The sequence below is a fragment of the Gouania willdenowi genome, chromosome 12 (genome assembly GCF_900634775.1).
Source record: "Gouania willdenowi chromosome 12, fGouWil2.1, whole genome shotgun sequence".
In the NCBI taxonomy this organism is placed as follows: domain Eukaryota; kingdom Metazoa; phylum Chordata; class Actinopteri; order Blenniiformes; family Gobiesocidae; genus Gouania; species Gouania willdenowi.
Window position 1 is genome coordinate 2,348,933 of NC_041055.1, and position 126,744 is coordinate 2,475,676.

Here is a 126,744-nt window from a genome sequence, read left to right on the forward strand (position 1 = left end):
TTGGAGTGAGTCACTGTTTTTTTTTTGTTTTTTTTTTTTTGAGTGATCATAGTCTTAGTTTTCAGCATTCTGGAGTTATTTTGTTTCGTTTGTTGTGATGTATGTTTTTCTTTATGAATTTTGTGTATTGTTATTGTTGTTTTTTGTGTTATTGAAGTCATTGTTTTGTTTTGTTCTTAATCATTTTTTGTTTTCATTTTGTCATTTTGTGTGTTTTTGAAGTCAAATAGTGTATTTTGGAGTCATTTTGCGTATTTTTGTTGTTGTTTTTTTGAGTTATTGGAGTAATTAGTTTTTTGTTTGTTTGTTTTTTTAGTTTTTATTTGGTGATTTTGTGTTTTTGAAGTCATATTGTGTATTTTGAAATTATTTTGTGTATTTTTGTGGTAATTTTGTTGTATCTTTTTGAAGTCATTTTGGCCCACTCAAATTTATAATTGTAATACACACATGCTTTGAGTCTCTGACGAACAATTACAGTCTACATGTATTTATCTGCGCTACAACAAAGGGGAAAACACAGTGACATGGTAAAATGGTCACAGAATTCCACGGTCGCAGATTTTCGCACGACACCGGAACCCGTGACCTCCGACAGCCGACGGACCGACGCTGATAGCCGACCAAGAGAACCTAAGCCGGTCAAACTGCACTACGTCCCGCTATACCATGACACCCAGCGGGGTTCTAACGTTTTGAAGCTGGGGGTGAACCGGTCCGGAGCTGATACCGGAGGAATGAAGTAACACCGGGTATGATTTACTCACACCGGGGCTAACAGGCTAGCATGTTAACTGCTGTTAAACCTGCTTTAACTGCTCCTAAACCCGCTGACAAACATTATACCCATTATTGCTAGTTCAAATCCACCATATCTTACCATTTAGTTACAAATCTCACTAAAATAATTTCTCCAAATGTTTGTTTATTGTGTCTGAATCATCTATGTTGTATTAGCTGTTAGCATTTAGCTGTCCAGCTAATTACGGCTGAAAAATAACAAAAAAAACTTTATTTAAGTTGATTTGTGCACAAACTAACTGTAGCAGAGTGAACTGATGTTAACAAATGACTCCCTTTTATTAATCAAAATGTTTGATGTGTAATAATGACTGAGTTGTAAACAATGTAAACACAAAGCTATGGGTAATAATAATAATAATAATAATACAGAGTTTGGAAATGCAACATTTCACATTGGTATCATGTGTTTATCTCTTTAAAGTTTTATATCTGCAATCTAGTAATAATTAACTCACATTTTCAACTCTGATCACACACTTTGTTCAGTATTTTACAATAGTTTAATACCTTTATTTTGTATTTCTTGGCATCATTAAACACGTTACATCCTTTGTGCCAAAAGATGGTTGCCAACATGAGGATTACCATGTGAGAGTGGCTCAGATTTTGGAAGAATGTAAATCTGGGACGCATCATCAGTAGTGTTCCTTTGAATCAGGGGGAATTTCTGCCTTTTAAACACTAGATACCCTCATCAAAGGTGGACAGCTACAGGGTGCTCAAACCTGAGATTGTATCCCATAACTGTTTCACGCTCTCTCCTATCTGCAGCTTTAGACCACCTCTAGGCCTGGGCAATATATTGAGATTCAATATATATATATATTTTTTTTTTTTAAATAGTTGTTTTAGGAGTCACGACTTTCACTAATTCTCAGAACAGCATGTAAAGCTCAGTTAGATGGATTAATGAGTGCGTCCTAACCCAGACCTTCCCCTAAACAAGCCACACTGCAGAACTCACTCACACGTGCTGTCCCTTAGAAGAGAAGATGCCAAAAGTGCCACATATTGTGCAGCTGTTTGTTAATTAATGTCCCAGTACCGTTGTGTATTTTTTCCTCCTTTTCATATTTTGTTGTCCTATTTAGTATTTTTGTTATTTTGCATATTTTTTTGGTCATTTTGGATGTCTTTCTGAGTCATTTTGTGTATTTTTTTGTATGTATGTTGTATGTATTTTTTCTGTCCTTTTGTTTATTTTTATCCCTTTACGTATTTCTGTTGTCCCATTGTATTTTTGTTGTTCTTTTGTGTATTTCTCCATTTATTTGTACGTTTTTGTAGTTTTTTTAGTGTTCTTTTGTGTTTTTGTTGTCCCAGTGTGCATTTTTACTCCTTTTGTATATTTTGTTGCCCTATTAAGTATTTGTGTTTTTCTTTAGTGCATGTCTCTGTTAATTTGTGTTTTTGTAGTAATTTTGTGTCATTCTTTGCTATTATTTTGTGCATTTACTTTTGGGGCTGCTAGTTTCCCATGTTTGTGATGCACGAGTTATTATTTTATTTTATTTTTTACCAATCTTAAAGCACTGTGATGTTTTTTTTAGCCTTTGTGGCATTTTGCATTAGTATATTTAAACTCGTATACATCGCCATTTTGAGAGCAAATATCGAGATATGAATTTTGGTTCGTATCGCCCAGCCCTAGCCACCTCACACTCGGCCTGTGCCCTTTGATCTTGTCCCCCTAGGAGAAAAACTAATTTTTGCTCAGGGGCCAAATATGTACCAGTTTGATCTCAAGTGGGACGCAAATATTTTTAAAGTTATTATGCCCCTATAGTTTGCATTTGTACTAATAAATGATATATATTAATTCAGTATAGAAGGCACCTACACTATCGAAGCAATATCAGTTTCTGCAGCATCTTCACTTCTACATACTATGACTTAGTAGCACATTTTGTGTGAAATCTGGATGGTTGTTTGTGGAAAAACGGCAAGATTTTAGAAAAAAAATTAAGATCTTCTGCAATTTGCGATACCAGTCTGTCATTGCCCGATCCCGTTAGATCTCGGAAGCTAAGCACGTCTGGTCCTGGTTAGTAGTTGGATGGGAGACCACTGAGAATTCCAGGTGCCACAGTGGGGTGGCAGTCACCCCAGTGGTATCTGTCATTGTGTCCTTGGGCAAGGCACTTCACCTACATTGCCTGGTATGAATGTAGTGTGTGAGTGAGTGTTGGTGGTGGTCAGAGGGGCCGATGGCGCACTATGGCAGCCTCGCTTCCGTCAGTCTGCCCCAGGGCAGCTGTGGCTACAATAGTAGTTTACCACCACTAAGTGGGGAGTGAAAGAATAATGCCTCAATTCTGTAAAGCGACTTTGAGTGTCTATGATAAAGCGCTATATAAAACTGATGCATTATTATTATTATTATTATTATTATTAAAAATGACTGCGTACGAATTTTAGGTTTATTTTAGGGTTTTGTTGTCTTGTGTGTTTTTGTTGTCGTTTTACACGTTCTCAGGGCTCCACACTAACTTTTCCAGTGGTGGCACAGAATTTGGTCACACCCTTTTTTTTAACCAGGCGGGGGGGGTCTACAGCATGCTGATGTATAGTTGATTTAACTGGCGTACTGTAGTTTTGTATGAAATAAAGATTGACAATGACTTGAGATATTTGCTAAATGTTTTAATGTTTTAGTGTCAATATTAAGTTTTTCTGCAACATTTATCATTTATTTTATATAATTTTAAAAGAAGACGTAACAATTTAAAAAAAAAAAATAACAGCAAAGCATAACAACAGGTTACATGTACTCTGTAGGAAGGTGCTGAGTCATCGCACGTGAATTATTTTAGGTTAACAAATTGTTATATTTTGATTTTATTCGTCATTAATCATTAATAACCTCTTTAAAAAATAACTAATTTCAATAGTTTTATTTAAAGCTATAGGGAGCCATTGAAAAAGAGTCAAAGGGTCACATTAGGCCCCAGAGCCGCAGCTTGCAGACCCCTGCTCTGAGAGAACCACAGCTGAACATCTGGCCTGGCATCATAGTCCATCAGTTCTGGTCCCTCCATGCTGGTTCTGATGAGCGTGTACGCTCTTTTGCTGAGCTCAGCACCTTCTTCCTTTTTAGTGCGCAGTGAGCGGCTCGTTATGCCTGGCTCCGTTCATAGCGGACCGCGCACACTCCAAAGGAGCACATTGGTGTTTATTGTGCATTCACCGTTTAATTACCTGCAGCCAAGCTGTGTGAGTGTGGGTCGTCTCATCACCCGACCCGACCTATTAACTTAAATTGTAGGTCCTAGCCAGAACCAAACCCGACGTAAATTTATATTTTATTGAACGTATTGCAGCCGGTAGATTATTAGTGCGGTGCCGTGCACACACTTTAATGGAGGTCGTAGTAACACGCTAAAAATATAAACAATCAAACACACAAAGAACCGTCTTACACCATCATACCCTCACACTCCCGTGGGAACAGAATTGTTCCCTCTTTTTCAAGCTAATGCCCGCCCTTTCCGCAGCGTCCCAGCCAATCAACACTCAGAACACATGTAAACAAAGACACACATTGGCAGAGAAAGCTGCACGTAACCATGATGCCTTCTTGACCATGGGAAATCTCAGCATCAGTTTACCACTGAATACATAGGGACGTGACGAAGCGTTCAGCGCTCTGTCCAAAAATAATGTCATCTATACACACTCGCACGGATGCGACCAGATGAAATTTTCACTCGCACACACTGAAAATATACTCGCATATGTGACCATTTTGGTTGCAGTCTCGAGCCCTGGTTCTTGTTATCATTTTTGTTATATTTGCGTATATTTGGAGTTGTTTATTGGTTTTATGTCAGTTTTTGTCACTGTTTCATCTGTTTTTGTCATGGTTTTTTGTATTTTGTTATCGTTGCATGTTTTTGGAGTTATTTGTGAGTTTTGTTGTCATTTTGTGTGATTTATCTTGTGTTTAATGTGTGTGAAGTTATTTTTGTATTTTTGCTGTTTTTTGTAATTTTTCCTGTTTTTGTTTCATTTTGTCTGCACAGTGGCCATTTCATATTCCTTCTAAATGTTGTCTCATTTATGGCATCTTTTCGGGTGAGGGTACAGGTACTTGAAGATGTATAGCAGACGGTAAATGTAAATGAAGCATTTTTCCAGGTGTTGTTATGAATAGAAAACATGCTGCAGTTACTCAAAGGATTTTAATGAGTGTAGCCACAAGTTAATACGTCAACAAGTGACCTGAACTCAAACACATCTTGGAGACTTTAACGCTGCACAAACATGTCCTATCAAAATAAGACGAGGTTAAAAGGAGAATGGCTTTGGTTTGACAGTGTGTGTTGGTCTCCGTAGGAAAAGGATTGGAGGTCCATGGTCGTAGCGCAGCATGGACAGCTTCTTCAAGGCCGCTGTGTGTGATCTGGACAAACTGCTCGATGACTTTGAGCTCAGCACTGGTAAGACAACAAACTATCAGTGAATCATTTATTAACATCTCACCAATATTCAACCAAGTAACACATTTTCTGCTTTAAAGGTCCAGTATTATGCTATTTTTCACCCATCTCCATTTGTTCTAAGAACCCCAACAACATAGTATTTGAGGTTTATTTTCCCAAACTCGCCTGTTTTCTGGAGTTTTGGCCTCTGAAAAGTCACTTTACTGACACTTCTAAAAACAGGCTGTTTTGGGGTCTTCATGCATATTCACGAGTGGGCGTGTCTATAGACACAGACTTCATGCCTCGCTCTTGCAAGGGAGATCAGTGATCACCAAAGCGATTTTCTTTTTGCTATCCACACACTGTTATTGTTTTTAGCCTAAAAACGACACATTACAGTAAAACACATGACTAAGCGGCTATTGTGAGTCCAACAAACGCTGCTCCATGGTGTGTGTTTATCACATCAGCAGCGGAGGCAGTCAAATACTCACCGGAGTGTTAAGCTGCTAAGTGACTTTCTTCTCCATCTCCTCCTCTTCTAACTATAGGAATAGTGCATTTAAGGTGATAATCATTAGTTTTGTCCAACCGCTGCGTCGCATTGTGTCACAAACACGTCAGATCAAGTCAAAGGTGATACGCGGCAATATAACGGATACTAAAAATGGAACTGCTCCCTGTGTGCTACACCGTGCCTGCCCACTGCTCCTCAGGGAGGGGTTAAATTTAGAGAACACATTTTGTGTATGTAGCTTTACATATATGACAAAGTGTAACATATATTCTATATTAAACCACAGTGGTTGTTTAACCTGTGAGGTAGTTTGAGAGGGAGGGGCTCACATTCTTATAGGGTAGGAGCAGCCAGGATTGTCAGGAGGAGGAGTTTCCGCGATGTAACATCACAACGCGAGAAAAATCAAACTCGCCTTATTGGAGCTGACTTTTTACAAAATGTGGAATAACAAGGGAGGGAGGAGTCAGAACTTTTTACAACTTTGGTCCTCTGAATGAGGCTAAAGGGATGTACAGTATATCACTAGCAAAACCATTATAAAGTGTGGGGGGTGTAACAATTCCTTTTAACAACAATTTCATTCGAATCGTGATCCATTGTTGCTGATTCGATTCATGGACGGTATTTGTTAATTTAATCGATTCAGTAACTTTTTAGCCAAAATAATAGTGTAACCAGTGCGAGTGAAACGCATCCCTGGATACTGGACGATACAGTTGAGCTATTATAGATTCCTGATGTTTCTTGTTAAGAAATCCTCTATAAATTAATTATAGACAAAAACAAACATTTAATGGCAAATGTATTCACAATTCATTTAACTACTTTTCAATAAAAATACATACAGTATTAGGTTTACCTGACTCTTCTGTTTGTATTCATACATAAAAATAAAACAAAATTGATATTAAAATTAAGTGCAACCAAGATCATTTTAGGCGAAATGATCAGTGGTTGAACCTGATACTTTTTGTTTAAACTTGATGGTTATCATGAGGCTTCTGCAGAGCTACTGCTAACGAGCTAACGCTATCAGAAGGTCCTGGTGGTGGACGGTCGACACAGTGAGCAACTCCTTTAGAATATCTACATCTGTGTTAAAGTCAGTGTTTCACACACTGGACCCAAAGGTGGTTCCACCCATTTCTCCCTCACCGGCTTCTCTGTGTTGTTTGTTGTCAGCTGGTGTGTGACATCACCGACACTAATGTCTTTATTATTAAAAGAGCTTTTAAAACGCATCCATATAAAGTCTGCTGTGACTAAATCCAATGAGTTATTTCCTTCTATCGATACAATTGATTGATTACCTTTTTCAACCATTTTATATTGATTGTCATCAGGAAGGACAACTTGCCGAGCACAGATTGATGTAGTTGGATCATAGAAATATAAATCAATTCATCAATCTAATGGATGAAACGTTACAGCCTTAGTTTGTTATTTGTCTTGTTAAAAAGCTTAAGTTGTTTTTTTGGGGATAAATGTGTTTGTTCTCCACTGGTGAGGACAAACATGTTTCCTGGTGTTGAAACGTGTGTGTGTTTTTCAGACGAGCTGGAGTGTAAACCAGTGTTCCTGAAGCCTCCTGCCTACAACTTCTCTCCAGAGCCTCAGTCTCCTCCCTCTGAGGCTTCCACCAGCCCGTACAGCCTCCCAGACCTCAGCAGGCTCCACTATGGCTGCGCCCCTGCCGATAGAGAGACCGCGGGCCAGCCGCTCACCGGCGTCGACCTCCTGTCGTCGGTGGACCGCCGGCCCAGCCAAAGCTCCGCCCCTCCCTGCCCGGACAGAGCCCTGAAGCCTGTGTGTGACCTGGTGAGCGACACCAGCTCGGCCATCATGGTGCTGGACACGGAGCTGCCCACGGAGGGACAACAGGAACTGGAAGCTGAGGCGCTACTCGTGGACTTTGACGGCCCCGTGGAGCAAAGCGACGGGAGGGCGAGCCAGGACGGGCCGCACCTCGCCCCCGGGTACTCTGCGTCTCTCAGTCTGCTGGACGTCATCCTTCCAGCCGGCGTGGAGCGCAGCCTGGAGGAATGCAGGGATGCTGCGGAGGTCCAGGAGGATTCATCTGAACGCTGTGAAATGGAAGAGCATCCGGAAGAGTTGGAGGATGGTGTCGCCGACTCTCCTGTGGATTTATCGCTCAATGACTCAAGCAACGTGTCATGTTTTCCCAACGCTGCAATCACATGTGGACCGCAGGTTGAGCAGCACGCTGTAGACGTGGAGGAACCGGAGGAGAAGTCCGACTTCGTCAAAGAAAGCAGTTTCCATCCAGAGGAAAGCGCTGAGTCAGCGCCACTGCTGAGCGAGCGCAGGCCGTCTCCAGAGGGAGAACAGCAGCAGCAGGTGTCGGCCGAGCCCAGCCCGGTGGAGACGCCCGAGTTTGGCTTTGAGTTCCTTCCTGAGAGCGACCAGGCGGAGTTGCTGGTGACGGACGAGGAGCTGGACGCATTCCTGCAGGCCGAGAGCGAGGCGGGAGGACCGTACCGAGGTTGCTGCTCACAGGAGGCCAGGCTCTGCGAGGAAGAGGAGGATGAAGGGCGAGCTTCTCCAGAGAGCGACAGGACGATGTTTGATTCCGTCTCTGCAGCGACGTCGTCGCCTGACCAACATAACTCCTACGGCGGCGCCAGACCCAAACAGCTTCTCTGTCAAATGGCTAAAACCCAACCAGCAGGGGGCGAGGATAAAGGGGAGCAGCTTAGTGTGGATCCAGAAGTTGAGGACGACTTCTCGCCCACGCCGACTGAGGACCCGCCTATTTTTAGCCCCACGCTCACCACCCAGCTGGAAGCTAGCGAGGGACACGAGGAAGAGGAGTCGTACAGCGAGGGAAAAATGGAGGAGTCTGACGAAGTCGGACAAGGGGAGGAGTCTGACGGAGTGGGACTGGGGGAGGAGTTTGACGGCGGTAAGCAGCTGGGGAGCAAACAGCCATCCTGGGTTCCTGATGCTGAGGCTCCAAACTGTATGAACTGTAAGCAAAGGTTCACCTTCACTAAGAGGAGGCACCACTGTCGCGCCTGTGGGAAGGTATGTTTGTTCTAATCATCGCAAAAAAGTTTTATATTTCATTAAAGAAATCCTCCACTGTTTTTACAAATGTGGCCTAAAACCTTCTTAGTAGATCTATGCATGACAAAACACTTTATTTTACACCATATTAGTTTTATTAATGTGTAAAAATGACTACTTTAGTTTAGTTTTAGTGCCTGTGTTCCTCCATCTTGAAATCATGTGATTGATGATGTCACACGGCCCCACTGCCTGTAAACATCCTATTGTTTTCTATTGGAGTGAAACATTCAGCCTGATTTCTAGATAATTTAGCAGTTTTTTAGATCAAAACACCCATTTGTGCCACTGAATAATCAGGAAAAGTTAAAGACATCGATGTAAACTAGAGGTCGACCGATATATGGACTTTTTTTCAAGATCGGCCATCAGCTAAAAAAAAAAAAAAAAAGAATAATTTTTTGTTAATTTTTTTTCCCTAAGGAAGGGTAAGAAACACTTTATTATAGGGAGGATATAAAGAGAGAGGGCAGTGTTACACCTAAGTCGGGAGTGAGGGGGAAGGGAGGAGAGACTCAAGGTAGGAAATGGAAAGCGTGGGGAAGAGTTGATTATTTTAAAGTGAGAGTGAGATGTGATGTTTTAGTTGTGCATATGGTGAAGTGTGAAGCTTAGGTATAATGGTGGTGGCTGTGAACAGAGGGAAGGAGTGAGTCGTTATACCTAAAACAGGTATTTAGTTTAAACCGACTACTTGCACATTGTATATTGTTGTCGTGCTTTACTGCTACTTACCCGTCCTGTACTTTTTGTTTTACTTGGCTGTGTACGGGTATATTTAAAGTTCAATAAATGTTAAGAGTTCTATTGGTGTATTTAATTTAATTTATAATATATACATTTATGTCATATGAGTGTTTCAATTGTCTTTCATATTCAATGTGCTTTTAAAAAAAAGTATATAGGCTTTAAATATCGGCCATCGGCTGAATTTTTACCGTATTGGTTGACCTTCAATGTAAACCTTTTTTGTTTAACGAAAGAGGATAAAAACAGTTGTGACCCAAGAGATAATCTATGACCACAGGGGGCGACAGTTCGAACTCTGTGGTTTGGTAATAGACAATGAAGTAGAGAAGAAAAGCTCTCCTAAGAGACCTTTACTCTCCCTTAAACAGTGTGCTGACACGCTCTGGTGGCTGAAGTTAGAGAGTAAATCACAGACTGTTGAAGGACTCCCATCCAAAAGGACTTCTATCCTCAGGGTTTATGCGTCTCCAACAATCTGTGATTTACTCGCTCACTTCAGCCATCAGAGCGTCAGCCATGCCCTGTTAAGGAGCATGAGGGGCCATGTGACATCATCAATCACGTGATTTCAAGATGGATGGAACACAGGCTCTAAAACTGTAAAGTAGTCCCATTTAAAAAAAAATAAATAAATAAAAATCCCACTTTGACCTTGGGGTTTCCAGTACATACTCTGCACAGATGTTTCTGTACACTATGCCAGCCACTTGGTTATGGCACTCCATGTAAGCTTTCCCTGCCAGCATCTTACACCCTGCCGTTATGTGCTGGATTGTCTCAGGGGCCTCTTTGCACTGTCTACACCTGGGGTCTTGTCTGGTGTGGTAGATCTGGGCCTCTATTGCTCTGGTGCTCAAGGCCTGCTCCTGTGCAGCCATGATGAGTGCCTCTGTGCTGTCCTTCAGTCCAGCTCTGTCGAGCCATTGGTACCAATTCCTGATATCTGCCACTTCAGTTATGTTTCAGTGGTACATCCCATGTAGGGATGTTGTCCCATGTCGGGTGTACATCCCATGTAGGGATGTACCACCGGCGCCTCATCTTCTGTTCCCCATTGTCTGAGACATTCACTGAGTCATCTGTTGGAGCCTTGTCCTTGATGTACTCATGGATCTTGGATGTTTCATCCTGGATAATGGCTCTCACACTCACTAGACCTCGGCCTCCTTCCTTACGGCTAGCGTACAGTCTCAGGTTGCTGGATTTGGGGTGGAACCCTCCGTGCATGGTTAGGAGCTTTCGTGTCTTAACATCTGTGGTCTGTATCATTCTTTGGCCAGCTTATTATTCCTGCAGGGTATCTGATTACTGGCAGGGCGTAGCTGTTTATTGCCCGGGACTTGTTCTTGCCATTGAGCTGGCTTTTTAGGACATGCCTTACTCCTTGTCACCTCTTCGAGGTTGCCATTTGCTTGTGGATTTTGAGGTACTTGCAACTGTCCTCAATGTCTGCTACTGTTCCTTTTTGGAGTGAGACCCCTTCTGTGTGGACTACCTTCCCTCTCTTAGTCACCATCCGACCACACTTCTCTAGTCCGAATGACATCCCAATGTCTGCGCTGTAGATCAGGGTGGTATGGATCAATGAGTCTATGTCTCGCTCATTCTTAGCGTCCAGCTTGATGTCGTTCATGTAGAGGAGGTGACTGATGGTGGCCCCGTTCCTGAGTCGGTATCCATAGCTAGTCTTGTAGATTATTTGGCTGAGGGGGTTCAGGCCTATGCAGAACAGCAGTGGGGACAGGGCGTCTCCTTGGTGTATGCCACATTTGATGGAAACTTGTGCAAGTGGCTTGCCATTGGCCTCAAGGGTGGTTTTCCACAACCTCATCAAGTTTGCAATGAAGGCTCTTAGAGTCTTGTTTATGTTGTATTGCTCCAAGCATTCAATGATCCAAGTATGCGGCATTGAGTCGTAGGCTTTCTTGTAATCAATCCAGGCAGTGCTCAGGTTAGTGTTTCGGGTTCTGCAGTCTCGAGCTACTGTTCTGTCAACCAGGAGCTGGTGTTTGGCACCTCTGGTATTTTTACCAATTCCCTTCTGAGATGTGCTCATGTATTGATCCATGTGCCCGCTTATAGCCGCCATGATGCCAGACATGAGCTTCCATGTTGTGGAGAGGCAGGTTATTGGCCGATAATTGGATGGGACTGTATCCTTTGAGGGATCCTTCAGGATCAGGATTGTGCGTCCTTTGGTTAGCCATTCAGGGTGATTCCCATCTCTCAGCAGCTGGTTCATTTGTGCTGCCAAGCGCTCATGGAGTGCCGTGAGTTTCTTTAGCCAGTAGGCGTGTATCATGTCAGGGCCTGGTGCTGTCCAGTTTTTCATACCTGAGACTCTTTCTTGGATGTCTGCCACTGTGACGGTGACTGGATTCTGTTCAGGGAGGTTGCTGTGGTCTTCTCTCAGAGCCACCAGCCACTGTGCATCACTATTGTGTGTTGCCTCCTTCTCCCATATGCCTTTCCGGTACTGTTCAGTTTCAAGCCTTGGTGGGTCTGCTCTGCTATTGCTCCCCTGCCATTAAGCGTACACTTTCGCTGGTTGAGTTGCGAACAGCCGGCTTATTCGTCTGGCTGCATTGCCTCTCGTGTACCTCTTTAGGCGGCTGGCCAAGGCTTGGAGCCTTTGTTTGGCAGCGTCCAATGCTTCAGGTATGGGCATCTGGGTGTACCTCTTTGGGACTTGTTTTTTCATTGCACCTTTCAGGGCCTCTGTCAATTGGCTCACTTCTCTCCGTGCTGCCATGATGTTAGCTTCCAGCCTTCTTTTCAATGGTTGGTATTTCATCTCATGGTTGCTCCTACGATAGCCAAGTGTCTCTAGGATCACTGCTGCTGTGGCATATACCAACTCATTGGTTTCAGTGATGGTTGATGTAGGTATCGCTCTCAGAGCTGCATTCACATCTTCTGTGAGACTTTCTGATGGTACTTCACTTAGCCTCTGTAGTTGGCTTTGTGATTGCCTGGTGGACATTTTTGCCATGATCCTATTTTTCAGGTCAGTCGCTGCCTTGTTCAGCGTGATTGCGGTTATTGGCGTTTCGTACGCAATCGCTGGAGGGGGGTTGGTGTTAACTCTGCTCTGACCATGGCTCCACCTTGCCGTCGCATTGGTATTGTACCTCGTCAATCTCAAGTTGTGATAGCAGTTGCCTTTTGTGGACTTGGGAACACTGATATATACTGTATATATATCAGTGTATATACATACACTCTACATACACAGTGTGTATATACATATATATATACACACACACACCGTATCTTCATATGTTTTTTATTGTTTGGGTTTTGTGTAACTTTATAAAGCTTTTATGTTTTAGGAATTAGAGTTGAGGAAAAGCAAAGGCACTGTTATTGGATTGGATTGTTGTCTTTTATTAGCCTGTTTGATAAATAATAAAGGCAGTTACGTTGGCGCTCCTGCAGGTTTATATTTAGCTCTCAGAGATCATGAGTCAGCAGATCTGTTTCCAGCTCTGATCCTGGAGTCTTAAAGCTGCAGCTCAGTCGTCCAAGGAGTGTCTGTGTGTTATATTGTCTGTGTTATTGTTGCGTGTGACGTCTTATGTGTGCTTCACTCAGGTTTACTGTGCCGTGTGCTGCAACAGAAGGTGTAAACTCCGTTACCTGCAGAAGGAGGCTCGCGTGTGTGTTCAATGCTTCGATGCCATTCACAAAGGTAAGACCTTCACAATAAGATGTTCTCCTCATCAGACTGTAGATTAATGTTTACTCACAGCTTTGAAGATTATTTAATGAGTGTATCCACAGTCATTCCATTCTAGTATTAATCCTGTGAGAAAATATCCAAAAGTAAGGAATCCTGTAGTGTTGTGTAGGAGATTCAGGACAAGCAAAGTCACATGAAAATAAGCAGGACTAAGATTAATACCATATTGTCTGGACTATAAATTGTTACCTTTTTATATTTAAAACTGAGGAGCCGACTTGTAGATCAGTGCGACATATGTGTGGATTTCTACAGCTGGCACCACATCTGATCATTTAGAATAATGAGCAAATTGAGCTTCAATGCTGAAAAACAAAGGGTTTGTAGGTTTTTGTTGTAGTTTTGTGTGTTTTTGAAAGCATTTTGTGCATTTTTCCTCATTTTTGGTTTTTGATATGTGTATTTTTATTTCATTTGGTGTGTTTTTGAATAGTTTTCTGTCTTTCTGTGTATTTTTGTTGTTGTTTTGTGTATGTTGTTATTAGAGTGTATTTTTGTTTTATTTTGTGTATTTTTCTCTCTCATTTGGTTTGTTTCTGTGTGTTTTTGGAGTATTTATTTGTGTTTTTATGTAGTTCTCTGTGTTTTTGTGGTTGTTTTGTGTATGTTTCCATTATTTGTGTGTATTTTTGTTGACCTTTTGTGTATTTTTTTCGTTCTTTTGTGTTTTTGTTGTTTTTTGCATTTTGGAGTATTTCTTTGTTTTTTATGTAGTTTTCTGTGTTTTTGTGGTTGTTTTGAATGTTTTTCTGTCTTTCTGTGTATCTTTGTTGTTGTTTTGTGTATGTTTTTGTGCTTTGTGTGTATTTTTTGTCATCTTTTGTGTATTTCTCTCTCATTTGGTGTGTTTTGTTAGTTTTTTAATGCAATTTGGAGTATTTTTAATTTACTCTTGGATGTAGTTTTTGTGTTTTTTTTAATATTTTTCTATTTTTGTTGTTTTGTGTATGTTTCTGTTATTTTTGTGTATTTTTGTTGTTTTTTGTGTATTTTTCACTCATTTGGTGTGTTTCTGTTGTTTTATGCATATCTGTTGTTTTGTGTTTTTTTTTCGTATTTATTTCTATTTTCAGTTTTTTTGTGGTTTTCCATATTTTTCTGTCTTTCTGTGTATTTTTGATGTTGTTTTGTGTATGTTTCTGTTATTTTTGTGTATTTTCCTGTCATTTTGTGTAATTTTCTGTCATTTGGTGTGTTTTGTAGGCATTTATTTTGGGGGCTGCAGTTGCCCATGTGTGCTCTATCATGTGATTGGTTAGCAGCTTCTGTGTGTGTGCGTGTGCATGCGTATGTGTGTTGCTTTCACACGGTGCGCTCTGCTGCTATGGAGGGATGATGATGAAGGTGTCACAGTGGTTGTCCTTGATGCTGTGGTCATGTGACACTTACCCTGTGCTTAAATGAAGGAGAAACAGACGATCCAGTGTCAGGATGTACACATGCCCCGCCCACTTTCCCCTCCTCTCTGACATCAGTGAGCTGCTGCATGCTGGGACTGTTAGCAGCTGATGATGATGATGATTATGATGAGGTAAAATGGTAACTTTGAGCAGCTTCCACTGTGTGTGTGTCTGTGTGTGTGTGTGTGCGTGTGTGTGTGGTTTTTGATCTACGTGCAGGACTTGTTAAAACGCGTTGTTGTGCTCTTCCTCACGTGTGTGTTTTGGTGTTTTCTGTGTGTGTTTGTCGTTTGCTCAATAAATCCAGCTCTGCGTCAGTGCGTTTGCTCCCTGGAGAACGTCGGGAGCAGCCGCAGCTTTCCTAGAGTTAAGTGTGTGTGTGTGTGTGCGTGTGCGTGTGCGTGTGCGTGTGCGTGTGCGTGTGCGTGCGTGCGTGCGTGCGTGCGTGCGTGCGTGCGTGTGTCCTTCATTCAGCTGCGTGTGCTGTGATGGAAAGCTGCAGCCTTTTCTCACACACTCGTTTGTCCTGTCATTTTTACAGTTTAATAAAAAAAAAATACTGTATAATTTGTTTATTACTAAGTTTACAAGCCCAGTTTAAATTTACAAGGTTTTACAGACAAAAATCAGAGATGGGCAATAAAAATTGAGCTAAAACATATTTTTTTTCTCCACGAATCATGAGTTAAAATCTATTTAAAAAGGAGTCAAACAACAAAAACTGAAACCATTTCTAACTAGGATCTCAGACTTTTCCAGAAAATGAAAACTGATACATTTTTGCCAAAGTCTCACCGGTATGTCGGTAACGTTCCATTAGATTTTTTTTTTTAAATTCCAGTGAAGACGTGTCAGTGCATTTCCAGCTTCTTTTACTCATAGTTCCCAGTAATCAGGATGTGGCTCCGCCCCCATCCGTCTCCTCCATGTCACCTGATCAACCTCAGTGTGCTGCTTTGAATTCTTCATGACTTTTATTTTGACTGGTTTTACAATGTGGATATCTTGTGTATTTTTGATTTACCAGTAATGCAAAGCAGGCTTCCTCATCATCATCTCCATTAATATCATTTATTTTTGTCTCATTTAAATCATAAATAAATACATTAGTTTTTTATTTAGCATAACTAGTTTAGAGATGAGCAACTTTTATCACAGCAGGGCCGCACAAATGGTTATGTCGGCATTATTTATCTAAACCAAAGTAGAATCTAAAGTCAGCATTTAGAATTGAACCAATCTGAACTTTATTATTGTCCTTTTGTTGTGTGTTTTTGTTGTCGCTTTGTGTGTTTGTGTTGTTTTCAATTTCATTTTGTGTCTTTGTTGATTGTGGTGTCATTTAGTATATTTTTCTCTCATTTAGTATGTTTTTGAATTATGCATATATTTGTATATAATAATTGTTTATTTAATTTTTTTATTTGTGTCATTGAAGACATAGTGCTTATTTGTGTTGTTTTGTATAATTTATTTTGCAGTTTTGTGTCTTTTGTAGTCAGTGTATTTTGGAGTTATTTTGTGTGTTTTCCTTTCATTTGAACTCTTCGTAGTCATTTTGCATGTCTGTTGTCATTTTATGTGTTTTTGCATATTTTAGTGTTATAGTGTTTTTACCTTCCATTTTAACTCATTTTGCATGTTATTTTGTGGTCGTGTACTGTATTTTCTTGTCATTTTGCTGGGTTTTTTGTCATATTTTGGTCGCTCCACAAAATTAGCCTCAGGCCTCGTACCGCCATTTGCTCTCGTCCAATCCATGGAAATATTTCTCTGGTCTGCAAATTATTTCCTCAATTATGAATAAGTAAAGTAGCAACTTATAGCACAATATTATATTTTCAATGGGTTTTCAACCTTTCTTTTTGTTACTTTAAATTAGACGTGGACATTCTGCTGATTGGCCAAGGGGCGGGACACCAATAACAATTGGTTTCTAACCAATCACACACCAGTCGTGTTAAACAGACATTGTTCCTCCTGCAGCTCAGGCCGTGGAGCGGATGATGAGTCCGACCGGTTCCAGTCCCAACCCAAACGTCCCGTCTGAGTACTGCAGCACCATCCCCCCCCTGCAACAGGCCCAAGCCGCCGGCACGCTCAACTCGCCCCCGCCCACTGTCATGGTGCCGGTGTCGGTCCTCAAACAACCCAGCAGCGACGGTTTGTGCTCTGCCTGTTCTCTGTGCTTTCAGTCAACCTGTTAATGGTTTGGAAACTGGGCTTTTAGAAATAAATAGAAAAACCTAAACCAGTTCGTAAAGGGTCAGAGCAAAAACCTTTTTATTCCTGTTCCATTCGTTTTAGTCCAGGGGCCAATCAGAAAAATCCTACTAAAGTTCTTAACAGCTACTTACAATGAATAACTTTTCATTTAAAAAATAAATAAAAGTGACGTATCAACTAAAGGCACTAAAGGATTCAGTAACAAAGATCTGGATTCAACAAACAGTTTTTTCCAGTAATGAAAATGGTAATTTTCATTATTGTTTGAGAAGTACCATTCAAACAACAATGGTACTTTTCTCCCATTGGACCACAAACAACCCCCCTCCCTACTGGAGTCACATTCACATAATATCAGCAACAAAAAGTTATCTAATAACTTGGCAAGACCTGTGTTCGCAAGACGAATACGTATTTCTCAATTTAAATTGGCAAAAATTACAGCCTGTATCTGGATTTGTTGACAAGTTCTATAATGCAGGAGAAACAGAAGACTGACCTTGAACTTAAATATGACCTTGAGTCAAGGTCACACATTGAAAGGAAATGTTGTTCAATGGTACCAGTCTGAGCGCTGGATCTCAATTTGTGGCCAAGTTTTATGGGACATCATGAACTTTGACCCCAACCAATCTTTTTCCTGGTAGGTCATACAGCTTTTGTCCAATGAAATAAAATACTCCACTTGAGATGAACTTTTCATAAATGTAAGCATCGAACTTATACGATCAAAATTCACAGAGATATGGACACTTGACGCAACCTTGACATTTTGGCTCCAAAAAGGTCGACAAATCATTCTTGACATTGTCCCTATGAGATGTCATACGTGTCATTAGTGCTGCATTAATAGCCCAGGAGGAGTTCCAGGACAAAGGTGTTGTGGAAGAAAAAAAATAACTCCAACAAGAACAATATTATTGGCAATTTTCATTTGTACATGTTGTGTCTCGCCTCTTTAGTTAATGGCCTATTTCAGCATCTTGACGAGATACATTTTTTAAAATCTTGAATAGATCCATCTAACTTAATCATCTAAGGCAGGGGTTCTCAACCTTGGGGTCGTGAGACACTGGGAGGGGGTCGCCAGATGCGTTAAAGAAACTAAGAATATTTTTTGAACAATTTTACCTCATTATTGCCAACTACACCAAACTTGCTTTATTTTAATCTATTTTCATCACTTTTTCTTGCCATATTTTTGCTGCTTTTATTGCATTTTTGCTACATTACTCCCATTTCTAACACTTCTCTTTTTTGCACATTTTCTTTTAATTTTATTTCACGCTTATTTTTGGTCAATTTAACTACATTTACGATATGTCATCCCCATTATTTGCCAGTTTGCACTAATTTTTTCTACTTTTTAAATTACATTACCCTAACCCTCCCCCATTTCTGCCACTTTTAAGCCAATATCGACACGTTGAACTCATAACATTTGGCAGAAATTCATCTCATTAAATAAGAATGAATTGATAAATGTACCCCAATGAAGTTTTACTGCATTAATTTTTACCTTTGCTTTCACTGAGGATACATCATGTCTTGTTTTTTTCTGCAGGCCTCTTTGTGTATTTATAGATTGTATCAGCGCACCGTATTGTTTCTAATGACATCACTCACTGCCTTCCTTCTCTTGTGTTTCTTTCTCTTAGGCTGTCCAAGGGAACAGAAGCGAGTGTGGTTCGCTGACGGCATCCTGCCCAACGGCGAGGTCGCTGACACCACCAAGCTGTCGGTCACAAACCGCCGCAACTCACAGGAGTTCAGCGGCACCACGCCCGACCAGCCCACGGTACGACACCTCACACCACAAAACCAGAGCTTCTTCTGTGATGCATGGTTATGATTTTTTTTTTTTTCTGAGACGATCAAAAAAAAAATACAGAATTTTTTCCCTCAGAATTTAGTGAAATTTTCAGATGCAAACAAATGTATTGTTTAAAACAAAATATTATAAATACACAAACGACAGACAAAAATTATCTCCAAAAACAAAGAAATGATAGAAAAATACACCAAAGCACAACTAAAATGAACAAAAACAACTAGAAAAACCCTAAGGGGGTAAGCTACGAGTCTAGATTAGCTCTTATTGGACAAACTTCCAGGTTTTAATCAGTGTGTCCTGCACTACAAAGCTCGCTGTAGCTTAATCACTATGGTAATTAATGCTGAATTGCTAACCTGGTCCCGACCAGAATTTGCTCTGGCTTGGATGTTAGCGAGTCCTAAAGCCCGCCTCCTGACCAATCAGATCTCTTAGAAAACAACCTGCCCATTGATAGAAGGTCCTGGTTGGTGCAGATCTGACAGCTGTGTTTATAAAGAAGATTATTAATTATAAATGAATCCTTTCATTTACTGATGACATCCTTTAGGAAAGATATAGATTTATATTTAAAGAACTGATTTACAGTCAGTTGATGAAGCTGTGTGTCGATCCATGTGTGCGGACGGCTGAAGTCATTTATTCATTACGTCACACTACTATTCATTCATTTATTCATATGCTGGGGCTGACATTATCAGCAGGAACATGCTACAGTTAAACAATGTGTTCTCATCCCAGTGTGTGTGATAGAGGTCTATATGAATAGAAACACGTGTGTGCTGTAATAAAGTTTAACTGCAGAGCCATTTAATGTCCATTTAATATCATAAATAATCTCACGCTTTTACACATTAACAGTATCAGCAGCTTCCTGTCTGACTTTTCTGTAACAACAGGGTTGTTTTTGGTCTGAATTATGGATTTTAATTATTCATCATTTTAAACTTCAGCAACCTGGTCGGTACCAAGTTATGAAGTGGATCAGATCTGAGCCAGTATAAAAGCTCCGCCTCCTGCTGTGCGCTGCACTAACGCTGTTGCTCTTTGTTGTCATCATGGATTTATGTTTATTATATTTGTTTAAGATCATAAACTGTTCCTCCATTCATTGTAAAGACGCTCAGTCTGACAGTTCTCTCCATTGATTGGTCAGACGCTGCAATCTCCACCCCTTTCATGTAGCGATGCTGTAATCACTGTAGTTTAAATTAGCTTGTTGTGATCATAGGTGATCGATGTTTGTAGTACAGCTCCTGTCTGACAGGGTTAGTTGAATCCAGCTAACGTAGATTAATCTAATCTAGATTAGTAACATAGGCCCTAAATGTTTTTAAATTAATAAGTGTTTTTGTTCACTACAATTTATTCAAGACCACATGCACTTTCTTTTTTCATTATTGTGATTATAATGACATCCTAAAAATTGAAAATAATCATGACTAATGGAAAAAAATAATCAATAGATTAATTGATCACAGAAATAATTGTTAGTTGCAGCTCTAGTGTTGTGTTCAAGGTGTGTGGGAACATTTCTGATCAATCCTCTGAGATAGATGATGGATCAGAGATTGAAATGGTGTGTGAACGTCCTCCCTCCCCCCAGCCTGGCTCGGAGGGTTTGGAGCCTGCAGTGAGTGGACCGTCATCCCCGGATCCCTCTGGAGCCACGGACGTGGTCCGAGCCCCGGTTTCAGGGCCCTGGGATTACTCCATGCTCTGTGGGATGGGGTCCTTAGTGAAGAGGGTGTCCAGTCTGCTGCCTGACAACGAGGACGAGCTTCCACCGCTGCTCATCAGCACAGGGGAGGAGGACAGAGGAGGTAACACACACACACATACATTTCTCTAATATGTTCAGGTTATTATGTTTTATGTTGATGATGGAAAGCAAACACAATTACAGAAAAATATACAAATGAACAACAAAAATACTCAACATTCCACAAAACGATGACAAAAATGTACAAAAATAACTCCAAAAACACAAAATGACAACAAAAACAAAACAACGCAGGAAAATACACCAAAAAAACACAATGCATTTTCATAAACACACAACACAACAGCAAAAATACACAAAAATGACTCCAAAACCACAAAATAACAACAAGAATAAGCTAATTTACTTTCAAGAACACAGAAAAATACACCAAAAAGACACAATACGTCTTCAGAAACAACACCAAAAATACACAAAATGGGTCCAAAAGTACAATTGACAACAAAAAGTAAACAATGTTAATAGACCAAAAATACACATGCACAAAACAAGAATAAGAAAAATTTACAAAAATTAAAATTAAAAATACAAAACCACACAAAGCCTTTGTTTCATGTGTTAACGCTCAGATCGATCATTATTCTAAATGCTGACGTGCTCATCATGTCATTAAATCAGTCACAGATTCTTCTCTACGTTTCCTCCTCAGATGTGGTTCAGGAAAGTCCAGCTCCGTGTCAGATTCACCACCTCCTGGAGGAGGGGGGGCCACGGCCCCTCACCTTCATCATCAACGCCAACCTGCTCGTCAACGTCAAGCTGGTCACGTGTGAGTTAAATTTAGTCCCACTTTTATGGCTGATAACCATAAACAGTCATTTTACCCTAAACTCCCTAAATCCATGTAGTGTTTTTATTAAACATTTGTAAAATGAAAACTTGAAACTGTTGTAATCAGAGCCAATAACGTTCAACTACAACACCTGGAACGCAAAGATTCATCGTCATCTTTCCTTGACCTTCACCTGGAAACTATGGGTGGAAGAAAACATTGATTCATCAATATATCGTGATATTTCACCGTGCGATCATGTTTTTTAACGAGAAATGTATTTAATTGCGCTAACATGTGCATAGCACGTAAACGCTTGTTCACTAGGTGTCAATGAACGCACCATCAGACCTTGTTAAACTATATCACTCCTCTATGCATTTTAGCTGGAAGTTGATTTTACTTTATTTTCATAAAACATACTGGACACTTTTAAAGAGTTTAAGAACTTAACATAATCAGAATTTGTTGTAGAAGCAAAATGTTCCTTTTTTTTTTTTTTTGAAAAATGTCATTTGACAGTTTAATAAACATACCATTTGTTTTTTATATTTGTACTTGAATTACAGTTTGTAAATGTGAAATTTGTAATTGTTGATATTACGATGTTGAGTATCAGGATATACTGTATCATATTGTGACATGCAAATCATATCGTCAGATTTATGGCAATGCACATTGTTACTGGAAAGATACACAACATGTTTGGAAGGAATATGAAACGGCCGCTGCACAGAAAATAAAATCAAATAAAAATGATGACAAAAATACACAAAACGACAACAAAAGTACCACAAAACAAAAACAATAAAACACACAAATCACTCTTTCCAGTTAAACAACTGCATGATAACATGGATTTGGTTCATGTTCTACATTTAGGAACAGATCTATTCTTTATATGTCTGTAACTAAAAACAAGGGAAGACAATTTCAAACTGCCTTTGATTTACCTGTAGACTGTAATAGATTAATTTCATTGTTTAAAAGTCAAATTATGGATAGAATGGTAAGTTATTGTCATTAAAAGTTCAAAATGCTCATTAACATCCACACCAGTGTCAAATCAATAGTTATGGAGGTGGAATTATGGGTTTAACGTGCTTGAATAAATCCATGAAAGAAGTTTAAAAAAACTGTTTATCATGCAACATTAGCTGTGTTTCCATTACAGTTTTTGGTTAAATAATTGTGATATTTCTAAAAGTATTATGTCTTTGAATACGTTTCCATTGAAACACGTTCTGTAGCCTCGTAACTCTGGTGAAACCTCATCCTGTGAGACTTCGCTGCCTCATGAAAGTGTGAAAACTTTTTAGCGATATTTGAGTGTTTTTTTCTAAATTCAGTTGTTTCCATTAGCAGTTTTTTTATTGGTTTGTGTTCAGACTCCAACAGGCAGTGCTGGTGCTTTGGCTCCAATGGGCTTCAGGCTGTGGGACAGAAGGAGGTGGTGTTCCTGTTGGAGTGTTTGCCAGAGGAGAAAACTCTGCCTAAAGATCTGTTCTCACTCTTTCTCAGCATCTACCAGGACGCACAGAAAGGTATTCACCGCTTTATTCAGGAAAGGCTGCTTAATTAGAAATACACATTTTATCTTTTCAAAATTGCTTAAATTTCGTTCCAGGGTTTACTGATTTCTGCGTCATGTTGCACTTTTATGCATGGGCTTTTGTTGTTTGTTTCAAAATGTTATTGGAGGGTTTTTGTGTGTTTTACTGTCCTCAGTTTGCGGATTTTTGTTGTTTTTAAGAGTCATTTATTATGTCATTTTGTGTGTTTTAAAGTCCTTTGTGTGTATTTTTGCGTTTTTGGAATAATTGTTTGTGTATTTCTCAAATAATGTGTTGTGTTTTTGGAGTCATTTTTGTGTGTTTTTGTTGTCCTTTTGTGTATTTTTCAGTCTTTTTGTGCGTATTTTCAATCATAAGTACAGGTGCTGGTCATATAATTAGAATATCATGAAAAAGTTGATTTAGTTCAGTAATTCCATTCAAAAAGTGAAACTTGTATATTATATTCATTCATTTCACACAGACTGATATATTTCAAGTGTTTATTTTAATGTTGATTATAACTGACAACTAATGAAAATCCCAAATTCAGTATCTCAGAAAATTAGAATATTACTTAAAACGATACAAAAAAAGATTTCTAGAAATGTTGGCCATCTGAAAAGTATGAAGATGAAAACAATCAATACTTAGTCGAGGCTCTTTTTGCCTGAATTACTGCAGCAATGGGCGTGGCATGGAGTGGATCAGTCTGTGGCACTGCTCAGGTGTTATGAGAGCCCAGGTTGCTCTGATAGTGGCCTTCAGCTCTTCTGGATTGTTGGGTCTGGTGTCTCACATCTTCCTCTTCACAATACCTCATAGATGTTCTATGGGGTTAAGGTCAGGCCAGTTTGCTGACCAATCAAAAACAGGGATACCATGGTCCTTAAACCAGGTACTGGTAGCTTTGGCACTGTGTGCAGGCGCTAAGTCCTGTTGGAAAATGAAATCTGCATCTCCATAAAGTTGGTCATCAGCAGGAAGCATGAAGTGCTCTAAAACTTCCTGGTAGACGGCTGCGTTGACCTTGGACCTAAGGAAACACAGTGGACCAACACCAGCACATGACATGGCACCCCAAACCATCACTGACTGTGGAAACTTTACACTCCACCTCAAGCAACGTGGATTCTGTTCCTTTCCTCTCTTCCTCCAGACACTGGGTCCTTGATCTCCAAAGGACATGCTAAATGTACTTTGATCAGAGAACATCACTTTGGACCACTCAGCAGCAGTCCAGTCCTTTTTGTCTTTAGCCCAGACGAGACGCTTCTGACGCTGTCTCTAGTTCAAGAGTGGTTTGACACAAGGAATGTGACAGCTGAAACCATGTCTTACATACGTCTGTACTTGGTGGTTCTTGAAGCTCTGACTCCAGCTACAGTCCACTCTATGAATCTCCTCCACATTTTGAATGGGTTTAGTTTCACAATCCTCTCCAGGGGGCGTGGTTATTCGTATTGGTTGTTCACTTTTTTCTACCACATCTTTTCCTTCCCTTCACCTCTCTATTAATGTGTTTGGACACAGAGCTCTGTGAACAGACAGCCTCTTCAGCCATGACCTTTTGTGTCTTGTCCTCCTTGTTCAAGGTGTCAATGGTCGTCTTTTGGAAAACTGTCATGTCAGCAGTTTTCCCCATGATTGTGTAGACCTACAGAACTAGACTGGAGACCATTTAAAGGCCTTTGGAGGTGTTTTGAGTTAAATAGCTGATGAGAGTAGAGCACCAGGTGTTTTCAATATTGAACCTCTCCACAATATTCTAATTTTCTGAGATACTCAATTTGGGATTCTCATTAGTTATCAGTTATAATCATCATTAAAATAAATAAACACTTGAAATATGTCAGTCTGTGTGAAATGAATGTATATAATATACAAGTTTCACTTTATGAATGGAATTACTGAAATAAATCAACTTTTTGATGATATTCTAATTATATGACCAGCACCTGTATGTGTTTTTGGAGGGTTTTAACTGTATTTTACTGTCCTCATTTTGTGCATTTTTTTTGTGTGTTTTTGGAGTAATTATGTCATTTTGTGTGTTTTAAAGTCCTTTGTGTGTATTTTGGGGTATTTCTCAGTCTTTTTTGTGTTTTGGAGTTGCCTATGTGTATTTTTTTTGTTTTTTGGGAGTCATTTTTGTCTTTTTGTTATCCTTTTGTGTGCTACTGTATTTTGTCTTTGTATTTTTTGAGTCAGAAGTATGTGTTTTTTGTAGTTTTTTATGGTTTTGCAGGGTTTTTGTGTTTTTGAAATCATTTGCTTGTATTTTTGTTAATGTTTTTGGAATTGTATCTGTTTGTGTTTCAGGGAAGTTCGTGGAGCAGTTGGACAACGTGACGTTCACCAGCAGCTTCTTGGGCAGTAAGGAACACGGCGGCGTGCTCTTCTTCTGCCCCTCCTTCCAGCCGCTGGACGGCCTGGCTCTCCCGCCACCGCCCTTCCTGTTTGGACTGCTCATCCTAAAGATGGAGGTTCCCTGGGCCAAAGTATTCCCTCTGAGGCTGCTCCTGCGGCTCGGGCTGGAGTACGACGGTACGTGACCTTCACTGAGCTCCGTTCTCTCCTTTAAACTTTACAAAAACAACACGTCATTGTTTTTACACACAGGATATTCACCACAAACACACTTTTTTACATGCTTAATATGAAATGAATAATTATGTTTCAAATGAACCAAAAATATACCATTAATAGTATATTATTGTATCATTAGAGATGTAAAATATGTAAAGAAATGATATATTACAGAGATGGACAACTTATCAATAGGGGGCGGGGCCACAAACGTGATTGTATCTGATCTGAGGTCACATGATCAGCATTCATGTCAGCATTAGAATAATGACCAATCAGAGAGGAAATAACAAAGAGTTAGTGTTTTTCTTGCCTTTCTGTGTGTCTTTTTGTCTTATTGTGTGTTTTTAAAATCTTAATGTGTTTTTGGCCTCATCAAGTGTGTTTTTGTTGTTGTTGTTTTTGGTATGTTTGTCATTTTGTGTGTTCTTATTAGGCTTTATACCAATCTGATCGGTTATATCGGATCGGCCAATATTTAGCATTTTATACAATTAATGTGATCGGCTTTAAAGTCTTAATTCGCCGATCCGATCAGTGACATCATTTCTGTAAATTCTCCCATTGCATTGTTTTATCGTCTCATTTACACCGAAGAGTTGTTTGCTTTACGTGACACAGCTTTATTTTTCTTGCATTTGTGCACAAAGGTGAAAACCTATGAGTGAACGGTGTAAATGTCGGTTGGAGCGAAGCGGCTGAGCACTGGACTTCTTCCCCAGTGTCTGTCTGTCTGTCTGTCTGTCTGTCTGTCTGTCTGTCTGTCTGTCTGTCTGTCTGTCTGTCTGTCTGTCTGTCTGTCTGTCTGTCTGTCTGTCTGTCTGTCTGTCCGTCCGTCCGTCCGTCCGTCCGTCCGTCCGTCCGTCCGTCCTCAGCTGTACACCTTTGCATATGGACTATAACTCACACACAGTCAGGAAATACTGTATGTCTTTGCTCCACTAATGCTAATGCTAATGGAGGTTTCACGTAGTTCCAGTGTGTTCTGCCTCCACAGCTTCATCTCCAACTCTCTGTAGTCGACGCAGCTGCTGTTCAGGGACTAAATTAAATGATTTAACTCACATTTACACCTGCTAGTGCTCGGTCTGCATCGCATTTTAGAAAGCCGAGCCATGACGCTTCTGTGCGTGCAATGTTATGTTCAGGTCCTGATGGAAATTCTTCAACTCTTCCACTCCCTCACAGTCACTAGGCTGGGTTTAGGTCATAAAACATGGTAGCGTTTGATTTTCTGTGAATCTATATCAGGTGGTACCTGTACCTAAAAAAAAAAAAAAAACAACCTGAATTCATATGATCTGATCGGTGATCGTTTTTTTTAAACTCACTGATCGGTGATCATTTTGTTGCCCTTCTGTCTATTTTTTTCTGTCTTTTTGGCCTTACTATTTGTTTTTATTGGTCATTTTGTGTGGTTTTAATTGTTGTTTAGTATGTAAATTATTAACCTAAAAACATTTGGGATTTTTCTAGTCATTTTATTGATTTTTGTTGTCCTTTTGTGTATTTCTTCTTTCATTTTGTATAATTTTGGAGTCAATTTGTGTGTTTATTTTGGGACCGAGGACTGGATGTTGCCCTTGTCTGATATATTATTTTATAATATGACAATAATATGTTTTCTCCTTTATTAAAGTGATTGTCTTCTGACATAATAGTGTCTCAACCTCAAAACAGGAACAATTCGCCTCGAAACTTCCTCTGTTGGCTTTTTCATACACTGTAAAAACAACAGCTTTGTCTGTTATGACAATTAACTGTATTTAAAGCTAAATAATAACTTTGTTTGCAGTCCTTTTTAGAATCAGTGCATTTTAAGCTGCATTGGGATTAAAAATAAATCCATTTAAAAAGTCCTTTTCCTCCCCTTCAGTGTATCCCACTGCGCTGGTGAGTGTTCGGTTTCGGGACTCGGTGTATCGGGAGACGGGACACACCATCATGAATTTACTGGCTGTAAGTAACTTGTTGTGATGTCACCAAATAAACTGTGATTCATTGAGATACTGAGGGGGCGGGGCTTCTCGCTCCAAAAATATTTTTTTTCTGCGTAGATTTGCGATGTTGATTTGAACTGGTTTCCCTCCAGGATCTGAGGAACTACCAGTATAGCCTCCCAGTGGTGGAAGGCCTGAGGATTCACATGGAAATGGGCCACAGTTACATCGACGTCCCTAAAAGCAGCTTCAATGAGGTGACAGTCATTCAAACTGGTTTACCTGGTGTGTAGACTCATTGAAAGAAGTCATTTTCGTGATTGGAAGTCACCTGTGTGCATTTTTTTTGTGTAGTTTTCTGCAATTTTGTGTGCTTTTATTCATATGCATGTGTTTTTTGTGTGTTTTTGGAGTAATTTAAGTTGTGTTATTTTGTGTTTTAAAAACATTTTTGTGTATTTTTGAAATAGTTTGTGTATTTTTGTGTTTTTGGAGTCATTTATGGCATCATGTGTATTTTAATGTCATTAGTGTGCATTTTTGTGTTGTTTTTGTAATTCTCAGTCATTTTTGTGTGTTTTTGTTGTGTTTTTGGAGTAATTTATGTTTTTATTTTGTGTGTTTTAAGTCATTTGTTTGTATTTTTATTGTTTTATGATGTTTTTTGTGCGTTTTGCTTTCCTTTGTATTTTTGTGTAATTCTCAGTCATTTTGTGTATTTTTGTTGTGTTTTTTGTGTATTTTTCTGTCATTTTGTGTGCTTTTGAATTCATATGCATGTGGGGGCGGGTGTTTTTGGAGTAATTTAAGTTGTCATTTTGTGTTTTTAAAATATTTTTGTGTATTTTTTGAAATTGTGTATTTATGTGTTTTTTGAGTCATTTATGTCATTTTGTGTATTTTAATGTCATTAGTGTGTATTTTTGTGTTTTTAGAGCAATTGTTTTTGTAATTCTCAGTTGTTTTTGTGTGTTTTTATGCGTTTTGCTTTCCTTTGTTTATTTTTCTGTTACTTTGTGTGTTTTTTGGGTTCATAATACATGTTTTTTGTAGTTTTTTTAAAAGAATTATTATTATTTTTGTGTATTTACTGCAACGAGTAGCCTTTAAACAAATAAAATGCACTTAGCGTTTCATTTGTAGTTGTTTTGTTGTGTTTTTTGTAGTTTTTACTTTATCAGACAATAAAAGGTCAAATGTCTCAGAGTGCAAAGGTTCCTCGTCATGTTTTCTTCTCCTGTGAAAGGAATATAAAACGGCCTCTGGACAGACACAATGTCAAAAAAAAGTTAAAAAAAAAATGGCTCCAAAGTCACACAAAACATTGATTTTAAAAGGAGTTTGTTGGCCTTTCAGATGCAGAAGGTGGTCAACACGTCCAACGAGCACGTGGTCAGCATCGGCGCCGGTTTCAGCTCCTCGGCCGACTCTCACCTGGTGTGTTTTCAGAACCAGGATGGAACCTATCAGACCCAGGCCAGCAGCAGGCCTGGGAAGACCCGCACAGGTGAGTCGCTCTGCATCGTGTCTGTTACTGTAGCTAAAACCACAGAAATGGGCATTTTGAATCAGTGCATGAAGAGATGAATAAACAAATACATGTTATTGGGCTGTGCACATTTAGAATTGACAATGTGTGCATCACTAGCTGTGTTTCCATTACAGTTTTTTCCAAAATAAAAGCGATATTTCTAAAGTTTCGACAAAGTATAATTGTGTTTTGAGCGCGTTTCCATTCCGGAGAAGTCCAGTGAAACTGTAGATGGACGCTCCAAACCTCCTTATAACACTCTGCATTCCTTTGTTGTTGTTGATTATGCTATTAACAGCAATGGAAACATTTTTTCGCAATTATACGTCACGTCTTGTGACGTATCAGTTCGAAAAAGTGTTTCCATTGAGCTTTTGTGACACATTTAAAATGAAAGTGCAAAAAATTTTTAGCAATATTTGAGTGGTTTTTTTTTTTTGAAATTCAGGTGTTCCCATTACCTTAAGTTGTTGAAGTTTAACCAGTTTAAACGGGACATATTATGAAAAATCCACTTTTGCAGTGTTTTTGAACACACATGAATACCGTATTTTTCGGACTATAAGGCGCTCTTAAAATCCTTTATTTTTCTCAAAAATTAACAGTGCGCCTTATAATCAGGTGCGCCTTATGTATGAATTTAATATGTCAAAATGTTTTAGTACAACTTTGGTAAACTCTGAAGCTGCACCACTTGATGGATTTTTGGCGCTTCAGGGCTACCGTAGTCAGCCGCCTCGTGGAGTGATATGTACCATTACTGTGCTTCAACATACTGAACTGAAAAAGTGAGTGTAATGTTTTTTTTTTTTTTGTGTTAAACCTGAACACTGTTTATAATTATTGTTAATTAGCCTTAATAATAATGACAACAACAACAAACCGGTGCACCTTATGTATGAAAATAGACCCGGTCAGACCCACATTGATAGTGCGCCTTATAATCCGGTGCGTCTTATAGTCCAAAAAATACGGTATGTATATGTGAAATAAAACCATCCAGTTGTTTGTTTGTGGTCTGTGTAAGTGTTATAACACAGAGGAGAGTGCTCCGTTTCAAATTTTCTCAGTTTGTGACATCACAAGTTGAATCGGGAAAGAAAATCCCCTCCCCTCCACTAGTCTGCGACGCACCATAGTTGATAACTTACTATTCAGAAACTTCTCCCTGAAGTCTTGGTTGACGTACTACTTCGGGAGAGCCTTCTCCTCAGGGTTGGACTCAGGTTCATATTGATACGGCTGCACCGCTGTTTTCTCCCACAGAAGGGAGGGGGAGGGGGAGGGGGAGGGAAAACATAAAACCTCCCCTGGTGCTTGATTCATGTTACGTTTTGACCAAACCCCAGCACAGATATATCATTTAGACCACAGGGAACTGTTTTAAAAGGTGAAAAATGGGTGTAACATGTCCCCTTTAATGAATTTCACTTTGATCTGAGAAATGAACCAAAGATGCAAAGCTTTACTTTTTATTTTATTTATTTTTTTGGGAGGGGGACGTCTTTAGCTGTGGTGTGGGAAATCAGAGCTCTCTACAGAGAGAAAGAGGGGCTTCATGCTGTTTTCTCCTCCATCTTTTCTTCATCATTTAGTCCATTTAAGGGTTGGGAGGGGAAGTGATGAGGGGATTTCTTTCTTATCAAATGATCTTTGATCTATTCATTTCTGAGGTCCACATTATGTCTTTATCTGATTAAAAAGGCTGTCCTCCAGCAGCTTTAAATGATGTTTTTATTCCTGCTCTGACTCATTGGGACAATAAACCTGAACCTGAAACTATTGGGTACAATCTAACTCATCACATTAATAACTGAAGGTAACTCTTTAACGTGTGTTTGTGACAACATGAGGAAATCCTGCTCTTTTATTTCACTCACCTGCTCCTGGTGCTTGGTTTGCAGTGACCGGAGCCAGCTTTGTGGTGTTCAACGGAGCGCTGAAGGCCTCGTCAGGCTTCATCGCCAAGTCCAGCATCGTTGAAGGTAAACTCCACAGAAACTAAAAGGAACTAAGTCAAATTGAACCTCATCGTATCTGAATCAATGATGCTTGTTAAGCTGTCTCAATCAGTTATCTTTTTAAACGATTGGCGATTATTTTTTCAGGTAACGATTATTTAACATCACTTGATCAATGCTGCTATTCATGCAATAAGGATCTCAAACCATCTCTTGTTAACATTGAAACATGTATTGAACATTTCTTTATTTAAAGACTTCTTTGCACAAGAGAAAGTATAATTAAAATACCCTCCTGGGGTGTGAAAGGTCTCTGGTGTTTATTTTAAATGAACTGCTTTGTCAATTTCTGTTAAAAAGAGGAAAAAGAAAAAGCACATGAACATTCACAGAAGCAAATCAGTTTCAGCTAAATTCAGTAAACACCATGTATGTAGTTATTTTAATATACTGCAGCCATCTCAGAGGCTCAACTTCTAAAATAATCAAATTAATATAATATTATTAAATGTAATTACCAATGTCTACTAATAATATTATACTCATTTTATTTTATTTTAAGTTGAGCCCCTGGGATGGCTGTAGTATATTAAAATAAAACTTGTGGCTGTTTAATGGTCTCTAGATCATGGAATTTATATAGTTAACGGCTGCATCATGACATCGGGAAGCTAACGATGCTAACATCAGTAGCGATGCATTTATACAACAAATCAACAGTTTAGCGTCACATTGTTAGAAAAACAAAAGAAAGATGTGATTGTGTCTGAATGTAAAGACTAAGTTTATAAATCAGCATTTCCTCAGTGATCACAGAGAGAAACAAAGAAATGTTCTCAAAATGTTCATCGGTAATTTATTGATCATGGAATCACAGTCCCTGTGATCGTAATGGAATCCAAAGATTCCCAGTCCAGGATGACACTATTGATAAACAGCATCAGCAACGCCAGACATGTGTAGGTGCAATAATAAGGATGTGTTTCTCTGTTTGAACCTTCAGTAGTGATTGACTTGTTATTTGTTGGGAGGAGGTGAAATGTCAACTGTCGTCCTTTTTTTCCTCAGACGGGTTGATGGTTCAAATCCCTCCTGAGACCATGGAGTCTCTGCGCTCTGCCTTCAGGGAGCAAACGGACTTCCACATCGCCTGTGGGAAGACGGACGGCGGCGAGATCAGAGAGACCGTCAGCATCCGCTGGGTGGACACGAGCTCTCCTGTTAACACGGGGTAAACACACACACACACACACACACACACACACACACACACACAGTGGTGAAAATGTAACATCACAAAGACACGTTGTTGATGTTTGAATATTGTTTATTTCAATTTATCAGTTGTATTTACATTCCAGTAAAGGAGGCCTAATGGTTGTGTTGTGTTGTGTTGTGTTGTGTTGTGTTGTGTTGTGTTGTGTTGTGTTGTGTGTCTGTAGTAAAGTCAGTGGTGTGGATGGTCGACCTCTGGACGGCGTTCCCAGTGTGCGGATGCAGCAGGACACTGAGTTTGAGAGCAACGGTCTCTCCATCACATGTACAGAGGTGAGCGCTAACCACACCCACCTCCGTTTGATTAAAAACCTTCAGATGTGTCACATTACGACAGTCGCACACTTTTAATCAGACTGTGGTTTTGTAAAGCATGTCGTAAACCCAAGTCTGGTCCTGGAGATCTCCTGTCCTGCATGTTGTAGATCAGACATTGAGAAGCTGACGGCCCTCGATTGAATTTTGTGTAGCCCCCCCAAAAAAGTATAAATCCAAAAAATTCACACAAAATGACAAACATACACACAATGATCTCAAAAAATATACAAAATGACAGGAACACACAAAATGACAAAGTATATAAAGTGAAGAGAAATAAACAAAATGACAAAAATTACTACAAGAACACAACAATGAGATAAAAATGATCACAAAAGGACACTAAAAATACACAAAGTTCCTCCAGAAAGATGCGAAACAATAACAAAAACACTTACAGAATAAAAAAACTTCCAAATCACATCAAATTTACAAAGATCTAAATTTCTAATATGTTTCATTCATTTTTTTTTTGAATTAATTAAAAAGACAAAAAAACAACCACCTGGTCATGTGACGTGTGTGTCCTACCTCTGTCAGGTGTTCTACCAGCTGAAGTCATGTGATCGCAGCCTCTCCTCGGTGCTGTCGTCTTGCTCCGTGTTCCAGAAGGAAGTGGCGTTGGCCACGTGCAGCTCTCTGACGCCTCACCTCTCCATCCTTACGTCCAGCGGCATCAACTCTCTGTGGCTCCGCCTCTCCACGCAGGCGGACATGGTGAGGGGCACCACTGAGGGCCTCCTCAGAGCAGCTACGGGCCCACTTCTCACAGCGCCCTCTTGTGTCCACAGGTTGAATACCAGGCGGGCTGCGGGGGCCGACTCCTCCCTCAGCGCTACATGAACGAGATGGACGGAGCTCTGATCCCCGTCCTCCACGGAGGGAGCGCTGGCGTCCCGCAGAGCGCCATGGACGTAGAGTTCAGCTTCTACATCACACATGTCATCTAACGGGAGGCGGGGCTTTGAGAGAAAGCTCCGCCTCCAGAGGGGACCATGGTAATGTACAGGTAGAGGTGGGAACCAGTGGAATGGATGGAGGAGCTTTTCCTTCACCAGCATCACCAAGAAACACTTAAATCGACCACTGCTAAAGTGGGCGGGGCTAAAAATGCTGTTTTTCTGTTTGTTTGACTCTTTCCAAGCTCCTGTAATTTGACCCCAGACTTAGCCCCTTTCTGTTAACGTGCATCATGGCGCTCTGACCTTCTGAAATCACCCTGTGCACCACATCCTGTGTCATTTGACACCAGCCTTGAGGACTCGAAATTTGACCCCAGCCTCACTAATTTTGTTTTAAAATCAACTGCCTGCTTCATATCATTCCTTCAAGATCCGCCTTTCTACGTGCAGCGGTTGATTGTAATTTGACACCTGCCTCTCTGGTTAAATCGTAGCTTTTATTTAAACTCTTTTTGTTGGAATTTGGTTCCTTTTTTTTTTTTAAATATACCCATCATCAACTTAAAGTGCTTCATATTTCATGTAGTTTGACTCCAGCCTCATCTTTTTCCTTAATTTCTACTTGCAGCAATTATTTTTGTGATTTGACACCTGCCTCGCCATCTGGTTAAGGCGTTACTTTAACATACATTTCTATTTTAAAACACGTAGCATTGAGTTGACGCCGTTGGACTCTAGCCTCATCATGCATGATCAGGCTTTGGTAATTTGACATCAGCCTCACCTCTTTTCCCTCCAAAAGTCCCACCTACAGAGATGATGGAGACACCCTTCTCTTGGCTTTTGTAATTTGACTCCAGCCTCACACTTTCCTCCATAAATGCTTTTGGTGTGAAAGCCCTGGTTCCCATAATTAGGGACCAGTTTTATCCTTTCCCTCACTGAGATCTCGCTGCAAACGTGTCTGGTAATTTAACTCCAGCTTCAGACCTGAGTTTCTGTAATTTGACACCAGCTTCTCTGGCTCCCTCAGATGTTGACCGACGCCTTGTTTAGTTTGACATCATCATCCCCCGCCCTCTCCATTTTCAATCCAACATGTGAACAAGCTGCGTCACATTCTAACGCCTAATTTAATGCCTGCCTCGTGGACTGACGTGTGCTACATGCATGAGGACGGCTCTGATTGGTGTCCTGGTGTCACGACGCGGTGCACGTCAGCTCAGAATGTATCAAAGCTTTTGTTTTTGAAATTTTCTGAATTATTTTTCAAGTCATTGTTTAAAAAAACTAAAGAAAACACACAAAAACACAAAAAGAGTGAATATTTTTATAGGTGATGTTGTACTTTAACGGGAGGTTTGATGGACGGTCAAAGAAAAATGTAAATAAATGTAGCGTTAATGGGAATAAAACGACTCTAAATTAACATGAATGTTAGAATATAAACCCTGATGGTGTCAAAAACAGACAAAATTAAAGGTTAATGTTCCCTCACGTTTATGCTTTTGTTCCAGAAATATGGAAAATACAGTTCAACAGATACCGACTTAAAGCAGATTATATCAGACAGACATGAGGCACATGCGGTTCTCAGTCTGGTTTTGTGCGGCTCCTAAAATTAAACCCAAAAAATTTACAGATATATACACAAACAGCAAAAATACAGAAAATGAGTTTAAAAACACACAAAATGACAGAAAAGTATAAAAAAATGTTGTTTATGACAACAACCAAAAATACACTACAAACATACACAAAATGAGAAAAAATATACATAATGACAACAAAAATACATGTATTGACAGAAATATATAAAAATTGTTGATATAAATATGACTCCAAAAACCACAACACAATGTTTATCAAAAAATATGCAAAATGACGAGAAGAGAAATGAAAATAAATTCAAAAACACAAATCGACAACAAACACACACAAAACGAGAGGAAAAACCCACAAAATGACAGGCAACACCAAGGAATGAGACAAAAGGACATAGAATGAAATAACTGTTGGTTATTTGAGACCGTCTGAGTCTTGACGCGTTTTTAGGATTTAATGTGAGAGTTTATTTTAAATATATAACAAAACAGAAAAAGACGCGCACTGAAAAGTCAGTATGTCAATATATATGACGTATTTAATAAAATGTTCATCATCAGGCAAGGTTTAAATGAATATTATGATAGAAATAAATATAGAAATACTTGTACATTTTGGACTATAATATAACAGCAAATACATTTGAATAGATTTAATGTAATTTTAAAGATGGTAGACAGTCGCATCACATAATATTTGGACACTTTGCAGTCATTTAGTGACATTTAAAAAAAAAAGAGCATGTACGGTATATACTAAGTTACTGCATATTTAGTATCTTTTTATACATTTAAACCTTTTTTTTAACTAAAAGAAATTCAGTTGGACATAATATTTAGGCGTCACGTCATTGACCCATTTACAAAATTTGGAAACGAGAATTATAATAACCATGTCAGCGTGTACGACACGTGTTAAACTCAAGGCCTAGGGGCCAAATCTGGCCCTTTAGAGCATCATATTTGGCCTGTAGGATTAAGTCGAACATACAGAAAACGTGGATCATTGTGTAAAAATACCAAGTAATTCAGTATTAAATATCTCAGCCTTTCCAAATACATAAATTTAATGAATATCCACAACTTTTGCTTGGACGCACAGTTTTCCCATGCTATTATCACCTGATGGCAGTCATTTTTAATCACACACATGCACACTTTAAAAGAAACTCGTGAAATAAGATATAGAATAAATTCGTCCTGTTTGCACTGCAGATAATAAATGATCAATAAAAGCTGTATCTCTGGGTCTCATGACATCATCAGTGGTTATTATAACATGTGGTCACAATTCTATGATCAGAATCTGACTTTATTTCCTCTTTGTAATGATTTCCTGATCAATTGTAAGAAGAAAAACACCACGTTGAAATTTTACAGACAAACACGAAGTTCAAAGTCGTGTAAAATGTTCATTAGGATTTTCTGCTGAGTCGTGATTATTCTGGGATGTGGGTGATTGTTCCCATGTTTTTTTTTTCTTGGTTTTTTTTGGCTGTCTAAAGAGAGTGTCCTTTATATCAATGTAAATGCTTTATTTATTCATTCCAGCAGCTTTATTTTGGCGCTCCTTGACACTTTCTAACTATAGCTTGTGTATTTAAAGAATAAAACGACTTTCATCTAAACTTTTGTCTCGTTTCTAAAGAAGAACAAAATACTCCAGGATTGAAGATTTGCTCATTTTTATATTTATAATTTATTCAAGAAATGTCCCTAAATGTCATCACTGAAGAACAAAGGGAATATCAGAAAATTTAAAGCAGCTAAAGTTGAACTGTTTTAAAACTAACAAACTGTGACATAGAAACATTTAAATGCTCAACTTATTTAAAATTATTTAAACATTGATTTTGAAGGAAGTGTGTTGCATTCACTGTTTTTCGGAGAAAAATAAATAAATAAAAATGGCCCGAAAAACTGAAAAAAAAATTACTCCAAAAGAGAGAAGAAAAAACGTGTCTGAAAAACAAAGAAATAGCTCAAAAACAAACCAAAAAAAATTAATTATTCAGGAGATTTTTTTTCAAGCGAATGCAATACGCTTCCATATATTTTAAACTAATCTGTAATTTTAATGAAAAATGTATGATTTATGGATTTATTTTTTTTCCAATCATTTTTGTATATTTGATATGCTGTAGCGACCATAGCTTTTACCCATTGAATAATTAATAAAGTCTTAGTTTTATTTATTTTGTTATTAGTAATTAATGCTTTAGTAATAAATAGATTCATTAATAAGACCCATTTAAAGGCGAAATCAGTGGATAAACGCTTCAACGCTTTACGTAAAGTTAACCTCAGTTTTAGCCAATGGGTAAGGAGTGACTAACTGGGAAGGCGTGTCTAACAGATGAGGCGACCAATGGCAGAGCTGAAGCAGTGGGAACCTCGGAGAGTGACGGGCGGTTTGACCAATCGCAGGCGTCCCTGCGGGTAGCGCTGAGCGGCCGGAGCTCACAGAGGCAGAAGCCGATGGTGGAGCTGAAGATGGCGGATGCAGATAGTGGGAGCGAGCGCGGCGGCTTCCAGCATTTCCAGCGGGACCAGGACACTCAGGAGCTGGCCTCCAAGCGCCTGGACATCCAGAACAAACGCTTCTACCTGGACGTGAAGCAGAACAGCAAGGGCCGCTTCCTAAAGATCGCGGAGGTCGGGGCCGGAGGCTCCAAGAGCCGGCTCACGCTGTCGCTGTCGGTAGCGGCCGAGTTTCGTGACTACCTCGGGGACTTTATCGAGCACTACGCCCAGCTGGGGCCCAGCAGCCCGGAGCAAATCGCTCAGGCTTCCGTGGGGGACGACGGCGCACCCCGACGAGCCCTAAAGAGCGAGTTCCTGGTCCGGGAGAACCGTAAATACTACCTGGACCTGAAGGAGAACCAGCGGGGGCGGTTCCTCCGGATCCGGCAGACGGTGAACCGAGGCCCGGGCTTCGGAGTGGGAGGGCCCACAGGCGGCGTGCTGTCCGGGCAGACAATCGCCCTCCCGGCTCAAGGATTAATCGAGTTCCGGGACGCCCTGGCGAAGCTGATCGACGACTACGGCGGGGAGGAGGACGAGTCCCCGGCGGCCGGAGGCTTTGGGGAACTCCCGGAGGGAACCTCCATCATGGTGGACTCCAAGCGGTTCTTCTTCGACGTGGGCTCCAACAAGTACGGCGTGTTTCTGCGACTGAGCGAGGTGAAGCCCAGCTACCGGAACTCCATCACAATCCCCTTCAAGGCCTGGGCCAAGTTCGGCGGAGCCTTCAGCCGCTACGCCGAGGAGATGAAGGAGATCCAGGAGCGGCAGCGGGACAAGGTGTTCGAGCGCAGGGACGAGTCCGAGGGCGACGACATGGACGAAGACTGAGCCCGGGTCCCGAACCACAGGTTTAGGAGCCGACAGCGAGGGGGATTTTTTTGCAAAAAAAAAAAAGATAAAAAAGACGACAGATTAAGTGCATGACATATCGTGCTGTTCTAGCTAACAGAGTCCGTGGCGTTACAAAGTTCATGTGCAGGGAAACATTGGTGTTTTATCCTCCGAGTGAGTGGGTTTATGGTCCGAGGAGGAGGTCTGAGGACCAGCATCCGTCCTGGTTCTGGTTCTTCCTCCTCTGGTCGGATTGTGGAGGAACAGTGAGTTCATTTGGGAGAAGTTCGCTGTCACTTTTTTGATCTATGGAGAACGTTCAGAGGAACCGTAAAGTTCTCCATCAGCTGGATTCCCTCAGGGTGGAGGAGGTGGAGGAGAGCGACTCCTCCTCACCGGAGCCCTGATCGCTCCCTCGGAGCAGAACCTGGAAACAAACACGACGATGGATGTTTTTTTTTTTTTTTTTTCTCTTTCATTTTATTTTCCCGAAGAGAAACTATATTAGATTATCGGACAGAAGTTACCGAACAAACCAGCAACAAGAAGATATTTTCAAATAATGAGAAAATGTATCGTCTAAAGAAAGTTTAAGAAATAAAAAAAAGATAATTTCTTAAAACAGTCACTCGTCTGCAGACTTTTTTTCGTTTGTTTCCATGAAAACTAAAATATTTTTTGCACTTTGAACGACTGAAGATTTCACGTTTATCGTGTTTATTAAATACTGTCCTCCTGCTTTCAGTATTTAAGCCCTAAAATAAAATAGTTTTTTAATTAGATTTTGTATTAAGTCTGATATAATAAAGGTCGACAGATAAATGTTGCCATCCTGATATTTTTAGCCTCTCATTGTTTGTTGTTATCGTGAGAAAGGGAATATTGATTTGGGTCATATTTTGTCATCTTGTGTATTTTTGGAGTTGTTTTGTGTAGCTTTTGCGTTTTTCTTGTTTGGTGTGTTTTGGGAGTCAATGTTTTGTTTTTCTAGTTGTTTTTTGGTATTAATTTTGCATATTTTTTATCTTCTAGTTTATTATGTTTTTCTTATCATTTGTTTTTGGGGTCATTTTGTGGTTTTAAAAAAAAGATTGTTTTTCTTGCCGTTTTGTGTATTTAATTTCTCAATTTTTTGTATTTTCTCCATTGTTTGGCGTTTTCAGAGTCACTTTGTGGATTTTTCTTGTTATTCTGTGTTTTCTTCTAATCTTTGGTGTTGGAGTCGTTTTGTGTGCATGTTTGTTGTCGGATTGTGTGTATGTTTGTTGTCGGATTGTGTGTTTTACCTGTCGTGATCTAATACTAGTCAGTTTCGAAATGCGACATCTTAAATTTTGGAACAAATGATTGCGATCCACTGGAAACGTTCCAACGTCCCTCGCTGGGCCCCGACCGATAGGTTGAGACCACCTGCATTGATCCAGAGCCGTAGGACAGTCTGTGCAGTGGCTCTTCCATATTCTGTAATGGGAGTTGATGTGCGGCGACAGTAGTGGGTAATCCGAGCCTCCTGATTGGCTGAGCAGCTGTGCTGACGGAGCACTGCGGCTATTTTAGCGCGTGAGGCGCAGACAGACGCACATTCCTGCTGCAGCACTCAGCTGTGCACGCAAATACACAACAGCTTTGTGCTGAGCTCTGCACGGGAAGTTTACAGGTTCTCAGCAAACGTCATTCACTCACAATCATAACTGAGAAGTTTTTAAAGTAAAGTTACAGTAAATCCCTAAAAACTGCTAAAACATAGCTATACTGGTTTTTATCACCAAAAATCAATCTTTTATTTGTATAGCGCCAAATCATAACCAATGGTATCTCAAGACACTTTACAGTAGAGCAGTCTTAAGGACGGACTCTTCATTTTATGGATACACACTTATGCATATATACGTATATACACATACATATGTATCCCACACCCAACATGAATTCATCATGGCGGCAAGGAAAACCTTCTGTTAAGCAGCAGGAACCTTGTGTGGATCCCATTCCTATGATGAACAGTCATCCACGTCCAGCCAAACAACTAACGTAGCTAATTTTCCAGGGGATTTGCGTTCGTCTGCCGTGTGCGTCCCTTTAAAGGTAAACATAAAATGACAGATACACAAAAAGACAAAACAACGTCCCAAAAAGCAAACAAAATAGCACATTTAAAGGGAGTAAAAATGTACAAAATTACTCCTAAAAGAGACGTAGGCAAGTGGCGGCCCAGGGGCCACATGCGGCTCCCAAAACAAAATTGTGATACATGAAGTTGGAAGTTTTATGAAAAAAAGGAAGTTGTATGAAGCCCGACATAACACTCAAAACTACACAGAAAGTACACAAAATAAAAACACCATAAACAACCACTTAAAGAAAAAGACTACAATAACATATACAAAAGGACTTAAAAGACATAAATTACAAAATTAATTAAAAAACACACAAAAGGACTACAAAGACAAAACTTTGAATTATTTTCAGTGTTAATGCTCAGATTGGTCTTTATTCTAGATGCTAACAAATGTTTATGATATGGTCCAGACAATCACATTTTTGTGGCCCCGCTCTGATAAAAGTTGCTTCACAAAGCAACTGCACAGTGTTGGTCAAACACTCCGAGCGACACAGAATTGAACCGACAACCTCTGGATTAGGAGATGATGTCTCTACCATGTGAGCCACGACCTTAGCGATAGAAATGAGAGACTCCAAAAATACGCAAAATGAAAGGAAAATATACAAATTCAATGAAAAAAGAAACAAGAAAAATATACAAAATAAATAACATTTTCCAATTGCAAAAACAAAAATACACACAAAAGACTTTAAAACACACAACTTCAATACACAAAATGATGTCAAAAAGATACAATAATGATTTGAAAACAGACAAAATGACAACATTAATTACTCCAAAAATACACAATAATGATTTTAAAACATAAAACGCCAACATTAAAATACTCAAAATTTAAAAATATACAAAAAATATTTAAAAAAAGACAAAACTATATTAATTACTCCAAAAACACAAAGTATTCAAAAATTATTATAAAACAGACAAAATGCTAACAGTAATAACTCAAAAATACACAAAAATTATTTTAAAACAAAAAACATAAATGACTTAAAATACACAAAAAAAATATTTTTAAACAGACAAAAAGACAGCACAAATACTCCAAAATATTAAAACTGACAAAAATACACAAAATGAGAGAAAAATACACAAAATCATAACAAAAACACACAGTTCCTTTGTTATTTCCTGTATTAATGCTTTGATTGGTCGTTATTCTAATGCTGACATGAATGTTGACCATGTGACCCTCTGATCTGCTGTGATTTAAAGTTGTGATTATTAATTGTGTGTGTGTAGGTGGGTCTAGTCTCTGATGGATTAGTGGTGTTCCTAATGTTGTGGCTCGCTGTTCTAGAGCAGCTCTTCTACCGCCTCTATATTTAGCTTCTGTTGCCATGTGCTAGGAATGTGTGACACACACAGGCTTCACATTGTGTGTGTGTGTTCATAAATCATTCAGATTACAGCCTGAATGACTTTATGTAACACACACAGTCAGAGAAAAGGAAAGTGTTCATAAAGCAGATTGTTTACACGTCAACGTTTTTATTACGTGAATACGCTCACACATTCTGTGTCCTCTGTGCGGTGTTGTGAATCTGCTGGTCGTCGTACAGATGTGGGACAGCTTGAGGTGTTTCCATGCAAACCAGCACAAGCTGCACCAATCAGGAGAAGCCAAAGGGACGCCTCTGATTGGCTGCGGTCGCCTTAAATCCACTATAGTGCAGAGATGTGTTTCATTACTGATACACTATACACTGTTATGTTAAACTATCTACTCTTCTACACTCTTCTCAAACGCTCTTATATGTGTTAGCACACGAGCTAACAAACTTAAATCAAAACATCTGGGTCATAACCAATGGAATTGTGATGTCGTCATCAAATAAACACATTTTACCACTTTAAGCTCTCATCTTGTACTTATTTCATTAAATCATATTCGATATGTAAGGTATTGTAGACGATGTTTCGCTTCCGGGTGGATCATCAAGACTATTGGTCCTCCTAATTGTCAGTCATGTTTACAAAAGGCCGTCGTACGTGCTCGTACCCGGTGCGCACCGGGTCCTTTGAAAATGGATTTTCACTTACTGGTGGCCAGTCTGACATAGTGGGAAAAGTGCAAATCTTCTTTTGTAAGGTAAGCTTGTATGACCGATGTCCACACCAACTTGTAAACAAAGCTGTGCACGAGGAAAACAAGGCTCGTGCACGAGGAAAACAAGGCTCGTGCACGCTCTCCCGCACACGGAGGCGTTTTTTTTCAAAATGTGGAGAGGGCGTTTCTTTTTTAAACATCGTCCACAATACCCTTAAGGCATATTTCTTTTAAATTTCAAAAAAATAAAAAATTGAATTACGACCTTCATTAGACTAAAAACTACTGCAAATATAATGCACATACTTAAACAGGGCTAAGAAAGCAGTAAGGCACAAAAAAATGACAAAAAAACAAAAATCACTCAAAATCAAAAGTAAGGCTATAACAAGGCATATTTTTTCAGAATTTAAAAAAAGAAAAAATTGAGTTCGGACCATCATGAGATCCTAAAAACTACTGCAAATATAATGCACAAACAGGGCTAAGAAAGCAGTAAGGCACAAAAAATGACAAAAAACTAAAATCACCCAAAATAAAAAGTAAGGCTATAACAAGGCATTTTTTTTGAAAATTTCAAAAAAAAAAAAAAAATGAGTTAGGACCATCATTAGACCCTAAAAACTAATGCAAATATAATGCACATACTTAAACTGGGCTTAGAAAGCAGTAAGGCACAAAAAATGACAAAAAATTAAAATCACCCAAAATAAAAAGAAAGGCTATAACAAGGCGTTTTTATTGAAAATTTAAAAAAAAAAAAAATAGTTAGGACCATCATTAGACCCCAAAAACTACTGCAAATATAATGCACAAACGGGGCTAAGAAAGCAGTAAGGCACAAAAAATGACAAAAAACTAAAATCACCCAAAATAAAAAGTAAGGCTATAACAAGGCATTTTTTTTTGAAAATTTCAAAAGAAAAAAAAAAATTGAGCTAGGACCATCATTAAACCCTAAAAACTACTGCAAATATAATGCACATACTTAAATGGGGCTAAGAAAGCAGAAAGGCACAAAAAATGACAAAAAACTAAAATCACCCAAAATAAAAAGTAAGGCTATAACAAGGCATTTTTTTTGAAAATTTCACACAAAAAAAAAATTGAGTTAGGACCATCATTAGACCCTAAAAACTACTGCAAATATAATGCACATACTTAAACGGGGCTAAGAAAGCAGTAAGGCACAAAAAACTAAAATCACCCAAAATAAAAAGTAAGGCTATAACAAGGCGTTTTTTTTGAAAATTTCAAAAAAAAAAAAAATTGAGTTAGGATCATCATTAGACCCTAAAAAGTACTGCAAATATAATGCACATACTTAAATGGGGCTAAGAAAGCTGTAAGGCACAAAAAATTAAAATCACCCAAAATAAAAAGTAAGGCTATAACAAGGCATTTTTTTTTTTAAATTTCAAAAGAAAAAAAAAAATTGAGTTAGGACCATCATTAGACCCTAAAAACTACTGCAAATATAATGCACATACTTGAACGGGGCTAAGAAAGCAGTAAGGCACAAAAAATGACAAAAAACTAAAATCACCCAAAATAAAAAGTAAGGCTATAACAAGGCGTTTTTTTTGAAAATTTCAAAAAAAAAAAAATTTGAGTTAGGACCATCATTAGACCCCAAAAACTACTGCAAATATAATGCACATACTTAAACGGGGCTAAGAAAGCAGTAAGGCACAAAAAATGACAAAAAACTAAAATCACCCAAAATAAAAAGTAAGGCTATAACAAGGCGTTTTTTTTTTGAAAATTTCAAAAAAAAAAAAAATTGAGTTAGGACCATCATTAGACCCTAAAAACTACTGCAAATATAATGCACATACTTAAATGGGGCTAAGAAAGCAGTAAGGCACAAAAAATGACAAAAAAACTAAAATCACCCAAAATAAAAAGTAAGGCTATAACAAGGCGTTTTTTTTGAAAATTTCAAAAAAAAAAAAAATTGAGTTAGGATCATCATTAGACCCTAAAAACTACTGCAAATATAATGCACATACTTAAATGGGGCTAAGAAAGCAGTAAGGCACAAAAAATTAAAATCACCCAAAATAAAAAGTAAGGCTATAACAAGGCATTTTTTTTTTTTAATTTCAAAAGAAAAAAAAAAATTGAGTTAGGACCATCTTTAGACCCTAAAAACTACTGCAAATATAATGCACATACTTAAACAGGGCTTAGAAAGCAGTAAGGCACAAAAAATTAAAATCACCCAAAATAAAAAGTAAGGCTATAACAAGGCGTTTTTTTTTTGAAAATTTAAAAAAAAAAAAAAAATTGAGTTTGGACCATCATTAGACCCTAAAAACTACTGCAAATATAATGCACATACTTAAACGGGGCAAAGAAAGCAGTAAGGCACAAAAAATGACAAAAAACTAAAATCACCCAAAATAAAAAGTAAGGCTATAACAAGGCGTTTTTTTTTGAAAATTTCACAAAAAAAAAAAATTGAGTTAGGACCATCATTAGACCCTAAAAACTACTGCAAATATAATGCACATACATAAATGAGGCTAAGAAAGCAGTAAGGCACAAAAAATGACAAAAAACTAAAATCACCCAAAATAAAAAGTAAGGCTATAACAAGGCATTTTTTTTGAAAATTTCAAAAAAAAAAAAAAATTGAGTTAGGACCATCATTAGACCCTAAAAACTACTGCAAATATAATGCATATACTTAAATGGGGCTAAGAAAGCAGTAAGGCACAAAAATGACAAAAAACTAAAATCACCCAAAATAAAAAGTAAGGCTATAACAAGGTATTTTTTTTGAAAATTTAAAAAAAAAAAAAATTGAGTTAGGACCATCATTAGACCATAAAAACTACTGCAAATATAATGCACATACTTAAACGGGGCTAAGAAAGCAGTAAGGCACAAAAAATTAAAATCACCCAAAATAAAAAGTAAGGCTATAACAAGGCCTTTTTTTTAAATTTCAAAAGAAAAAAAAAAATTGAGTTAGGACCATCATTAGACCCTAAAAACTACTGCAAATATAATGCACATACTTAAATGGGGCTAAGAAAGCAGTAAGGCACAAAAAATGACAAAAAACTAAAATCACCCAAATTAAAAAGTAAGGCTATAACAAGGCATTTTTTTTGAAAATTTCAAAAAAAAAAAAAAAATTGAGTTAGGACCATCATTAGACCCTAAAAACTACTGCAAATATAATGCACATACTTAAATGGGGCTAAGAAAACAGTAAGGCACAAAAAATGACAAAAAACTAAAATCACCCAAAATAAAAAGTAAGGCTATAACAAGGCGTTTTTTTTGAAAATTTAAAAAAAAAAAAAAATTGAGTTAGGACCATCATTAGACCCCAAAAACTACTGCAAATATAATGCACATACTTAAACGGGGCTAAGAAAGCAGTAAGGCACAAAAAATGACAAAAAACTAAAATCACCCAAAATAAAAAGTAAGGCTATAACAAGGCGTTTTTTTTTTTGAAAATTTCAAAAAAAAAAAAAATTGAGTTAGGATCATCATTAGCCCCTAAAAACTACTGCAAATATAATGCACATACTTAAACAGGGCTTAGAAAGCAGTAAGGCACAAAAAATTAAAATCACCCAAAATAAAAAGTAAGGCTATAACAAGGCGTTTTTTTTTTGAAAATTTCAAAAAAAAAAAAAAATTGAGTTTGGACCATCATTAGACCCTAAAAACTACTGCAAATATAATGCACATACTTAAACGGGGCAAAGAAAGCAGTAAGGCACAAAAAATGACAAAAAACTAAAATCACCCAAAATAAAAAGTAAGGCTATAACAAGGCGTTTTTTTTTGAAAATTTCAAAAAAAAAAAAATTGAGTTAGGACCATCATTAGACCCCAAAAACTACTGCAAATATAATGCACATACTTAAACGGGGCTAAGAAAGCAGTAAGGCACAAAAAATGACAAAAAACTAAAATCACCCAAAATAAAAAGTAAGGCTATAACAAGGCGTTTATTTTTTTTGAAAATTTCAAAAAAAAAAAAAATTGAGTTAGGATCATCATTAGCCCCTAAAAACTACTGCAAAATAATGCACATACTTAAATGGGGCTAAGAAAGCAGTTAGGCACAAAAAATGACAAAAAACTAAAATCACCCAAAATAAAAAGTAAGGCGTTTTTTTTGAAAATTTCTAAAAAAAATTTCAAAAAATTTCAAAAAAAAAAAAAATTGAGTTAGGATCATCATTAGACCCTAAAAACTACTGCAAAAATAAAATGCACATCCTTAAATGGGGCTAAGAAAGCAGTAAGGCACAAAAAATTAAAATCACCCAAAATAAAAAGTAAGGCTATAACAAGGTATTTTTTTTGAAAATTTCAAAAAAAAAAAAATTGAGTTAGGACCATCATTAGACCATAAAAACTACTGCAAATATAATGCACATACTTAAACGGGGCTAAGAAAGCAGTAAGGCACAAAAAATTAAAATCACCCAAAATAAAAAGTAAGGCTATAACAAGGCCTTTTTTTTTAAATTTCAAAAGAAAAAAAAAAATTGAGTTAGGACCATCATTAGACCCTAAAAACTACTGCAAATATAATGCACATACTTAAATGGGGCTAAGAAAGCAGTAAGGCACAAAAAATGACAAAAAACTAAAATCACCCAAATTAAAAAGTAAGGCTATAACAAGGCATTTTTTTTGAAAATTTCAAAAAAAAAAAAAAATTGAGTTAGGACCATCATTAGACCCTAAAAACTACTGCAAATATAATGCACATACTTAAATGGGGCTAAGAAAGCAGTAAGGCACAAAAAATGACAAAAAACTAAAATCACCCAAAATAAAAAGTAAGGCTATAACAAGGCATATTTTTTCAAAAAATAAAAAAAAAATAAAAAAATTAGTTATGACCATCTTTAGACCCTAAAAACTACTGCAAATATAATGCACATACTTAAACAGGGCTAAGAAAGCAGTAAGGCACAAAAAATGACAAAAAAACAAAATTCACATAACATCAAAATTAAGGCTATAACAAGGAATATTTTTTCAAAAATTTCAAAAAAAAAAAAAATGAGTTAGGACCATCATTAGACCCCAAAAACTACTGCAAATATAATGCACATACTTAAATGGGGCTAAGAAAACAGTAAGGCACAAAAAATGACAAAAAACTAAAATCACCCAAAATAAAAAGTAAGGCTATAACAAGGCGTTTTTTTTGAAAATTTAAAAAAAAAAAAAAATTGAGTTAGGACCATCATTAGACCCCAAAAACTACTGCAAATATAATGCACATACTTAAACGGGGCTAAGAAAGCAGTAAGGCACAAAAAATGACAAAAAACTAAAATCACCCAAAATAAAAAGTAAGGCTATAACAAGGCGTTTTTTTTTTTGAAAATTTCAAAAAAAAAAAAAATTGAGTTAGGATCATCATTAGCCCCTAAAAACTACTGCAAATATAATGCACATACTTAAATGGGGCTAAGAAAGCAGTAAGGCACAAAAAATGACAAAAAAACTAAAATCACCCAAAATAAAAAGTAAGGCTATAACAAGGCGTTTTTTTTGAAAATTTCAAAAAAAAAAAAAATTGAGTTAGGATCATCATTAGACCCTAAAAACTACTGCAAATATAATGCACATACTTAAATGGGGCTAAGAAAGCAGTAAGGCACAAAAAATTAAAATCACCCAAAATAAAAAGTAAGGCTATAACAAGGCATTTTTTTTTTTAAATTTCAAAAGAAAAAAAAAAATTGAGTTAGGACCATCATTAGACCCTAAAAACTACTGCAAATATAATGCACATACTTAAGTGGGGCTAAGAAAGCAGTAAGGCACAAAAAATGACAAAAAACTAAAATCACCCAAAATAAAAAGTAAGGCTAGAACAAGGTATTTTTTTTGAAAATTTCAACAAAAAAAAAATTGAGTTAGGACCATCATTAGACCCTAAAAACTACTGCAAATATAATGCACATACTTAAATGGAGCTCAGAAAGCAGTAAGGCACAAAAAATTAAAATCACCCAAAATAAAAAGTAAGACTATAACAAGGCATTTTTTTTTGAAAATTTCAACAAAAAAAAATTGAGTTAGGACCATCTTTAGACCCTAAAAACTCCTGCAAATATAATGCACATACTTAAACAGGGCTTAGAAAGCAGTAAGGCACAAAAAATTAAAATCACCCAAAATAAAAAGTAAGGCTATAACAAGGCGTTTTTTTTTTGAAAATTTCAAAAAAAAAAAAAAATTGAGTTTGGACCATCATTAGACCCTAAAAACTACTGCAAATATAATGCACATACTTAAACGGGGCAAAGAAAGCAGTAAGGCACAAAAAATGACAAAAAACTAAAATCACCCAAAATAAAAAGTAAGGCTATAACAAGGCGTTTTTTTTTGAAAATTTCAAAAAAAAAAAAAATTGAGTTAGGACCATCATTAGACCCCAAAAACTACTGCAAATATAATGCACATACTTAAACGGGGCTAAGAAAGCAGTAAGGCACAAAAAATGACAAAAAACTAAAATCACCCAAAATAAAAAGTAAGGCTATAACAAGGCGTTTTTTTTTTTTGAAAATTTCAAAAAAAAAAAAAATTGAGTTAGGATCATCATTAGCCCCTAAAAACTACTGCAAAATAATGCACATACTTAAATGGGGCTAAGAAAGCAGAAAGGCACAAACAATGACAAAAAACTAAAATCACCCAAAATAAAAAGTAAGGCTATAACAAGGCATTTTTTTTGAAAATTTCACAAAAAAAAAAAAATTGAGTTAGGACCATCATTAGACCCTAAAAACTACTGCAAATATAATGCACATACATAAATGAGGCTAAGAAAGCAGTAAGGCACAAAAAATGACAAAAAACTAAAATCACCCAAAATAAAAAGTAAGGCTATAACAAGGCATTTTTTTTGAAAATTTCAAAAAAAAAAAAAAAATTGAGTTAGGACCATCATTAGACCCTAAAAACTACTGCAAATATAATGCACATACTTAAATGGGGCTAAGAAAGCAGTTAGGAACAAAAAATGACAAAAAACTAAAATCATCAAAAATAAAAAGTAAGGCGTTTTTTTTGAAAATTTCTAAAAAAAATTTCAAAAAATTTCAAAAAAAAAAAAAATTGAGTTAGGATCATCATTAGACCCTAAAAACTACTGCAAAAATAAAATGCACATCCTTAAATGGGGCTAAGAAAGCAGTAAGGCACAAAAAATTAAAATCACCCAAAATAAAAAGTAAGGCTATAACAAGGCATTTTTTTTGAAAATTTCAAAAAAAAAAAAAATTGAGTTAGGATCATCATTAGCCCCTAAAAACTACTGCAAAATAATGCACATACTTAAATGGGGCTAAGAAAGCAGAAAGGCACAAACAATGACAAAAAACTAAAATCACCCAAAATAAAAAGTAAGGCTATAACAAGGCATTTTTTTTGAAAATTTCACAAAAAAAAAAAATTGAGTTAGGACCATCATTAGACCCTAAAAACTACTGCAAATATAATGCACATACATAAATGAGGCTAAGAAAGCAGTAAGGCACAAAAAATGACAAAAAACTAAAATCACCCAAAATAAAAAGTAAGGCTATAACAAGGCATTTTTTTTGAAAATTTCAAAAAAAAAAAAAAATTGAGTTAGGACCATCATTAGACCCTAAAAACTACTGCAAATATAATGCACATACTTAAATGGGGCTAAGAAAGCAGTTAGGAACAAAAAATGACAAAAAACTAAAATCATCAAAAATAAAAAGTAAGGCGTTTTTTTTGAAAATTTCTAAAAAAAATTTCAAAAAATTTCAAAAAAAAAAAAAAATTGAGTTAGGATCATCATTAGACCCTAAAAACTACTGCAAAAATAAAATGCACATCCTTAAATGGGGCTAAGAAAGCAGTAAGGCACAAAAAATTAAAATCACCCAAAATAAAAAGTAAGGCTATAACAAGGCATTTTTTTTGAAAATTTCAAAAAAAAAAAAAAATTGAGTTAGGACCATCATTAGACCCTAAAAACTACTGCAAATATAATGCATATACTTAAATGGGGCTAAGAAAGCAGTAAGGCACAAAAAATGACAAAAAACTAAAATCACCCAAAATAAAAAGTAAGGCTATAACAAGGTATTTTTTTTGAAAATTTCAAAAAAAAAAAATTGAGTTAGGACCATCATTAGACCCTAAAAACTACTGCAAATATAATGCACATACTTAAACGGGGCTAAGAAAGCAGTAAGGCACAAAAAATTAAAATCACCCAAAATAAAAAGTAAGGCTATAACAAGGCCTTTTTTTTTAAATTTCAAAAGAAAAAAAAAAATTGAGTTAGGACCATCATTAGACCCTAAAAACTACTGCAAATATAATGCACATACTTAAATGGGGCTAAGAAAGCAGTAAGGCACAAAAAATGACAAAAAACTAAAATCACCCAAATTAAAAAGTAAGGCTATAACAAGGCATTTTTTTTGAAAATTTCAAAAAAAAAAAAAAATTGAGTTAGGACCATCATTAGACCCTAAAAACTACTGCAAATATAATGCACATACTTAAATGGGGCTAAGAAAACAGTAAGGCACAAAAAATGACAAAAAACTAAAATCACCCAAAATAAAAAGTAAGGCTATAACAAGGCGTTTTTTTTGAAAATTTAAAAAAAAAAAAAAATTGAGTTAGGACCATCATTAGACCCCAAAAACTACTGCAAATATAATGCACATACTTAAACGGGGCTAAGAAAGCAGTAAGGCACAAAAAATGACAAAAAACTAAAATCACCCAAAATAAAAAGTAAGGCTATAACAAGGCGTTTTTTTTTTGAAAATTTCAAAAAAAAAAAAAATTGAGTTAGGATCATCATTAGCCCCTAAAAACTACTGCAAAATAATGCACATACTTAAATGGGGCTAAGAAAGCAGAAAGGCACAAACAATGACAAAAAACTAAAATCACCCAAAATAAAAAGTAAGGCTATAACAAGGCATTTTTTTTGAAAATTTCAAAAAAAAAAAAAAATTGAGTTAGGACCATCATTAGACCCTAAAAACTACTGCAAATATAATGCACATACTTAAATGGGGCTAAGAAAGCAGTAAGGCACAAAAAATGACAAAAAACTAAAATCACCCAAAATAAAAAGTAAGGCTATAACAAGGCATTTTTTTTGAAAATTTCAAAAAAAAAAAAAAATTGAGTTAGGACCATCATTAGACCCTAAAAACTACTGCAAATATAATGCACATACTTAAATGGGGCTAAGAAAGCAGTTAGGCACAAAAAATGACAAAAAACTAAAATCACCCAAAATAAAAAGTAAGGCGTTTTTTTTGAAAATTTCTAAAAAAAATTTCAAAAAATTTCAAAAAAAAAAAAATTGAGTTAGGATCATCATTAGACCCTAAAAACTACTGCAAATATAATGCACATCCTTAAATGGGGCTAAGAAAGCAGTAAGGCACAAAAAATTAAAATCACCCAAAATAAAAAGTAAGGCTATAACAAGGCATTTTTTTTGAAAATTTCAAAAAAAAAAAAAATTGAGTTAGGACCATCATTAGACCCTAAAAACTACTGCAAATATAATGCACATACTTAAATGGGGCTAAGAAAGCAGTAAGGCACAAAAAATGACAAAAAACTAAAATCACCCAAAATAAAAAGTAAGGCTATAACAAGGTATTTTTTTTGAAAATTTCCGAAAAAAAAAAATTGAGTTAGGACCATCATTAGACCCTAAAAACTACTGCAAATATAATGCACATACTTAAATGGGGCTAAGAAAACAGTAAGGCACAAAAAATGACAAAAAACTAAAATCACCCAAAATAAAAAGTAAGGCTATAACAAGGCATTTTTTTTGAAAATTTCACAAAAAAAAAAAAATTGAGTTAGGACCATCATTAGACCCTAAAAACTACTGCAAATATAATGCACATACTTAAATGGGGCTAAGAAAGCAGTAAGGCACAAAAAATGACAAAAAACTAAAATCACCCAAAATAAAAAGTAAGGCTATAACAAGGCATTTTTTTTGAAAATTTCAAAAAAAAAAAAAAATTGAGTTAGGACCATCATTAGACCCTAAAAACTACTGCAAATATAATGCACATACTTAAATGGGGCTAAGAAAGCAGTTAGGCACAAAAAATGACAAAAAACTAAAATCACCCAAAATAAAAAGTAAGGCGTTTTTTTTGAAAATTTCTAAAAAAAATTTCAAAAAATTTCAAAAAAAAAAAAAATTGAGTTAGGATCATCATTAGACCCTAAAAACTACTGCAAATATAATGCACATCCTTAAATGGGGCTAAGAAAGCAGTAAGGCACAAAAAATTAAAATCACCCAAAATAAAAAGTAAGGCTATAACAAGGCATTTTTTTTGAAAATTTCAAAAAAAAAAAAAAATTGAGTTAGGACCATCATTAGACCCTAAAAACTACTGCAAATATAATGCACATACTTAAATGGGGCTAAGAAAGCAGTAAGGCACAAAAAATGACAAAAAACTAAAATCACCCAAAATAAAAAGTAAGGCTATAACAAGGTATTTTTTTTGAAAATTTCCGAAAAAAAAAAATTGAGTTAGGACCATCATTAGACCCTAAAAACTACTGCAAATATAATGCACATACTTAAATGGGGCTAAGAAAACAGTAAGGCACAAAAAATGACAAAAAACTAAAATCACCCAAAATAAAAAGTAAGGCGTTTTTTTTGAAAATTTCTAAAAAAAATTTCAAAAAATTTCAAAAAAAAAAAAAATTGAGTTAGGATCATCATTAGACCCTAAAAACTACTGCAAATATAATGCACATACTTAAATGGAGCTCAGAAAGCAGTAAGGCACAAAAAATTAAAATCACCCAAAATAAAAAGTAAGGCTATAACAAGGCATTTTTTTTTGAAAATTTCAACAAAAAAAAATTGAGTTAGGACCATCTTTAGACCCTAAAAACTACTGCAAATATAATGCACATACTTAAACAGGGCTTAGAAAGCAGTAAGGCACAAAAAATTAAAATCACCCAAAATAAAAAGTAAGGCTATAACAAGGCGGTTTTTTTTTTAAAATTTCAAAAAAAAAAAAATTGAGTTAGGACCATCATTAGACCCTAAAAACTACTGCAAATATAATGCACATACTTAAACGGGGCTAAGAAAGCAGTAAGGCACAAAAAATGACAAAAAACTAAAATCACCCAAAATAAAAAGTAAGGCTATAACAAGGCGTTTTTTTTTTTGAAAATTTCAAAAAAAAAAAAATTGAGTTAGGTTCATCATTAGCCCCTAAAAACTACTGCAAAATAATGCACATACTTAAATGGGGCTAAGAAAGCAGAAAGGCACAAACAATGACAAAAAACTAAAATCACCCAAAATAAAAAGTAAGGCTATAACAAGGCATTTTTTTTGAAAATTTCACAAAAAAAAAAAATTGAGTTAGGACCATCATTAGACCCTAAAAACTACTGCAAATATAATGCACATACTTAAATGGGGCTAAGAAAGCAGTAAGGCACAAAAAATGACAAAAAACTAAAATCACCCAAAATAAAAAGTAAGGCTATAGCAAGGCATTTTTTTTGAAAATTTCAAAAAAAAAAAAAATTGAGTTAGGACCATCATTAGACCCTAAAAACTACTGCAAATATAATGCACATACTTAAATGGGGCTAAGAAAGCAGTTAGGCACAAAAAATGACAAAAAACTAAAATCACCCAAAATAAAAAGTAAGGCGTTTTTTTTTGAAAATTTCTAAAAAAAATTTCAAAAAATTTCAAAAAAAAAAAAAATTGAGTTAGGATCATCATTAGACCCTAAAAACTACTGCAAATATAATGCACATCCTTAAATGGGGCTAAGAAAGCAGTAAGGCACAAAAAATTAAAATCAACCAAAATAAAAAGTAAGGCTATAACAAGGCATTTTTTTTGAAAATTTCAAAAAAAAAAAAAAAATTGAGTTAGGACCATCATTAGACCCTAAAAACTACTGCAAATATAATGCACATACTTAAACGGGGCTAAGAAAGCAGTAAGGCACAAAAAATTAAAATCACCCAAAATAAAAAGTAAGGCTATAACAAGGCCTTTTTTTTTTTAAATTTCAAAAGAAAAAAAAAAATTGAGTTAGGACCATCATTAGACCCTAAAAACTACTGCAAATATAATGCACATACTTAAATGGGGCTAAGAAAGCAGTAAGGCACAAAAAATGACAAAAAACTAAAATCACCCAAATTAAAAAGTAAGGCTATAACAAGGCATTTTTTTTGAAAATTTCAAAAAAAAAAAAAATTGAGTTAGGACCATCATTAGACCCTAAAAACTACTGCAAATATAATGCACATACTTAAATGGGGCTAAGAAAGCAGTAAGGCACAAAAAATGACAAAAAACTAAAATCACCCAAAATAAAAAGTAAGGCTATAACAAGGTATTTTTTTTGAAAATTTCAAAAAAAAAAAAATTGAGTTAGGACCATCATTAGACCCTAAAAACTACTGCAAATATAATGCACATACTTAAATGGAGCTCAGAAAGCAGTAAGGCACAAAAAATTAAAATCACCCAAAATAAAAAGTAAGGCTATAACAAGGCATTTTTTTTGAAAATTTCAACAACAAAAAAATTGAGTTAGGACCATCTTTAGACCCTAAAAACTACTGCAAATATAATGCACATACTTAAACAGGGCTTAGAAAGCAGTAAGGCACAAAAAATTAAAATCACCCAAAATAAAAAGTAAGGCTATAACAAGGCGTTTTTTTTTTGAAAATTTCAAAAAAAAAAAAAATTGAGTTAGGACCATCATTAGACCCCAAAAACTACTGCAAATATAATGCACATAATTAAACGGGGCTAAGAAAGCAGTAAGGCACAAAAAATGACAAAAAACTAAAATCACCCAAAATAAAAAGTAAGGCTATAACAAGGCGTTTTTTTTTTTGAAAATTTCAAAAAAAAAAAAAATTGAGTTAGGATCATCATTAGCCCCTAAAAACTACTGCAAAATAATGCACATACTTAAATGGGGCTAAGAAAGCAGTAAGGCACAAAAAATTAAAATCACCCAAAATAAAAAGTAAGGCTATAACAAGGCATTTTTTTTGAAAATTTCAAAAAAAAAAAAAAATTGAGTTAGGACCATCATTAGACCCTAAAAACTACTGCAAATATAATGCACATACTTAAATGGGGCTAAGAAAGCAGTAAGGCACAAAAAATGACAAAAAACTAAAATCACCCAAAATAAAAAGTAAGGCTATAACAAGGCATTTTTTTTGAAAATTTCAAAAAAAAAAAAAATTGAGTTAGGACCATCATTAGACCCTAAAAACTACTGCAAATATAATGCACATACTTAAACGGGGCTAAGAAAGCAGTAAGGCACAAAAAATTAAAATCACCCAAAATAAAAAGTAAGGCTATAACAAGGCCTTTTTTTTTTTAAATTTCAAAAGAAAAAAAAAAATTGAGTTAGGACCATCATTAGACCCTAAAAACTACTGCAAATATAATGCACATACTTAAATGGGGCTAAGAAAGCAGTAAGGCACAAAAAATTAAAATCACCCAAAATAAAAAGTAAGGCTATAACAAGGCGTTTTTTTTGAAAATTTAAAAAAAAAAAAAAATTGAGTTAGGACCATCATTAGACCCCAAAAACTACTGCAAATATAATGCACATACTTAAACGGGGCTAAAAAAGCAGTAAGGCACAAAAAATGACAAAAAACTAAAATCACCCAAAATAAAAAGTAAGGCTATAACAAGGCGTTTTTTTTTTTGAAAATTTCAAAAAAAAAAAAAATTGAGTTAGGATCATCATTAGCCCCTAAAAACTACTGCAAAATAATGCACATACTTAAATGGGGCTAAGAAAGCAGAAAGGCACAAACAATGACAAAAAACTAAAATCACCCAAAATAAAAAGTAAGGCTATAACAAGGCATTTTTTTTGAAAATTTCACAAAAAAAAAAAAATTGAGTTAGGACCATCATTAGACCCTAAAAACTACTGCAAATATAATGCACATACTTAAATGGGGCTAAGAAAGCAGTAAGGCACAAAAAATGACAAAAAACTAAAATCACCCAAAATAAAAAGTAAGGCTATAACAAGGCATTTTTTTTGAAAATTTCAAAAAAAAAAAAAAATTGAGTTAGGACCATCATTAGACCCTAAAAACTACTGCAAATATAATGCACATACTTAAACGTGGCTAAGAAAGCAGTAAGGCACAAAAAATGACAAAAAACTAAAATCACCCAAAATAAAAAGTAAGGCGTTTTTTTTGAAAATTTCTAAAAAAAATTTCAAAAAATTTCAAAAAAAAAAAAAATTGAGTTAGGATCATCATTAGACCCTAAAAACTACTGCAAATATAATGCACATCCTTAAATGGGGCTAAGAAAGCAGTAAGGCACAAAAAATTAAAATCACCCAAAATAAAAAGTAAGGCTATAACAAGGCATTTTTTTTGAAAATTTCAAAAAAAAAAAAAAATTGAGTTAGGACCATCATTAGACCCTAAAAACTACTGCAAAATAATGCACATACTTAAATGGGGCTAAGAAAGCAGAAAGGCACAAACAATGACAAAAAACTAAAATCACCCAAAATAAAAAGTAAGGCTATAACAAGGCATTTTTTTTGAAAATTTCAAAAAAAAAAAAAAATTGAGTTAGGACCATCATTAGACCCTAAAAACTACTGCAAATATAATGCACATACTTAAACGTGGCTAAGAAAGCAGTAAGGCACAAAAAATGACAAAAAACTAAAATCACCCAAAATAAAAAGTAAGGCGTTTTTTTTGAAAATTTCTAAAAAAAATTTCAAAAAATTTCAAAAAAAAAAAAAATTGAGTTAGGATCATCATTAGACCCTAAAAACTACTGCAAATATATTGCACATCCTTAAATGGGGCTAAGAAAGCAGTAAGGCACAAAAAATTAAAATCACCCAAAATAAAAAGTAAGGCTATAACAAGGCATTTTTTTTGAAAATTTCAAAAAAAAAAAAAATTGAGTTAGGACCATCATTAGACCCTAAAAACTACTGCAAATATAATGCACATACTTAAATGGGGCTAAGAAAGCAGTAAGGCACAAAAAATGACAAAAAACTAAAATCACCCAAAATAAAAAGTAAGGCTATAACAAGGTATTTTTTTAAAAAAATTTCAAAAAAAAAAAAATTGAGTTAGGACCATCATTAGACCCTAAAAACTACTGCAAATATAATGCACATACTTAAACGGGGCTAAGAAAGCAGTAAGGCACAAAAAATTAAAATCACCCAAAATAAAAAGTAAGGCTATAACAAGGCATTTTTTTTGAAAATTTCAAAAAAAAAAAAAAATTGAGTTAGGACCATCATTAGACCCTAAAAACTACTGCAAATATAATGCACATACTTAAATGGGGCTAAGAAAGCAGTAAGGCACAAAAAATGACAAAAAACTAAAATCACCCAAAATAAAAAGTAAGGCTATAACAAGGCATATTTTTTCAAAAAATAAAAAAAAAATAAAAAAATTAGTTATGACCATCTTTAGACCCTAAAAACTACTGCAAACATAATGCACATACTTAAACAGGGCTAAGAAAGCAGTAAGGCACAAAAAATGACAAAAAAACAAAATTCACATAACATCAAAATTAAGGCTATAACAAGGAATATTTTTTCAAAAATTTCAAAAAAAAAAAAAATGAGTTAGGACCATCATTAGATTCTAATATAATGCACATACTTAAATGGGGCTAAGAAAGCAGTAAGGCACAAAAAATGACAAAAAAAAAAAAAATCGCCCAACATCAAAAGTAAGGCTATAACAAGGCATATTTTTTCAAAAATTTAAAAAAAAAAAAAAATTGAGTTAGGACCATCATTAGATCCTAAAAACCATTGCAAATATAATGCACATACTTAAACAGGGCTAAGAAAGCAGTAAGGCACAAAAAATGACAAAAAAAAAAAAAATCGCCCAACATCAAAAGTAAGGCTATAACAAGGCATATTTTTTCAAAAATAAAAAAAAAAAAAAAAAAAAACAGAGTTAGGACCATCATTAGACCCTAAAAACTACTGCAAATATAATGCACATACTGAAATGGGGCTAAGAAAGCAGAAAGGCACAAAAAATGAAAAAAAACTAAAATCACCCAAAATAAAAAGTAGTTTTTTTGAAAATTTCAAAAAAAAAAAAAATTGAGTTAGGACCATCATTAGACCCTAAAAACTACTGCAAATATAATGCACATACTTAAATGGGGCTAAGAAAGCAGAAAGGCACAAAAATTGACAAAAAACTAAAATCACCCAAAATAAAAAGTAAGGCTATAACAAGGCATTTTTTTTTGAAAATTTCAACAACAAAAAAATTGAGTTAGGACCATCATTAGACCCTAAAAACTACTGCAAATATAATGCACATACTTAAACAGGGCTTAGAAAGCAGTAAGGCACAAAAAATTAAAATCACCCAAAATAAAAAGTAAGGCTATAACAAGGCATTTTTTTTGAAAATTTCAAAAGAAAAAAAAAATTGAGTTAGGACCATCATTAGACCCTAAAAACTACTGCAAATATAATGCACATACTTAAACAGGGCTAAGAAAGCAGTAAGGCACAAAAATTGACAAAAAACTAAAATCACCCAAAATAAAAAGTAAGGCTATAACAAAGGCATTTTTTTGAAAATTTCAAAAAAAAAAAAATTGAGTTAGGACCATCATTAGACCCTAAAAACTACTGCAAATATAATGCACATACTTAAATGGGGCTAAGAAAGCAGTAAGGCACAAAAAATGACAAAAAACTAAAATCACCCAAAATAAAAAGTAAGGGTATAACAAGGCATTTTTTTTGAAAATTTCAAAAAAAATAAAAAATGAGTTAGGACCATCATTAGACCCTAAAAACTACTGCAAACATAATGCACATACTTAAACAGGGCTAAGAAAGCAGTAAGGCACAAAAAATGACAAAAAAACAAAATTCACATAACATCAAAATTAAGGCTATAACAAAGAATATTTTTTCAAAAATTTCAAAAAAAAAAAAAATGAGTTAGGACCATCATTAGATCCTAAAAACCATTGCAAATATAATGCACATACTTAAACAGGGCTAAAAAAGCAGTAAGGCACAAAAAATGACAAAAAAACTAAAATCACCCAAAATAAAAAATAAGGCTATAACAAGGCATTTTTTTTGAAAATTTCAAAAAAAAAAAAAATTGAGTTAGGATCATCATTAGACCCTAAAAACTACTGCAAATATAATGCACATACTTAAATGGGGCTAAGAAAGCAGTAAGGCACAAAAAATTAAAATCACCCAAAATAAAAAGTAAGGCTATAACAAGGCATTTTTTTTGAAAATTTCAAAAAAAAAAAAAAATTGAGTTAGGACCATCATTAGACCCTAAAAACTACTGCAAATATAATGCACATACTTAAATGGGGTTAAGAAAGCAGTAAGGCACAAAAAATGACAAAAAACTAAAATCACCCAAAATAAAAAGTAAGGCTATAACCAGGTTTTTTTTTTTGAAAATTTCAAAAAAAAAAAAATTGAGTTAGGACCATCATTAGACCCTAAAAACTACTGCAAATATAATGCACATACTTAAACGGGGCTAAGAAAGCAGTAAGGCACAAAAAATGACAAAAAACTAAAATCACCCAAAATAAAAAGTAAGGCTATAACAAGGCATTTTTTTTGAAAATTTCAAAAAAAAAAAAAAATGAGTTAGGACCATCATTAGACCCTAAAAACTACTGCAAATATAATGCACATACTTAAATGAGGCTAAGAAAGCAGTAAGGCACAAAAAATTAAAATCACCCAAAATAAAAAGTAAGGCTATAACAAGGCATTTTTTTTGAAAATTTCAAAAAAAAAAAAAAATTGAGTTAGGACCATCATTAGACCCTAAAAACTACTGCAAATATAATGCACATACTTAAATGGGGCTAAGAAAGCAGTAAGGCACAAAAAATGACAAAAAACTAAAATCACCCAAAATAAAAAGTAAGGCTATAACCAGGTATTTTTTTTGAAAATTTCAAAAAAAAAAAATTGAGTTAGGACCTTCATTAGACCCTAAAAACCACTGCCAATATAATGCACACACTTCAAATGGGCTAAGATGGCAGTAAGGCACAAAAAATGGAAAAAAAACAAAAAAAATTACCCAAAATCAGAGGTACGGCATATTTTCCAAAAGTTAAAGCAGAACTAAGTACATTTTTCACCTTAATAAATTCTTCTCGTAGTCCCTGTGAGGGTAATACAAGTGTTTATGGGGTGATTGGGGGGGTCTTTCACCCCCCTTCTGTCTCATGGCCAGAAAACAGCAACTTTCCTGCCACCGACCCGGTGGCCGACAAACTGCTTTACAGCAGCCCAATACAAACAGATGCAAGATTATGACCTGCCCCGTGGCTGCACACAGTTGTCTCCAAATTAACGTTCCCCAAACTTATATCAGGGCGGAGCCAGCAAAAAAAAGGCAGAGAAAAACTTTGTCCAAGGAACGTAGCAACTCCATGCAATGATAGCTCAGCAGCAACACACAGCAATCACACACACTGTCGTCACGGTAACAGGCACGCCACTTCACACTCACAACCCAGCGCTCCATCAGGCAGCACACACACAAATATCTATCCATCCATCCATCCATTTTCAGAGCCGCTTTGTCAGCACACAAACAAACACATCACACATTTCCACACTTCCTTTCGTATTACTCCGACATCATTCATTTATTTTACTTGTCTCTCTTCCTCATAGTGTTCACATGGTCACATGGGACTATATGTGTGAAAGCACCTTTCACTGTTGTATTAGGATTTTTCAGTGATCGGTTGCTACCGTCTTGGGAGAACAAAGGTGCACATGTAGCTGTGGGGTGGGTCAGACGGCGGCGGGAGTGGAGTTTTTACAACAGTGACATAACTATAAGGGACCTTTAGGGGGAGCGCTAAGCTCAAGTTACTTACTGTAGTTCCTCTTTAAGACGATCATTACACATTATTTTTTGTGCCTTACTGCCTTCTCAGCCCATTTTAAGTATATGCATTATGTTTTTAGGGTCTATTGATAATCTTAACTCAATTTTTGGTTTTTGATAGTTTTGAAAATGATGCCTTAATACAGCCTTACCTCCGATTTGTAAGGCATATTTTTAAAAAAATAATTAAAAAGAAATTGAGTTAACACCATTATCAAGACGTTTTCCATTTTTTTGCCCAATTTTATGCCTTACAATAGCCTTTCCTCCGTTTTTAAGCGTTTGAATTTTTTTTGCCCTTTTTCATGCCTTACTACAGCCTTACCTCCGATTTTTGGTGATTTTTTTATTTTTGTCATTTTTTGTGCTGTACTGCATTCTTAGCCCATTTTAAGTATGTGCACTATATTTGCAGTAGTTTTTAGGGTCTAATGATGGTCTTAACTAAATTTTTATTTAGGGAAATTTTTGAAAATGAAGTCTTATTACAGCCTTACTTTTGATTAGTAAGGCATATTTAAAAAAATAAAAAATAGGCCTCGACCATTGGGCGTTTTACCTTTTTTCGCCCGTTTTTATGCCTCACTATAGCCTTACCTTTGTTTTGCAGCGTTTAAAAAAATTTGGACAGTTTTTTTTTCTTACTACCTCCATTTTTGGCATCTTAAATTTGTTCTCGCAATTTTATGCCTCACTATAGGCTTACCTCCATTTTGAGGCGTTTTAAATTTTCTCACCCATTTTTATGCCTTAAGCCTCATCTCCATTTTTTTAGCGTTTCACATTTTTTCGCCCTTTTTTATGCTCTATTACAGCCTTACCTCAATTTTCGGTGCTTGAAATTATTTGGCCGTTTTTTATGCCTTACCTCCGTTTTTAGATGTTTGAATTTTTTTTCTTTCTCCCTTTTCAAATCTTAATATTATCCTTATCTGAGACAAAAACATTCTGATTCCAAGAGCAACAGATTGTTTAAAATAGGATCACGCCATAAATGTAATTAATTGTAAATTACACAATTACAATTCTAATTGACTCCAACCCTGGTTGCAACCTGTGATTTTTCCGAATCATGACAAACACACACTTATCACTTTTGTGTGTATGTACCATTTTCTCTTTGTGTCAGTGAAAGATTTAAAGAATAAACACCTTTAGAACAGGCTCAAGTTTATTTCCTAAAAATCACTAAAAGTGTGAAAGCAGAAAAGAAACAGCGTCGTTATCAGCCCGCTGACGTCCACGTGGAGCATCATTACACAAACATATCCAACAACCAACGATGAAAACATGGAGACGTTTAAATAAAACACAAGTCGATCTGGACAGAGAAAAAATTAACAAGAACCCATTTGTCACTTTTAAAGATCTTAATATCTAATAATAAATATAATATTAAATGAGAATCATAATGAATATTTTTTCATCATTAGCTATGAACAATTTTATCAAAAACTTTGATTTAAAAAAATTCTTACATTTCAGTCACTAAATACTAAAAAAAAAAAAAACAAGTGCCACCTTTACCGCCCCCTAGTGTTAGGATAATAACTTCCCCTTCAAAATAAAAGCAGTTTTTTTTCTATTCCAGTTGTGAACCTTTAAACCAGGGGTTCTCAACCTTTTCAGCCAGTGGCCACCAAAATACAGGTTCCAGATCAGAATGTATCAAAAATAAAAATGGATTAAAAGTGACCAAAAATGGGGGGTAAGATGTAGAAATGGGTTTTAAAAACCACTAAAATTGGTTAAAAGTTTAAATTTAGAGCGGGCGAAAACAGTAAAAATGGTTCAAAGTGTCAATATTAGAACAATTGGTTTAAATTGGCAAATAATAGCCATGACAAATGGTGAATGTGGTTACATTTTTTTAAAATAAGCATAAAATCTGGTGAAAAGAGGTTAAAAGTGACAATAATGGGTCAACATATGTGACATTAGGTGGAAATGTGGTGGAAAGGCTTTGTAAGTGCTGAACATGTCTTGAAAGTGGGAAAAATGTGAAGAAAAGTTTTGAAATTTGATGAAGTGGGAGAAATGGGATTAATGTCGCAAAAATATCGCAAGAAAAAGTGATGAAAAAAGGTTAAAATATGGATTTTTTGGTGTAGTTGCAGAAAAAGTGTAAAAAAAAGCAAAAATATTCTGTTTCTTAAAGGCATCTGGCAACGCCCTCCTAGTGTCTCACGACCCCAAGGTTGAGAACCAATGCTCTGGAGATTAAGGTAATTGATCATGTGATCAGAGCAGCCCCTACTGAAACCTACTGAATGCATCTCAGTGACAGGAAATGAGGCTTTGGCACAAAGAGACGTAAAAAAAAAAAAAAGAGGCACAAATAAAAGTTTTATTACACAAAGGAAGGAGAGAGAAGTGACGGTGACGACGCTGCAGAGTCAACGATGTTTCCTCAACGTTCACGTTCATATTTACACAAACAATCCCAATGGAATGTCCACAAACCTACGATCCAGCCATAGGACGACTACATTACCCATGAGCCTCCTCTTCTGTGGAGCTCTCCGCTCTGACGTCACCTGTGGGAGCCGACCAATCACAGACAGTCATTAAAGCTCATTTATTCATTTATGCAACAATATTATTAAAAAGAAAATAATCATTTATTGAACTTAGAAAAGGAGGAAGTGGAAGCAAAGAAAAGGAAGTGACTGAATGTAAAGGAAAGGCGAAAAACAGCCAATCAGAGCCCACCTCTGTGTTTATGTGTCAGTTAAAACACGCCCACAGTAGTGTCACACCCCCAAATGACGGCAACACAAATACAACACAACACAAACGTGGACACAGTGTGTGACACAACTTAGAATCTCTGGAGTTTGCATGTTCTCCCAGTAGGCATGTGTGCCATTGTGTGTGTATTTCCTGTTTATGCATCTACATTCTTTTCTGGAATTGTCTACATTTAGCTGATTTGTTGCTCGTTGTGAGTTTTGTTTGTGTTGATATGGATTTATAATAAAGTTTTTTAAATTAACTGTTTGTGTGTTTTTGCACATTTTGTGTGAGTTTCTTCTTGTTGTGCGTACTTGGATTCATTTTTTGTGTATCATTCTTATCATTTTGTACATTTATGTTGTTGTGTTAAGCATTTTGGGAGTAATTTTGTGCATTTTTGTGTGTTTTGTGTATTCATTTAGGAATATTCTTGTTGTCATTTTGTGTGTCTGTTGTTTTAGACTGATTTTGTGTGTTCCTGTTCTCCGTTTACTTCTGAGGGAGGGCCACACATAAATAGATTAGATTATTAAGAAATTAATTTGAATTTAATATTAAAATTAAAATGTTTTTGTGGATTTTCACCCCAGTTTAGCTGTGCTCATCATATTTGCACTAGTTTTCAGGGTCTTACGACAGCCTAATATTAGGAAAATAAATTCCCAAATTTTCCATTTTTATGCTTTACTATAGCCTTACCTCCAAATTTTGGGTGTTGTAGTTTGCTCTTGGGTTTTTTTTATAGTCATTTTTTTGTTCTCTGTTTGTGCGTTTATTCTGAGGGAGGGCCGCACAAAAATAGATTAGATTATGAAATAATTAATTTGACTTAATATTCATTATTATTAACAATATTATTCATATTAATTCTGATGATAAAGTAGTTGTAAATAGTAAATATGAACATTTCCTGTTAGTGCGCACACTGTCTGTGCTAATGGAGCTAATGGTGCTAATGGTGCTGATGGAGGGAGGATCATGTGACTTTACCTCCTGCACAGTAAAGTTTAACAGTAATTCTCAATGGTGTCGAAGAAGGAAAAGTTTACAGGAAACTCTGCACGGACACGCGGCGGCGCAGAAGCAAGAAAGAAGAAGACAAAAAGAGAGAGAGAGCGTTAGTTGAGGAGGAAAAGCGCTGAGTCAGCATGAGGCGGAGCGCGCGTACCTTGTGTGGTGTTCCTGTCGTTCAGCAGTTTGGTCTGACTGTTGGGGAGGATCTTTATCTCTGGGGGGTCAGGACTCTGAGCGACTCGAGACGCCATTAGGGCGTTCATGTATTGAAGACGCGTCACCTGCAAAACAGAGGGTCGGGGTTTGAATCCCAGGAACTCCACGGACGCCCCCCACGGTGGTCAGTGTTGGTACTGACCCCCGGGGGTCAGAACTGGTACTGACCCGAGGTGGTCAGTGTTGATACTGACCCCCGGGGGTCAGAGTTGGTACTGACCCGTATGAGCTGCAGGTCGGTCAGTGCTCGGACGGTGTAGTCGGGGCAGTAACTGGACGGACTGGAGGCCTCAGCAGAGTCCGACGTGTCTCTGGGAGAGAAATGCTGAGTCGACCCTGGAGACTGATGCACTGAAATCACATGACCAGTCACAATGTGACACATTAGCTAAAGTCACCTGTTAGCAAAAGTCACACGTTAGCTACAGTCACAGAGTCACGTGTTAGCTAAAGTCACATGTTAGCTACAGACACAGTCTGCGTCCAAATAGTCCCTCCTATCTCCTTTACTATCCACTGTTCCTTCACCCACGGAAGTGTTTAAGTGGCGGCCATGATAAAGAGCGTAAGAGTTCTCCTTAAGGTCAGGAAAAGAGGCTCAATGCTTCCTTTATAACCTCCTTTAGCCTAGGAAATACTTTACCAAAGAAGACAAGATAATGCTTACCCAAAATTCCGTGCGGTGACAACATTTAAAGTGACACGCACACCGAGAGCTCACGGAAACTCATGATGACTGACAACAGAGATAAGTTAACAATAATAAGCCTTGAACAACTTCATTTATTCTATTTATACATAATTCATATTGTTCCTTGTAGCCTCTTTTCCTTTGATTTAAATTCAAACAGTGTGATTGTTGAGATTATATCAGTGGAAAGTGTTATAAATGTGCTTTTAGGCCATTTTAGGAAATTTGCAGTTTTTCACCACGACAGACGTCACTAACCTTTGTGGCGTCATATTATTACGTCATCTAGTGGAAGTGAGTCTGATTGTCAAAACAAACGTGATGGCCTTTTCCTAACTCCTCTCATAACACCTTTCCTTAACCCAGTGACGTCATCAAAAGGGTTAAGGAAAATGTTTTTTGTTGTCATTTTGTATATTTTTGTTTTATTTTCTGTGTTTTTGTTTTTATTTTGTGTATTTTTGTTGTTGTTTTGTATATTTTTCTCTTATTTTTTGATGTTATATTCATCTTGTGTGTTTTTGTTGTGAGTGTGTCAATTTTTGGGTTCACTTTGTGTATTTTACATATTTTTCTGTTATTTCTGTGTTTTTGTATTTGTCTTCTGGTTTTTTGGTGTCATTTTGTCTATTTCTGGGTTCACTGTGTATTTTCTTTTGTCATTTTGTATATTTTTCCTCTTATTCCCTGTGGAAAGAAAGGAGATAGCTACAGTCACGTGTTAGCTACAGTCACGTGTTAGCTACAGTCACGTGTTAGCTACAGTCACGTGTTAGCTACAGTCACGTGTCAGCTACGGTCACGTGTCAGCTACGGTCACGTGTCAGCTACGGTCACGTGTCAGCTACGGTCACGTGTTAGCTACGGTCACGTGTTAGCTACGGTCACGTGTTAGCTACGGTCACGTGTTAGCTACGGTCACGTGTTAGCTACAGTCACGTGTTAGCTAGAGTCACGTGTTAGCTAGAGTCACGTGTTAGCTAGAGTCACGTGTCAGCTACGGTCACGTGTCAGCTACGGTCACGTGTCAGCTACGGTCACGTGTTAGCTACGGTCACGTGTTAGCTACGGTCACGTGTTAGCTACGGTCACGTGTTAGCTACGGTCACGTGTTAGCTAGAGTCACGTGTTAGCTAGAGTCACGTGTTAGCTAGAGTCACGTGTTAGCTAGAGTCACGTGTTAGCTAGAGACACGTGTTAGCTACAGTCACGTGTTAGCTAGAGACACGTGTTAGCTACAGTCACGTGTTAGCTACAGACACGTGTTAGCTACAGACACGTGTTAGCTACAGACACGTGTTAGCTACAGACACGTGTTAGCTACAGTCACGTGTTAGCTACAGTCACGTGTTAGCTACAGTCACGTGTTAGCTACAGTCACGTGTTAGCTAGAGTCACGTGTTAGCTACAGTCACGTGTTAGCTACAGTCACGTGTTAGCTACAGACACGTGTTAGCTACAGACACGTGTTAGCTACAGACACGTGTCAGCTACAGTCACGTGTCAGCTACAGTCACGTGTCAGCTACAGTCACGTGTCAGCTACAGTCACGTGTCAGCTACAGTCACGTGTCAGCTACAGTCACGTGTCAGCTACAGTCACGTGTCAGCTACAGTCACGTGTCAGCTACAGTCACGTGTCAGCTACAGTCACGTGTCAGCTACAGTCACGTGTCAGCTACAGTCACGTGTTAGCTACAGTCACGTGTTAGCTACAGTCACGTGTTAGCTACAGTCACGTGTTAGCTACAGTCACGTGTTAGCTACAGAAACAGAAGTGAGCAGCAGAACACGACACATTGAACTTCCTGTTTTTGTTTGTTTTTTCTTATTTTTCTTGCGTAACCACGGTAACAAAGACTCACCTGAGCCTGGCTGTGTCAGGGCTGACACGCCGTAATACGTGAACGCCCCGTTTTCAAACTTTAGCCCTTCTTTTCCGATTTCCACCTCCACACGACCCTGAAAGCAAACACATTATTAATCTTTAAATAAACTATAAAAATAAAGCTGAAATGTCACATTTTAGAATTTATGACATTTGTGTTTGTATATTCTGCTCATTATGACAAAAGATTAGGAAACATTCTTTTAAATATTTATTATTAGTTTAAGAAATGTTCTTTCTCTCCAGATGTTCGTGGTGACGTATCGATCATTTCCTGTTTACACTCTACCGCTGTTTGCAGCGCTCTACTACTGTGTTCTGCTAACTCTAATCAAACTTGTTGTCATTGATATTTTAGCCTTGAAAACACTTGTTTTAATTTTTTACCGTACAGTTAAACGTACGAAGGTTAAGTAAAAAGCAATCTCGCCTCTTATAGGCAGTACAATCTCCTTTAAACTTCCTTTTGTCCTTAGCTTAGCTTAGCTTAAATTTAGCACCTATGGCTTCTCTCTCCTCCCCTCCGCTCTCCTGCCCGGTGTGTCAGATGTTTAGTTACTCCTCGTCCTCCTTTAGGGACAATGGTAGTTGCATAAAGTGTAGCGTACTGTTAGATATGGAGGCGAGGATCAACAATCTGGAGAAGCGGTTCCGCACCCCTGATACCAAAACCGAAGCTAGCAAGCAGGACCTAGCCGGTGCGGACCGTGCTAGCTCTAGCTTAGCCTCCCCCCCGGCCAGCAATGAGTGGGTTACTGTCCGTGGTAAGCATAGTCGAAGGTCAAAAAGCCGCTCGGGACACCACCATGTTCACGTCTCAAACAGGTTCTCCCCCCTCCGTGAGGACAACACACTCACCGGGGAACAAACTCTGATAATTGGCGACTCCATAGTGAGAAACGTGAAGCTAGCGAAGTCAGCGGGCATCGTGAGGTGCATCCCTGGGGCCAGAGCGGGCGACATAGAATCAAATCTAAAGTTGCTGGCAAAGAGTAATCGTAAGTTTGATAGGATAGTCCTCCATGTCGGCACTAATGACTCCCGACGTCGCCAGTCGGAAGCAACCAAAGTGAACATTGAATCAGTTTGTGCTTATGCTAAAACAATGTCGGACTCCGTAATTTTCTCTGGTCCCTTACCAAATCTGACCAGTGATGACATGTATAGCCGCATGTCATCATTTAACCGCTGGCTATCGAGGTGGTGTCCAGAAAACGAGGTGGGCTTCATTGATAATTGGAGATCCTTCTGGGGAAAACCGAACCTGATAGGAAGAGATGGAATCCATCCTACTTTGGAGGGAGCATCTCTACTATCAGAAAACATGGCACATTTATGACATCTCATGAATGAGACCATGTTACAGAGGGGGAGTCCTCCACGCCCCTCTGCGCTTGCCTTAGGACAGTTTCCCTCCCATTGCTATCAGGATAGCTGTGTTCATCGCCATGACAACTGTTGTGATGGTGATGAATATTATTTTATGGAGACGGTGTCAGTCCCCCGACCCATATTTCACAATGATTTTAACATAAAATCAAATAAAAGAGCTATCAATTATAAAAATCTGAAAAAAATTAAAATCTCAAATCTAGAAACACCAAAACATAAAACCATTAGATGTGCTCTATTAAATATTAGATCACTGAGATCCAAATCTCTACTAGTAAATGACCTTATCTCAGAAAATAACTTTGATTTATTCTGTTTAACTGAAACATGGCTGTATCAAGATGAATATGTTAGTTTAAATGAAGCCACTCCTCCCAGTCATTTAAATACTCATATGCCACGAGACATAGGCCGTGGAGGTGGTGTAGCAGCTATTTATCATTCCTCTCTCCTAATCTATCCTAAACCAAAGGCCAATTACACTTCCTTTGAAAGCCTGGTTCTAAATTTATCTCATATCGAATCAAAAACCTGCCAGCCAGTCTTATTTGTGATAATTTACCGTCCTCCAGGCCCTTATTCTGAATTTCTATCAGAATTCTCTGAGTTTATATCAAACTTAGTCCTCAGTTCTGATAAAATACTGATAGTAGGAGATTTTAATATCCATGTGGACAAAGATAGTGATAGCCTGAGCTCAGCCTTTATGTCCCTAATAGACTCAGTTGGCTTTTTTCAAACTATTAATGAAGCTACTCATCGTTTAAATCATACTCTTGATCTTGTTCTAACATATGGCCTTGATATTAATGAACTAAAAGTCTACCCTGAAAATCCTCTGCTATCAGATCACTTTTTAATATCTTTTAACATTATCCTAGAGGATCTCGCACTGTGCAATAAAATAGTTACAAGTAGAAATCTATCCAACAGTGCTGTGGCTAAATTTAAAGAGGCCATTCCTGCTGCCTTAAACTCAGTGCACCATCCAATAAATAACTATGATATTAATTATAACCCCTCTCAACTGGATCTGCTTGTCGATAGCTCTGCTAGTCTACTAAAATCCACCTTGGACTCAATTGCCCCATTGAGGGAAAAAACTATTAAACGTCAGAGGAAAGCTCCGTGGTTTAGCTCTGAAACTCACACACTCAAACAAACAACCCGTAAATTAGAGAGAATGTGGCGCTCCAATAAAACAGAGGAGTCACGAATACTTTGGCAAGAAAGCCATAGTAAATACATGACAGCCTTACGACATAGTCGATCTACATACTACTCCTCACTAATTGAAGAAAATAAAAATAATCCGAGGTACCTTTTCAGCACTGTAGCCAGGCTAACACAAAGTCAGAGCTCTATTGAGCCCATGATTCCTCTAGCCCTCAGCTGTGAGGACTTTATGACATTTTTTAACGATAAAATTCACAAGATTAGAGATAAAATTAGCCACTCCCTGCCTTCACCTGGGCCTGCTGTACCATTAAATGTAAATAGGCCTAACCTAAACTGTTTCACACATATAGGACTTCAGGAACTTAACTCTATTATTTCATCCTCCAAACCATCGACCTGCCTTTCAGATCCGATCCCAACTAAGCTGTTTAAAGAAGTTGTTCCCCTAGTCTGCCCATCTTTGTTGGAGACAATAAATATATCCCTATCAATAGGCTACGTGCCACAGTCCTTTAAAGTAGCTGTAATCAAACCCCTTCTCAAAAAACCTACTCTTGATTCCAGCACTTTAGCAAACTACAGGCCTATATCTAATCTTCCTTTTATTTCAAAGATTCTTGAGAAAGTTGTGGCAGCTCAGCTCTGTGAATTTCTTCAAAACAACAGCCTGTTCGAGGACTTCCAGTCAGGTTTTAGAGCTCAACACAGCACAGAGACTGCTTTAGTTAAAGTAACTAATGATCTACTCTGGGCTTCAGATGAAGGACGACTCTCAGTGCTGGTTTTATTAGATCTTAGTGCAGCTTTTGACACTATAGATCACTATATTCTACTAGAGAGATTAGAGAAATTACTTGGAATCACAGGGACTGCCCTAAACTGGTTTAAGTCCTACCTATCTGATAGGTACCAGTTTGTACACGTGAATAATAAGTCTTCTGTGTACACTAAAGTAAGCTACGGGGTTCCTCAGGGCTCTGTGCTAGGTCCAATCCTCTTCTGTATCTATATGATCCCCCTTGGTAATGTTATGAGAAAATACTCTGTTAACTTCCACTGCTATGCTGATGATACCCAACTGTATGTATCAATGAAGTCAGGTGAGACAAATCAGCTATCTAAACTTGAGGCCTGTCTAAAGGACATTAGGGCCTGGATGGACCAAAATTTTCTTCTTCTCAACTCAGACAAGACTGAGGTCATTGTACTGGGCCCGCGACACCTTAGAGAAACCTATGCTAGCCTAACTGCCCTAGATGGCATTACTCTGGCACAAAGCACAACTGTTAGAAACCTTGGGGTTCTATTTGATCAGGACTTATCCTTCAACTCTCACATAAAACAAACTTCAAGAACTGCCTTCTTTCATCTCCGTAACATTGCTAAAATCAGATCTATCCTGTCTCAGGGCGACGCCGAAAAACTAGTCCATGCTTTTGTTACCTCTAGACTGGATTATTGTAATTCTCTTTTAGCAGGCTGCCCGAGCAAGTCGCTTAAGACACTTCAGCTGGTTCAAAATGCTGCAGCACGTGTACTGACTAAAACTAGGAGAAGAGATCACATTACTCCTGTATTAGCCTCTCTGCATTGGCTTCCCATAAAATATAGAATAGAATTCAAGATTCTTCTTCTCACTTATAAAGCCCTAAATGGACAGGCACCAGTCTATCTCAAGGAGCTTGTAGTGCCATACAATCCCCCCAGAACACTACGCTCTCAAAATGCTGGACTACTCGTTGTTCCATTCATCTCTAAAAGTAGTATAGGAGGAAGAGCTTTCAGTTATCAGGCCCCACTTCTCTGGAACCATCTACCAACCACGGTTCGGGGGGCAGACACCCTCTCTACCTTTAAGGTTAGGCTCAAAACATTCCTCTTTGATAAAGCTTTTAGTTAGGAACCAGCTCATAGCTCATAATTAAGATGCAATAGGCATAGACTGCCGGGGGGGGGGGTCTGGCATGCTCGGTTGGAGAGAGGTTGGAGAGGGCGTTAAGAGAGAGGTCATTTAGGTTAGAGAGGGACCGGAGAGGGTCCCATTCCTCTCTCAAACACTCCCTCTATGTCTGCTTCTTCCCTTGTGTGTTTGCTCCTGTACTCCTTCTGGCTTTTGTCTTGCAGGTCCGTGGGATCCTCAGTGTGGAGTTACAGAGTCTCAACAACTCTGTCTCCACCCTTTCCTCTGCACACACCCAACACAGCATAACGTGGATGGCTGTTCATCATAGGAATGGGATCCACACAAGGTTCCTGCTGCTTAACAGAAGGTTTTCCTTGCCGCCATGATGAATTCATGTTGGGTGTGGGATACATATGTATGTGTATATACGTATATATGCATATGTGTGTATCCATAAAATGAAGAGTCCGTCCTTAAGACTGCTCTACTGTAAAGTGCCTTGAGATACCATTGGTTATGATTTGGCGCTATACAAATAAAGATTGATTGATTGATTGATTGATGTTCAGTATTTGCCCTCATTGTATTAGTTTATTTGGATTTTATTCACTCACACGTGCTGTCCCTCAGAGACAGACTAAAGTGGGTCACATGACGATAATCAAAGTGAGGTCACAGCATGTGTCCGTACCTGCAGCAGCAGAATGAAGTAGTCTACCGGGTGGTTTCGGGTGTACAGGTAGTGGGCGGAGCTAAGACGGTTGCCTGAGTCAAAGTGGACTTCCTGGTTGACGCTGGGATGTCGAAGGAGGTGGAAAAGAACTTTCTCTGAAACCCGAGCCGGACTGAAGTGCTCCACCTCTGCACGCACACACACACACACACACACACACACACACAACTGTTATCACAGCATGTGATTGATCTAAGGGTCACATGATCAACATTCACGTCAGCATTAGAATAATGACCAATCAGAGCATTAACACAGGGTGGGTTTCTTGCCACTGTTGTACATTATCGTTAATGTTGTGTACATTTTTGTTTGTTTTGTGTATTTTTGTTGTCGTTTTGTATATTTTTTGTATTCATCTTGTGTGTTTTTGTCAATTTTTGGGTTCACTTTATGTATTTTCTTAGTCATTTTGTATATTTTTCTGTTATTTCTATGTTTTTGTATTTGTCCTCTGGGTTTTTGTTGTAATTTTGTCTATTTCTGGGTTCACTGTGTATTTTCTTTGTCATTTTGTGTATTTCTCTGTAATATTGTGTCTTTGTAATTTTTTCTACTTTTTTGGTTCACTTTGTGTATTTTCTTTGTCATTTTGTGTATTTTTACTCTTATTCCCTGTGTTTTTGTTGTCGTTTGGTATATTTTTCTGTTATTTCTGTGTTTTTGTATTCATCTTCTAGGTTTTTGTTGTGAATTTGTCTATTTCTGGGTTCACTTTGTGTATTTCCTTTGTCATTTTGTATATTTTTCACTCATTTACTGTATTTTTGTTGTCATTTTGTACATTTTTACTCTTATCCCCTGTGTTTTTGTTGTCGTTTGGTATATTTTTCTGTTATTTCTGTGTTTTTGTATTCATCTTCTAGGTTTTTGTTGTGAATTTGTCTATTTCTGGGTTCCCTTTGTGTATGTTCTTTGTCATTTTGTGTATTTCTCTGTAATATTGTGTGTTTTTGGACCAGGGCCGTGTCTGGTTTAGATCTTTCTGATGATTCTGTGTGTTAGTTTCCGCTCCTGTTTGTTGGACACAATGGGTACCCGTCTCCGCCCCTGCAGGCGTCGCTCACCTCTGGACAGGAAGCGGTGAGTGGCCAGCAGCAGCTGAGGAGACGTGCGGATCTTCAGTTCTCCTTCAGGAGGCTTGAAGAGGGAGAACTCCTCGTGTGCCGCGCTGCGAGGCTCCAGAGGAATCTCCAACGCAGCGAGAGGACGCTTCACCTTCCTGTCCACTGACACACACACACACACACACACAACTAGATCAGCCTAAAAACTGTACAAATGATATAAAAATTATAGGAACATAAAAATAACTATTATTTAAAGGGTAATGAAAACAATTTTTCTGCGGGACACTTTGGACGCTCTAAAGCAGGGGTTCTCAACCTTGGGGTCACGAGACAGTTGGAGGGGGTCGCCAGATACCTTCAACAAACTAGGAATATTTTTTATCAAGAATTTGAGCTAATTTTGGCTTTTTCTGCCACTACACCAAACTTTCCATATTTTTGCCTATTTTCATCACTTTTTCTTTCCATATTTTGTCTCCTTTTAATGTATTTTTCCTACATTACTTCCATTTCTGACACTTCTACATCAAATCCCGATGCCTTTTCTGCAAATTTTTTCCACTTTCAAGACATGTTCAGCACTTATAAATCTTTTCCACTAATGTCACATATGTTGACCCATTATTGTCACTTTTAACCTCTTTTCATTATATTTCATGCTGATTTAATCACATTCACAATTTGTCATGCACTTTAGTTGCCAGTTTAAACTAATTGTTCCAATATTGACACTTTGAACCCTTTTTACCACTTTTTCTGTCTTTTTGTCCACTAATTTTTTAACTAATTGTGGTTTTGAAAATTCCATTTCACCACCATTTTTGGTCACTTTTAACCCATTTTATTCTGATTAAAACAAGGATTTCCATCTTTAAGATGACTATTATAACAGTAAATGTTGCAGGATAACAGTGGATATTATTCAGATGAATAAATAAATGTGGTTATCACAGATTCATAGAACAATAGACCATCATTTTACTGACTTTATGGATGGACCCCAAAAATCTCTCCCCTTTATTCCCCCTTATAGATGGTCCTGTCTCCACATGACTGTTCTTCAATGTTCATGTCTGTGTTCAACCACCTTCAGCTACAGTGGGGGTCCCCAGGCTCTGAAAACTTTATTATTTGGGGGTCACAAGCTGAAAAGGTCGAGAACCACTGATCTAAAGGGCCAGATTTGGCCCCTGGGGTTTGAGTTGGACATGTGTAGAGCCCAGCATGGAGCTGCTGACAGACGAGTGGGAGCTGTGTGTGTGTGTGTGTGTGTGTGTGTGTGGGGGGATTCATCCTCACAGTATCCGTCCGACTCATCCAGGATCTCTGACTTGATGATCTCCTCAATGACGTCCTCTAAAGTGACCAATCCCAGAACCTCGTAGAACGGGTCACCCTCGCCCTCGTTGTTCACCTTCTGAACGATGGCCATGTGTGAGTTTCCTGAGGAGACCAACACACACATGGGTTATAGTGGACAAGCAGAGAACCGGTGATACATGGGAGTTAAACAATTAGGAACCAGAAACAATTGATTTGAACTTTAATGATGTTCATTTAGAAGAATTATTTATCAGACACTGTAATAGTTTTGTCGTCAGTTGTTGTTTAGTGTCTGTGTATTTTTTGTGTCATTTTGTGCATTTCTTTGGTGTGTATGTGTTGTTTTGTGAATGTATACACATTTACTGCATGTGTTCTTGTTCTCATTTTGTATTTTTTTTGTCATTTTGTATATGTTTCTGTTATTTCTGTGTTTTTGAATTAATCTTCTAGGTTTTTGTTGTAATTTTGTCTATTTCTGAGTTCACTTCGTGTATTTATGTTGTTTTGTGAAGTTTGAGAGTCTAATTGTTGATTATAAATGTGTTTATAAGAGAGAATTCATGGAGCTGTTTGTTTCACACCTTTCTTGAACTCCTCCAACATGGCGTCCAGCTTGGTGTCGTTGAAGACAAAGTGCAGCGGGTGGTTGTAGAACTTGGTGATGGTCGTCATGGGCGTGCAGTCGTCTGGATCCACCAACGTCAAGTCCTTCACGTACAGGATCTCTATGATGTTGGACCTGCAGGAGAAACAAGCAGACACATTGTCACACAAACAGGTATGTTCTCTAAACTGTTGGAAAAGGTTGACACCAGGAAACATAATGTGGAAGCAGTATAAGTCACCACTGGTGTCATTTAAAGTTGAAGGTGTGATACTCAACAAAACACCAGCTTTTCAGCAAAAGCAACATCTAGTGAGTCAATATGAATTCATCTCAAATTATATAAAAATAGGACAAAAGATTTGAAAACAAAGCAAAAAGGCTAAATGGATCAAAACAAACCTAAAGGACCAAGAATAAAGACAAAAAAGACCAAAAAAGATGTAAAGGACTATACATTAAAATTTACTAAAACAGACTAGAAACAGATTAAATTAACTGACCAAAAAACTAATGTAAAGCTGATTTAAAAAGGGACTAAAAACTAATGAAAAGGACTAAAAACAGATGAAAATTACTATAAACAGACTAAAAACAGATTAAATTACATGAACAAAAAACACTTAGTTAAAAAGACTAAAAACAAACTAAAAACTGATTAAAACAAGTATTAAAAACAGACCAAAACAGGTGGAAATAACTATAAACAGAGTAAAAACAGATTGAATGAACTGACCAAAGAAAACACTAAAAACAGATTTTAAAAAGGACTAAAAAGTCATTAAAAATGAATGAAAACTGTAAAAACTGCTGTAAAAAATACGAATAATGAATAAAAAAAAAAGTACTAAAGACAGAACAAAACAGACTAAAAACTAATGAAAAGGACTAAAAACTGATTAAAAAAAAAGACTAAAACAAATGAAAGACTGATGAAAAGGACGTAAATGTGTGTAAAATGAGATGAGGTGATGATGTATGATGAGTTCACCAGTGGAGTATAGTCTCTACCTCTCCTCCTCATAGATGGGCACTCGTGTGTATCCGCTCTGCATGATCTCAGACATGGTGGAGAAGTCCAGGACGGCTGAGCTGGGCAGCATGAAGCAGTCCTTCAGAGGAGTCAAGATGTCCTCCACCGTCTTAGAGCGCAGAGCACCACGACTGAACTCCTCCTTCACAAACTCACTACACACACACAGGTGGACCATCACACACACAACTCTGGACCATAGTCAACACTGAAAGTAACCAATTACTGCCCTCTAGTGTTCAAAAGGGACAGGACAACTTTCCGTTAAAAACACATCCTTTCAAAGTAAAAGCACTGGATTTTCCTCAGCTCAACTGAAGAAAATCCTTTTAAAAAAAATAACTCCACAATCCACTTTTGCTCAACAGCAAAGCTTCTCAACATTGGGTCGGGTTGGGACTTTTATTTTGAAGGATATTTATTTACTCATGACTCAACACTGTTCACACTTCTGACACTATTGGAAACTATTCAGTGTTTTGATCACAAACACAAAACATAAACAAAAAAACACAAAACTTAATAAAAAGACACAGTGAGTAGTGCTGTTGAGTAGTGACTAGTCGGCAGTAGGTTCTGACCTGTAGGGGTCATTGACGTTGGTCCGGATCATCTCCATGGTTCTCTCTCTGATCCCACAGGTGCTGATGTCCCTGCGCAGCCCCAAGTCCAGGATGAGGCCCAGGGGGCAGGACAGGGGGCAGGTGAGCACCATGCAGACCTGAGCCAGCCAGGTGAGCCCCGGGGCCAGCTGGAACCCATACCCGGAGCAGAGCACGTGAGGAGCCAGCTCTGCCACCGCAAAGATCAGGAAACCACTGACAAAGACGGCCGAGACCACGGAGCCCAGGGCCCGGTACAGGAGCACGCCCAGTGCTGAGTGGCCCACCGCACACAGAAACAGCAGGGAGCACGCCTGAGGGAGGACACGCCAGTTAGAGAACCACACTGGGAACACTGTGAGCACCTCCTGCAGACAGGCTGTTTGTTTATTGATGTAGTTTTGTTGGTTTATTTATTGTTGTTGTTCCCACCATGACGTTGTCCCTCCTGCGGACCGTTGTAGTTTGTTTATCATTTTGTTTATTGTTGTTGTGTGTTTGGTGGACTCACCATGAAGTTGCCTCTCCAGCAGAACTGGCTGTAGTTTGTTTATTATTATTTGTCAGACTATTGTTTGTTGTTTTTGTCTATTGTGGTTGTTGTTTGTTAATCATCGTTTGTCAGACTGTTGTTTTGTTTATTTATTGTTGTTGGACCCACCATGAAGTTGTCCCTCTGGTGGACCGGCTGTAGTTTATTTGTTTATTGTCAGACTGTTTATTGTAGTTTTTGAATGTCTTTTGGGGTTTTTGTTTGTTTATGTATTATTGTTGGACCCAGCATGAATTTGCCCCTCCTGTGGAATAACTGTAATTTGTTTATTGTTGTTGTTTCTTTGTTGGATGTACCATGAAGTTGCCCCACCCAGTGGGGGGTATTTTATCAAAATGTTCTTAATAGGGCCAGGCCTATGGTTTAAACCTGGTTTAAAGCTGTCTGTGACCACGCCCGCTTTCCCCATTCCATCAAACTCTTCTCAGCTTGGAGCTCTCTCGCTCAGCCAATCAGCTGACAGTGTTCAGCTAAAGTGTGCGTCTTCTAAAGACCCACAAGATCATCACAAATTTATTGATTAGAGACGTGAGAGCGCATGCTCTGCAACATTTACTGATTAAACAGCCAATAGAAACCAATGCTGAGACCAACAGGACGTGACATCATCTGTTACTGAGCAGCGAGAATAAAGTTTAAGAAGTTTCTGTGATTTGAACATTTTAAAATTATTAAAGGGTTAAAGATGGTTTTATTTAGTCAATTTATCATAGAGAACAACTGAAGCATGTAATCAAACACTGATCGTGTGCGTTTGATAAGTTTTTAACACCAGTCAGCATTTAATAAAAGACGATGCTGTAACTCACAATTAAACAAAATGTAATTTATGAGACTTGTGAGTGTTTTGATGAATAGTTTATTGGAGTTCAGCACTAAACATTAAAGTCATATGAACAGAGGGAGCAGCTCAGCTGGATGTCACATCCAACACTGCTCCTGGTGCAGGTGAGAAGCGCGCATGGAAGATGTGCACGCTGCACGTAATACTGTTCATGGAGTTTGTCAGTGCTCTGCTCTTTGACTGTCCCTGAACAGTAGTTAGTTGTTTTTTTTTAAATTATTGTTTATTTGTGTACTCATCAAAGTTTGTTTGTGCATTGTTGTTTGTTATTGTTTGTATTTTGGACTCGCCATAAAGTTGCCCCTCCTGCGGCAAGTATGTAGTTTGTTTGTTTAAAACTGTTGTTTGTTTGCATATTGTTGTTGTTTGTTATTATTGTTTGCATATTGTTGTTGTTTGTATATTATTGTTTGTTTGCATATTGTTGTTTGTTATTATTGTTTGTTTGCATATTGTTGTTTGTTATTGCTGTTTGTTTGCATATTGTTGTTTGTTATTGCTGTTTGTTTGCATATTGTTGTTTGTTATTGCAGTTTGTTTGCATATTGCTGTTTGTTATTGCTGTTTGTTTGTATATTATTGTTGTTTGTTATTATTGTTTGTTTGCATATTGTTGTTTGTTATTGCTGTTTGTTTGCATATTGTTGTTTGTTATTATTGTTTGTTTGCATATTGTTGTTTGTTATTGCTGTTTGTTTGTATATTATTGTTGTTTGTTATTGCTGTTTGTTTGTATATTATTGTTGTTGTTTGTTATTGTTGTTTGTTTGCATATTGTTGTTGTTTGTTATTGTTGTTTGTTTGCATATTGTTGTTGTTTGTTATTATTGTTTGTTTGCATATTGTTGTTGTTTGTTATTATTGTTTGTTTGCATATTGTTATTATTGTTTGCATATTGTTGTTGTTTGTTATTATTGTTGTTTGTTTGCATATTGTTGTTTGTTATTATTGTTGTTTGTTTGCTGTTATTGTTGTTTGTTTGCATATTGTTATTATTGTTTGTTATTGTTGTTTGTTTGCATATTGTTGTTGTTTGTTATTATTGTTGTTTGTTTGCAATTATTGTTGTTTGTATATTGTTGTTGTTTGTTATTATTGTTGTTGTTTGTTATTATTGTTGTTTGTTTGCATATTGTTGTTTGCATATTGTTGTTGTTTGTTATTATTGTTTGTTTGCATATTGTTATTATTGTTTGCATATTGTTATTATTGTTTGCATATTGTTGTTGTTTGTTATTATTGTTGTTGTTTGCATATTGTTATTATTGTTTGCATATTGTTGTTGTTGTTTGCATATTGTTGTTGTTGTTTGTTATTATTGTTGTTTGTTTGCAATTATTGTTGTTTGTTATTATTGTTGTTTGTTTGCATATTGTTGTTGTTTGTTATTATTGTTGTTTGTTTGCAATTATTGTTGTTTGCAATTATTGTTGTTTGCATATTGTTGTTGTTTGTTATTATTGTTTGTTTGCATATTGTTATTATTGTTTGTTATTATTGTTGTTGTTTGTTTGCATATTGTTGTTGTTTGTTATTATTGTTGTTTGTTTGCTGTTATTATTGTTTGTTTGCATATTGTTGTTTGTTTGCATATTGTTGTTGTTTGTTATTATTGTTGTTTGCAATTATTGTTGTTTGTATATTGTTGTTGTTTGTTATTATTGTTGTTTGTTATTATTGTTTGTTTGCATATTGTTATTATTGTTTGCATATTGTTGTTGTTGTTTGCATATTGTTGTTGTTGTTTGTTATTATTGTTGTTTGTTTGCAATTATTGTTGTTTGTTATTATTGTTGTTTGTTATTATAGTTGTTTGTTATTATTGTTTGTTTATTATTATTGTGGTTTGTTATTAATTGTTGGACTCACCATGAAGTTGCCCCTCCTACGGACCGGCTCCAGCTTCTTGGCGGCCCTCTTCTCGTCCTCGGTACCGCAGCTGTGGAGCACGTACAGCTCCACCGGGTCCAGCCACAGGAGGCTGAGGTTGACGGTTCTCAGGGCAGCGCACAGCACCAGAACCAGCAGCACCAGCAGCGCCAGCCCCCATCCGGGAACGTGGTCCGCGGGCGGACCCGGGTCCGGGACGACCCGCAGACGGTCCTCGGTGGCGGACTCCCACGAGCCCCCGTTCAGCACGCACAGACGGTGCACGCTCCGAGCCCCGCCCCCCGTCCGGACCTCCACCCTCAGCACCCCGCTGTGGTCCTCGTCCCGGAACAGCTGGCTGCTCACTACGAAGGCCGAGTCCCGGCGGAGGGACTCCTGCTCGCACGGATCCGGAGCATCCCCGACCCCAGCCGCTCCTCCGGCCGCCCCGGAGAACGACACCCACGGCCAGCTTCCATTCAGCTCCCCGAACAGACGCAGCTTGAACACAGAGCCCTCCGGCGCTGAGATGGTCCGGTCTTTCATGCACACCGCAGCGGGCGGGTCTTCCAGCCGCAGCCCGAGGACCTGCGGGGCCTCCTGGCCGAGGACACCGAACCTGAACCCGCAGAGAAACACTATCATCCACCGGAGAGCTCCTAAGCTGCCCACCATATTGGATTTGGTCAGCTTGGCTCTGCGCGGGTCATGTGACTCCAGCAGCGAAGAGCCCGCCCACTGAGGAGTCCTACAGCCAATCACAACAAGGTTGTGTAAGAAGTCGCGCACTACTACTAGTCGCACTAAGTCTGACGTCATAACGAGTATGTAGTGCGCCCCAATTCGACAATGTACAAAGATTAAGTGCGCAAGAAATACACGGATCTACTTGTATGGCTGTGTTTTAAATGTGTAATTGCGCTGCTACATGCGCCATTTTGGCTCATTTTGAAATGTTCAATTTAAACCTTCTTCAAATGTCATGCGGTATTAAAGATGAACTATAAACCATTTGTGGTAAATAATACAACAGAACACATTCCACAGCTGGACCAAAACTAACTGCAACATGACAGCTCAGGTGCCATCTTGGCTCAAAACTGTGATTTAGGGCTACAATGACAGAGAAAAGTGACATTGAGAATAAAGTTGAAATTTATCAGAAAAAAACAAGAAATATTATCAGGATGAAGTACTACTGTCACAACAAATCATTCATTATTTATACTACAATAAAATAGTCTAATTTCAGAAGAAACAAAATGTAATATTAGGAGAAAAAAGTCATAATATGAAAAAAGAAAAAAAAAGGAAATTTTTTAAGAAAAACAAACTGGAGCACTTTGTGAAGTTGTATTTTAGCAAAGGAAATACTAAAGGAATATGCATGAAAATGTGTCTATTGCAGAGGAAGAACCACTGTGGAAATGGCTGCTACTGGCTGACTAATACTATGACTTTATATATGTAATATAAGTTTAGTCTCATACTTTTACGAGTTCCGGAAATCTCAAAAACAATTACAACAAAAAACTTTCAATGTGGCCCTAAAATGTTGTCGTGGGAAGTTAGTTTGTGCTCAATATCCAAAGTCTCCTAAACCTCTACTGATTCGCCAAACTTGAGAAATTTGTAACATGATTATTTTCTAACTGGAAGTTTTTCAGCTGATGTTTCAACATTTCTGTCATTAGTAACACAAACAGAGAAGAGTCAGAGATTCAGACAGATGTTCAGTAGAGAAATAGATCTCAGGTTTATTAACCTCGTAGATTTCTTTTTTTTTTTTCTTCCTTACAGTCGTTATAAAACAGTATATATATGTATATATTTATATATATATATACACCATAGCTTCAAGTGACATATTCCATTCTTTGCTTTGACCCTGTATTAGACAGAAAGCCTCCACACATCCTCTTTATGTTACAACTCTGCACCCACTGTACAAGGAAAACAGGAGCTTAGATCAGATTATTATGTGTTTAAGGTCCAAAACGTACTCATATATTCACAGTATTTCTAAAAAACATGATTGAATTTTCTGCACATGCAATGAAATCAAACCCTGAAGAACAAAACACACGAGTTCCATTTTCTTTATGGTTACACGTGCACAGCAGTCGTCCTGTGAATGATACACAGCGTGGAAAACTGGGGAATATTTAACAGGGCTGGAGTCTAATCATCACAGGACGTGAAAACAAACCTGCAGGAGCTGCGTTACGCTCCAGCGCTCCGACAACACATGGAAATGGGTTTATTTCCCTCTGAAGACAGGGAAAATACGGAGCCCCAGAAGGGACATTAATTCATCTTCTTTACTTAATGAGTTTCACCTTTGCATGAAGTTTCTGTACATATAATCAGTTATATGCGCATGCTTGAACATTTATCGTGAGCACAAAAACAAAAATAAAAACGTGGTTGTGTAAAAATATTTTAACATGTGCGTAAAACCTTTTAACGTTCACAGGCTAACAGTTTAATGCTAAAACAACGGTTTTACGTGCACAAAACTGCGCACCTGTAGGTTTCTGATGTGTGGAACTTTTTCTGCTAGAATGTAAAGTTTTATTCTGTGCGTATAAAAAGTAGAGGTGGGATTTGATTAAAAAAATTAATCTAATTAATTAAAGACTTTGTAAATTTCAAAATGGCAGAGAAAACGTGAGTTGTACATATCTCAAATTCAGCAACTCCACAATATTTTTAGGGGCTTGCATTTTTTCTTTGTTTATATCACATGGATGTAGTCATTTTTAATTGCAAACAGTGGAAATAACTAAATTTTTCCACAAATCTTGCAATTTCTCACAAACAATTCCACTAAATTTCACTAAATTACACATAAATCTGTAACAAAAACAATATTTGTTTAAGTGAATTGAACTGATATTAAAAACTAGGGCACAATAATGTTTAAGGTGACCCACTTGAGGTCAAACTGGTCCATATTTGGCCCCTGAACTAAAATGAGTTTGACACCTCTGAGTTAGAATATCTGTGGAATAAACAGAAAAACTGATGAAGATGATGAATTTAGTCTGAAATAGTTTTTCTACATAACAGTTGATAAGTTGGGTCAGACAATGCTATCTGTAGCAGCGCTTCTAGCCCCGCCCACATCCTCTACCACAGAGTGGTCGACTGTCACTACAATCATTTATCACTGACTTTGTTCATTTGTCACTCATGGATTTATTCATTTTGGTTCTGAACCCTGTCTGAGTGTCAGTGTGGATTGGAGACACTGTCTGCTCCACTAGGACCGTTGTCCCTGCTAGCTGCTACATGTTAGCATTGAGGTGCCAGCTGCTACGTGTTAGTATTGAGCTATCTGCTACATGTTTAGCATTGGAGTGCTAGCTGCTACATGTTTAGCATTGAGGTGCTAGCTGAAGCTAGAAGTGCTCTGGTGATCGACAAACTCTTTCTTGCACAATTTGTGAGCAACCGGGCTGTTGTTTTCCATTAGTTTTTTGTTTTTTGTTTTTAATTAAAATTAACGCCCACGAAGCACAGCAACGACTTCTCTATTTCTCCTGTTTCTTGTGTTGTGGTCTGTGCCTCAGTACTATGACTACTGTACACCGGAAACTCGTGCAATGAGAAAAGTTCTGCGCTGTTTGGAATGCAGAAAAAAGTGATTAACTGCGTTATTTTTGTTCCTATATTTTTCCGTAAATAATTCATCCCAGTTAACGCGATAAAGTCTCAGCCCTAATAAAAGGTTTTACGCGCTCGCTAAAAACTCTTCGGTAGAACTCATTGAAAAAGAGAAACGATAATGTCTGTTCCAGGGCTCCATAGAAAACATTGTTCAACAGAGAGAATACAAGCTTTGGTCATCGTGTCAGAATAAAATAAAAAAAATAGAAAAAGATCAAAGGAGCGAATGATCATCCAAGGTTTTCTCTGTGCAACTTTTATTGCTTTGTAACGCTTTGGAAAATAAAACCAGTTACTATTTACAGAAACACACACAGTGTTTGTGCTGCTGCTCACAGCTGGAAGCCCGTTTGGTTTGTTCTCACAGTAATCTCTGCTTTTCTTCATACAGGCACACTAACTAACTAACTAACTAACTAACTAACTAACTAACTAACTGTTCCACACAAAACCAACCAGTGGCTTTACTGGAAACCAGTGCAACCCAATGCTACGTGAGGCCTGTAGAAACCAACAGGCAGCTCGAAATATTTCACAACACAAAGATAAGGCTGCGTTATTAATGCGGACGAGAGGATTTACAACGATGTTTCAGGGTCGTCCTCGGGTCAGTTTAAACAAACAAACAAACAAACAAACCCTTAAATGCACTGAATAAATAAATAAATAAATAAATAAATAAATACTTCAATAAATAAATTCTATTGGTCATAATTGCTGCTTTAAAGTGCTGCTCTATAAAACTCTCACATAAAAAAAACTAAATATCTAAAGTAAACTCGTTTGTTTGCTGATTTGAATCGTTTGCAACATTTAGGTAAAACTTCAAGTGATTCAAATGCAAAACAAATAAAAACAATCTTTCACTTAAACATGTTGTTTTTGTGGAATGTGGTGAATGTCTATGAAAGGCGCTATAGAAAATCCAATATTATTATTACTATTATTATTACTTTGTTCATGAGGAAAACAGAGAAGTCTGTTTTCACACAGTGTTTCACCGTAATCGTCATCGTTGTTTATCCAACGCACAAACACTGCTTTGGATCGTTGACGCGACAAATTTAAAGTGAACTTCAGAGCTAAAAGTGTTTTCAGATCAGTGCTAACTCATAAAGCATATCTAGTAAATATGTCATCCATAAAATAACGTCCCTTTACACTCCTCCCTCTATAGGTAAGAAAAAGATAGCTAGCTTGTGGCTCCAGCATCGCGCTTCACTCGTCACCCACTAGGGGGCGAAAAGTGAGTCACATCGATCCGAGTGAATCTGAGTCACTCACTACAAATATTTGGTTCATTTCAGTCAATAAATAATATTTTTATTGTTTTTTATATGATTGTGTAGAATCCCTCAGCCCAGGTCCTGTTATCGAGTCCTTTTAGTCCTGAGTGTTCCTGGTTCTTAATCTTAACGTTGTTTCTAGGATTCTGACAGTGAATCCTTTAAAGCTGTGGTTCTCAACCTTTTCAGCCTATGACCCCCAAAATAAAGGTTCTAGAGAGCAGGGACCCCCACTGTAGCTGAAGGTGGTTGAACACAGACATGAACATTGAAGAACAGTCATGTGGAGACAGGACCATCTATAAGGGGGAATAAAGGGGAGAGATTTTTGGGGTCCATCCATAAAGTCAGTAAAATGATGGTCTATTGTTCTATGAATCTGTGATAACCACATTTATTTATTCATCTGAATAATATCCACTGTTATCCAGGAACGTTTATTATTATTATTATAGTCATCTTAAAGAAGGAAATCCTGGTTTTAATCACTAATAAAATAGTTCAAAGTGACCAAAAATGGTGAAAAAGGTGGTGAAATGTGATTTTAAAAACCACAAGAATTAGTTAAATTTGCCAATTTGAGTGGCCAAAAATGGAGAGACAAAGTGGCGAAAAGGGTTCAAAGTGTCAATATTGGAACAATTAGTTTAAACTGGCAACTAATGTGCATGACAAATTGTGAATGTGGTTAAATAAGCATGAAATATGATGAAAAGAGGTTAAAAGTGACAATAATGGGTCAACATATGTGACATTAGTGGAAAAGGTTTATAAGTGAACATGTCTCTGAAAAGTGGAAAAAATGTGCAAAAAAAACATTGAAATTTAATGTAGAAGTGTCAGAAATGGGAGAAATGTAGCAAAAATCCATTAAAAGGAGCAAAAAGTGATGAAAATAAGTTAAAATATGGTGAGTTTGGTGTAGTTGCAGAAAAATGGTAAAAAATAAGCAAAAATGGGCTCAAATTGTTCAAAAAATATTCTTAGTTTCTTGAAGGCATCTGGCGATCACCCAGTGTCTCGCGACCCCAAATTTGGTCGTGACCCCAAGGTTGAGAACCCCTGCTTTAAGCTACTTTAACGCTGACTATGCTGACTTGACGTCCTTTATGTAGGACGTCCAGGACTCAGAGGATCCATGAGTCCTGACTCGTATAAAGATTCGACTCTTTAACTAATGGTTCATTAACCCAGCAGCGTAACCAGTCCAATGGAAAACGACACAATCAAACTTAATATAGTTCACAGTCTTCTTGAGTGAAACAAACTGAGCGCGTGCAGTTAGAGTCCTCCTCCTCGTCAATCCTTAACCCAGGTTTTCACGTTCTCTCAAAGGTTAAACCAAGTCTTCTGAGCGCAGCAAACAAACACCAGAGTTTGGTTAAAAACGATCAAACCAAAGAGTCATTGATCAGCTCAGAAACCAAAAAACGTTCAACGCAGTAACTCATTAACGCACGTTTAAAAGAATCATCCCCAAACGGTCGCCGTAGTAACAAAGGAATGAAAGCACAAAACGTAGGGAAATACATGGAGTAATGGAGTTTTATAATAACCATAGTATAAATGTAGTGATTTCATCACATCATGTAATTATAGATTTGATAATAATGAGGTAATATAATTAAACATAATTACGTAACATATAACATTACATAATTTGTGTTTAAGAGTTACAAAAATAAGGTGCTGTTTATGGTATTGTAATTTATTACTTTATGTAATTTAGAAGTAATATTAGAAGATAAATAATTAAAGTAGTAATGCAGTATTTTAATGTGTTGTAATACAGTATGTAATCCATTATGTAAAGTTTGTAGTAGTAATGGTATTATTAGTGTAATGTAATGTAGTTTAAATAGTAATAACAGTGTAAGTAATGTAAGTAGCGATTATTGTAGCTAAGCTATTGCTATGCAACGTAGCATCGAGATCTCGTGATTCTAAAAAGTCACAAGATTATCAAGTAACATTTATTTTATTGTTTATTTAATTTCATATTTTAGATTTAGTTTGAAACTTGAAAAGCTCATACAGTTTTAAATCCAAATAAATAAATAATAATAAATAAAATATTAAACACTTTTGAATAAATAATCTTAATTTTTAGGTTTTGTAAAATGTCGTCTTGTATCGCATCATGAAATCAGTGTATCGTCCCATCCCTAGTGATAATAATAATAATGTAACTAACCAGTAGTAATAAATTATTAGCTATGACAGGAATGTAATGATTTCATATGATGGAAGTGTAATGCAGCATTCGTAGTAATGTAATGAAAGTAGTACAGTAGTGATGTAATGGGTCATGTGATCCGTTATGTACGTACACGTTGGTTAATTATTAAACCATAGACATCGCAGACGTTCTAATGTGGGAAACGACGATGAATAATAGTGTGTTTAATAGCCATGTTTACACGTGTCACCGTCTAACATCTAAAAGCTTCTCAAAGAAGGCGGAGCTTCAACTTCAAAAGAAGGCGGAGCTTTGACTCCCAAAAACATAAAAAAAAAAAAAAACTCAATTAAATAAAAAATAGGATGGAAGTTAAATACATATTGGATAAATATTAACTTCATGTTTTTTACTGTAATAAATATTGTTTATATTTAAACCACGTTAAATGTAATAAAGCATCTGTTTCTGCACGTTTTACACTCGGCTCACACCAAATAATGGCAATTATTTCCCTGTTTGTGCGTTTCAGATTTGTAAAATTGCTTAATGTAAATGTGAGTTAAAGTGCATGTTAGTTTTTCAATTAATCAAATTATGTAAAATAACTTTTTAACAACAGAAAATATTTTTTAATACCAAAATATTGTACATTTAAAAAAATCTACAGTAACTATTTTGCATTGATTCTGAATTAATGAATACACGGTTAATAAAAATCTATTAAAATAATTTAAAGACATTTAAAATCAGAATTTAATTTGGGAAATGTGTTTGGGATTACAAATATTTTTTTATCCACTATATTAATTTCACAGTATTATTATTATTATAATATTGGACATCATTTTGTACATTAAATATGTAATAGGGGTGCGTTTGTATTTAGTGTAAATATGTTTATATAATAATACAGAAATGCAGAAATAGACGTGTCATTTCATTCGTGATTAAACAGTCAGTGGTCTGATCATCAACGCGTCAGATAAATAAATAAATAATAAATAAATAAATAAATAAATAAAACCAAACTCCTTAAAAACGACACACCTGCTGTGACGTGACATTAGACACTAAAGCCAAACTGTGAAAAAGTTTCACTCTTTGGAAAAATAATCCTCAAAAAGTCGAGAAAAAACAAAAAGGAAAAGTCTCAACATGTGGTACAGGACCCAAAAGTGGGACGCGCCATGTTTCCGCTGGGTCTCAAAGCAAGTGGATCTATTTATGCAACAACACGGCGTCTATAAAGCTTTAAAAATTATAACTGTTGGTGAGTTATTTCATTATTTATCTTCAAATAAGATCATCGGAAAGTAAAACCACCTCCACGTGTAACTCAGAACTAGTCCTGGGCAATATATCAAAATTTAAGATATATCGAGATTTCTTTTTTGGCGATATAGAAAATTACATATCGGCAATAATGATATATTTTATTTTATAGCTTTTTTTGTCTTAAAATACTTGTTTTAGCAGTCGCTGCTTTCTCTACTTTTCAGAACAGCATGAAAATCACAGACGATCACTGAGTGCGTCTTAACCCAAACCTTCATCTAAACAAGCCACGCTACAGAACTCACTCACACGTGCTGTCCCTTACAGGAGAAAAAAGACTAAAGTGGCTCATATTGTGTATCTGTTTGTAATAATGTGCTAGTGTGGAACAGCAAATTTAACCCAGAAGTGTTGTTATAATCAGACTTCACTAAGTAAAAAATATTGAAATTTATATCGTTTATCGCCATTTTAAGAAAAAATATTGAGATATTCATCAATTTTTTTCTTCGTTTTCAAACGGGAAAAAATGGTTGATTCTGTCGTAGAAACAAAGACGATCATTTGTTGTTCCAAGTATTTAGAGTCAAATATATTAAAAGGATAATCTGAGTGTTTTTAAAGGTTGGAATGAATTAATGTGGAATGACGTGTTAATGGACTAGGCGGGAATGACACACGCACGCCGTGGACCAGCGTAGCTCTACTCACAGCGGGCACGTGCAGGAGCGCGTGCACGTGGGGTCAGATGGTGCTCTCGGTGTGTGCGTGGCTGATGGTGTGTGTGTGTGTGTGTGTGTGTGTGTGCGTGTGGTCAGATGGTGCTCTCGGTGTGTGTGTGTGTGTGTGTGTGTGTGCGTGTGGTCAGATGGTGCTCTCGGTGTGTGCGTGGCTGATGGTGTGCGTGTGTGTGTGCGTGGGGTCAGATGGTGCTCTCGGTGTGTGCGTGGCTGATGGTGTGTGTGTGTGTGTGTGTGTGTGTGCGCGTGTGGTCAGATGGTTCTCTCGGTGTGTGTGTGTGTGTGTGTGTGTGTGTGTGTGTGCGCGTGCGTGTGGTCAGATGGTGCTCTCGGTGTGTGCGTGGCTGATGGTGTGCGTGTGTGTGTGCGTGGGGTCAGATGGTGCTCTCGGTGTGTGCGTGGCTGATGGTGTGCGTGTGTGTGTGCGTGGGGTCAGATGGTGCTCTCGGTGTGTGCGTGGCTGATGGTGTGCGTGTGTGGCCGTGCTCCCACACAGTTGGGCTGCTCACTGAGCAAAGCGGCCGTCTCCCCAGGCCCGTTCTCAGGGCTGGAGGAGAGCAAGGAGGGTTTGGAGGTGCTGAGGGCGGCGCCCGGGGCGGTGCTGACCGTGGCCAGGGGGGCGTGGTTACCGGAGGGCGGGGTTGCCTGCGGGAGACACTGGCTGGGCCGGCGGCTGGAAGGCGTTTGACTGGGAGCGCTGCGGACGTTGGGGGGCAGCCGCTTCACGGGGGGTGTGGCCAAAGGCAGAGGGGTTCGAGTCCCCGGAGGTGTGATGGGCGGCAGCGGGGCGACGGTGTCGAGGCGGGCGTGGCTGCCGTCTGGAGACTGTGGCGAGGAGTCGAGTCTGGATGCCAGGAGACCGTTCTGGTACTGAGCTCTAGTGATCTGAAACACACGAACACAGCCAATCACAGCCAATCACAGCCAGTCACAGCCAATCACAGCCAATCACAGCCAATCACAGCCAATCACAGCCAGTCACAGCCAATCACAGCCAATCACAGCCAATCACAGCCTTTCACAGTGTCAGGGCAAAATTGTTAGTTATGTTTATTAACATATTTACTCATAGACCTTATTCTTTTTAAGGCTTTAAGTTGAGACTTTTTCATTTCTGCTGTCTCATGTTTTCTGCTCTCTTCTCGAGGTCAGCTTCCCAAAACACATCTTATCCCTCAGACACAGAGGCATCACACACTCACATGCCTACACACACTCACATAGTCACATATACACACCCAATACACATCCATTCATACACACAAACACCATACACGCAGACACCTCCAACACTCACGACAATCAGGAGATACCAGAGAACTGGTTGTTTTGACCTAAAGAAGAAACTGTCTCTTTTCACTCTCTTCTTTCACCTCCTCTGTCATCTTTATCTCCTGGGGGGAGGAGGGAGGGGGACTGAGGGGAATATACGTGATGAGTTAGAACTGTGGGCCACTCGATCATCGGACGTCCGCCCGGGCGGTCACTAATTTTGTCCATCTTTGTACTCTTTTTTATTTAGTTTTATAATAAACCATTTTTATAAAATCATCAATGCCTCGCCTGGACTCCATCACTCAACCAGAGCAATAAATCATGTCTCCAAATGAGGTCAACCGCAAATTTGCCGTGACAACAGCCTATCGCAGCCAATCACAGCCTATCACAGCAGGGCTGTGTATTTTTCTGTCATTTTGTGCATTTTTGGATAATTTGCATGTATTTTTGTTGGGGTTTTTTGTGTCTTTATTTCTGGTGTATTTATGTGTGGGTTTTTTTAATTTTGTTTTATTTTCTTTTTGTGTATTTTTCTGTAATTTTGCATGTATTTTCACGTTAACTTAAAGACTTGTAATAAATGGTTAACATATAACATATTAGTGAACTCCTCATCCTGCCACAAACTGAAATAATTTATGAACAAATTTTCATTAAACTCTTTAGTTACAGTAAGTCCAGGTTGGCTTGGTTTTTGTGGTCGTTTTGTGTAGTTTTTTTTAAAAATATTTTTGGAGCAATTGTTGCATATTTCTCAGTCATCTTTTTGTGTTAGTTAGTTAGTTAGTTAGTTAATTCATTTATTGTCCACAGTGTGGAGTTTTATCTTTGGTCTCATATAAAAACAACAAGCAGAACAGCATAACAACAACAACACTTACACACAGACATCTTCAGGGCAAAGAAGCAGGACAGCAGTGGCAGTATACAACACATCAACGGGACATGGTGTTCAGTACCCCAATTGCTTTAGGGATAAAGGAATTTTTTAAAATATTACGATTTGCCCTTGGCACTTTGTAACGTCTACCCGAGGGGAGAAGTTCAAACTCCCTATTGAGTGGATGGGACGGGTCGTTTTCTATTTTGACAGCTTTTTTCCTCAGCACTTCCTCGTACATACAACTTACTTGTTTCTGTTTTGTCCCTATGATTATTGAGGCAAGGTTTACTATTCTCTGCAGCTTGCTTCTTCCTTTTATGTTTAGGTTATGGAGTCACCTGTGTGTATTTTTGTTGTTTTTGGAGTCATGTCAGTGTGTTTTTATTGTCCTTTTTTGTATTTTTCTGACATTTTATATATTTTTGGATTCATATGCATGTTTTTTTGCTGTTTTTTAAAGGTTTTTTTGTGTGTTTTCTGTCCTTCTATGTGTATTTTTGTTTGGGTTGTTTGTGTGGTTGATTGGTTTTGTTTATTTTTCAATTCACTTTGCATTTTTGGCAAATTTGTGTTTGTTATTTTTTTTTGACAAATAATTGTCTTTTCTTTTTGTGTATTTTTTCTGCAATTTTGTATGTATTCTGACATGTGATAAATGGTTAACATATTAACATATTAGTGTTAGTTTTCATTAAACTTGTTCATGAAAATATGGCAACTTTTTAGTTTACACCAGGTCGTCTTTGTGGTCCTTTTGTGTGTTTTAGTAGTCATTTGTTGTATTTGTTTTTGCAGGTCATATTCTACACGTTAGGATGAACATTAACCACTCACAGGTGATTTGTTGTGACGTTCTGACTGTTGTCGTTTTGTGTCACGTTTGTGTAAAAATCACCTTAACAAATTGTAGATCGGTCAGTGCGCGCACACAGAAGTCTGGGACGTACTGCAGCGGCGTTCCTGGGATCTGAGAGTTGCTCCCGCCCACTGAGCCGCTCTCCGGAGCGCGCTCAGTGCAGCTCAGCGACGCCGAGCGGTTCAGGTTGCCTCCGTGCGATGGAGATCTGAACTCTGGGGGGCGACACAGAGCGGCGTGAGGTCACAGAGGAAGAGGAGGTGGGGTCAAGGTCAAAGGCACGCTCGGCAGAGGTGAGGAGAAACAGGAAACACAGTGAGATGGTGAGTGTCCAACTAGAAGAATGTAGTTAGAGAACAGAGGCGTTTCCATGGAGACAAACATGCCATGCGGTGAATAAAGAGCATCGTTTGATCATCCACTGGCTCTCATTGGTCCGTTATAGTGATGATTTAAAACGGGAGGGGCTTTAGGTGATGATGGGAGGAGTCAATGAGGGAGAACATTCTGGGAACGGATGCTGCGTGAGTTCTCAGAGAATGAACAGAAAACCTCAGCCAATCACGGCGTCTCTCTGCTCGTTAGGTGTGTCCTCATTGGCTGTGGTCAAACACAGTGATGGACATTAAGTTTAAACCTCAGCACTAACCAGGGTTGGGGTCAATTATAATTTTGTAATTACGTAATTGATGATTAATTACAATGATGTATTTATATTTATAATTATAAAGACAATTTACTTTGTAATTGTAATTGGATGGAAAATATATAAAACATCTACAATTTAATAAAATGCAAACCAGAGAAACTATGTTACAGTTCTACACATACGTAGTTAATAATTAATACAATGTGTTTCATATAACTACCTTTCACTTCTGTTGAGGATCATTTTATCATTAAAAACAATGTCGTATCAATATACTGACATTCTATCGTACGCAGCGCCCCTCATTGGCCAGTCTAGGTCATGTGACTAAGACTAAACGTCACCCTAAGACACTACATACGTGTAGTTCGGTAAACGTACCAATAGCACCAGGGGTCGTCTGTACGGCAACCGTACAAATAGACACTTTCTTTAATTTTCAACATGGAACACTTTATTTCTCCTAATTTATGTAGTTTCATTTTCATCTTCATATTTCACTAGCTACTAACACAACTTTTAACTAATCGCATAATGTACGTTTGTAAAATATTATCATTTTATGAAAATCCATCATTGCGTTTTTAAAAACATATCATATTATACTGTATATAACATACCACAACCCATACACCATATCTGCAACACTTAAAAACATTTGTTTTAGTGAAAATAAACATTTAAAGATGGTAATTTAATACTAAACCATCATCATGTACAGCAGTATTTAACGCTGATAAGTACTAACTACATCTGTATTTATCTTTGTGATTTTGAATCCTGGAAAGTAAATCCAATTTTAAATGGAGCTCATTGGTGACTAGAGCTCCTTATGGCACCGCACATGGTCCATGCGGGCACCGTGTTGATGACGCCTGGTTTATACCATGTTATTGGTGATGTTTTTTCCTCGACTGGTTATTGTTTAGTTTTAAAATTTAAATACTTTAGAAGTTTTTTTTGTACTCTTAACTTTTTGGTTTTCTTTCTTTAAAAATTCTAATTTTTGGCAAAATCTGAAAGAATTTGTAGAATTTGAATTTATCTCCTGAGTTTTGACTTTGTTTTACTTTGAAACATGTTGAACATGTACAGGTCACTGGTTGTGAGTGAGTGTCCGGACTCTCTGAGGACTCAGCAGATATCAGAATGAAGAAAGAGTGAACCAGCCTGAACTCCAGCTGTTGTAAAGGAAAACATCTGGTTAAAAACAGGCTGCAGTGACAGGCTCAGACACTAGAGGGCACTGCTCCAGAGTCCCGTCCAGCAAGCGTTGCAAACACACCGTAATGTAATGCTCGAAAAATTGATTCAGAAGTACAATTGTGAATTAAAAAATAAAATGTCGTGCAGGATTTAATTTTTTGTGCAGAAGAAAAATTGCTACAAAAAAAGTGAGAAAAACTGAATTTGTAGGTAAGTTTAAGAATGTAAAACATTACGCAGCGGTAGAATTTCTAAATATAACATTAAATTAAAAGGATATTTTTTAAAAAAAACAGATATTTGTAAGTAGTAAAACATTTTTTTAAAAAGTGTAGAAAAATGGAATTTGTAAGCAAATTTAAAATTGGAAAAGGTTATGCAGAAATCTTGAATTTTAAAATATAACATTACATCAAAAAGGTATAAAAAAAACCCAGATATTTGTAGGTAGTAAAATCTTTCAAAAAATTGTAGTAAAAGTAGAATTTTTAAAAAATTAAGCAGAAATTTAAAATTAAATCAAAAGGTTATTAACAAAAACAGATATTTGTAAGTAGTAAAGAAAAAAAAAGAATTAGAAAGGGTAAAAAAAAATGGGAAAAGTTATGTAACAGTAGAATTTCTAAATATAACATTAAATCAAAATTAGATTTAAAAAGCAGATTTTTGTAAGTAGTGAAAAAAAACTAAAGTAAAACTTGTAAATACATGTTTTTAAGTGCATGAGTCGATTTGTTTTTATCACCAAATTGCAAAAAAAGTGCATGAGTAGAAATCTGTAAATTAAATTTTATTTTTTTTTAAATTCAAAAGTGTAAAATTTGACGATGTATTAAAGAATTGTATTTGCATGAATTTTAAAATAATAAAGTGTGTGTGTGTGTATAATAATAATAATAATGTGTGTGTATAATAATAATAATAATAATGTGTGTGTGTGTAATAATATTAATAATAATGTGTGTGTGCATAATAATAATAATAATGTGTGTGTGTGTGTGTATAATAATAATAATGTGTGTGTCTGTATAATAACAATAATAATGTGTGTGTCTGTATAATAATAATAATAATGTGTGTGTATGTGTGTATTATAATAATAATAATGTGTGTGTGTGTGTGTATTATAATAATAATAATGTGTGTGTATAATAATAATAATAATAATAATATGTGTGTGTGTGTATAATAATAATAATAATGTGTGTGTGTGTGTATAATAATAATGATGTGTGTGTGTGTGTGTGTGTATAATAATAATAATAATGTGTGTGTATAATAATAATAATACTAATAATATGTGTGTGTGTGTGTGTGTATAATAATAATAATAATGTGTGTGTGTGTGTGTGTGTGTGTGTATAATAATAATGATGTGTGTGTGTGTGTGTATAATAATAATAATAATGTGTGTGTGTGTGTGTGTGTGTATAATAATAATGATGTGTGTGTGTGTGTGTATAATAATAATAATAATGTGTGTGTGTGTACAATAATAATAATGTGTGTGTGTATAATAATAATAATGTGTGTGTGTGTATAATAATAATAATGATGTGTGTGTGCATAATAATAATGATGTGTGTGTGTGTGTGTGTATAATAATAATGATGTGTGTGTGTGTGTGTGTGTGGGTATAATAATAATGATGTGTGTGTGTGTGTGTAATAATAATAGTGTGTGTGTGTGTGTGTGTGTGTGTGTGTGTGCTTGCTGGATCAGGAGACAGCAGAGGATGAAATAAAAGAAAATCAGTTCAAACAGAGGAAGAAGAGGAAGAAGAGGAGGAAGAGGAGGAAGAGGAAGGAGAGGCGGGGCCGGCCGTGCGAGTGTTTACCTGGGAAACGAGAGAACACAGAAAACCTCTTTAAGGAGAGGCGTCGAGGAGGGGGGGACTGCACTGAGGGGGACAGGGGGGGGGTGACGGCTGAGAGACAGAGAGACACAGCTTTATTCATTTAGCTTCACCTTCTATGCTTAGCTTAGCCACACGTTGGCCGCCCTCTGGTGGTCGCTGTGTTAACGACCAGCAGCAACGTAGAATGTGAAAATGAGGGGAAAACTTCAAAGTAAAGCTCCTCCCGTCAGGGTTTTTGTTAGCTTATTACTACACGAGTCATTAACTAGTGCTGGAGCACTTTTTTCTCATTGAAACTATGCAAAACCGTTGTTAGCAAAAAACTAAAACATGTGACTCTTTAAACAGCCTGTGATTGGTTAGTGATTGGTAAGTTTCTTATTAACTCATTAGTCGTTTATTAAATGCAACAAAAAGGCTTCAATACAGTATGCAGTAGGGCTGGCAATCTATCTAGATTTAAGATATATTGAGTTTTCTATTTTGGCGATATTGAAAATTACATATCACCTTTATCGAATATTTTATTTCATAGCAAATTTTGTATAAAAATGCTAATTTTAGGAGTCGCTGCTTTTGCTACTTCTCAGAACAGCATGACAAGCTCAGTTTTATTATGTATTATGAATTTTATGACTTTGTTGTAAATTGCGCTATACAAATAAAGTTGAATTTAATTTAATTGAATTAGATGGATTTCTGAGTGCGTTCTAACACAAACCTTTCCCGAAACATCCACACTAAAGAACTCACTCACACGTGCTGTCTCTTAGAGGACCAGCCAAAAGAGTCACATGTTGCGCAGTTGTTTGTTAATAAATGTGTCTGTGTGGCATTTTGATTCGAGCAAATTTAACCCAAATTGTCTTTCTGGACAGATTTTATTTTATTTAAAAATATCCAAAGAGTTTGGGTTCATATCACCCAGCCCTAGTTTAAAGTCAGAAAGCCCAGCATCTAAAAAAACTATTTTAAGGTGTCACAGTCATGCAGCTTCTGCTGTTAAAACTCAACCAACCCTGCAGAATACAGCATAACATAAATAATAAAAAATATAAAATCAATTTGAATTTTTTTTTTCTAAAATCCAAAACAAATTAGAAAAAAAATAAATAAATGAAACCTGAATAAATGAAAGCTTAACATATTATTTAAAAAAAAAAAGAAGACAATGAAGTTGTTGGAATGAAATAAAAATAAGACACATTTAAGTAAATAATAATAAACCCAGGATAAAACTTAAGAACATTATTGCCCCCTAGTGTTGGAGATAACAATAGATAAAGCTGGGCTGGAAAAATTAATTTCCTTCAAAATAAAAGCACAGGTTCTTCTTATTTACTGTCTCCAGTCAAAAACGACACTATTAGACTATAAAGTGCAACAAAAAAAGCATTTAAAAGTCAGTTAGAACTTACTTTTCTCAGCATTTAACAAAAACCAATAAGGTGATAAAGTCGTTGACCAGCAGCTGCTTAAATGTCCCATGTCCCCAGTGGGGGGGGGCGGTCCCTGTGCAGCACATGGTTGACTCACCAGTGACGGCACGCTCAGAGCCATGACACCGTAGAAGGAGAACGGCCCGGTTTCAAACCTCATGTTCTCATTTCAGCCTCCACCTCCACCCGACCCTGAAACACAGACATCAGGAACCTTCAAAATAAAGAGGAATCAAACATCAAGGAGACCGAGAGCCACAACCAAACAGAAGTGAGAAGAAACGTATTCATACACAGACAACACAGTGTAAAGGTTCCAGAGACCAAAACCATAGAAATAACAAATACTTGTTCTAATGGTCAGTGGTACTAAAAGCCTTTCTGTTGCCCTCCTTTAAGCAGGGTTCTCAACACCGGGGTCAAGAGACACTGGGAGGGGGTCACCAGATGCCTTCAAGAAACTAAGAATATTAACAGAACAATTTGAGCCAATTTTTGCTTATTTTTACCCTTTTCTGCAACTACACCAAACTTGCCATATTTCAACCTTTTTTTCTTGCCGTATTTTTTCTCCTTTTAATGCGTTTTTGCTACATTACTCCCATTTCTGCAACTTCATCAAATTTCACTGTCTTTTCTGCACATTTCTTTCTACCTTCAAGACATGTTCAGCACTAATAAACCCTTTCCCACCACTTTTCCACCCTAATGTCACATATGTTGACCCATTAATGTTGCTTATTTTTGCCACTTTAATCACAATTTGTCATGCCCATTATTTACCAGTTGAAACTAATTGTTCCTACTTTTTTCTGCCACTTTCACGCCAATATTTTGACACTTTGAACCCTTTTTCACCACTTTTTCTCTCCGTTTTTAACCACTCTAATTTGCAACTTTTAACCAATTTCTGTGGTTTTTAAAATCCCATTTCACCAACTTTTACACCATTTTTGGTCACTTTTAACCCATTTTATTTCTGATTAAAACAATAATTTACATCTTAGTTTGAATATATACTATTGCCCAAATAATTATAAACTACCTGGCTAACAGTGTTTTTAATGTATGCTTGATGCTATTTTCGTAATTTAATAAAACTAGGTCAGTGCCCGTAGGAAGTATGTATAGCAATAGAAAAGTGGGAGGTTCAATAGCTTTTTCATGAATGGTTAATGAGGTTGTGTTTGAAGGTGGGACGTCAGGGACATTTAGGTTTGTTGTGAAACGTGTATTGTGATAACTATTGTGTTTTCATTATATTTTAGCTTATAGCAAGGACACTGTAGGGAGTTGAACCCCATCTATTCTCATTCCAGTTTGTTGTTCTCACGGATCCGGATCCGGATCAGACTCGGTCTGGACTCGTTTAGTGTCATTAATCCCACAACACTCAGTTTAGATGGCACCACATCATGATGACATCATCACTGAGTCCATCAACTCTAGAGGTGGGGCATGGGGGTGGGGCTTCCAAACAAATCTGACATTGCACACCCTTGAACCAAGCAGCAGCCACGTTGAAAGTCTCAGACAGTCTGATTCCTGGTCCACAGAGATATTTGAGGTACACACTACACACACACACACACACACACACACACACCACACACACACACACACCACACACACACACACACCAACACACACACACACACACACACACACACACCACACCCCACCCACACACACACACACACACCCTGAGACACACCCACACCGACACACACACTGACACACAGAGATTTCTTGGTTGTATAGAGAGATGTGAGGAGCCAAAACAGCTGTAAAAAGTGCAGATCTCTACTTCTGAGAACAGCCGGCAAAAACAGACAGTCACCAGCTAACACGATCACCAGTTGGTCCAAAACATTTTTACAGTTTACTGCAGCATCACACGTGTGTGTGTGTGTGTGTGTGTGTGTGTGTGTGTGTCACTCGGCTCCTGTGACAGGTAAAGAAACACTTTGACCTTTTATAAATTTTACATCCTGCATTAAGTAATGCGCTCTGCTTCAGGAGACACCTGAGGGAGAACCTGCAACCCCTTCACCTCACCGTGAAGAATGACTGAATCACTCTCTGACCTTCAGAGATGTCCAATCAGAGTGAAGAAGAGAGCAGACATGGGCAGTGCTAGCCCTCAAAAACAAATACACAAAATGACTCACAAAAAACAAAACTACAACAAAAACACATGAAGGACACAAAATAATTCAAAAAGACACTAAATGACAACCAAAACCACAAACATGACTCCAGACAAAGGAATACACAGAAATTACTGAAAACAAATGCACAACAGGAAAGGGTAAATACACAAATACTGAATAAGCAAAATGACCCAAAAAAATACCAAATATCAAGAAAAAACTGAGGGAAAATTACTCAAACTGACTTCCACAACATACAAAACTACAACAAAAATACATAAAATAATTCAAAAGACACACAAAAGACAACCAAAATGTACAAAAAGGACAACCCAAAACACACAAATATGACTCCAGACAAAAAAACACAAAAATCTATGAAAATAATGCACAAAGGAAATGGAAACGTACACAAGAATACGCTAAATGGCCAAAAATAGGGCACAATATGATTCCAAAAACACACAAAATGACCATGATGGGAGTGGTCATTATTCTAAATGCTGACCCTACCTACACCACCTCTGTGATGTGAGAAGAGAAAAACTGAGAGCGGCGCTCCAGTTCAGCCTGAGCTCAGTTCATCCACACCTCAGGGGTCGGACGCACACACACACACACAAACACCACACACACACACACACACACACACACACACACACACTCTCTCACAAACGCACGCACAAGTCTTAAGCTCCGTGTGTCAAGCACTTCTGTAGATCAGGAAGCTGCCACAGCCACAGACACTTCCAGCGTCTCCAACACTAACTCTGACTTTTTACACTCGTACAGTTTGTTTGAGTCTTTATCAGGTTATACATAAACTGCTTTGTCTCTTCAGTTTGTCTGTTTTGTAGTAATTATCTGTGTTCTGTGGAGCGCGCAACTGCAGTTAAATATTTAAGCTTGAGTTCAAACAAGAGTTCAAGCTAGTTTGAGCTAGAGTTAAATGACAAGAGTTCAGGCCAGTTCAAGCTAAAGTTTGGGCCAGTTTTAAAACTTGAGTTCAAGTTAGAGTTTAGGCTAATTTAAAATAGAGTTCAAACTACAACTAGAGTTCAGGCTAGTTTGAGCAGGAGTTCAAACCACAACTAGTGTTCAAGCTAGAGTTCAGGCTAGTTTAAGCTTGAGTTCAAACTAGGAACTAGAGTTAAGGCGCGATCAAGTAGGAGTTCAGGCCAGTTCAACTAGAATTTAAAGTACAACCAAGAGTTCAAGCTAGTGTTCAGGCTAGTCAAGTAGACTAGAGTTCAAACTACAACTAGAATTCAACTAGAGTTAAGGCTAGTTTAATCTAGAGTTCAAACTAGAAACTGGAGTTCAGGCTAGTTTAAGATAGAGTTCAAAGCAGATTTTGAGCTAGTTTGAGCTAAAGTTATGGTGGTTGTGTGTATGTTGTGTGTTTGTGTGTGTGCGTGCTTGTGTGTGTGCGTATGTTGTGTGTGTGTGTGTGTGTGCATACTAAGTGTGTATGTGTGTGCATACATTGTGTGTGTGTGTGTGAATAATATGTGTGTGCGTTGTGTGCTCGTGTGTGTGCGTACGCTGTGTGTGCTTACATTGTGTGTGTGCTCGCGTGTGTGCGTACGTACATTGTGTGTGCGCGCGTGTGTGTGCATTGCATTGTGTGTGTGTGCGCGTACTCTGTGTGCTTACATTGTGTGTGTGTGTGTGTGTGTGCGCGCGTGTGTGTGCATTGTGTATGCGCGAGCGTGTGCGTGCATTGTGTGTGTGAGCCCGTATGTTGTGCATGTGCATGCGTGTGTGTGTGTGTGTGTGTGTGCGCGTACGCTGTGTGCTTACATTGTGTGTGTGTGTGCGCGCGCGTGTGCATTGTGTATGCGCTCGTGTGCGCGTGCATTGTGTGTGTGAGCCCGTATGTTGTGCATGTGCATGCGTGTGTGTGTGTGTACCTGCAGGATGAGGATAAAGAAGTCCACTGGTTTCCCTCTCAGATACAGGAAGTGATGTGGTGAACGTTTGTCGTTGTCGTTAAACTTCAGCTCCTGGACCACATCTGGATGTCTGAGGATCCTCAGCAGGACTTTCTCTGTGATCTGGCATGGACTGAAGAGGTTGACCTCTGAAGGGGCGGAGACACGAGGGGTCAGGGGTCAGAGGTCAGCGCTTCTCAAGCTCACTCACACCAAAGACTACAAAGGACTTAAAGGGTTTGGGACAAGTTTCAGGAAGATCATCATCAGTGAAAGTAACTGTAATGATTTGTTCCTCTGCAGATTTTGTCGACTGAAGTAGTTTAAGTTTATAAAGTTAGAATGAATGTAAGGATAATTCCCACCTGTGGCCAGGAAGCGATGAGCGGCGAGCATGAGCTGAGAGAGATCTTTACTTTACTGTCACTGTCTTGTTTGAAGGCTGAGAAGTCCCTGCTTATTCTTGTTGGGATCCACTTTCTTCCTGTTCCTGTTATCAGCTGTTAGAGAAAGACATAGTGCTCATATAATACCTAGATCTGTAGGACCACATAGATCATGTCCTCTGACTAACTGTAAAGATCCGACTCATCCAGGATCTCTGACTTGATGATCTCCTCAATGACGTCCTCTAAAGTGACCAATCACCCAGCACTCGTTAAACGGGTCACCCTCGCCCTCGTTGTTCACCTTCTGAACGATGGCCAGGTGGGATTTACCTGTACACAGAGGACACGCCCCTCCAGTTAGCCACCCTGAAACCACACACTTAGCTTGTTTCTTTTCATGGGCTCAGTTAAACCCGCTCACTCATCAATAACACCCCCAATAATTCAGATTTATTCTTATATCATTAGGATGCCGGAGGCACAACTAAGATATCAAAATGTGTCAAAAATTCAGCCAAGGGGGTGTTTGTACGTTTGTGATTTCTAACTTTTATCAAATTTTTTTTGTACAAAAAATGTTCCATTCATTTTTATTGTGAATTTCAACATTAAAGATTTAACGACTTCAAACTTTGAACTTCAGCTGTTCAACCATTCAACTGTTAAAATCAATAGCTGTCTGATGAATAAAGCTAGGCTGAAATGCTACTGCTAGGCAAATGCTACATGCTAGGTTAATGCGAGCTAATGCTGGGTTAATGCTAGGCTAATGCTAGGCAAATATTATTGCTAGGCTAATGCTAGCTAATGCTACGTTAATGTTAATGCTATGCTATTTCTAATTTAATGCTAGACAAATGCTAACTGATAGGCTAATGCTAGTATTAAGCTAATGCTATGCTAGGTAAATGCTAGGTTACTGCTAATGTTAAGTTAATGCTCGGCTCGTGCTATTGCCAGGTAAATGTTAGGTTTGCCAGGTAAATGTAGGTTAATGCTAATGTCAGCTAGTGTGCATGCTAGGCTTGCTGCTAATTCTAGGCAAATGCTCGGCTATGCTAATGTCAGCTAGGTGTGCATGCTAGGTTGCTGCTAATTCTAGGCAAATGCTAGGCTAATGCTAATTAATAGGCTAATAGCTAGATAATGCTAACTATTATGCTAGGCAATCGCTATTACTAGGTTAAAGTTTATGTTGCTGCTAATGCTAGTTACTGCTAGGCTAATGCTAAAACTAGCCAAATGCTAATGCTAACAAATGCTAATGCTAGAATAATTCCAAAGCTAGTTAATGCTAATGCTAGGCTAATGCTAATGCCGTGTTCAATGATGCGGGCGGCAGGCACCTGCATCCATTTGTCTTCATTACTATAGATTATATTTATTATTTACATCTATTATCAAATCTCAGTTCGTTTTAAAAATCACATGTTGTTGGTCGGTGATGAGTTGATCGTTTAATAACAGGCGGTCACTGAGAAATAGTGCTCCAGGACTAATTAATGACTCATTTCTTAATGGATGACGTATGTTTCAGTTGTCTGAAGCTAAACGGGAACATCTCCTCCTGCTGCTGCTGCTTCCAGCTCGCCGTTTGATCAGTGGGAGGATTTTAAACCGCCGCCGTCTTAACTAAAATAGCTGAGAGCAGAATTAGAGCTTTGCACAGAGAGAAAGAGAGAGAGAAGAAGCGCAGATGCACAGAGATCAGAGATCGACAGCAGGACGAGCATGCAAACGTAAATGTTAACCCATGAAACTCACACTTAATGACTAATAACATTAATAAATAATCAGCAAAGGTTCTACTTTACTGTGATCATAGTTTTTTTTTTGTTTTAATCAAATCTCTTCTGACACTGAATACAGCCCTCACCCACATGTTTTAGGACAATATCACACATTAATACCATATTTTTTACTGTAAAAACGGGTGAGCTAAATGTTAGCTTTAGCAAGTGTAGCAAACGGCTGCGACGTCTACGCTGCTCTAACATTGTTGATAATAAAATATTTAAAGTTAAACTTGGTCCACACTGAGGTACAAATACAGATCTCTACCACAGAAAAAGATCACGTTCCATACAAAACACATTTAATGAGTCTTTAAAGTAGTGTATTTCAAACTTGGGGTTGTGCAGCCCACGTCTGGGTCGCCTGGAATTCAAATGGCAGTCACCTAAAATTTCTAGTAATTGATAAAACCAAATTATACATACATACAGTACATCTATATATATATATATAAAATATTGAGCTCCCAATCTTTTTGAGTTGTGACCCCATTTTGATATCACAAATGTGTTTATTAAAGTTATTAAGTGTGTGTTACAAATACAGCAGTCGGCAGGATTAGTGCACAACAGTGACAAGATATTTTTATACTGCATTTATTCAAACTCGATTTATATTTGAGAAAGTTAAGTAGGGCCAATAAATCATTTTATTTTTCCCCAAACTCCCGTTTTTTTCCACTTGAATTTTTTTAAATTCGTTTTTTTAGAATATTTATCATTTTTTTAAAGAAACTATTAGTTTTTAACTCCTGTGAGGAAACAAAATAAATACTAATAAATAAAAAAAATCATAATTAAACAAAAATGTATGTCAAAATAAAGTAAGATACAATTAAAAGGTAGATATAAGTTGTAGTGATTATTCTGACTGCTCAATTTTAATTATTAAGTATGAGAAACAGCATTAACGTCACCTGATTTCCTCTCAGGGATCAATTGAAACTGATCAGGTTTATTGATTAAGTTTTGATCAACTTAATCTAATTTAAATGATCCTTGTCTTCTGTAAGCTCTGATGAGATGTTGTTAGAATGTAACGTTCTAATAACGTTGCTCCAACTGACTTTTATTTTGTAAACCAGAAGTTCCCACAGAAACGGTTGTACTTGAGGTAGCTAGCTGACTGTGAATGTGTAGCTACGCGGTACGGACAAAATGCTGGAATAAAAAGAACTAAAGGACGACACAGACTGCGTTATTCTTAGTCAGACATAACAGATCGAACACTGAGCAGATGAAGATGATTAAAGCTGATCACGTTTTCACGGAGCACCGCTGCGCTACACGAAAAATGGGCGGAGCTTCACAGGCACAGCAAAGTTAAACAGGCACTTGTGGCTCTGTATTTAGGAGTCAGTCATGATTTACGTTGTTTTAGACGGTGTTTGTGGTGATGTAGGCGGAGTTTAATGCAGCCAGGACAGGAGGAGGGAGGGCGGTGCACCTAATAAGTGGTCCCCGGAAACATTTCCCCATTTAAAAAAAAACGTTCTTTGCCACACGATGACGGCGTTTCAAGCCGATTTTGTCCATTTCCGCATTTAACCGTTTTCATTGGTTGATTCCGTGATTCCGTTAATGCAGATTTTATAGGGCCCAATTTAAGTTTAGGATACAGTTATTTGATATTTATTGTGTGTGAAGTGTATTTGAAAAAAATAAATAAAATTCTAATTTAAAAAAAATATAAAATCTTCTAATCCATTTTTACCTACGTTTGTTTTTTAACCCATCATTTTCCCTCTAGTGGTCAAAAGTTTTTATTACAGTTTTCCCATTTCGTCGAAAAAATACAATCCTCAATATAATGTACATAATATACAATATTGTAAGTGCCATAAAACACAGTGATTGTACAAAATATATATGAATTCATTTTTTGTTCTTTTAAACGCTGGAGTCATGTGACCATTGTCTTCCTTTCAAGGCTATGTTATTGAGTTTTTTATTAAATAGTTTTCCGCTGCTTTGATTCTAACATATTACTGTTAGTTTCATGTCACAGGTGTTAGTTCTACCTCAGGTGTGTAGAATAAGTTTTCAGTGAAATGGTCCCAAACTTTTGAGACTTTAGGTTGGTTCTTCTTCTGTTGAGCAATTCTTCTTCACGATGTAAATGGTGAAGCGACACTGCACCCAGCAGTTCATGTTATGGTACTGCAGCAAGTATGAAGCAGAAAGCGGCCACCAGCCTGATTTCATCATGAATTTACAACATTAAACAACATGTCGACGCACATTTTTTTAATCAACATTAACAATTATGTCACTAATAATTAGCTGGGTTTCCATTACAGATTTTCGCAAAATAAAAGCGATATTTCTAAATGTCGACAAAGAATAATTGCGCTTTGAACGTGTTTTCATTGAACGCTGTTTTGGTCAGGAGCCTCGAAACTCCTGTGAAATCGCATCCCGCGAGACTTCGCCGCAGGAAGACGGACGCTCCAAACCTCCGTATAACACTCTGTATTACTTTGTTGTTTCACGCCTAATGTGGCAATAATCATTTTTAATTTTATTTAAGTATAACGCTAAGAAATGTCCCAGTCTCTTCATCTGTCCACATGAACCGCGTCATGTTTACTCGGAGAGAAGTGGTCATGTGACTAGATACGTCACGTCCTGTGACGTGTATTTATAGAACAAGTGTTTCCATATTGAAACATCTGAAATTCCTCCTCATGAAAGCGTAAAAACTTTTTAGCGTTATTTGAGTTTTTCCGAAATTCAGGTGTATCCATTACCAGTTTATATTGCGCTATTTAGATTTTGCACATTTCCGGGGTAATAGAAACACAGCTACTGTTGCATTATTGTATATTACACACATTGTGGTTAGCAAAAATCTCTAGAAGGTCTATATATTAAATTCTATTTTTTCTTTTGCCTCCCCTGGCAACAATCTCAAACTCTGACTATGGCTGTGTGTGTGTGTGTTGTAAATCAGATTCCTGCCGTTAATCCACGCCGTGAACATAACAGAGAACTTTCCATCCTATCATCCACCACACGGCGCCGAGTTAGAGCTGATTAGTCTGTAGGACAAAAGCCTCACACGGATTACAGCGGTCAGAGAGGAGGCCAATCATCACACACACACACACACGCACACACGCACACACGCACACACGCACACACGCACACACGCACACACGCAACACACACACACGCACACACACACACACACACACACACACACCACACACACACACACACCACACACCACACACACAACACACAAGCTGATTAGATAATTTGTTCGGTCACACGAAGGTTTGTGCAAATGTTTGTTTATGCAATTTACAGATTAATGATTGGATTAATAATCAGATTAATAATCAAAATGATCAGATGGTGACATTAAGGGAAACCATTGAAAATACTGAGTGATTCACTTACACTGATGACCATCCATTCAACATGCATTCAACATGGATCCAACATGCATCCAACATCATGCATCCAACATGCATCCATCCAACATGCAGCCATCATTCATCCATCCAACAGACATCCATAGGACCATCATCCAACCATCATCCATCCATTCGTTCAAATGTTAAATAAGGTTTGTGTATTGATGCCAGTGAGATTGATTTGTTTGTTTTCATGGTAATTACTTATTGATGCAGACACGCACACACACACACACACACACAGTATGTTACTTTGAGTTTAACAAAGTATTATTTATTTATAGGTTTTTTTCTGCTTATATCTAATGCATTTTTATTTGTTGTCATTTTTGGGGTGTATTTATTTTTAGTTAGTTAGTTAATTAGTTTTCCGGCAGGTTAGTTGGTGTGACCTTGTGTGACCTTGTGCAGTTTTTGACACTTTGTCATTAACTAGAAACCCTGTATGACTGTAATAGTGTTGATAACTAGTTGGTAAATTATTGATAAACATTGTATTTATGGTTGGTTAGATTTAGCATTACCAGTTAACCACCATGTGTGTAGTTAGTTGGTTTGTTAACTATTGTTGTCAAACAGTTAGTGAATCGGGTATTGAGAGTATCTTTAGAGTTGATTAACAGTTAGTTATTGACCTCAGGTAGTCAGAAAGTTATTGAACATGTTTAGTTTCTAACTTCTGACTTCTCTTTGGTTAATGATCATAAATTAGTAACAGATGATTTAGATAGTTAGATACAAACCTGGAATAGATACTTGGTAAAAAGAAGCTTTGGGTTAGTTAATATTTATTAATAATAATAATAATAATAATAATGCATCAGTTTTATATAGCGCTTTATCATAGACACTCAAAGTCGCTTTACAGAATTAAGGCATTATTCTTTCACTCCCCACTTAGTGGTGGTAAACTACTATTGTAGCCACAGCTGCCCTGGGGCAGACTGACGGAAGCGAGGCTGCCATAGTGCGCCATCGGCCCCTCCGACCACCACCAACACTCACTCACACACTACATTCATACCAGGCAATGTAGGTGAAGTGCCTTGCCCAAGGACACAATGACAGATACCACTGGGGTGACTGCCACCCCACTGTGGCACCTGGAATTCTCAGTGGTCTCCCATCCAACTACTAACCAGGCCCAGACGTGCTTAGCTTCCGAGATCTAACGGGATCGGGCAATGACAGGCTGGTATGGCCACATTATTGACCTCAGGTAGTCAGTCAGTTGGTTAGTATGGGTGTAAGAAAAAATTGATTCGGCAATATATTGCGATATTATCGCATCGATCCAAAAAAAAAAAAAAATCATATTTTTTATCGAAAAAGAAAAAAAAAACATTTAATTGCGCAAACATCTGCATAGCACGTAAACGTCCGGTCACTAGGTGTCAGTGAACGCACCATCAGACCTTGTTAAACTAAGTCACTCCTCAATGTATTTTAGCTTGGAAGTTGAATGCATATGCTAATGTTACGTTAATTCTAGTGCTAGCTAATGCTAGGCTAATACTAATCTTAGCGAATACTAACTAGCGCTAATGCTAACTAATGCAAATTATAGTTTTATGCTAGGTTAACGCTAGCTAATGCTAACATATGCTAATGCTAGTTAATGCTAGTTAGTACTAATGCTAATGTTAATGCTGGACTAATGCCAATGCAGTGCTCAATGACGCGGGCCAGCACCTGCTTCCACACTTGCGCTTTCTTCAGGAAATGCAAATATCATAGTTTTATTTGTCTCCATTACTATAAACACTACATTTTGATTGTAAATTTCCATAAAACATACTGGGCACTTTTATAGATGTTAGGTGTATCTCGATACAATAGTGATATCGGTCCGATATCAGCCAGGAAACGAATATCGGATTTTATCGGACTGCATCTCAAATCTCCGATATCAGTTTTTGTCCTCGCCCTCAGTTGTTCCCACCATATACGGACAGTTAAAAATAACTGAAGTGAACTTGAATTGTTGACTATTGTTCTCTGTTTGAGTAACATCACTTGATCAAATCCTTTCCAACATCCCACACTACAAAATAAGTAATAAAAGTATTTATGATTCATGCTGATATCGCATCGGATTGATATCGGTATCGACCAATACTCAAGGCTGCTATAGCGGTATTATATCGGAAGTGGAAAAGTTGGGACATCCCTAATAGATATGTGGTCACTTAAAAAAAAAAAAAAAAAAAGAACTTAAAAACTACAGAATAAGAATTTAGGGAAGTAAAAGTAAAACTTTTTTGAAATATGTAATTTGACAGTTTGATAAACATACCACTTGTTTTTGATATTTGTGCTTGAATTACATTTAGTTACCATTTACTTGATCCGCAGTTTTAAAAGAAAAAAATGAATAAATTGTATTTCATACCATTTTGTACTTGTAAAGGTGAAGTTTGTAATTATTGATATTGTGATGTATCGTGATATATATCGTATCGTTTAGCATCAGGATGTATCGTATCGTGGCGTTCAAATCGTGAATCGTATCGTCAGATTCATGGCAATGCACAGGCCTACTAGTGAGGGAGTGTGTTTGGTTCCTGTTTAGTTATCAAAGGACTAGTGAAAGCTCTCGTAGTGAACTAGTGACATCATGTGTAGTAACTACAGTAACTAGCGGAGCTGAGCTGTGGGGCGTTGCTCACCTTTCTTGAACTCCTCCAACATGGCGTCCAGCTTGGTGTCATGGAACACAAAGTGCACCGGATGGTTGTAAAACTTGGTGATGGTCTTCAGGGTGGTGCAGTCGTCTGGGTCTACGAAGGCCAAGTCCTTGACGTACAGGATGTCCACGATGTTGGAGCGCTCATCATCGTAGACTGGGATGCGCGTGTAGCCGCTCTCCATGATCTCAGACATGGTGTTGAAGTCCAGGACGGCGTCGGCCTGGATCATGAAGCAGTTTCCCAGCTGAGTCATCACGTCCTCCACCGTCTTGGTGCGCAGCTCCAGCGCCCCCTGGATCATGTTCAGCTCCTCTTTGACCAGGTCGTTGTACGGCTCCGTCACCTTCAGCATCCCCACCAGCTTCTCCCGGTTGTAGACGGTTCCGATCTCCTGGCCCAGCAGCACGTCCAGCAGCTTGCTGACGGGAAACGACACGGGGAAGGTGAGGAACATGAAGAACTTGGTGACCACGATGGTGTTGGCGCCCACAGCCAGCCCGTGGCGGGAGCAGAGGGCCTGCGGGACGATCTCCCCGAAGATGACGATGCCGATGGTGGAGGCCACCACAGCACCCAGGCCTGATCCGATCAGGTCGTCCAGCAGGATGGTTAGGGGTGTTGACCAGCACGTTGCCCAGCAACAGGGAACACAGCAGGTAGTTTCCCTTGCTGCGGATGGGCTCAATCTTCCGGGCGTACTTCTTCTCCTTGTCGGTACCGCAGCTCTGCACGATGCGTAGCTCCATGGGGTCCAGCGCCATCAGGCCCAGGTTCAGACCGCTGAACATGCCCGACAGAACCAGCAGGCACGAGATCAGGATCACCTGCACACACAAACCCATCAGGCTAGTTTAAGCTAGAGTTTAAACTACAACTAGAGTTCAAGTTCAATTTCAAGCAAAATTGAGCGAGAGGCTAAATTTCAAGCTACCTGGTGACAAGAGTTTAAAACCTGATGGAAAAGCATACAATCAGCCACACGGTGAATGTAGTTCCAGGGAGAAAACTACCCTGAAGCACAAAGTTCTGTGAGGTTTTGGTGGAAAAGCAGCAAGAGTTTCAAAGTAAAACAGGATGAATAACAAAAGCAGCTTCAATGTTTCAAGGACTTTAAATTCTATAACAGAGGAGAGATATTTAAGGGGGTATGTTACGAACCTCTTATCGCACTAACTTTCAGGATTAAATCAGTGTATGCTGGACTACAAACCTCGCTAACGTTTACAGAGCGAAATCACCATAGAAACTTGTGCTGAGCGACTAGCCTGCTCGCAAGCAGCTTTTTCTCTGGCTAGGATCTTAGCGAGTGCTAAAGTCCCGCCTCCTGACCAATCAGATCTTTTAGAAAGCAAGCTCTTCCAATAAAAGGAGGATCATTGTGAACACGTCAATGTGTGGATCTAATCTGATGCCGACAGGCGAGAGAATATTTAGACATTGATCAATCCTTTCATTTACTGATGATATCCTTTAGGAAACATAGAGATTTATATCTGATGGACTGATAAAGTCAAATCAAGAAAATAAATCAGCTGATAAAGCCTGCTTGCACCGGGCACTTTCACACCGATAAATTATATAATTCATCATTAATTCATGTATTCTGTGGTGATGCAAAGAGCCTGTAGATAATATAAAATATAAATATATTCCACCTTATGATGTAGGCTGTACATGATATATGAACGTAGCATCAGAGACAGACAAGTTAAAAAGGATAAAGTGAAACTGATTCTCCATTTATAATCTCGCTAATTTAAATATTATTAACACTAGGGATGTAACGATTCACTCAACTCCCGATACGATTCGATTCACGATACTGGGTTCAAAATGATTCTCTCATGGTTTATTTTACAAAATGGGAATGTAAACAAATATTCCTTTATTTTTTAGGGGGAAAAAAACTAGAAAATACTGTACTATTTTCCTTTTATATTTAATTGTCAAAAGAATCCCTTGATAAACTATTCAAAATGCAATTTAACTAAAATAAATCTTGAATGAAATAAATAAAGGAATAATACAAATGAAGAAGAAGCCTATTAATTTAAATTCTGGTTCTATAGTAAACAATGCAAAACTACATAATAGTTCTTTTTCTTTTTAAAAGTGCAACTGAAAGTGTTTTGTGCCTTAACAATTGGTCTTTAAAAAAAAAAAAAAAAAACCAGTCTGCACTGTATTTACGTCAGATATTTGTTTGGACCAGCAGAGGGCACTGGTGACCCAGTGGTCGGTTGGCATGCAGCTAATCTAACAGTGAAGAAGAGATGCTATGCTAGCAGACAGAGCTAATAGAAAAACGTGACTTTTACAGATATTCACGTAATATTACAGATATTCTTCCTGTGCTAAAGGGGTAAGGAATCATTTATGAACATATTTAAGAGTAGAAGGCGGCCAGAAAGAAAGTAGTAGCAGATTCCGCCCGCCGCCTACACTTTTTGACGAGAAGGATAAATATATTAAAAAAAAAAGTAAAAAAGTTGTTTAAAAAAAGTACTGCGATTCAATTTTCACAGCATCGATGTGAATCGTGATACCTATGAATCGATTTTTAACTGTCTTTCGATTAATCGTTACATCCCTAATTAACACTCATCAATTCCTGCATGAATTACTTTCTGCAGCATCAGTGTTTTTTTTAACTGAATTGTGTATTTTAATTCTTCATATTTTTAAAAAATGATTCCTCATTTGTGACGTTCTACAGTTCCTTTGTGATTGGTTTGACACTGTAATATCCGCCCATGTCACTACAGCGTGCCGGGTAACCAGACTGAAATTAACACGCTTACCTCAGCTTGTTGTGATCAACCTTCGTAGGACAGCTTCTGTCTGACAGGTATTGTTTGGTTGGGTGAATCCCGCTAACGGAGATTAATCCAGGATATAATTATCTAGATTTGTAACATAGGCCCTAAGTGTCCAGATGTAAAGGTTTCATGCAAACATGACCACAAACACACACTTCATGTTCCCGGTTTCTTTGTTTTCGTCTAAAACGGGTTCTCAACTGGTCTCACCCTGGGACCCACATTTTTCCACGGTCATTAAATCAGGACCCACTTTTTTTTTCTTTTTTCAGAATTCAAGCAATTAAATTTAGTTTTTCAAAAAAAGCTGTTGAAAACATACACATATAAATAAAATATTTTGAAAACATAAATCTATATTTTTTCCTTGCTACATGCATTTTACAGCATGCTTGTCAAAAGAAAAGTTTCTTTTAAAATAAAAGACAAGTCCAACATGAGAGACATTAAGTATTTGTTCATTTTTGACCAGCTGTCCACGACCCATCCAGTACAGGTCTGCGACCCACTTTTGGGTCGACCCACCCCAGTTGAGAATCAATGGTCTAAAACAATCTGTATTATAAATATCTATATTGTATTCAAGTATTACATTGTGTTATGGATCACCTGCAGTGACATGAGCAGAGCTCTCTATTATTTGTTTACATTTATTTTCATGCATTTATTTAACTGTGTTATGTATATACTGTAGGTATACTGATGATGTATTTATGTAAATGTAAATTTATGCAACCCATGAAACATTCATCATAGATCTATGGATATTTCCGTTGTGTCCGTAGATTTTGTGAATCACCTGCATCCTATCTATCTATAATAGATCTGTTATGAATCACCTGCAGCCTACCTGTCTATAATAGATCTATGTTATGAATCACCTGCAGCCTACCTATCTATAATAGATCTACGTTATGAATCACCTGCGCCTACCTATCTATAATAGATCTACGTTATGAATCACCTGCAGCCTACCTATCTATAATAGATCTGTTATGAATCACCTGCAGCCTACCTATCTATAATAGATCTACGTTATGAATCACCTGCAGCCTACCTATCTATAATAGATCTGTTATGAATCATCTGCAGCCTACCTGTCTATAATAGATCTATGTTATGAATCACCTGCAGCCTACCTATCTATAATAGATCTGTTATGAATCCCTTGCAGCCTATCTATCTATAATAGGTCAAAGTAGATGTTGTGAATCACCTGCAGCCCATCTATTTATAATAGATCTATGTTAAGAATGCAGCCTATATATCTATAACAGATCTATGTTATGAATCACCTGCAGCCTATCTATCTATAATAGATCAAAGTAGGTGTTAGGAATGCAGCTTATCTATCTATAATAGATCTATGTTATGAATGCAGCCTATCTATCTATAACAGATCTATGTTATGAATCACCTGCAGCCTATTTATCTATAATAGATCAAAGTAGATGTTATGAATGCAGCTTATCTATCTATAATAGATCTACGTTATGAATCACCTGCAGCCTATCTATAATTGTTCTTAGTTATGAATGCAGCCTATCTATCTATAACAGATCTATGTTATGAATCACCTGCAGCCTATCTATCTATAACAGATATATGTTATGAATGCAGCCTATTTACTTATAATAGATCAATGTAGACGTTGGGAATGCAGCTTATCTATCTATAATAGATCTACGTTATGAATCACCTGCAGCCGATCTATCTATAACTGATCTTGGTTATGAATGCAGCCTATCTATCTATATTAGATCTATGTTGTGAATCACCTGCAGCCTATCGATAACAGAGCTATGTTATGAATGCAGCCTATTTATCTATAATAGATATATGTAAATGTTATGAATGCAGCCTATTTATCTATAATAGATCTATGTTATGAATGCAGCCTATCTATTAATAATATATCTATGTAGATGTTAAGCATGCAACCTATTGATCTATAATAGATCTATGTTATGAATCATGTGCAGCCTATCTATTTATAATAGATCTATGTAATGTTGTGAATGCAGCCTATCTATCTACAATAGATCTATGTTGTGAATCACCTGCAGCCTGTCTATCTATAAAGGATCTATGTTATGAATGCAGCCTACCAATCTATAATAGATCTATGTTATGAATGCAGCCTGCCTATCAATACTGGATTTATGTTATGAATCATGTGCAGCCTATCTATTTAAAATAGATCTATGTAATGTTATGAATGCAGCCTATCTATCTACAATAGATCTATGTTGTGAATCACCTGCAGCCTGTCTATCTATACAGGATCTATGTTATGAATGCAGCCTACCTATCTATAATAGATCTGTTATGAATGCAGACTGCCTATCAATACTGGATCTATGTTATGAATCATGTGCAGCCTATCTATTTATAATAGATCTATGTAATGTGATGAATGCAGCCTATCTATCTACAATAGATCTATGTTGTGATCACCTGCAGCCACATGGGCAGCAGTGAGCCCTTTTCCTCGAGCACGAGCAGCCGTCCGTCGTTCCCATCAAGGCGCGTCCACCGGCCGTTGCCGTCCCACGTGCACGCGACATACTCCTTCCGAGGCTCGCTCTTGCGCAGCGGTTTGACGTGCACGAGCAGCAGCCCCGAGGTGCCGCGCACGCTGACGTTCATGACGCCGTCCACGCCGATGTCCTTGGTGAAGTCCGCGCAGTCCTCCTTCACGTCCTCGGTCAGCTCCGTGAAGCGGACCTGCGCCCCGGTGCCCGCGTGCAGCTGCAGTCCGTAGAAGCGCAGCCGCACCGAGCTCTGCTCCATCACCGTGATCACCCCGTCCTCACTCAGCCCGGTCGGCTTGTCGCTGCCCTCCAGCCGCATCCCCAGCACGCGGCTCCCCTCGGAGCTCCCGGACCCGCCGGAGGCTCCGGTGCCCGCCGCAGCGTCCGCCGGGCGGCCGCTGACCGCACACAGACAGAAGAGCACCGCGAGCTGCTGGCCGCTCCATTCTGTCGCCATGTTTGTGTGACCTGTAGCGTGACGTCATTACTCATGTCCGAGAGGACATGCGCCGAAACCCCGCCCCTCTGATTGACAGGTGGGGATGTAAACAAACACAGCCCCGCCCACTTTTTTACTGTAAACAAAACCAATTATTTACTGTATGTCTAAATAAATGTATCATGATCTTTGACATTAAATATTTATGTTAACTGTTGTATTTTGTTAAGCATTTTATTCACCATTAATATCATTTTTGTTATTATTACTGTTTATTCTTATTGGAGGAGGCAACAGCCATCGTTGATTGACAGGTGGGGAGGTAAACAAACACGCCCCCTACAGCCCCGCCCACCTTTTACTGTAAAAAAAGATATTGTATCACAGTCAATCTAAACAATAAATGAATACTAATAAAGCAATTATTATTAAATTTAAAAAAATGTTGATATAATAAGTGTTTTATCGACATTAAACATACACTTACATAAGTATTTCATTATATATATATATTTGATCAAACATGTATTAAAAAAAAAAAACATTGCATGTTAATAAAAAAATTATATCATGAATTGTTTTTTATTATCACCTTATTAAATGTTGTGTATGTTTAGTTTTTATGTTTTGATTGTATTTCTTTCGTGGTCCGTTTGTCTATTGCCAACAGCTGTTTAGTGTCTGTAGTTGTTTCTCTCTGCGTCTGTAGTTGTTTCTCTCCGTCTGTAGTTGTTTCTCTCGTGTAGTTGTTTCTCTCTCCGTTCTCTCTCCGTCTGTAGTTGTTTCTCTCTCCGTTTCTCTCGCCGTCTGTAGTTGTTTCTCTCTCCGTTTCTCTCTCCGTCTGTAGTTGTTTCTCTCTCCGTTTGTAGTTGTTTCTGTTTGCCTGTAGTTGTTTCTCTCTGCGTCTGTAGTGTTTCTCTCTCTGCCTGTAGTTGTTTCTCTCTGCGTCTGTAGTTGTTCTCTCTTGCCTGTAGTTGTTTCTCTCTGCGTCTGTAGTTGTTTCTCTCTTTGGCTATAGTTGTTTCTCTCTGCGTCTGTAGTTGTTCTCTCTCTCGTTTCTCTCTCCGTCTGTAGTTGTTTCTCTCTGCGTCTGTAGTTGTTTCTCTCTCTGCCTGTAGTTGTTTCTCTCTGCGTCTGTAGTTGTTTCTCTCTTTGGCTATAGTTGTTTCTCTCTGCGTCTGTAGTTGTTTCTCTCTCGTTTCTCTCTCTCGTCTGTAGTTGTTTCTCTCTGCGTCTGTAGTTGTTTCTCTCTCCTTTTTCTCTCTGCGTCTGTAGTTGTTTCTCTCTCCGTTTCTCTCTGCGTCTGTAGTTGTTTCTCTCTCTCTCTGTAGTTGTTTCTCTCTGCGTCTGTAGTTGTTTCTCTCTCTCGTCTGTAGTTGTTTCTCTCTCCGTCTGTAGTTTTTCCTCTCTCACAGACTTAGTCCGTCCGTGTCTGAAGGAGGAAGAACTTCAGCATTGTAGCTCAACTTCTTCGAATGAAGAAAACTGTAGCTGTTATCAAAACACAACACGTCTGTACGCACACACACACACAGTTGTTGTTTATGTTATTGTTGTTTACGTTTTTGTTGTTGATGTTGTTGTTGACACTCACACACTCCTGGCTCGGTGCAGGTGATGCTTCCATCTTCAGGTACCAGGTGAGCGTTGTAGCGCTCGTTTGGGAGAACCTGCAACATCTCCTCCAACTTCTGATCACCGGCTGCTTTGGTTCGTCTGAACACGCCGAAGCCAATGTCTGCGCCTTCGCTGGCAAACTGCCACCTGACACACACACACACACACACTCGGTGAGAACCTGTAAACCGGCTTAGAGCTGAGCTGCTGCATCTGAACCTGAGGATGGCTCCAGCCACAGGGACGTCAAACTGTAGCTGAACCTGTGAACCACGGCTAACGGTGACGCTGTGCTCGTACTCAACCTTTACCGAGTCCCGGACGTAGTAGGAAGGAGGAACCTGACCACCGCAGTTTATCTGTACACAACAACAACAACAAAAAACAATGTCATTCCAGTGTGTATAAGTATATCCTGATATCTCTCCGTTAGCTTCACCTAATCAAACATTCTGTCAGAGAGCAGCTGTACTATGAAGCAGGATATCAACATGTTCACTAAGGCTGCATTCACACTGCAGGAAAAAGTGGCTCATATTCAATTTTTGGGGGGTCAAGACAAGTGACCAGATCTGATTTTTTACACTCAAATCTGACCCAAATCTGAATTTTTCAAATAAAATTTAGAACAATTTCATATGTAGTCCTGAATCAGATACAGATCAGATTTTTTTCAATGCAACCGCAGAGTGAACTGTCAAAGCTGATTTAACGCGTGTTTGATACGTTGATGTCACTTTATAGCAGTGAGCGCAGCGCTGCAGCTACAGCAAATTAAGTTTTAACTGTCTGTTTTTGGTCGGGCATCGATATGAATACCTAATGCATGTCGGTTTCAGTTTTGCTCCGTTGGGGTTAGGTCAAAGCTTGAAGGTTCATATCATAAATGGTTTGTGTTTAAGAGCAAATCAGCACCACAAAAAGCCAAAACAAAATGTTTGTCTCTCTTTGTGAACGTAGCCTTAGACAGGTGATTTTAGACCAATCACAAACACGGAGAAATACTGGTGTAGCGCAACTTACGTCTCAAATGAGGGATAATTCTTTAAAAATATGAAGAATTAAAATCCAAAATTCAGACCAAAAACAACACCATTGCTGCAGAAAACACAGGCAGATAATTGATGACCGTTGGGGCCTGTACTACAAAGCTGGATTTCCTCTTATCGCGCTAACTTCCGGGATTTATTTTGTGTGTGCTGTACAGGCCCCTAATAACAGATAAACAACTAACAACAACAGTGTTAAATGTGTGCCGCACTCACTGCAGTCCGACATCGAGGATCTCCGTCCGGGTCGGTTCTGGTTCCTCCGTAGTAAACAGGAAGTTGATCCACGTCTATGAATGTGCGCAGCACTTCCTGCCAGTCGCCTGCAGATGTCAGAAGACGACATGCATGTCATCAGGCCGAGGCAACGGGAAACAACACAAACATGGAATGTCCGACAGCAATCAAAAGGAAAACAAAAATACACAAAACCACTGAAACACACAAAACGACACCAAGAAACTGGTTCTTACTTCCTAAGATCTGGATCTTCTGTCGTGTCTCCTCACACATGAAGTGTTTGATCAGGTTGTACGCCATTGGAAATATCTTAGGAGCTAAGGAATGGAATAAACATATAAATAAACAACAAAACAAGAAAAACAGGGCTTATACTACAAAGCTGGATTTCCTCATATTGTGCTAATTTCCTGGATTTAAACGGTTGTGTCCTGTACTACAATGCTGGCTAATGTCTTACCAGGCTAAATCACCATGGTAACTTAGGAAGTGAATACTTAAATGAACATGTTTATATCCTGCTTCATAGTACAGCTGAGGTGTATTCCATAAAGGAGGGTTAACAAACTCTGAGTCTATCCATAAACTCTGGGTCAACATACCCAGCGATGGGAAACTCTGGGTATCAGATTCCATTACAGCTGGTATGAAGTGGGTCAATCAACCCTGAGTATGTAAACCTTGGGTTATTGACGTGCACGCACGCGATAAAAAGCCATCAATCAATGGATCAGAGATGACTCGAGCTGCCATGACAACCAAATGGAAGAGAGTGATTTATTCACCCTAATGGTGAAATAAGCCAGTGTTTGAGGAATATGAGCCTGTTCTAAAGGTGTGTTCAGTCTTCAGTGACTATAGTGTCTTGAATCACCCGTAATTAGTCACACTTTTTGGTCACTTTATCACTTTATCTCTTCAGTGACGTGATGAGCAGTGAATAATATGAATAAAATGTGTCTGAGGAGGCGTGTCAGCAGCATAGGATGTCTGCATAGAGAGTCCTCCTGTTACACTGGATATAAAGACAGTGACTGCTGCTTGATATCGAATCAATTACAGTATATTGATTTTTAATGTAACATTGTCACCAGAGTCATCTCAAAATACTGAAGCAGGATGCGAACCCGCGACCTATCGCTTCCAAAACCAACGTCACAATTCACTGCACCATCATACCTTCAAATATGTGCGATTTACAGATTTAACAATATAAAACAACAATGGAGCCTTAAAAGTGGATTTATTTAAATTATCATCTCCTCCTTTATATTATCCACAGGTTTGTATTCAGGGACCTTTAGTACAGACGTCAGTAGATGTTTTAATGCAGATCAACAACATTAGTAATGATGTGAACACGTCTGTGGTGTGTGATGTCACTAATGTGTTTCAGAGAAAAGTGTTAAGGTTCATTAAAGTGTTCAGAAACGGTGTTCAGGTGGGCGGAGCCAGGGTTTCTTCGATAAAACCTGCCAGCGACCAGGTTTAGTTCACGGACAACGATGCCATGGTAACATACTCAGAGAAGAACATACCTCGCTTAGGAATGAGATACTCAGAGTTTGAATATAAACCGCTTTATGGAATACCCCTCTGCTCTCTGACAGAGAATGTTTAGTTAGGTGAAGCTAACGGAGAGATATCAGGATATACTGATCCAGCTTTGTAGTACAGGACCACAAAGTCACCTTTGATCACAAACAGTCGCTTCAATCCTTCAGGATAGTTGTCTTCAAACATGGTGAGGATCTACAGGGACAGACAGAGGAGGACACGTGTGGGACAGACAATGGACTGATGTGGTGAGACCTTAGACATGTTGGACATACTGTGTGTTGGACAGATGTGAGACATGTGGGACAGATGTGGACACACCTCTCCGTAGGCCTCGATGGCCGGCTTCCAGATGTGTTTCAGTCCCAGTCCTTCACAGTCATAGATCAGAGTGATGGATTCAATGTTTTCACCCAACTGTCCAACACGGAGACAGAAGGACAGGGTCGATGAGGGGACACCCACACATTATACTGTACAGTCAATTACATTTTTCAATTATAATTACGTTATCCATGTTAATGTACAACTCGATTATGATTATGATGACCAGCATTTTTTCACATTAAAATTATTATTTTTCCACTGAAAGTCAATTATAATTAAGTTCTCAATTACTAAAGTTCAATTACAATTAGTCACAATTACTGATCCTTTAATAAATAACTCCATAAAATGTTAGCTTTCTGTTAGCATGTCCTATATCAGCTGTAAAATACAGTAAAAATATTATCTACCATCTGATTAGTTTCCTTGGTTACCTTGTTAGGTTTCCTAATCAATGAAAATATTGATATTAATATTATTAAAGTTGGCGTCTGATACCAATATGTTAATTTTTTTATGGTAAAATGATCCTCAAGAGAAGTGACAGGTAATATGAAACATATTTTAATAATTATTAGATTCGTATGTGAGTAAACCATCCCCCCCCCGCCCACACACACACACACACACACACCACACACCTTCTCAGACTGACGCTGACACTCCGTCCTCAGCGTCTCACAGTCTCTGACTTTGGTCCTGATGAAGTCTTGTTTACGCTGACAGCAGCAAACCTTTAGGGTCTAAGGGACCGACCACATCGTACCACACTGGACTGCCCTCACGGTCGTAACCAAACATCCCCCCAGAGAAATACCTCTGTATCACCTGAGGAACAACAATCTATATCTATACTACCATCCACACTAATAATTGATGCAAAGCTGAATATAAACAAACAGAATAAATATGTTAAAAACGTACAAGCATTAGCTCAAAGCTAACATTAGTTAAACCAGTTTGGGTCGTGACCCCATTTTGATATCACAAATTTCTGGCGACCCCAGAGATTTTTTTTTTTTTTTTTTGCAATTAGTTTTTGATCATGTTTGTGATATTATGTAGTGACAAAATGTGCCAGCTCAGATATCTTTATATTGTTTTTTTATATATATAGTTGAGCAAAGGTTTAGAATACAGTTAGAGATTGTGTGTGGTTTTTAATTTGAAAAAAAATATGATTATTTAAAAATTACAAAAACATACTTCTCGTTTTTATTATTTAATCGTTCAGTTAACTATTGAATTATAAATTTTTATACTGTAGTTTTTGTTGTTGTTTTTTTTAAACTCTATTTATATTAAAGTGAAAAGATAGAATACAGTTATTTCACATAGTGTGTTGTGTTTTAATTTGACAAAGAATTATGATTCGTTTTTTTTTTTAGAAATTTCAGGCAACCTCATTTGAATTCCGGAAGACCCCACATGGGGTCACGACCCCAAGGTTGAAAAACTTGTGATTTTAAACTCTGACCTCAGGAGGTTTCCAGTGTGTTAAGATGGTTTCCACCTTCATGTTCTTTCTGAACTCCACGTGCTGCACAAAACACACACACACCACCACACACGCACGCACACAGGCACACACACACACAGTTGTTGTTTATGTTTTTGTTGTTGTTTATGTTGTTGTTGTTTATGTTGTTGTTGACACTCACACACTAAACAAGGTTTTGTATTTATTTAATGTTTTTGCTGAAATGTAGAGAAAACATTTAATATTAAAGCTTTAGAAGCACATGGAACAAAATAGCTGTGTTAGCCTGTTAGCATGTTAGCATGGGATGTAACGTTGGGCCACATGTTGGTCATAAAAAAACCAGTTTAAGCTGCTCTGATTATCTAACGGTTCTACATTGTGTTTGTTTGAAGGGCGAAGGCTGTGTTGTATGTCATGTGGTCGAGGGGTCGTCCTTAGATCGAGAGGTTGGGGGTTCAATCCCGACTAGTCTCATTGGTGTGTGAATGTGAGCTAATATGTAAAGCACTTTGTGACCTGTCTGTGAAAGGTGCAATATAAATAAAACATTACTTACTTACTAATGTACTATACACTACACACTCAATAAGTATATACTGTCTAGTATATACTATAAATGATTAGGTTGATGAGCGTTCCCACTGAAGTATACTTACAAGTTTCCCAAGATGCATTTAGAAGCTACAACACAACAAAACTTGAATCACACTGAGGTTAAATATCTCTGTTGATTCTCTACCTTTACTTTGAAAGTTCTGAAAACATTTGAAGTGAGAAAGTGACCAAGTAGAATATCAACATGTGCTCATTTCATCCGTAAAACCCACGTAGACCACTTCCTGTTAACTTCAAAACTAAAACACATTGCTCACAAAAGCGTTAAAAAAAACTAATGGAAGGCAAGAAGGGATGCTTTTATTTTGAAAAGGGGATTTTTAGCTTGAAGCTGGTCCCAGGACCATTTTTTACGTTCCACTCACAATGCATCATGGGACGGTTGAGTATGACTAGTGTGCTCACCGATATTGACTTTAGTTTGGGTTGAAATTTAAATGTTGTACAACATTCCGTGATTGAAACGGATAAAGTGATGAAATGTGTTAAATTTCAGTCTAAAGTGGATGAAATCATTTTAATGTGAACTCACCTTCCTGATCATAAGTTCAGCTTTGTTCACGTTGAAGCCTCGAGCTGCAAAAAAATTACAAAAAAGGTCAAACTTCAGACGCGAGATTTAAATCAGCAAAAACATACACAATAATATACAATGAATAAATAAATAAATGAATAACGAGGGGATGTCAACAAACCAAAGATTGGGTAAAAGACAACATAAATACACACAAACACGCAGGCTAATAATTATAGTAATATTATATTAATAATAACATTATATATATGTATATCTGCTGATGTAACAGATGTACGTGTCGGTCTGTTGACAGACTTTATGTTTAAAGAACACACACTGAGGTCAAAGGTCAAAGCCTCGACCTTTGGACGTTCATCAGTCGATGAACTCAAACACAATCGATACAGTCAACCCTCCGCCTCCCCGAGCGTCACCTAGCAACAACAAGCTCCGCCTTCACACAACAATCCAGACAACTGTCTGTCTTGTTCCAGTCCTTCATCACAGACGTATAAAGAATAAATCTGTTCCAATCCTTTGTCACAGATGTATAAAAAATAGATCTTTTCCTGTTCTTTCTCATAGACGTATAAGAATAGATCTGTTCCTGTCCTTTGTTATATATGTATAAAGATTAGGTCTGTTTCTGTTGTTTGTTACAGACATTTAAAGGATAGATCTGTTCCTGCCCTTTGTCAGACATATACAGAATAGACATGTTCCTGTCCTTGGTCATAGATGTATGAATAATACTGTAGATGCTTTCTTGTTAAAGTCTGTGCAGCCCTCTAAGAAATTTGGAGGGAAAATAGTTTTCTATCTTTGAGGTGTATTTTCCGTGTGTGTGCGTGTGTGTGTGTGTGTGTTGTATTTTTGTTATAACACATATAACTTAAGTGACACTAACCTCTGAGCCAGCGGAGCAGGAAGTGGTCGTGCTGAGCAGGAAGTTCAGAGAGAAGGTCATCGATTCTCTGCCGAAACTAAAACACACCAAACATCAGCAGCACAGACATATAACGTGTGTAGTTTGAGCCTCTGAGAGCAGAAAACTGTTCATAAAACATCATAAATATAGACATTACACTGAATATCAGGTGAGCAACAACGATTTACATTTTAAAACCTTTCAAAGAAAACCTGACCTGAAGCTTTACAACTTTAAATGCACACATTTTCAGTCTCTTTGTTCTCACACACACACACACACACACACCACACACACACACACACACACACACACACACACACACACACCACACACACACACACAGTCACAGCTACATACATGTGTTATAGAGCCTCACAGAACAAATCCAAATATTGACTTTTATCAAATATTAACTGATGTTTTTAATATTTAAACCTGTCACTGACGTCGCTTTACTTCTGAGGAAATAAAGGGTTTATTTTTATTTATTAAAGGATAAATTACAGACTTTTAGACTAAAACAAACCACATGTTGCACAAAAAAGTGTGAAACAAACACATTCCTCAGTCACTCCATGCATTTCACAGCCTCTGACACACTTTAGGAGGGAATTTGTGCAGCTGCTGGAACACACACACACACACACACACACACACACACACACTTACACACGCACAAGTTGTTTTCTTTATGTGTGTTTACCTCAGTCAGAGTTTGGGCCTGTTTGGTGCTCAGATCTCCAACACATCCGCTCATCTCTGCACCAACTGCAGCTCTGACCACACACACACACACACCAACACACCTACACACACGCACTTAAACACACACGCACACACCCACACCCTACACACACGCACTTAAACACACACGCACACACCAACACACGCACTCACACACACCTACACACACACACACACACTCACACAGAGCTGGACTCTCACCTCCAGGCTTGCTCTGAAACACACCTGGTAAAACCTGAAAGTTGTTCTTCAACAGCTGCATTTAAATATACGCAAATGAATCTATTTTATTTGTTTATTTTAACACCAAAAACAGGTTGCGACATCCAACTTTCATCCAATACAAATACCTTCATAATCCAATATTAATCCAATGACAATCTAATCCATTTCCAATTTAAATCCAATAATACAAAGTTAATCCAACACAATTCCACTAACAGTCCAATAATAATCAAATACAAATACAATATTAATCCAATAATAATTAATCCAATAATCATTTAAATTAATCCAAAAACATTCAAAAAATTACTAATAACTGTAAATTTTCAAAACAAACTAAAATTTCATTTTATTTATTTCATTTTATGTATTTATTTATTTGTATTAGGACATTAGGACATACAATGTTTTTGGTGTGTTTTTGAATCAAGTTGTAAATTCTTGTTTTTGTAAATGTGCTTTTCCTCTGAGGAACTCTAAACCAGAAAACATACACATGTTTGGGTTAGCTTAGCATGTAGCAACTAATCCCACATGTTTAGGGTAGCTTAGCATGTAGTGACCAGTCTCACATGTTTTGGTTAGCTTAGCAAGTAGTGACCAGTCCCACATGTTTAGTTTGCTTAGCAAATATCGACCAATCTCACATGTTTGTGTTAGTTTAGCATGTAGCGACCAGTCCCACATATTTGGGTTAGCTTAGCAAATATCGACTA

General features: G+C 37.6%; 3 protein-coding genes and 3 pseudogenes across 5 annotated transcripts; 2 read left to right on the forward strand and 4 right to left on the reverse strand.

Annotated features, from left to right (window-relative positions):
• The first annotated feature begins 576 nt into the window (after window positions 1-576).
• zfyve16 (zinc finger, FYVE domain containing 16) lies at window positions 577-35,114 on the forward strand. Of its 2 annotated transcripts, XM_028462907.1 has the most exons (18): window positions 577-752; window positions 5,140-5,243; window positions 7,301-8,793; window positions 13,180-13,276; window positions 16,714-16,890; window positions 18,612-18,751; window positions 20,394-20,610; window positions 21,220-21,339; window positions 22,731-22,886; window positions 25,218-25,442; window positions 27,361-27,443; window positions 27,577-27,681; window positions 28,781-28,931; window positions 30,860-30,940; window positions 31,985-32,147; window positions 32,359-32,464; window positions 33,050-33,226; window positions 33,301-35,114. In XM_028462907.1, exons 2-18 carry the CDS (start codon window positions 5,174-5,176, stop codon window positions 33,457-33,459), a joined length of 3,720 nt encoding a protein of 1,239 aa, XP_028318708.1. In that variant the 5' UTR covers window positions 577-752; window positions 5,140-5,173; the 3' UTR covers window positions 33,460-35,114. The 2 variants fall into 2 exon arrangements, with proteins under 2 accessions (XP_028318708.1, XP_028318709.1); XM_028462908.1 differs by lacking the exon at window positions 16,714-16,890.
• A 2,342-nt stretch (window positions 35,115-37,456) lies between these two features.
• Window positions 37,457-39,000, forward strand: purbb (purine-rich element binding protein Bb). The gene has a single exon (XM_028463616.1). It carries the CDS (start codon window positions 37,494-37,496, stop codon window positions 38,367-38,369), a length of 876 nt encoding a protein of 291 aa, XP_028319417.1. The 5' UTR covers window positions 37,457-37,493; the 3' UTR covers window positions 38,370-39,000.
• Window positions 39,001-63,906: 24,906 nt separating this feature from the next.
• On the reverse strand, window positions 63,907-82,060 carry cnnm3 (cyclin and CBS domain divalent metal cation transport mediator 3). Of its 2 annotated transcripts, XM_028462630.1 has the most exons (12): window positions 81,227-82,060; window positions 77,939-78,273; window positions 77,336-77,512; window positions 76,302-76,459; window positions 75,694-75,837; window positions 74,392-74,553; window positions 73,283-73,452; window positions 68,095-68,191; window positions 65,760-65,890; window positions 65,478-65,604; window positions 65,300-65,366; window positions 63,907-64,110 (listed from the first exon to the last, which is right to left on the reverse strand). In XM_028462630.1, exons 1-11 carry the CDS (start codon window positions 82,043-82,045, stop codon window positions 65,317-65,319), a joined length of 2,370 nt encoding a protein of 789 aa, XP_028318431.1. In that variant the 5' UTR covers window positions 82,046-82,060; the 3' UTR covers window positions 63,907-64,110; window positions 65,300-65,316. The 2 variants fall into 2 exon arrangements, with proteins under 2 accessions (XP_028318431.1, XP_028318432.1); XM_028462631.1 differs by lacking the exon at window positions 65,300-65,366.
• A 7,923-nt stretch (window positions 82,061-89,983) lies between these two features.
• On the reverse strand, window positions 89,984-116,746 carry LOC114473194 (metal transporter CNNM4-like; annotated as a pseudogene).
• LOC114473876 (uncharacterized) lies at window positions 109,333-109,450 on the reverse strand (annotated as a pseudogene).
• Window positions 116,747-118,022: 1,276 nt separating the features above from the next.
• LOC114473193 (SEC14-like protein 2) lies at window positions 118,023-125,833 on the reverse strand (annotated as a pseudogene).
• Window positions 125,834-126,744: the final 911 nt, after the last annotated feature.

Excerpts from the sequence above, each read along its gene's own strand:
- zfyve16 (XM_028462907.1), top strand. The coding sequence starts at position 5,174 with ATGGACAGCTTCTTCAAGGCCGCTGTGTGTGATCTGGACAAACTGCTC. Across the intron at positions 28,932-30,859 it reads GCCTGGGAAGACCCGCACAG|TGACCGGAGCCAGCTTTGTG; the intron begins GTGAGTCGCTCT and ends CTTGGTTTGCAG. Across the intron at positions 30,941-31,984 it reads CAAGTCCAGCATCGTTGAAG|ACGGGTTGATGGTTCAAATC; the intron begins GTAAACTCCACA and ends TTTTTTCCTCAG.
- cnnm3 (XM_028462630.1), bottom strand. The coding sequence starts at position 82,045 with ATGACGTCAGACTTAGTGCGACTAGTAGTAGTGCGCGACTTCTTACAC. Across the intron at positions 77,513-77,938 it reads AACGTCAATGACCCCTACAG|TGAGTTTGTGAAGGAGGAGT; the intron begins GTCAGAACCTAC and ends GTGTGTGTGTAG. Across the intron at positions 68,192-73,282 it reads ACTTCATTCTGCTGCTGCAG|GGTCGTGTGGAGGTGGAAAT; the intron begins GTACGGACACAT and ends GTTTGCTTTCAG.
- purbb (XM_028463616.1), top strand. The coding sequence starts at position 37,494 with ATGGTGGAGCTGAAGATGGCGGATGCAGATAGTGGGAGCGAGCGCGGC.